Source organism: Pezoporus flaviventris, unplaced genomic scaffold, assembly GCF_033815535.1.
Source record: "Pezoporus flaviventris isolate CSIRO_AGI_PZ_B2104156 unplaced genomic scaffold, CSIRO_AGI_Pfla_v1 ptg000043l, whole genome shotgun sequence".
Taxonomy (NCBI): domain Eukaryota; kingdom Metazoa; phylum Chordata; class Aves; order Psittaciformes; family Psittacidae; genus Pezoporus; species Pezoporus flaviventris.
Genome location: NW_026892591.1, coordinates 1,717,848 through 1,854,364, shown reverse-complemented (window position 1 = coordinate 1,854,364; position 136,517 = coordinate 1,717,848). Strand labels below are relative to the sequence as shown.

The window sequence follows — 136,517 nt, the reverse complement described above, 5'->3', positions numbered from 1 at the left end:
CTCAGTTCGGAGCCACCAAGTCCCCCAGTTCAGAGCAAACAGGGGCAGAGATGGGCTGTGCTCAGTCTATCGACCCTGGCTGGGCATTGGGGTGGGAAGAGCTTTCCCTTCCCGCACGGCCTCGAGAGGATTCGGGAAGCAGAAGGTTTGAGCTGGAGCCTCTGTGCAGTCCTGGCTGCGCTGAGATTTCCCCACATATTCATACAGCTCATTCAAGTGTACGTCCAGAGGTTTGAAGGGCTGAAAGGCTCGTTGTATCTACCTGGTGTGATCCCATCCTGCGGGAGCTCAGACCTATGGTGTGTGAAGCAGAGAGGCTCTAACAGTGGGCAACAGCTGCGTGAGGGGCTCTTTTCTGTCCCAGTTTACAAGGTGCAGGAGGCAGCAGAAAGGCAGAGCCACCGTGGAGCTCAGTGCAGGGCTGCCTGCCTTGTGCTGCATCCCTTAAGGATGCTTCTTAGCCCAAGTGTCCGTCTGTGCAGCTGGAGCCATGGGATGCTACCCCAGCAGAGCCGAGCTGTGCCAACAGCTCCCAGGGAGCAGGGTCCTGGCCCCTCAAGGCCCCTCTTCATGCTGGGACCAGCAGGGTTATCAGGATGGGGTGGCTCCTCTCTAAGATGGAAATTTCTCTTCTGGCCAGAGGCAGCGATCTTGGCTTGCATCCCTGCTCCCTGTCACTGAGCCTCGCCACCTTCCAGGGTTCACTTTGTTCACAAAGAGCCTCAGATAAGCTTCTTGGCAGGGGTGCTCTGTTCTGCTGTGGCATTAGCATGGCTCAAGACAGGGGTTTGTTAATATTAACCTCTTGTATCCCTTAGAAGATGCAGCTCAGACACAGACACTGGGGCTGGGGCAGCAAATCACAGCTCTGCATTGGTGGGAAGCAGCAGCATCGCTGCAGGGGTTGCTTTCCTCTGGGTGCCATCCTGGACTGAGATGTCAGCCTCCCTCCACACCAGGAGCACCCAGCAAGGCCCAGTGAGTAGGAGAATCCTTCTGCCTGGTGCAAGCAGGGTTTGAACCCGCTCCAGTGAGAGCCACGGGGAATCTTGCTGTGGTTATGAGCATGTGTGGCAGAGGCTGGGTCTGTGAAATGCCTGAGGAATGGCTGCAACTCAGGGGACATTTTTTGTCACTGAGTTGGAGCGGTTTATGTGGAGAAGTGCTTCTCCATGAGTAAATTTAACCCGTCTGAACCCCCCTGCTCACGCTTGCAGGACGGTGACTTGGGGGAGCATCTCCTAAAGCACCGCAAGGGATGCTGCGGTCCCCGCGCCGGAGCATGGATCTGGAGCCGTGCAGCGCGCCCTGGTTCGCAGGCAGGGCTGGCTGGCAGCCCCGTGCTGCCCTCCTGCCACTCAGCCTCATTTATCTTCCTTACTGGGGCTGTTTACGCAAGCGAGCCTTGGCCAGAGGCGCCGGGCACCGCTGCGTGCCAAGGGAGGAAGCAGGCGCAGCACAAGCGCTGGTGGCTGGCACCCAGCTGCCTGCACGCTCTCCTTCAGGAACAAAAGGCCAGGATGTGGCCTCTGCGGCTCAGGGTGAGGGGTGGCTCCGGCCCCTCGCATGGCTTGCACCGGGGGGTCCCGGCATGGGGAACCCCCTTCCACCTCGTGCTCTGTGCTGAGCAAGATCCCAGGAGCAGGGTCCTGCTGCTTTGTGTCTCAGCACCTTTGCTCTGAACGTGGTCCTCTCCTATCCTGGCCAGGCTCTGGGCAACCTCCTCCAGCTGAAGGTCCCATAAGCAGAGATGTTCAGGCACCTCCATGTGAAGTCCCTGGGAGCAGAGCTCCTGGGTGCCTGGGTTTGGTCCTCGCTTAGTCCTGCTGCTGAGCTTGTGGTCAAAAGGAGATGTCTTGGCAGCAAAGCAGCATCCCCTCTGCTCTGGGTTCTGGGCTCAGGCTGGAGCTCAGACCAGTGCCACGCTGCTGCCTGGCTGCAGGGGCTGTTTGCCAGCCTGGGCTGGGTTCTGAGCTCAGACCAGTGCCACGCTGCTGACAGCCTCTAAAGAGCCTTGTTTCCCTTTTCCTGCTCCAGCAGACCCCATTGGATGTACAGCTGCGGGTGGGGAAACCACGCACTGCAGTCCCGAAGACAGAAATGGTCCAGGGATGGTGGCATCTCCACGCCTCTGAGCAGCAGCCATAAAGAGGAGCCTTAAAGTGGCAAAACCCCTTTGACTCCTGCCTAGGGGTAGCCAAGTCTCCCGCGCAGCAGCTTCCCGTGGTGGTGCTGTGCCAGCACACCCGGCTCCAGGAGGGTGTGCGAGACAGAGCACGCTTTGTGTCCCGCCGGGCCCGGGCTTGTTGGGTGAGGAGGAACAGCAGGAACACGCTGGGGTCTGATACAGCACCTCCACCGCGGTGCTGGCCCTTCCCGGGGTCCATGGGGAGCTGGGGGGGGGGAGGCTCAGGACTGACACCAATGGGTCCTGCTGCTTGTTTGATTCCAGCTTTGTGTCTCAGCAGCTTCCGATGGCGGTCCTGGCCAAACTGGATGCGTTCTGGGCAACCTGGTCTAGTTGAAGATGTCCCTGCCCACGGCAGGGGTTGGATTAGATGTTCTCTGAATGTACCTTCCAACCCAAACCGTTCCATGGGCCTGTCCGTCACAGTGCAGGGGGGAAGGTTGTACCCCAGCGCAGAAGCAGGAGGTGACAGCAGTGCTGGGATGGTGGCAGGCTCATGCGTGCCTCGACGCCTTGCTTCTGGCTCCTGGTTGCCCACCCATGACAAGATCATGTGCGGAGTCACTCGGGGACGCTGACTTCTCTCCCACCTCCTTTCCAGGTGACGGGAAACAGAAGAACCCAAGATATTTAAAAGCAGGAAGCCAGATTCTGTAAACTGTCTAAAAACGTCTCCTCCGGAGATGAGATTTCACTCTGGCTCCAGGCCCAAAGGAAGGATCAGTGCTAAAGAAAGTGAGTGAGGAGGAAGGGGTGGTGGCAGCGGGAGAGCATCCTCCTGCATCCCCCTGCCCCGGACACCCTAGAGCTTGGGTCTCAGTGTGCCGCAGGACGAGCTGCTGCCTGTGAGCCAGGGTTAAACCATTTTAACTCATGAACCCTGCACATTTTTGCCTTATAGCCCCAGGGAAGAGCCAGTGCTGCTGGAGGGAACCGAATTCACAGAGGAGAAAGAGCTTCTTGCTGCTGGAGAGCTGCTGGTGGCACTGGGACACCGAATCCCCAGGTCTGTGGCAGGCGCCCTTGCTTTCCAGCCTTGCCTTACTGAAACCCTTTTACAAACCAGCTCTGATCGCTGGCACTGGTACCTCCTCCACTGGGTTTGGGAGCTGGGAATTGCAGGGATGATGAGCTCTGCTGCTTTGTTTCCCAAAAGTCGTTTTCCTTGAGCCTGACACATCAGTGATGAACCCAGAGCCCTGGGGTGGCTCATCACGCACGGCTGCTTTCAGCAGCTCATCCACAGACACCTCATCTGCCCCCCGGGCCTGCCTCACCTGCGTGCTGGGTGATGGAGAACACCTCTGCAACGTGAACAGCGCCCACAGGAAGTCTTATTCCGTGTCTGATCCCCCCCAGCTCCCCAGTAACTGCGGGTGGGCTCAAAGCCGTCTCACTGGGTGCTGCTCTGTCTTTTGGGGTGTGCTGAGCACGTCAGCACTGCGGGGCTGTTGGCCAGGCAGGGCATCTCCCGGGGCACAGATGATGTTTCTGGGGAGGGAGGAGAAGTGGGATTTGGGAATGTCTTCCTTTCACATGCAATTCCTGTGAATTCTAGGCAAACCATCCCCATCTCCCATGGCCGGCCTCAGGGTGAATACCCTTTACCGGTGTGGCTGCCAGGAGCGAGGCGAAGCCTGTCAGCACCACTCGGGACAAAGAACAGATCCCAGGGACGAGGGTCTGAGCAGCGGGAAGCCAGACAAGTGCTCTCCTGAGGCAGGCACTCACAGACATCCTCTCCCTTGTGACCGGCTCTTCCTGCCTCCCTGATCCTATTTACATCCCAAAGAAAGCCCTGGGAAAAACAATCCTCCACCCCCCCCAAGTCACTGGCTGCCGATGTAGGAAAGCCAAAGAGCCCCTGGGATGCAGGGGAAGGGCATGGAAGCAGCAGGGACCTGTGCCACTGCTCCAGCTCTGCGCCTTGCAGAGGGGTGGGAGGAGATCTCGCTTCCCAAAAGGCAAGCAAGGAGGGTTCAGCAGCACGGGATGGGGAGCAGAGCTCCTGCTTTCAGCATCCCACCTCCTCCGTGCCGGAGCAGGGCTGCAGGGAGAGGAGGGATGCAGGAAGGGCCGTGGGTGCTCTGAATGGCACGAGTCGTTTGCACCCAGCAGTGGGGAAGCGCTTAAACCCCAGCAATGCTGGGGAAGGGGAAGAGGAGAGGGGGCTGAGGAGGTGGGCTTCAGGCACGGTCCATCCCCGGGCAGAGCAGGGCAGCAGGCTCACACGGCCTGGCAGAGGGACTCCATCCCTTTTTGCCTGTAACCGATGGAACCCCAGCATCAATCGGGTTGATCCTGTGAGTCTGGGATCTTGGCTCATGCCAGCTTGGCCAGAGGAACAGCCAAGAGACACGAGCGAGGCTGCCAGAGGGGAAGCTGATGCTCCTCTCCTGGCATGTGACAGCGTGTAGGTATTGATCTGCACCACCCATCCCTGGCTCCCAGCTCTCATAGAGCTGCTGAGGACCTCTGATGAGTTCTTTATGGAGAGGTGAGGGCAGGAATTGATTTGAATGGGAGTGTGAAACCTCCGGATACAGCAGGAGCTCTCCAAATGCTTCTTAAACCACCCGATCTTAAACCCAAAAGGTTTTAGTTGCTGGGTTTATTCTCACCTATTCAGTTTTGGAAGAGATCAGTCGCCTTTTGGATTTCACCCCCTTGCAGAAGCTGCTTTCCCAAATGAAACCAGCCAAGCCCTGGAGGCACAGAGGAAAATGCAGGTATTTTCATCTCCAGTTTCTTGTGGATGAAAATGTCTCAGTTTTCCCCTGTTCCCAGCAGCCCTGAACTGAGTCACTCAAAAACCTGGGGTTTGCTTCAAAAGATCAGAGGGGAACTGTTCAAAAACTCAACCTAATCCGTGGGGGTTGATTTCCCAGCAGGGAAGCCAAGTCGCTTGCTCCAGGGAAGGAAGAAAGCTCGGGATGAGCTTGTGTCCCTGGCCTTGTTTTTAACCTGTCCTTAGCTGACACCTCTGGCTGCCGCACGCACTTGAAGAGGTGAGTTTGGCCCCTGCCCAAATGCCTGATCCCACATAAACATGTTTGGTTTTTGCAGGGAGGACGGAGCACGCACAAGAGCGATGCCCCCCCCCAGTCTGTACAGACCCATTCCCTGCTGGGATGGGGCTGGTTGGCTGCTCACTCACAGCTGAAAGGTGTAGCATGGCTGTACCATCCCCTTCAACAGCACAGAAACACCTCAGGGCTCCCAGCTTCCCCCTCCAGCATCTTGTCCGGAGGCAAATGTGGTCCAAATTGAGGGGGGGCCTCATCCTCCCCTCCTGTTTTCCATTTCCCTGGACCCAGTGTTATGTTCATTCCTGTGCTCCCAGGATTCGCCTTGGCAAATGGCTCTGAGAACAGGGGGGCCCGAAAGCCCGAGCAAAGGGATTCCTTCTGTCAAGGAGCGCTGATTATAATTACTGCAAAGTAAATAAACCCCAAAGAGCAGCAGCATCCTGGAGGCACGCAAAGCTTGTGCAACCTCTGCAAAACCCGGGAGCAGATCCTCTGTGTGTGTGTGTGTGTGTCCCAGGGAATGGGATGAGTTTGGAGCAAATACTTCATTTTACAGCATCCTGCCCTGGGCTCGTATGGGAGCAGCCTGAGGAGATGGGGATTGGGAAAGGGAAGCATCTCTCTGGGTGTTTTGCATGGAGAGGACACCTTTCTGCTGGGCAGGAGTCCTCTTGGCTCCCTTTCTGGGCTATTTGGAGCCAGGGATGAGTTTCTCATCCCATGGAATGCAGCCAAGCAGGAATCACCTCTGGGTGATTCCTGGGGATGGTCCCTAGCACATCTCCCAAGGCAGGGGGCATTGCCAAGGGATGCAGGACAGGATCCGGCCTCCCTCCTGCATCCTGAATGTGCGCAGGCAGAGCAACCCAACCTGGCATGGCCTCACCTGCACAGGCCAGACCTTTGTACCTTAGAAACACAGCTCACACACTCATTTCCTCTTTACAGGGGATTTGGGGTGAGCTGGGGAGGGCAGTGAGCCCCTGAGCTGCTGGAAGGGGATGTGACCCCCAGGAGGAGGATGCAGCAGGGCTTGCTGGAGATGCTGCACTTCTGTCTCCCTGAACCCAGGCTGGGACGATGCTGTGCTGGGGGGTCAAGGGAAACGCAGGAGCGAAGCCAGGGAATGCTGCACTGGGACAGTCTGGGTGCAGGTGCTGCCACAGGGAGCACACTGGGGACAGGCTGTCTATGGGGGACACGCAGATGAGCCCATGGAGGGGAAAAGGGCTCTGGGATGGAGCCCATGTGTTGCACAGCTTTACCCCAGAGCAGCCAGGCTTTTGCCTAGCAAAGCTGTTTCTATCTCCCTGATGACTGGGAGCAACCCTGCAGGTTTCTATGCAGCCAGACAGTGCCTGTTTACACCAGTGCAAATGTTCCTCTGTAGCCTAAATCACCCCCCTCTATCTCTGCATGTCCCCTGCCTGCAGGGCTGTTTACAGCTCTCCATCCTATCTCCTTGCTCCTTGGCTTCCCAGCTCCCATAGACCTCCTGCAAGCTGGACACTCAGAATCCCAGTTCCTCTTCATCCATCCCAGTTCCCCCTTATTTTCCCTGAGCACGAGTGACCACAATTGCTCCCCTTGAGCCTTCCCAAGGGCTCGGTCCCAGTTCTCCTCCTGCTCTTTTCTCCCAAGCAAGTCTGTGCCTGCTGCAGCACTCAGCCCCTGCCAGGCTGGATTGTGGCCACACGGGGCTGGTGGCCGGAGCATCCTCCCCATGCCTGTCAGTGGGGCCGGGAGCATCTAACTTAACACTGAGCGACCATCGGAGCGACTGCTCCGTTCACTGCTGTGATTGCTTCCAGTCTTCAAGCAGCGTTTCGGACACAGCTGTCTGGTGGAAAAGAGGGGTTTATTTCCCCTCCTGGCTCGCTGTGGGTGCAGCACACGGTACCGAAGAGCAGTGAGTTGTGGTGCTGGAATTAGCAGGGGCGTTCGGAGCCCGGCGGCAGCAGGGGCGTTCGCACGAGGCTTCTGCTCTGCTTTCTTTCACGTGGCTTTCAGTAATAGAAGCAGACTTCTCGTGCTAGCAAACCATCTGCTGCTTCCCAAAGGTCTGCAAGGCCATTCACTCCCTGTTTTACCCTCTGCAGACCTCCTGCCGTAGCCCTGGCTGGTTTCATGGTGGAGGGTTTGAGTCTTCAAACCCTGCGGCTGAAGGAGTTCTGGTTTTCCTAGGGTCGGAGCCTCAGGGTGATGCTTGGGCAGGAGACAAAGGGGGGAAAGCATCAGCAGGGAGCAAATACCTGCCCCCATCCTCTCTCCCCACCTTTTCTGCGCTGCTGAGGCTCTCTGCTCCTCGCTTTGCTGCTGAGGAGCCGTCTCCAAGTGACAAGGGTGAGCGGATTAATGCATGTGCCTGTCAGCCCTTGGCAGCAAGCAGCTCTGCCACGCCAGCTCTAATTAAACTGAACAAAACCCACCTTTATCTCCAACCTTGCCGCAGGCTCGGATAAGGCAGGAGGCCACTGGGAGCTGAAATCCAGCAGCTCCATCGCACCCAAGAGCCCGGCACCCACCCCTGCATCCCGCTGAGCACGGAGGGGATGGGGAATGTGCCATCCCGAAAGGCAGCTCAGGAAAGGGAAGGGGGCAGGCTGGGCTGCTCCAGCCCCTTAATGACACCAGCCCCTGGTGGTCTTGTCCATGTCTTATGGCCGAGGGGGGATTTTCCTCTTCAGCCTCCAGTCCTTCTAGCAAAACCTTGGATGGACTCCGGGCGTCACTTGTCATGGTGCGTTGGAAGGGTCCTGGGTGAAACCTGGTACCTGTTGATGCTCTCAACGGCTGCAAAGCAATGTTTAAACCAGAAACAGATGGGAAACGGAGCGAGAGGAGAGAATCCACCGGGAGGGCACACGGATGGGGGATGCAGCCACTCAGATCCCAGTGCTGGTGCGGGGTGGCACTGGAGCTGCCTGTCCCTGTCCAGCCCCACCAGCCCCAGTGTCCCTGCAGCACAGGCTCAGGGATTGCTCGCCTTGCATTCCTCTTTCTCCTGGCAGAGGACAACTGATCTTACGTAGCTGAGGAAGGCTGATAAGAGCATTATCTGGAGGTATGGCCAGGATGAAGCAGTTGTTTGCAAGGCAATAGCCTTCTCCCTGTTCCCTAAGGAAGGGGGAAGGCAAAGCTAAGCTGAGGTGGGTGTTATACAAACCCACATACACAGGGGGCTTAGAGCGTATACGTTACCTGGGTGAGCATCCACAATACATGCTGGTGGTCCTGCCCTTCTATGTCGTTGGGGTTGTTTTTCCTAGCTCCATAGTTTGGAGAACTTTAATTGCTCTATGATTAAGTGACTTCCAATTTCCCTCTCGTTCAATGTAATCCTATTTGTTCCTCCTCCTTTTCCTTTCTTTTGCTTTCCCCCCTCCTGGAAATTAAATTAACATTCCATCTAATTACTCACCCACTTCTCTAATTGCCAAGGGGATGGTGCTGGTGCTTGTGCTCATTTAATTAACTGGGACCCGCACTCTTTAATGCTGGAGAGGATTTATTGGCTGGGGAGCTGGTGTGCGGCGCTCTCTGGCACATGCAGAGGGGGGTAGATGTCAGCCCAGAGGGCTAGGAAAAGGCTGGAGCTGAAATGTCTTTATGGAGCATGCACATGAAGCAAAGAGCTTTCCCTGTGGGCTCAGTTGCCTTTCTGCTTGCCCGCGTTTTAACAGAGCTGTGTGTGTTAAATGCCTCGTATCCAGGGGACCTTCCTCCGGTCAGCAGTGATTTGTCCTCTGGAGGGGACCCTTGGGACTCTCGCCTGTCCCTGCTGCAGCGCCAGCGATCCCCATGCGCTGCCGACCATGGCCCAGCAGGAGCAGCGATGGCTCCGAGCTGAGGGGCAGGAGCAGGCTGGAATTGCCCATGCGGCAGCGTTGGGAAGGCTGGCCCAAAGCTGGGGCTCGTGGGCCCTGGGGGAAGGCTCTGCCGGGAGCAGAGGCACGTTCAGGAAGGGAGATAACGGGCTCTGCGCTGTGTGGCCCGGGGGCAGGCTGCTTTGGCTGCGGTCTGCGTGTGGGGAGGTTTAAGCAAATCCATTGCATCTTGCGTGTGTGCAGCCGCTCCCGTGTCCCAGCTAAGGGCAGGCAGCGTCTCCCAGCGCTGCAGATCTGCTTGAAGGGGGGGGAGTTAAATGCGCTGCTAGAGACCTGCCTCCGCTCACTGCCTGTGTGTCCCCTCCAGCCCTTGTTGCAGGGCTGATCCCCACCTCTCCTCACAGTGACACAGCCGGGATGTGGCTCCCAGGCTGGGTTATTCCTGCATCCCGAGGCACGAGGTCCGTCTCCCTGACTGCTTTGCATCTCTTTGGGGCCAAACATCTCTGTGCTTGCAGTGCGAGGCTCTGCTCTAAGCTGATGCTTCCTACCTGTCACCGTAGTACCAATAGCTGCTCCCTGTGCCACTGGCACTGATCCTGCTGCAGGCTGAATTCTGACCCACAGACTCGGAGCCTGTGACTGCAGACAGATCCATAAGACTGAGGGCTGCTGCTCCGAGCTCCCAAAGGGATGTCCTGCTGGGAGCAGAGCCTCCTCCTGCCTGAAGGGATATTACCTAATGCTGACCCCCTGCAGTTCTAGCACCAGGGATGAAGCTCGACCACATCCCTGCGGTCCCGAAGGCTGCGGGTGGCTGGTACCAAAACAAGAACTGTTCCAGCAAGGAGCTGAGCCATTCCTGGTGGCATTAAGAGTTCAGCTTTGACTGCATCCCTGCTCTACCAGGGTGGGTGCTGAAAACCATTTGCTTGTGGTACCCTGAGCTGTGGTGGCCGGTTGGGTCAGTGTCCTGGATGCTAACACAGTGTCTTGGATGCTAACACAGATCCAGGCACCTCTGCCTGCCAGCAGTTGTTTTGGAAGAGACCTGGGGAAGTCAGGCTCTGCTCTGCATCCCACGGATAGTACTCCTTGTACATCAGCGTTTATCCCCTTTCCTTCCCAGCCAAAACACTGCTCCAAGAGCGAGCATCGCTTGCCTCTGAGAAAATGAAGGTGATTTGACTGCGGGGCTTAAATCCGGTGTAAAACGGCCTGGGATCTGACTGCTGATGGGGAACATCTGGTGTGTGACCTTCCTGCCCGAGGAGGTGTGAAATGACTCGGTGGAGGTACCTCTGCAGCAGGCGGGATGCTGTACAGTGGCTGTTACTGTTCCAGAGCAGAGCCCAAGGCAAGGTCCTAGGGACCTATGGGGATTGCTGGGGGCTGCAGCTTGGCCTTGGTGGTCCAGGTTCAGGTGGAAGAAGTGTCTGGGATAGCCGATGGGAGCACTGGTGATGCCACAGAGCTTCTTGCTTCGCCTCTCAACAGCCCTGCTCAGTGACCCACGTGGCTTGTGTCCCCAGTAGCTCCGCATCCCAGCTCCTTCCAAGCATCCCATCTGGACCACGCTATGGGGAGAAGGTGAGCGATCGCTGCCGGCAATCCCTTGTGTCCTTCAGCCCATCGCTGCCCAAACTCACCTCTGGGGACTCGGTTTCTTACGGCTGGAACTTGCTCCTAACCCGACGCGGCGCTCGGAGCAGGGAGGTGGCTCTGGGCAGAGGCAGAGCCGCCGCTCTCCCGCTGCACAGCGCGGGCAGGAGGAAAAGGGGCTCATAAACCCATGCTTCCATTTCCTCCGCCTCATTGCGAAGCAGAGCGCGCTCGTAACTCACGGTGACAGAGGAGGGTTCCCCGAGCACAGACCCCGCTGACAGGCATTTCGGGAACCACTTCCAATTAGGAGGTTCCTGGCTTCTTCCCAACTTTGTGGCCGGGTCAGCTCCATGTGTGTAATTGAGTCCCTGCTGAGCAGCAGGGCTCAGCGTTGCCTTTGCTCACAGGGAAGGTGCAGGACTGGCCCTGACAGCCTGGGGGGGGGGATGCATTTCACACCCAGCACAGGAACCTGCCTCCTACATGGGGCTTTTTTCCCCATTAAAAAGAAAAGAAAAAGAAGATTTTCTGTCGGAAACCACTGGATTTGGGTTTAATACCATGGCGGGGAAGGGTTGGAACAGGATGTTCGTAAGCTGCTTTCCAACCCAAACCGTTCTGTGATTCTAATATAAAATGGTTTTTCAAGGTGGATGCCAAACAAAAGAAAATAGGATTAATCCAGTGTCTCTCTCCCACCTTTCCAGGCTGGTATCCAAGATCCATCCTTAGGCTGGTGTGGCCAGGGGGAGTGCAGGGACTGGCACAACCATCCGTGCCATTGCTCCCAGTCCTATGGGAGGAGCAGGCTGGGCTGGAGCAGGCTCTGCCGCAGTGAGAGCCTGGTTTATGGCAGCAGAGCTGCCCTGGAGCCTTTTTCCCTCCCTGGAGAATTCCAGGAGAAAGTCATTAGTTTGCTGGTTCCTGTTAACTCTGTGTCAGAGTTGCCATGGTTCTCGCCCAGCTCCTTTTCTGGATGGGGAATGGGAGCACTGGGATGGGGAAAGGCACAAGGCACGGCTGCTGCCATCACCTCCAGGTGACAGGGACATGGGGACCCCTACTACAGCATCCCTGGCTGGTCCCTCGCACCGTGGGCAAAGCCAGTGCCCCGCACCCCTGTTCCACCCCTCTTCTCTGATGCATTTTGAGCTGGTTCACACCATTTTGCCACAGGCCCCACATTTTCTTCTCTATCTTTTCCCAGGCAGGACTCCGGGTGTCCTGAGCTGAAGTTTCATGGCCCATTAGGATAAGGGAATGATGGCCCCATGGGCCGGGTTCACCGCTCCGGGCTGTGGGGCAGCCAGGAGTGAATTCAGAGCCAGGCTGCAGGATGGGGTCACTTGGGATGCACCTCCTGGAGGTGCTGGGATGCTGGGACCCACATTCCTGGTTGTTGCTGCTCTGGGGCTGCCTGTCCCAGGGCACCATCACTGCAGAGCCAAGGGGGTGTTTGCTGCACTCAGAGGGTCTGTTCTCATCATCCACGATCTGTGGTCCATGGGGCAGCCCCGACCCCCCCCCCCCCCCCCCCGCCCCCCTGGCCCTGCTCAGCACCCTCCTTAATCCATTCTGCAGCCGGTTTTGATGAAAAACATCCCACAAAAAGGCAATGAACAGTCACCGAGCAGCACCGCAGCCTCCTCTAATGGTATTTGCTTTGTGGTTTTGGTTTGGAATATCCTTCTCTTAAATGAAGAAAGAAGTTCCCCTCTTGGACTGAAACGATTTGCCTTTATCCCTTCATTTTCTTGCCTTCCTAAATGCTTCCTGGGGCTCCATAGGAGTCTTAAATGGGCCTCTTTAACCTGTTTCCTTCCTGACATCTTCTGCACTGTCCTTTGCTTGTGCATCCGCACCCTCAATTCCCGCATGGGGACTGGGTTTTACAATGCCCAGCTCATCTCAATGAGGGTGTTTGCACTGAGCACTGCCATCAGCAAGGATTTGTCCCATCTCAAGCTGGGTCATGACATTTACGATCACCAGGACCTCAACCAGGTGGAATCTCACACTCACATCCTCCAGGGTAGGTGTTTTATCCAGCGCAATGTATAGGAGCCAGCTCTAGGCGCGCTCCTTCCCCGGCCCGTTCCAGCTCCTTCCAGTATGGTTGTATTTTATCTGTGGAGCTCTGTAAGGATTTTGTTCCGTCATCCTGGAATTTTTATGACTCCTTTGTGTGTATATAATGTGATTGCCCTGGAACAGAGAGAAATTAATCACTGCTCCTTTGTTAGCTTTCAGGAATTTTTCATGTCTACGTGTCTGTTCATCTGTCATGTCCAAATGTGGGGTCCATGGGCTATTTGACATTTAAAATGACTTAATTGCTTAGCTATCCCCCCTCAGTGTTTATGGACACTTGTTCAGAGGGGATTTGGGATGTGACATTATGTACCACGTATTTTCGGGCTGGTTCCAATATCTCACTCCATCCCAGGGGTTCACAACATCTCTTCTCGATACAGATCGTGCCCATGAACTCCATCCTTTCCCAACAGGTTGATGGGGCGAGTGAGAGGTAACATGCACCTGCACATCCCTCCCTGGCTCAATCGATGTGGGAATCTAAGGCCATTGCTGGCTCTGTGTAAGGAAGATGTCGGAGATGTCATTGCACATTGTCTGCACCCAAGCAACTCCAACTGGGAGCCGGAAGCTCCCAGTTACCCTCTGGATCCCCGAGCCTCGTGGCTGGAGGCAGAAGATGCTGGTACCAACCCTGTCAGATCCCACCAGGCGAGGTGTGGGGACAGGCTGACATTTGGGCTCTGAGCGAGCGCCGCAGGGTGGAAGCTGCACATCCCAAACCATATTACACACGTCATTAGGAAAATGTTAGTTACAAGGAAAGATGTAAATTGCAGCAGGCTGTGCTCCCGGAGCGCTCGACAACGCCGTGTGCCTCCGCTGCGGCTCTCTAATGGCCTCGACGCTTTCTTGGGCACGTTTGCTCCTGCTCCATTGAGGCTGGTTTGCATTAAGCTGTTTGTTTAGCAGCTACTAGGGGTTTGGCAGGAGAGCTGCTGCCTTCTGCGGGCTGTAGAGCAGGAGGGTGTCATGCAACGTTGCTCTGCACAGCAGGCAGGCACGGCAAGGTGAGCCCTCCTCCCCTTCAGAGGCACCATCGCTCTGCTCGCCCCATACCATCGCACAGCACCCAGGTTCGTTGTGGCAGGGCCATAGGGACCGGGACATCCATGGGTCAGGATCGAGAGGCCACTCCTGGGAAGGTTTCCTGATGAGCCAAGGTCACCCAGATCCCAGACCCACAGCGGAACCATCCAGACCCGACGTGCTCTAAAGGAAACAGTCCCAGCATATTAATACTTGCAAAAACAAACACTAGGAAGGCAGGAGAAGGAACAAGCCATTAAGGGAGCATTAAGTGTCCCAGTCCCTCCATTTCTTATATGCCTCCCTGAATGCCCTGTGCCAACAGCATCCTCTGTAAATGGCTTCAGTGGTGCCCTAGGGCTGATGGAGGAGAGGCTGAGGAACCATGAATTCATAGAATCCCAGCTTGGTTTGGGTTGGAAGGGACCTTAAAGCTCAGCCAGTGCCAACCCCTGCCATGGGCAGGGACACCTTCCACTAGAGCAGCTTGCTTCAAGCCCCATCCAACCTGGCTGCGCTGGGGACCAGCCACAGCGGTGACATGTGCCTGCTCCGTGCTCTGCTCAGCCACCCCTGCCTCTGGGGGCCATCAGCATCCCAAGCTGGGAGATGAAGGCCTTTGTGCAACACTATCCCCCCAGATCTGCGCTGGGATGTGGCCTGAAAATGCCCTCGAGCCCCAGTCCTGCAAGAGGGGTCCTGGAGACACACAGCTGGATGAAAGCAGACACATCTGGGTTGTATTCCCGCTTGGCTCCAGCCCTGGCTGGGCTCCTTCCTCCTTGCTCCAGGCTGCTCCGTGCTGCCACCGTGGCCGGAGGGCTTTTGGAGGCAGAGATGGGCTCCCTCCCCTCGGAGGTGCAGAGCCACCCTTGCACCGCAGGTGTTGGGGTGCCCAAAGGATTCCTGTGCTGCCCTTTTCTGGGTTGATGAAATCCAAGCATGGCCATCGTGCTCCCAGCCCTCCCTTGATGCTCGTGCCCAGAGTGCTGGCACTACTCGGTGTGCTGGTGCCCTCCTCGAGCCCCAGAGCTGCCCCAAGGGATGGGGCTGGCTGTTCCCCCTGCTCTGCTCCGGTGTGGGTCAGACCCTCCACCCCCAGCACGGCACCCAGCTTGGCTTCAACGTGCCCCTCTCCCCCGTGTCATTCACCTCCCTCTTTGTCTTCCCCTCTTCCACAGATACCCGTATAAACAGGATTTCTCGGCGCACTTTTCCAGTTGGAACCGTTCTATTTTGGGCCTTTTCTTTGTTTGTTTGTTTGCTCGGTGACATCTGTGATGGTTTCCAGCGCAGCCGAAGCCTCTGCAGCCTCAGTGAGGTGCCTGGGGTGCCCCAGCCGGGATGCACGTGCCTCTCCCCCCCCCGGCACACGCCGCCTGCCCTGACCTGCACCCCTCCGGCTTACACAACGCAGACGGAAACAGGGATCACGTTGCTTCCAAACCTGCCTCCAAACCAGCCCGGTGCTGCTTTGGGGGAGCAGCAGAAGGGGAGGCTTGCAGTGAAACGCTCCCATGCGATGAAAGGAAATCATCAAGCCGAGCTTTGCGGCCCTGTCTGTCTGCACCTACTGGCAGTTTCCCACATCAAAAAGCTTCTCCCAGCTCTAAACCTGGGGCTGCAGCACCCGCCGGTGCTTGGAAAGGGGCTACAAGGGTAGGGGCTGTCTGTACCCACAAACTGGCTGTAAACTCTGAAGACTAATGATGTCAGGGCATAGAGCGGCAGGAACTGTCTTGTTTCTAACCAAGGAGCAGTGATACTTTGCATTGAATTCTGTAAACTGAGACATCTTCCTGTGCTCATCCTGAGGTGAGTGCCTTTACCCACCCACAAGGAGCAGAGGGACCAGCTGCAAGGTGAGGATGTGGGGATGAATGAGGCTGGGGAAGGGTTTGCCCCATTAGGAGATGAAGCAGGGGGTGTCCCTGGCTCTTCTCAACCATCCCTACCAAGGCTTGGATTGATTTATTTATTATTGCCCTATTACAGCATCCATCAGCTGGATTGGGGCCAGGATCAAGGAGCTGGAATGTTTGTCACCTTGGTCCATCATTGTCCCCAGCCCTGCAGGGATCCGTGACATGTTTATGTGAGACAATATCCCTTCTGGATGTTTCTTTCTTTTCTGCAAACCAAGAAGTTGCCAGAGAAAAGAAACCTTTGGGATGAGATAAAGCGATGCAATTGCAACCCAAAGTACTTTGCATAGGGAGAACGTTACTTAATAACCGGGAAAGTGCAATTTAATGAGAATCTTTAGGGGAATGGGACGCGCTCCGGGGATTTTTAGCTCCGACCAACATAAACCTCAGAGTTTCACTGTACCTGGATGCACCTTTTTTGGCTGGGACTCCCCCAGAGCGGGAGCCGCGTGTGCAGCGGGTGCGAATCCAACGCTACAATTCGGTTCTCCTACAGCAAACAAACCCATCCCTTGTGTCCGGACAACGCGCTCCGCTTTGCTCAGCCTGCCCCGGCCGGCGCGGATCCCCCGCCGGTGCCGGCGATGCTGCCGTGGGACCGGGGGCAGCACCGAGGGCAGCGGGCAGAGAGCGGAGGGGATGCGGGGGACAGCGCCGAGGCTCTGGGGCAGGGCCGGGAGCTCCGGGGCAGAACCGGGGGCTCCGGGGCAGAATCGGGGGCTCCGGGGCAGGACCGGGGGCTCCGGGGCAGGACCGTGGCTGTGGCCGCGCCCGGGCGGGCCGGGAGGGGCCGGGCAAACCCCATCGGCTCCGCTGCGAGACGCGACCGGTGCCTCCGCAGGGGGAGCTGCGGGTCCGGGAGGGCTTTGGGACGGCACCGGCACCGGCAGCGGAGCGCAGCCCGGCTCGGGACCGGGCGGAGGCGGGCCCGGGCGGGGCGGGGGAACCGGCGGGCTCCAAACCCGCCCCTCGCCGAGGGGAGGAGGCGGTGGCCGAGCCCCCCCCCGCGCTGAGCCGCTCCGCGCCGTGCTCCAGCCGAGCCGAGCCAGCCCCGAGCCGCTCCGCCGCTCGCCCATGGCGGTCCCCGGCCCCACGCGTGTCGTGGCCCCGGCCCCGTCCCGGAGCCGCCGCTGAGCGCTGCGCACCGGCCCGGCGTCCAGGTAAGCGCCGCGGGCGGCCCCGGGCACCTGCGGGACTGATCCTGCCCCTCGCCCGGCGCTGCGGGGCCGGCGGGGTCCCGGCCGAGCCTCTTCCCCCCGTACCCCGGAGGGGCTTCACCGCCGTTTGTTTCCCCCCACCCGGGGCCGCGCGTCCCGTCCGAGCGCGGTGCGGTTGGATGGTGCGGCCCGCAGAAGGGGCCGAACCGGGTCCTTCGGGCGGCCGCGGCACGGTGCGGACGGGGGGGAGCAGGATCGGGCCCCGCCGCTCATCGCTCATCTCCCGCTCGGCGTCGGGGCGGCCGTTGCGGCTGCCGGAGGAGTTGGGTTCATACTTGGAGAGCGTCCCGCCAGGCAGGAGCACAAACACGGCGAGGGACGGCTCCGGGTGCAGTTTGTTCCCTGGGGGGGAGCGTGTCTGTCTAAATATTAGTTTAAGAAACGGAAGGATCTGCGGCATCTGCAACCCCGTCACCTCCTCCCGGCTCCAGCCGCCGGCTCTCGGCCACCGCCGAGCTGAGGTTTCCATCTCCAGCCCTTAGCAGGAGCTGGGAGGCGAAGTTCATCGAGGGAGGGAATTTCCCACTCTTGCTGCGGTCTGCACGGAGGCTTTATAAAAACAACCTAGACCTCGGGTGTCTTTATTGCACATATATGGTAGCTTGTAGCCAGCACTGATTTAAATCCCGTCGTTGCTTCGGGAGCCAATCCACAATTAGGCGCTGGGTCGAGGGCACAGTTCATCACGGGAGGAGAAGGGGCTGGCGGCTGGTGGAAGCGGTGTGGGAGTCCTGGGCGAGTGCTGCAGTCCTGGGGCTGAAGCCAGGATCGTGTGTGGATCCCAGATTCAGGCTCTCAGGGTCGTGGGTGCTCCTAGATCTAGCAGCAGAAGCGGACGGGGTGCTGCATGGAGCAGGCAGGGAAGAGGGGGGCTCTGTGCAAGGTTTTAGGAGGTTGAGTTCTTGGGTTTGGGTTTTGAGCTGCTGGTTTTAAGCGGGCCTTTGGTCCAGACCCATTGCAGCCCTGACTCCGGGTTGCAAAGCAGAGCTGGTGATGCTGTGCCCGAGATTTGCATCCTCAGTGTCACCCCATGGCGGCAGCTGTGGGGCCTGTCCTGCTCCTCCAGCTCCAGCAGGTCCAGGGCTCGGCTTAGGGTGAGGAGAAATGAGATTTCCCTGTTTCTACAACTCGACTTTTACACAGTGCTGGTCCTCGGAGCTCTCGCTCAGTCCTGGTCCAGCTCCTGCGCTGCCAGGAGGAAGGAGCAGAGAAGGCGCAGCGCATCCCAATGCAGCTGCAGCGCCCAGGGAACGCCGAGCTGTCCGTCCCTCCTGCTTTGCAATCAGTCTGTGTGTGGTTGCAGCTACTTTGCAGCAGGATGCGGCACCAGAGCCAGGCTTCTCCTGGGCTGCACAGCCACAGGGTTTACCAGGGCAAGGAGAGACCCAGCACCTTCCAGGCCTCTCAGCATCCAGCCCCTAGGCTGGAAATAAGAGGAGCTGGTCCATTCTGCTGTGACACAGCGTGGGGGGGGGGGGGATGCAGGTGCTGGCACTGCTCCGGTGTCCCTTCTCCCTGGGTACCCCGGGGTGCTGGTGCTGAGGGCTGGGTGGTGCTGAGCGCTGGAGCAGCCCAGGCTGTGCTGCACTGGGTGCCCTCCCACGGTGCAGATGTGAATCACAGCTCTGCTTTGCCATCACCTTGCCCTCCAAGCCCTCCTTGGGCTGCTCTCCTGTGGCTCTCCCTGGCCCACGGGCTCCAGGGTGCACTTTTAAGGTTGTTTTCCACCTTTGGGTGCATTATGCGCTTTCTGAGGCCAAGTACCTCTCGTGCTGCCCTAAGCACAGTGTAGGCCAGAGCAGGCATCTCATCACTGTCCCCGAGGTGCTCAGCACATGGACAAGCAGCTTCCTACCCAGGAAAACCCCATCCCATACTGTGGCCATGCAGGGGTGGGCTTGAGAGGGACACGAAGAGCCATCAGCTGCCTGTTGATGTCAGCCCCTGCCTGTGGAGCATCTCACAGCGGGGCTGAGCCTTGGCATAGAGGGAGATGCTGAGAAGAGGGAGGGTCCTGGGGCCCTGTGTGGGTGCTGGTGCAGGGGATGCGGTTGTGCAGCTCAGGGCTGGTGCTTGTTTTACTGCTGTGGGTTGTTCTTTTCCTTGGTGACACTTAAACAGGGGCTGTTTGGGTTGGATGTAAGGCAGAAGCTCTGCCCTGGGAGGGTGCTGAGGTGCTGGCACAGGGTGCCCAGAGAAGCTGTGGCTGCCCCATCCCTGGCAGTGTTCAAGGCCAGGTTGGACACAGGGGCTTGGAGCAAGCTGCTCCAGTGGAAGGGGTCCCTGCCTGTGTCAGGGGTTGGAGCTGGAGGAGCTTTAAGGTCCCTTCAACCCAGACCATGATTCTGTGATTGCTGGTCTAAGCTAAAGCACACGTGCACAGTCCTGCTTCCAGAGCCCTTGCTAAGCCCATTGGGGGCAGCAGGATGTGCTCCCCCTCTGGCATGAGGAGGGGGCAAGGAGCTGGGTACCAGTCTGTTCTTCCACTACCACCATGCCAGGGATCACTTGGAATCCCTGGAGTGCTGCTGCAGCGATGCAGCCATGGGGCTGGTCCCTCGGTCAGGGTGAGCCGTCTGCTCCGGATGGACTGGAGAAATCCCACCCAACCCAGCTCTTCCTGGGATTTGCCCTATTATTTCCCCAGTAAACTTAAAGGAGAGGAAGAGAAACCCAAACTGGTTGTGCCAGGCGTGGTGCAGAGGTGTTCTCACGTGAAGGAGCGTCCCAAGAGCTTCATTCCTAAATGAAGCAACTCCCTGAGCCGTCGCCCTGGGCAGGGAAATGCCACGAGCAGTTTCCTTCCCATTGCTTTTTCCCCATGAAACCCAAACCGGGCTCACTTTGTAACTCGACATCCAAAGAGCTAAATTGAAACAATCTCTTTGCCACCGCCTCGGTGTGGGATGATGAGGAGGAACCATTTCCTTGTGCCGCCGCGTCACTGCGTGCCGGTCCCCTCATCAGCCATGTCGGTCACATCGGCCCTGCTTTCCTGGAGGGTTTTGATTCGGATGGAACCACATTCTGTTCTGATTCCAGCAGGAAAGGTTTCCTTTGAACTTGGTCCAAACCGAGCATGTAAGGGGATGGATGGAGGCTGCCAGGAGGGAGGCAGGGCTGAGGGGCCGACATCCCCACGCAGCACATGGCCCAGGAGGGGAAGTTCCTCCTTTAGCATCACTCCCAGGCTGCAATAATCCAAAGCAGGAGTTGCATTTGTCTCTGTTTCAGCAGCTTTTCTCGCAGCTAAATCCCATAGAATCATGGAATGGTTTGGGTGGGAAGGGGCCTCCAAAGCTCACCCAGTCCAAACCCCCTGCAATGAGCAGGGACATCTTTAGACCAGGTTGCCCAGAACCGCATCCAGCCTGGCCTGGAATGCCTGGAGGGATGGAGCATCCACCACCTCTAGATCTTGGATGTGCCATCCGTGAGCTTTCCTGAGTGCTGAGCAGGGTCCAGGCTGTAGGAGGGCTCTGGGCTTTAGGGAGCCCTTTGATTTGCCCTTGGTCTGTGTTTTCCCAGCCTGCAGCAGAGGGGTGAGCTGCTGTAAGCCCACCCTAGTCCTTCCCAAGGTGAAAAATGGGTCCCAAATGAAGGGCAGGTTTCAAAGCCCATTTAAAACAAGCAAATAGGTGAGGATTTGGGGGGTGCACGCAGCAAACAGCCATCACTGGGGGCTTTGGGGGGGGGGGTGGGAAGGGCTGGCCATGGGTTTCTGCATGGCTTGCGGTGGTCCTTTTGCTTTTAATCCTGTTGGGTTTGGCTGCCACGCTCCCTGAATGCATGGGGTGCATTTACTGCTGCTCTTGTTGCTCCCTGACCCTCCCTAATCAAACAAGGGGCTGTTGGGCCTGGGGGAGGCAGAGGACCTCTTGGCCCCATAGAATGGGGCAGAGCCCCCAGTGTTGCTGCCCTGGGCAGCCTCACACCGTGCTCCTGGAGCAGAGCAGAGGCAGCTTGTCCCTGTGCCACAGGGCTGCAAACCACCTCCAGAATCTTTGGAGTCCAGCCCAGAGGTTGTGGTCCATGGGCAGCTCCTGTGCTGGGAGGAACAGGCAGGGGATGGCCCCAGCAAGGTGCTGGAGTGGCCTTTTGGGGTTTCCCCTCTCTGCTGCCTTCCCCAGGGCAGGCAGGGATGCTGTGCCCTTGGGCCAAAGCCAGCCGAAGCCTTGGGTACGAACCGGAGCATCTTCTGGGTGCCCCAGGGAAGAGGCTCGCCTCCCGTTTCGCAGGGCAGCTGCTCTCTGAAGTGGTGCTGGTTGTTTAAGAGCACATTCTTGAGGCTTAGCAGCTCCATGGAGCCGTCTGGGAGCGACGGTGCCAGCGGCAGAGCCGCCGCACGTGGCGGGAGGATGCAGGAGGCGGCTGCTGGCAGTGATGCTCTGCAGGGCAGGGCTGGGGATGGAGGCATTGCCCCATGGCCCCGAACGAGGGGACACAGGAGCCTGTTTAGTGCCTGAGAGAGGTTTCCTGGGGGGGAAAGGAGAGGCTGGAAGGATTCAGCCAGGATTTGGGTGGCGAGAGCCATCCGCTCGGAATGGACAGAGCATGGGCATGAGGGGCTGTGCCCTGGAAAAGCATCGCTTGTGGTGTCATGGAACGGTTTGGGTTGGAAGGGAACTTAAAGCTCCTCCAGTTCCAACCCCTGCCACAGGCAGGGACACCTTCCACTAGAGCAGGATGCTCCAAGCCCCGTCCAACCTGGCCTTGGTAGGATCTGCATGGCAGAGGACTGGTGGGAGAAGGGTCTGGCCCCTGCCTGTCTCCAAGAGCAGATTCCAGAACAATTGATCTTCTCCGTCCGAAAATGCCAGCTCAGAAGGTGCAGCAGGACGGGCTGCGTGTGCCATGGTGATGGAGGAGAGGTGGCATCGCTGTGCCAGGGCTCCCTGATGGGCTGGGGACACTGGGAGGGTGTGAGGGGTTGTCCCAGCCTGGTGATGGGCAGGGACAGGGACCTGGCTGCTGATGCCAGCCCCTGCACAAGAGCTGTGTGGCTGCAAACAGTGTTTTACAGCAGCACGGAGAGCACCACGGCATCGGCTCAGGGTGGGATAAATGATCCCAGTCTCTCATCCATAAGCCCGATCGGATCTGAGCTGGAGCCATAGGAGATGGCAGCGGGATGGGAAGGTCAGTGTCACCGCAGCCCTCCTGCACACCAGCACCCTGGTTGTGATCAGACGGCAAAGCTTTGCTGATTTGGAAGCTGTGTGGCTCTTCCATGTGGAAAGCCTCTGGTCCCTGAGGGCATCCCAAGCAGGTTGGATGGGAAAGCTCAGGGAATGTGTCCATCGGTGTGATGCTGCACCACCGTATCAGCATCTCTGCACACAAAGGTGCAGGTGATGCTGACCTGCTGCCTCCAGCAATTCCCATCATCTCCAGCCCTCTTTAACCCAAGTATCTCCCAGTTTGGAACTTTTTCCACCCAAAATCTCCATTCCCAGCCCATCTCTGTAGCTGTCTCAGGAGGAATTCCTCATCTGCTCACTCTGGAGCAGCACTAAGTGGTTCAAGATGTCGGCAGTTGCTGCTGGAGTCGGACAGTAAATGCTAAATGGGATATTAGTCTGTGCACCGTCCAAATCCCACTGGAAGGGTTTAGTGCAAATTGGATTTGCAAACATCTCTTGGGTCTCTCTGCCCTTAGAAAAGCGCTGTAATCCCCGGCGGGCGCCTTGACAAGCCAGCTCCTTCTGTGCAAGTGGAATTAAAGACATAGAGAGAGGGGAGAATGGAGTGAAGATAGGGAGGAATTCCCACTGCTGGGCTGGAGGTGGCATCGGCATCACCGGCGCTTCTTGGTCGGGATCCTGTTGAGGGATGCGGATGGATCCTGTTGAGGGATGAGGATGGATCCTGTTGAGGAATGAAGATGGATCCTGTTAGGGGATGCAGATGGATCCTGTTGAGGGATGTGGATGGATCCTGTTGAGGGATGAAGATGGATCCTGTTGAGGGATGAGGATGGATCCTCTTGGGGAATGAGGATGGATCCTGTTGAGGGATGCGGATGGATCCTGTTGAGGGATGTGAATGGATCCTCTTGGGCAATGAGGATGGATCCTGTTGGGGGATGCAGATGGATCCTGTTGAGGGATGTGGATGGATCCTGTTGAGGGATGTGGATGGATCCTGTTGGGGGATGTGGATGGATCCTGTTGGGGGATGCAGATGGATCCTGTTGAGGGATGTGGATGGATCCTGTTGGGGGATGTGGATGGATCCTGTTGAGGGATGAGGATGGATCCTCTTGGGGAATGAGGATGGATCCTGTTGGGGGATGCAGATGGATCCAGCTGAGGGATGTGGATGGATCCTGTTGAGGGATGCGGATGGATCCTGTTGAGGGATGTGGATGGATCCTGTTGAGGGATGTGGATGGATCCTGTTGAGGGATGCGGAGGGTCCTCATCCCTCATGGAGCATCCAGGGCCAGTAGCTCCCCTGTCTGCCCCTGACATGGCTCGTTTCTGGCTCAACCTGGCCTGCTGGCAGGGATGCTGGATTAGGGCAGGATCTGTTTCTTTAGGGATGAGAGCAGGAATGAAAGGACCATGCTAGCCCACATGGAAAAGCGGAGGTGGCCTCTCTGCTCCCACAGGCACCCTGGGAATATAAGGAATTAATACATGGAGCCTTCAAAGGCCATCGTGCTCCCAGGGTGTATTTGCAAAGGGGAAACTGAGGCACACCGCAGCACAGGGACATCCCTTAGGGCGCTGGGGGGGGAATCATGCCGTGATGCCAGCCAAATCCACAAGGAAGGAAACCTACAACCCAGGGAAGGCAAAAGCAGCCCAAGTGAGAGGAGGCGATGCCTTTAGGGCCCCGTCACCCTCCTTCCTCTGTTGTGTTTTCCCTCCTGGCTCCATTGAAGGAGGTTTTGCCCCTGTGGCAGCTCACAGATACCAGCGGTTGTTGAAACCAGCCCAGAGAAGAGCACATCTGGGGCCTGGGCTCCATCTCGCTGCCAAAATGAAAGCTTTCAGCCCTGTTTCCCGAGGCACTGGGGTTGTCCAAACAAGCCACGGTAATTGGTTTCCTCCAACAAACCGGCCCTTTTTGGCATCGTGCAGTGATTTAGTGCACGGGGGGTGCTTTGTCACCGAGGGAAAACAGGAACTGACATCCAGACATCAGGGTTTGGCATGAAGGGGGAGCTTAGGGCTGGAGGAGCAGTGCTGGGTAGCACACAATGCGGGCACAGCATCGCCCATGGGTGCCCAGTGCTGATGGGGATCTGCTTGTGGGGTTTTTACGCCCTGGGCTACAAAACCCTCCTGGATTGAATGTGACTTTGAATGATCCACTTGTACTTTCTCTGCCCATCAGCAAACGGGGTTTGGCCGCATCAGTGGGGTTGGGTTTGCCGTTTGTATTCCCTCCTCATTCCCCGTTGCAGCCACGAGCCCTGCTCTGCTCCAGCTGATGTGCTGAGTGATGCCACCTGAAGCGCTTGAGCATCATTTATCTCTAATTACTTATCTCTTATCATAAGGGCGGCTCTTGCTGCTGCTTAGAGCTGACTGAATCAGCTTACAAAGGTGGCTGCGTTGCTGTGGCCTTGCTGCCCTTGCCAGGGTCAGCAGGGACACGCTGGGGCCGGGAGCTGGGTCCATACCACGCGTGTACAGCCTGATTTAAACACTGCGGCTGATTCTTAGCAAGGAAGAGGAATAAAGATCCCCCAAATCACTGGGGCTGCCCCATCCCTGGCAGTGCTCAAGGCCAGGTTGGACACAGGGGCTTGGAGCAAGTGGAAGGGGTCCCTGCCCGTGGAACTGGGTGGGCTTTAAGGTCCCTTCCAACCCAACCCATTTGTGATTCTATGGCACTTTGATGGTTTAAATGATTGTTTGTGCAGCCCTGGGGGTGCTGGTTATGTCCTGGTGTCCTCAGACCCCCGTGCAGGCACCTCCCTGTGTCCCCGAGCGCTGCAGTGAGAGTCGTGCTGCATTTAAACTGCTTTCTCCTTGTCCTTTGCTGCTCATTGACATTGCAGCTGCGTTTCTGCCTCTGCCCTGCCCCGGCGAGCCACGGAGCGAGCAGCAGGGATGGGAGACGAGGACATCATCATCTTTATGTGTCCTCAAGGGGATCAGCTGAACCCAGCCAGCGCTGAGCTGGTCCAAGCGCGGGCACCCGCAGCACTCGGGGCTGCGTCTGCAGCAGGATTCATCCCATGGGAGCTCCCTCCATCTTCCCTGTTCATTAATGACATGAAAGCCCAGGCAGGGGCTCAGGGGAAGGAATCCAAGGAGCTGGTGCTGCTTCCTAGAGCATGGATGCACCCCATGGGGCCGATGGCCTCCCCACAGCCCCGTGCCAGGGCACGCGCTGGATGGTGAGAGCAGGAGCCCCATGGGAGGGACAGGAGATGGTGACAGCGGTCGACACCATCCTGGCATCCGGCCTGTGAGGGGTCCAGCCCCAGTATGGGTCTGGGGATGGGGTTCCTGGACTGGGGGCACTGGGATGGTGCCAGGTGATTTACAGGGTGTTGGTGATGGGTTTTTTAACCTGGTGAGTTTCGCCTCTCCCTCCCATCCAGCCAGGGCATCTCTGTGCAGGAGGATGCTGTCCCTTGCCATGCAGGGGTGGTCCTTCAAAGTGCCCCCTGGCCATGGCACAAATCAGGTTTTCATCCCCCTGTGCTCCATCTCCTCCTGGAAGAGCTCCCAAAGCCTCTCGGTTCCTGTTGGCACCGGGAGCATGGGGTATGGAATATGGGACACAGGAAAGGGCATCTCCTCCTTGGCACTGGGCACTGGCCATGCTGTGGGGGCTGCCGGGGGTCTCGTGCCTGCTCACTCCCAGCTCTCCAGCCCATGGGGAGGAGATGATGCCCTCCAGTGAGGCACATCCCCAGAGGTGCCTTGGGATGTGGGATGAGTTGAGGTACCTGAAATCCCTGCCACCTCCCGGTGCCATCTCCCTTTGAGCTGCTTTAACTCTCTGGAGCCTGAAATGGGGACAATAGTGGGGTATGGACGGGGGCTGCTCCATCTGATGGGGGCTCTGCAGCTCCGGAGCTCACGTTGGCATGCAGCATTCCGGCTGTGGCAAAGCCCCCAAATCTGATGTCTCTCCTCATTTCCCTCGTGGTGCTGGGGCTGTGCTTTGGTTCTGGGGGGGGGGTCCTCCCCCCTAAAGCTGTTTGCAGGGCTGTAAACCCAATGCGCCGTAATTCAGCCCCAATGTAAATGTCATGTCAGCGTGGGAACGGCGCAGCTTCCCGGGGGTTGGCGTGTCAGCCGAGGGGCTCCCCGCATCCCGGGAATGCGGATGCTCCCCCCCACCCCACCATGGCCCCTTCTCCCCCTCCGCCATCCCATGGGGCCGGGAGCGGCTCCGTTTCCTCACCGGGATGGGGTTCGGTGGTCACCCCAAGAGGAATTCCCAGGGGATCCAGGCTGTGGCCGTGGCCCAGGGATCGGGGTCTGGCTTGTTTGTGGTGGGCTCTTTCGGGAGGGGACCGGGGCTGCGGGAAGAGCTTTGGAGTTTCTCATCGTGGGCTGGTTTTCACTTAGGCAAAGCAGAACCATGTGTCCCGTGCGCGGCTCTGGTTTTGCTTATGGGGGAGCGGGAAGAGCTGGGGAGGGGAAGAAGGAAGGGCAGGGATGAGCAGGGCTGTGGGATGTGGGATGTGCCATTGGCCATCAGTGCCTTTGGCGTGCAAAGCACGGGGCTGTGGGAGAGCAGCCAGCGGGGACCCGGCTGCTGCTGCCCTGTGTCGCCAGCCAAGGGAACGCCTGCACTGGGATTGCGGCTCTGAGTGCCCCAGGAATCACCCCTGGAGCAGAGCTGGAGAGGGAAACCTCAATTCAACTCAGACCCGGCTCTGGGGCTGCTTTTCCCTTTCAGCACTCCCCACTTTGGGGCCAGTTTTGCCATTTTGGGGCTGGTTTGACCCCGGGGCATCCCGCTGCAGGCTCTGGTACCCGCGGTGCAGCATCCACCCTGGTTGGGGGCGTCAAACACACTGATGCTCTTTGGGGGGCTCAACTCCCACCAGAGCATGTCAGGAGCTTGCAATGAGCCCTGCTTGGGTACTTTCCACCATCCCTGTCCCCTCCGACCATCCTCGGAGCAGGCTTTGAGCTGGAGGAGCCACTTTGCAGCAGCCTCTGGAGCTGCTTGCCCAAGAGCCTGGATGGAAATTGTTTAATTCCAGCGGGATGAGTCATGAGGAGCCGGGATTTCAAAGCAGCTTGGCTCCCATGTAAGGCACTCAAATAAACAGTGTGTGGCAGGTGGAAGCTCTCTCTGATGTCCCGTCAAGGCCTTCGTCTTTCCAAGTGCTTTTGTGGTGCCAAAAAGCCCTCGGCCACTCCATGGCCTCCTCCATTCTTGCACAGCGTGGCTGAGACCAAGTGCTTGAAGGTAATAAATCAGTGCCCGGAAGCATGAATCTGCTGCAAATTTATGGCACACTTACTTAGGATATAATGTCTTTTGGGTTCTCTTGGTCCCTGGGCTTTGATGCATCAGGGCTGAGGGTTTTCACGTCTCCTCCTTCTCCCCCCAAGCAAGAAGGGTACGAAAGGGAAATCTCTGCTTTCCCCTCGTCATCCCATGACTCAAGGAGTTGAGGCTTCAAGTCAGTGCATACTGGGAGCAAATCCTGCTTGTAGCATGAGGAATGGGTTAGAAAAGAGCGATGAGAAAAACTGAGGGTGTGAGCAGTGAGGGAAGTCCGAGAAGCCCAAGATGCTCGGGGTTTGTGAGCAAAGGCAACGCATCCGCAGGGAAGGGGTCCCTGCGTTTGGATTTAGCAGGAAAAAGCAGTGGAAATGCTGGCACTGGAGCGCTGAAGTGAAGAAAACCGGAAACAAGACTGGATTGATCCGAGTTTATTGAATGGGATTCCTGCTGAAGAGTGAGGCTTGGAAGAGTTTCCTTAGGGTGTGGGGTGGATTCGTTGGATCCCTTCGAAAGGAAAGCTGAGAGGGGCATGGAGGGGGCTGCCAAGACAATCAACTTGCTCCCTCCTGACTAAGAGACAGGAATTGGCCGTGCTGCTGTTGGTTCCTTTTCCCTTGGGTTTCCAGTTCTCCAGGACACAGGGTGGTTTCTGCTCTGCTTGGGAAGCAGCGAGCCCTGGGTAGGGATGAGAGCGGGGCAGGTGGTGGAGACTTCAGCCCTTCATGGAGCCAGGGAGAATCCCTGGGTCCATCCCAGGATGTGTTGGCAGCAACCAGTGCCCCATGCCTCGAACCCCCTGTGATCATTTATCATCGCTGGGAGCAGGTTTGAGCTATGTGGAAAGCAGAAAGATGGGAGAGGGCAGCTCCGGCATCATCCCGGCTGAGTCACGGCTCCGATGCCTCTCTTTGTGTGTGTTTTTCCTTTCCCCTTCAGCTCTCACCGCAGGTTGGCACACGTGGTCTGAGGCTTTTTAGAGCAAGAGAAACCAAAGGCAAAGCCTGGAATGTTGGGAGTCTTGATATTGTTTTGAGTGCTGGAGCCGGGATTTCAGCCTTTTGAAAGGTCACTGGCGATGGGTGGGGGCCAGGCTGCCTGGCTGCTGGAATAGCAGCCTCTTTTATGGGAGGTGCAGCAGGGCTGACACCGCTCTGCTAACGTTTTATGGGCTTGCAATGAGCCAGAGGCACTTTCTCAGGTGGATGGGTTGAAGGTCGCAGCCCTTCCCTCCCCGGCGCAGCCCTGAGCAGCTCAGGAGGTGCTGATGAAGGTCCAGGCCATGTGTGATCCCATCCTGGTTGTCCACCACGGTATTCACCTCCCAGAACGCCCAAACATCCGCTGCCAAAAGCTGCTTGTCCTCCCATCCAGCAGCACTGCGAGCGGGTCCCTTCCCACCGCCCAAACCCCTGCATCTGCATCACCCGGGGCTGCTGGTCCTTCTCTCGTCCTTCATTCCTGAGCTGTCACCAGGTCCCCAAGAGCAAACTGCAGCTTCCTCAGGCCTTTCCCTTTTGGCACCCATCCCCTCTGCCTTGCTGGGAGCCGTTTGATGCTGGTGAGCGTTTTCAGTGCCTTTTCCCCGCTCCTGCTCTAATCTCAGAGGAGAAATCTGAATTTAAGGCACCCAATTCATAGAATCCCAGAACCCCGGACTGGTTTGGGTTGAAGGGACCTTAAAGCTCCTCCAGCTCCAACCCCTGCCACAGCAGGGACCCCTTCCACTGGAGCAGCTTGCTCCAAGCCCCTGTGTCCAACCTGGCCTTGAACACTGCCAGGGATGGGGCAGCCACAGCTTCTCTGGGCACCCTGTGCCAGCGCCTCAGCACCCTCACAGGGAAGAGCTTCTGCCTCAGAGCTCATCTCATTACAATGATGGACGTAGGTACCAACACACCCAGCGCCTCCATCACCCCCCTCGCACCTTCTGGATGGGGCAGCCAGCTCCTCCTTGGCTCTGCAGGAGGAGACAGGGATGGGAGCATCCCAGCCCCATTCCTGGTGCTCCCGATGCTTCCCACGAGCCGGCTGCAGGCTCTGACCTGGTGCTGCCGGTGCTTATCTCCTCCAGCTCCGCCGCCGTGTTCCCGTCGGGATCGCATGGTCTGAGCTCCTTATATGGTGAAACTATTCTTTTCCCAGCTTGGCATTGTTTATAGTTGAAAATATTTAGGCTCTGGCTGGGTTCTACAATTACCTTGCAACCTACAGGGCAGATAATCACTGTTAGCTAATGTGCAATTAGCTGCATCCTGTCAAAGAAAGGCTTGCTGGCAAGGAGGCGGCGTTCCCAGCCCTCCTTGTGTTCTTCAAGAGCAGGAACCTGTCAGATCCCATTTGGAAATAAACATTTTTTTTCCCCTGTTGGTAAATTCTGTTTGGCAAAAAATTGCTGAACCGGGGCCGCTTTTTGTGGTTTTCTTTTCTTTTTTTTTTTTCCCCTGGTGGAAAATTTATTTGAAAAGGGGAAAATGTTTGGAGTTTGTAAGGAGCTGGAATCAAACAAGGGGCCGGGAGGCAGCTGCAAGTCGGTGCAGCTTCCAGAGTGTCTTTGATGGGGATTTAATGCCTGACAGCCCATTGATGGGAGCACCGACCCCATTCCCTGCTGCCCTGCCTGGCTGCAAGGTCAGTTGTAAAATCCCACCAGATCCAACCTGCTTTGGATGGAGGAAATGGAATGGTGCAAGGTAAGGGTGCACTTTGCCTGTGAGGGGAATGCCAGTGGGGTTCCTTTATGCTTTGAGAAACCAGGCTGGGCTGCACTGGATGTTCTGCATGGCTGAGGTCCCACCAGAAGCCTTGCAGCCGTGCTGGGATGCTCCAGGCATCCCATTCACTTCTTCCTGAGGTTGTCATGATTTTGGCTGGGTTGGATGGAGCTGCCGTGTCCCTGTGCCAGCGGGGAGGGATTTGGGCTCTGGTTGAGCATCTGGGTGGGAGGATGGCCGGGACACCAAAGCACATCGGGGCTCTCTGAGGAGGAGGAAGGACGATGGAGCTGGGGCTCCTTACACTGCTCACCACGTCCCAAGGAGGGGATGTACAAGGCAAAGAGGTGTCACGGGCTGGGGTGACTTGAGTTTGCCCGTCCTTTTTCCCTTCCACTGTGATACCAGCCCCTGGTGTGAGGAAACTTGGCTGGAGCCAGGGGAGGTGGATATCATGGAATGATTTGGGTTGGAAGGGACCTTAAAGCTCATCCAGTTCCAACACCTTCCACTAGAGATCAACCTGCCTGGCCAGGCTGTGTGGCGTGGCTGAGGGCACCCCCTTGTCCCTTTGCCACCACTGGCCCCAGGCCACCCTCACCTGCCGTGGCCAATTCCCCCTCTGCAGCACAGCCCTATCTCCATGCCTCAGTTTCCCTACATCAACACTGCTCCAGTCTCAGGAGGGCAGAGGGGATGAGATGGAGCCAAGGGGATGCTGGTGGTCCCATGGGAGATGGTCATCCAGTCCAAGCCGTGGGGATGCGGGGTGGGAAGAGGGGCCGTGGGTGAAGGCCACGTAATAAGGATATTTGTTTTGCCTGTTTTGCAGAGTTTCAATGTTCTGACTTGCTCTAAGATGAAGGTATGGAAGTTTGCAGCCATTGCATCGATGCTCCTCAGTTCCATGTTATCCATTTTAGTTTGTAGAGACATGTTCAACGGAAGCCGGAAATACAGCCCCTTGCCTTCCTCGCCGTCTTCCTCACGGGCATCATCCTCCTCTTCATCCTCCTCCTCCTCCTCGCTGCCGGTGGCTCCCCGGAGATCCCCACGGGCCCTGCAACGCCACAGCTCGCTGCTCGCCCAATGTAAGCTGCTGCACCTCTGCACCAGGGCCACGTCCCTCCTGATCCCACAGCATCCGGCCCCACACTCCCATTGGGACACGCTTCCAGCTCACAATGAAACGCTCCAGAGGGTTTATTCCCTTGGTTTCTTTCCCTGCTCTTGCTTCTGCACACCCCTTTATGCATGGTTAAGGAGGAGCTTGGGATGCAGCGGGGGGTCCTGCGGTGCAGGCGCTGGGCACCAAACCGTGAGCATGCAAACGGCTCATCTTAATGCGAAGAAGCTGCTTTTTTAGCACCAAACGGCTTTTTATTTTCTTTAATTTTTAGGGGATTTCTTTTCTATATTTCTGTGCTATTTTGACACATGCTCCATGTCAAACGGGAGCTGAACACGAGGGGGACGGCTCCGCTCCACGGGGAGGCAGCAGCTTCCCCCCTCGGTGCTGGCAGCCGGCTCAGCATCCCGGCGTGTCTGTTCCCCTTCCAAACCAGAACAACTTCTTTTGGGGCTGAAACGTGGGAATCGATGACAAGTTGTTAAATTACACTTTCCTCCATCCTTCCTGCACCTCCCCCGGCGCTGAGCTGGACCAACCCCAGCTTTAGCGTTTGGATAAAGGGATTTGGATGCTGCCAGCGGTGGCTGGGGACAGTTTGCAAGTTGGGGGATGGAGATCTTCCACCCAGGCCATAGGGAAACACTCTGGCTGATTTTTAGCAAGGAAAAGGAATAAAAGTCCCCAAAATCACTGTGGCTGCCCCATCCCCGGCAGTGTTCAAGGCCAGGTTGGACACAGGGGCTTGGAGCAAGCTGCTCCAGTGGAAGGGGTCCCTGCCCGTGGCAGGGGTTGGAACTGGATGGGCTTTAAGGTCGCTTCCAACCCAAAGCAGTCTGATTCTGTGCTGTGCTGGGAGTGGAAGGGGCTGTCTGGGAGAGCTCCAGGCAGGGGAGGAAACAAGAAAATAAAGCAAGAAAAGGCAAAGGAGAGGAAGGAGTTTGGGGTTTTTCACCCTGGGGCTCCCAAGGCCACGGGGGAGCTCTGGCCTCAGGGTTTGGGGTTTGGGTTTTAAAGCCTTGGGGTGTCTCATGCACACCTCAGGACGGCTGCTGGGAACCAGCACAGGGGACGGGCACTGCCCTGGGGCCCTCCAATGTGGGCAGCATCCACCTGCCCCAGGCCACCCCCATTGAATCCTAGAATGAACCAGGTTGGAAAAGACCTTTAAGAGCATCAAGTCCAACAGTGCCAAGGCTACCACTGCCCCACGGCGCTGAGGGCCTGCGGGGGCTGCCCACGTGCCCTAAGCCACCTCCATCCCATGGAGGAGCTGCAGGGTGGGGGGCACCCCACTGACGCGCACCCCTTCCCTTGCAGACAGCAGCCTGCTGGAGAGCTACACGGAGGGGGAGATCCGGCAGCTGATCGCGGCGCTGGTGGAGCGCTACAGCCAGGCCATGAACTCGGGTGGGCACGAGCTGCCGCTGTTCCCCCGCGCCGGCAGCCGCCGCAAGCGCGCCCGCGCTCGCCACAAACCCTGCGAGCTGAAGGAGCTGGAGGTGAGCGTCAGTGAGCTGGGGCTGGGCTACGAGTCGGACGAGACGGTGCTGTTCCGGTACTGCAGCGGCACCTGCGAGGCGGCCGTGCGCAGCTACGACCTCTCGCTGAAGAGCATGAGGAGCAAGAGGAGGATCAAGAAGGAGAAGGTCCGGGCGCGACCCTGCTGCCGGCCGCTGGCTTACGACGACGACGTCTCCTTCCTGGATGCCTACAACCGCTACTACACCGTCAACGAGCTCTCGGCCAAGGAGTGTGGCTGCGTGTGAAGGGCCGGGGTCTCCTCGTAAGGAACAGGAGGGAGAGGTGATGCCCCGGCCCTGGAACCTCGCTGGTCACCAGGCAGAGGGACCGGGCACAAGGATAAGCCCAGACCTCCCCGTGCGGGAGGAGAGACTGAGCTGCTGGTGCGTCCCTTGGCACCGCACAGGACCAGAGACGTGGCTGGGGGTGCCGGTGGAGGCTGCGGTTGTTGGAGCGGTGATGGGTGCTTGCGGCTGTTGTCCCACCCCATGGCGGTGGCCATGGGGTCCCTGTCAGCCTCCCCGGAGGGTGACGGTGGGTGCACAACACACGCAGGGCATGTTCGACACGTTGAGGTTGTGTTACAGGCAGAGGGGGTGTTGCAGAGCGGGTGTCCCCCTGCCGTGGCAGAGGTGATGGGGCACACTGGGCAGCGTTTGTTCGCACTGGGGTGTTGTGCGGGTGTTGCTGCATATGGCGTGGTGCTGGTGGTGCATGGTGCTGGTCGGGGTGTGCTGCGTGCCCAGTGTGTGTTACGGGGTGCATTAGATGGCTGTATGTGCCCGTGCTGCCCCAGGATGGGGCTGAGCCCTGCAGGTCCCTGCACTCCCAGGGGCAGTTTTGTCACCCCAGGTCCCTGTGTTTGGGGTCAGAGATGCCCTGGCACTGGCTGGTGCTGGGGGGGGAAGGCTCTGGCTCCGCTCCCCACCGATGCCCCCTTCACCATCACCTCCACACCGCAGCCCTGGGCTTTTCTTTTTAAAGCTTACGCTGGTCTGAAGTAACTGGATTAACCTCGAGCCCGGGCAGCTGGGCTGGAGCCCTGCCGCCACCCTGCCGGTGACAGAGCCTCGAGAGGCCACCGGTGCAGGAGCATCCTTGGTTCGGCATCACGCAGAGCCGGACCGGGCTCTCCCGGCTATGGCACGTGAGTATTGCCCATCGGTGGGGCTGGAATCCTGCGGGAGAGGGGGCTCATCCTGGGCTTTGGCTCCGGTTCACATTTACAGCAGTGTCACTCTTGTTTACTCTGCGGAGAAATAAATGAGACCGCAGACTTTGGCGTCCTCGGGGCAGGCTATATTTGCTGCCTGGGATTGATGGGCTTTCTCCCCTTGGCCCTCTTCCCAGAAAAAGCAAATCATAAACAGAAGGAGAATATTGGTGTCATGTCCTGGGCATTAACCAACATGAGGGAAAAGGGCTCTGCTTGCCACCCCCTGATCGCAGCAGTGTCCCAGCTCCTCCACCCGGCTAAATGGGACTCAATGGCCCATCTGCCTCCATCCCGGCGCAGTAGTGATGAGGAGGAGTCCTCATATAGGTGACCACAGCAGCCGAGGGAGCAGAGTGGGGTGGGAGACAGCTCTCCCTGCTACCCCAACCTCTGCAAAGGGCCGGGCTGGTGGGTTTGATCCTGCTTCTTCATCCCAACGCAGCTCTTGGCTGAGCAGAGCCAGGATGTAGTGAGGCAACATAAACAGCATCCTTCAGCAGGGCTGGCCGCGCACCCAGCACCCCTGGGAAAGCAGCCTGTGCTCCCTAACACAGAGTTTTCCTGCTGGGGAAGGGAGAAGGCAGCCACAGGCATGGGGAGCATCCGTGCTGGGGAGCCAACAAGGGCTGGTGATTCTGTACCACGGGGATGCAAACGCTGCTGAGAGCAGACAAGCGTGGTCCATGCCGCAAGGGAGAGTTTGCACCACAGGGCTTGCAGGGAAAGGAAGAAGCTGGCCCAAGGAGCAGTGGGAGAAGGATGGGGACAGCCATTGGCTCGCTATTGGCTTTAACAGAGTAAATGCACCCAAACGTACTAATCCTGACTGCGCTCTCAAGGGCCTGGGTGCTTTCCAGTTCTCACTACTATAAAACTAAAATTAGTTCTGTTGTAGTAGGAAAAAAAACCAAAAGGAGCTAGGGCAATAAAGCAAGGGAAGGTGTTGCAGAAGCAAAGCAGGGCCCGGTGCTGCAGGAGCAGGGTTTGCAGCCCGGCTGCCTGGAGTTTTCTTACCCGGAGCACAGGGAGGTGGCTGGGAGACTTTGGAGCCTTTGCTTGGGGAATGGATTTAGGGTGCCTCGATTTGCAGGGATCAAAGGCAAAGGGATCAGGGACCCAGTGTAAATGCAGCTCGCACCCCAAAGAAAGAGGCACGCTGGGAACTCCCCCAGAGCAATGTGTGTGTTGCAGACCAACACGAGTGGCTCCAATTCATCTATTTTTTCCTCCTTTTCCCTTTCACCCGCCAGCAGCTGAGCACCAGAGGAATAGGGGAAGCGCCTGACATCCGCGGCTGCGCCTGCACGTTTGGGTTTGGGATGCAGCTGGGGTTTGGGATGCAGCTGGGATTTGTAACTGCAAAACTCCCCTGTCCAGGTCTTGGGGTCAGCTGGGGCATCACGGCTGTGGCCAAAGGATGGCTTTTGCTTTGTGTGTCTTCTCTCGTGCATCTCACTGAGGTCCATCCTCCGCGTGGAGCTGCTGCGGCTCCACCGCAGGAGCGCTGCTCATCCCGCGCCGCTTCGCTGCCGCCTGGGCATGGAAATGTGGTTCCAATCGAAAGGCTGATATTTCCCTGATGCTTTCCATTTCTACAGCCCTCTCCGCTGTAATAGGAGCTGGAGCTGTCCGGAAGAATGTCTACAATGCAGAAAGGGCAGCAAAGGACGGAAAATTCCCTGCTCAAAGATGCAACAAAATCGCATCTGGCTCCTTCCTCCGCATCCCATGCGTTATTTAATGTTAATCATAATAAACGGGGTGCAGCATCCGCATGGGGTTGGGTTTAGGTTGGGTTTTTTGCAGCTTGCCTCGGTGTTGCTGCAGCTTTGCTGTTTGCGGTGGCATCCCTCCCCAGGCGAGGAGGGGGGCTTCACAGGGCTGGAAAAATCGGGAGGTTTGGAAACACGAGGAGATGTTTAAAACTCTCCCCATGGTTGTGACAGCGCGAAATACGAGTGTTGTGTTATCCTGGCTCTGCGACAGGGAGTTATGGGATGTCTCATTGTGTTTTACTCTACACGTTGCTCTACGTACAGCCTGTGTTTGTGTAACGCTGGCCGGTGCCGGGGCGGCGGGAGCACCGGGGCTCCGGCTCTGGCTCGGATCCACTCATCACTTGCATCCATTGGGATCCCATTTGCTGACATGGTCTCACTCCCGATTTGGTATCTGTGAGGGGGAAACGGGTCTAACATCATTGTTTCCACTCCATGGACGCACTTGCAAAGGGAACGTTCCTTATTTAAACAGGTCCAGAGACTTGCTGGGAAGAAATCACTTTCCCAATTTATCAAGCGGGATTCAAAACCTCAGCCTTCTTGCCTTGGTAAATAGGGCTACCACATGTTTTCCTTCTCGGTTCAACAAGGCGTAGCCTCCAGTCTGAGGCCCAAGAGATTGGGGGGGGGATTAAAAAGTGGGGGAAAAATAAAAGCAAACAAGGAAAAAACAGGACAAAAAGGAGCCTGGTTTCACAGCCGGGCAGGAGCGCACGGCCCAGCCCGCGGCTCCGCTCGGCACCATCCGGATAAACCCGTTTCCCTTCTGGTATTGTCGGGTCTGACCGACCATCTGCAGAGGTTGATGCAATGCATCTATATTTTCGATACTCTCTATTTATTGGAAGTAACTTATGTTATTTATTTAGATCCCATAGCGTGCCATCTACGTAACGCGCCCTGTCTTTCTCTCTCTTCTTTGTTTTTTAACTTTATTTATTGATCCAGTGGTGCCAAGTGCAGTTTACATTTATGACGTTTTTACCATTTATTCAGAACATTGGGGGGAGAAGCAAAGCAGTCTGATGGTATTTTTTTTAAGCAACCATAAACGCGGGTGTGATGCTGTTCCATACTCACGACAAAGTGAAAATAAAAGGATTATATTGATCTCTTGCCACGTATTGTCTCTCACTGATGGGTAAGCGATGGTGACGTTACGGCCTCAACATGGGGATGGAAATGGGAGAGCAGGCTGAAGGATGGCAGGAGCTTGCCTTTATGTTCCAGGTTCTTTTAGGAACCTCCCTGCACACCTGCAAACAGCTCCATTTCTTCCATTTTCATCTGTTGCAAAACTATATTGATGAAACCGATGATCTGGGACATTGCCTGCATGGGGCTGTGCTACCCCTCCTTGTGAAGGTGCTTCCAGTTGGGTTGGCTCGAAGACACGCCAAGTCTGGCCAAATCGCATTAAAAAAAACCCAAGGAAAATATAAAAAGAAAGAAATGGCAAGGTTTTGATAAGGTCAGCCAGAAAAAAAAGCCTCAGTTGCTCCTCTGGAAGCAGTGCTGAGGTTAGACGCATATTTTATTTGACATGGAAAACACCTCAAAGGCGGCAGCAGCATTGGCCAGGGGTTTGTTGCTCTTCCCATTAGAATGACGATGGTGGATGATGTTTCAGGTTGGATGAAAGGCTGCAGTTTGAAAGCCCAGCCAAGTTTAGGACACAAACGTGTTTCGAAGTGGAAAATGGAAGCGTTGGGCCCAGCAGCTGCACGCCCTCCAGTCCCACCCCAGCTCCTTCTCCCTGATACTGGTTTCCAGTAGCTCCCCAGGGGACGAAAGCCAAGGAGGGACCTGCTGTTGAAGCCCCATTTTAGCACAGATTAACCCCATTGAACAGGCGCTGGCCCTTTTAAAAGTGCATTTACCCCTTTTAACGTGTGCTGCCCCCCAGTGAACATGGGTTACCTCCAGTTAACACACATGACCCCCTCCATTTGACCCCACTGAACACAATTACCCCAAATTAGCACCTATTAGAATTATGTCATTATAACTGAAGGCACATTACCCCCATTTAAGGCACATTATGGCATTTAAGGTGCAGAGCATCAGTGTCCCTGACAGGGAAATGCCTGTCTTTTAAAATCACTACCTTCCCACCCCAGTCTGCCCAGGAAAACGATGATTTTTAGTTCTTTTTTCACTGAAAACCAGGCTGAAACTCCCTAAAGCCCATGGTGAGGGTGGGCACAAGCTCCTGTGCTTGTAGCTAAACCGCTTTGGACCCACAAAGGCTCTGTGTGGGGGGGGGTTTGGGGAATTGAAAGAAAGGTCTGTTTATATTCCCCTCTCCTGCCCACCCGGAGGCCTGGCAGCCCTCGTGGCCGAGTGAAACCTTCACGCCCGAAGCTCTGCTTTGTAAATAGTTTATGAAGCATCTTTGGAGACTCATAAATCTCGGCAGGCGCGCGCACGCATGCGTCCGGGCGCGCTCCAGAGAGCGCTGCGATGCTCCTGCCAGCCTGTCCTGGGAAACAAGAAGGGAAAGAAAGAGCACAAAGTGAAGCTTTAACGCTCGGAAAATCTGACTCCTCCACAAGCAAGGGGGAAAAAAACCAGAAGGGAGACAACAGCGTGAAGCTGGGCTGGGCTGGGGCTGATTTTGGGTGCAATTTCTTGGAGATGAGGTGCACGTTGTTGGTTTTCATGGTGTAAACGGGAGGTTTTCTGGTTCTTGCTTTAAAGCCCCAGCTTGACAAATCCCAGCTCTCCATTGACGTCCTGTCTTCATGTGTTTGGGTTTGAAATGGAAAAAGTAACAAGTAGGAAATAGGATGCTGAGAGCTCTCAAGCTCAGCGCTCCGGTTGTGCTGCTCAGGTTTGCCTCCCAGTAAAACAGCGGGGAAATAAACCCAGCCTGGCTTCAAGGAGGAAAACATGAAATAAAAGTGAAGACAAAAGTGTGGGGTTTGCAAGTCTTTAAAAGAACCAAACCCAGCCCCATAGAGATGATGATTTGGAACTAGATGATCTTAAGGTCCTTTCCAACCCTAACTATTGTATCATTCTATGATTTCTCTCCTTATATCACTACCAAACAATAGTCGTTGCTTCAGCTGCCGTGGGGTTTTGCCATGAGGGAAGGCAGGAGCTTGGTGGTAGTTCCATGTTCCCTCTCCCTGCCTCCCTGGACAAAACTAGGAGCAGGTTTCCAAAGCCTGGGGTGGGGGGTATCTGCCTGCAGGCTCAGGAAAGCTGGAGATCATGGGGTTTACAGGGCTGGTTCAGGCACCTTCACACATCCAGAAGGACAAAGGCAGGGATGGATGATGGAAATGCGAAGCTTGCAAGGCTCCAGCTGCTATTTTCAGGGGTTTGGTGTATCTGAGCATTGTCTCCTCCCTTCCCAAAGGGCAGAGCTCTGCTGAGCCGGGCTCGGGGAGGATTTGTTTCTCCCAAGCTCTGCCTCTCCTCTTGGCTCCCCTCTGGTCTCTCCGCAGAGCTGAAGGCCGACACTGCTCCAAACCCCCATTTTCAAGTTATTATCACACTGATATCCCATGAGGAGCAGCCTTTCTCTCACCTCTTGGGGAAATGCCCCTTCATCTGATTATCGCCTCATCAAGATCTCCCCTTCTCTGCTTTTTGGGCCCCAAAGCATGAGTTGGGAACGCTTCAGCCTGCCTCCTACCACCTTTAGGGAAAAAGAGGAGAGATTTGGGGTCAGTTGGGGTGTTTTCATGTCTTCACTGCGAGGCACTGAAGCAACCCCTTGTGCTGGTACCTCCAACCGGGTGTGGAGGGGAAAACCCACTCCATCAAGGAGGCAACAAGCCCCAAAAGCCAGATTGTGACTTCCCAGCACAGTCTCCCAGCCCCGGGCCCCCGTGGCGCAGCCATCCAGATGTTTCCCTTGATCAAGTCCGTCCCCCCCTTACAGAGTTTCCCAAATGTGGTGTCAGCTTTCCCATCTCCTAACGAAATCAGCCTGTGTGGGGCTCCACGTCACCCACAGCCCTTCCCCAGGACATGGCTGCACCGAGGGGAAGCTTGAATGGGAGATGCATTCACGGGCTCCAGTTTTGGACCTGTTAGCACTGACTGCAGGAGAGGACCTTTCCCAGTGCTGGACAAAGCTACAACTGGGCTGTGAAAGGAGCCATCAATCTGTGTTTCTACCCTCCTTGCAACTCCTTGCAGGCACAGGGAGTTGGAACTGAATGACCTTAAGGTCCTTTCTAAGCCAAACCATTCTATGATCCCCTGATATTTGTCCTGCCAACCCCATGTCCCCTCCTCAAGGACCATGGCTGAAGCCTGTCTGGGTGCCCAGCCCTGAATGCTTCAGCAGAACTAAACCTCATCTTTCAGTCACCCTTTCGAAGGCTGCAGAACGAGGATAAGGTCGATGGTCATCAACCTGCCCCCTCAAAGGCTGGTTGAGCTCAGGGACCCTGAGCTGCTCCCCCAGGTCCTCAAACAGCTCTTGGATCCCAGAGTGGGGTAAGGCTGATGAACCTGTCTGGCCTTCACCTGCCAAAATAGCCCAAAGTGTAAAAGGAGAGTCAGCAACCCTGGCGCTGCCACTCCCCAGTTGAGAGCCCAAAACCCAAGGGGATTAATCTCTTTTTAAGAGGTGTTACCTTAACACAGGTCTTGGAAGCAAAAGGAATGGGGTTTGGGAGGGTGGCAAGGGAAAACTGGGGATTTCTTGCAGCTGTTTCACCGAGCAGGTGCTCCCCAAAGTGCTCCCCCAAAGGGCCCAGGCAGCAGCAGGAGGCATCAGCAAGGGTGGGTAAATTCTGCTTGATTTTCCCTGTAGTCGGCAAAGGGTTCTTCCACAAGGGTAAATAGCCCAGTGTGGGGAGAATTGGCCCTCTGAGCCATGCAAGATGTCTACGAAATGCATGTGTCAAGCCCTATCCCTCTGGTCCCTCATATTAAGAGCCCAGGTCTCTTTCAGGTGATCTCCTGCTATTCACCACCTCCTCCATCCACGTCCCAGCACACGGGCACCTTGAGCCTGGCCATAAGGTGTGTGTCACCAGCCATGGAAATCGTTCTGCTTTGCAGAGGTACTCGTTCTGCTTGAGAGCAAACCCTCCCCTAGCCAGCCGCTTCCCGTCACCGCTTCCACCGGGGAGCCTTTCAAGCTTGGAAAGGCATCTCTTTCCATTGAAAAGCTGCCCCAAGGTCCACCTGGCTCCTCCCCACCCTCTGCATGTGAGTTACATCAGGTTCCAGGTTGGCCTCAACAGAAGATTTCCAGATTGAATTGGGTTTTATGCTCCCCTGACAAGCCCCCAGCATTTGCTTGGAGCTCAATCCCTTCCCTTCCCTACTCCAGCCTCTTCCCAGCCCAACGGCACGAAACCATCGGCGTTTCCTCGTTCCCAGTGCGCGCTGTCACCGACGTGTGGCATTCCCAGAAAATGCCACCAGTGCCAGTTCTGATGGGGTCCATCTCCATGGTGAGGCCTCTGAGCCTGGGCTGGTTGGGCAGGCTTCAGCCACGCTTCATGGCTCCCTTGTGTAGGCTTTGGAGATGCTTCTTTTCCCCCCAGTCTTTGTGACCTGGGGATGTCCTAGACTAATGGATATTATTTATCCCTTTTCCACATCCATATCAGCTCAATCAGCAGAGTTAAAGTCCTACATCTCTCTACCTGGTCTGAACTGAGCTGGTTTTAAAGATGGGAAGAACACAGGGGTCAGTTGATGAGATGCCAGGAGCTACACCCTAAAGGGGAAGAGGTGTGTGTCTTCAGGTGGGCAAGGCAGGGCCAAGTATTGGCACTAAGAATCAGTGCCTCACAAATCCATTGCTCTTCCTTGAAGCAGCAGCAAGCACATGGCTAAGGAAGACGTGGCATCTTTCTACCTGAGTTCCCAAAGGGATTTGCTAAGGTCCAGGAAGACCTCAAGAAACTAAGCCTCAGGAAGGTCTCATCTAGACAGGTCTTGTTGGGAGCACAGGGAAATGATGGGAGGGATAAAGGTCAGGATTCCAGTGCAGGATTTGTTGGTAGGCTTGTGCTGGTCGATGTCTCCAAATGATCTGCAAAAGTGGAGGGGGCAAAAGCTGCTAATGAAAATAAGGGGCTCGCAGTGCTAAAGACAAGGTCTTGCTGATGGTCCTTCTCCCACCAAGTGACCGCAGGAGGAAACGCACAGGGAATCCGTTGGAAATGTGTGCTCAGTGCTGCTGATGGAGAGAACAATCGCATCTCTGTGAGCGCTGCTGGGCTCCCAGCTGGTTTTCCTCATGGAAACACCCTGGGGTCAGGACAGACCTTTGAAAAGCTCAGCTCAGGGCTCAGTAGCAGGCAGGAAAACAAAGTGCACGTCCAGAGGTATGGGCAGGGAGCCTGGAAGGGCACAGCCGTGTCCGCTGCCTCCATGCAATGGGGCTCCTCAACCTGAAAAGGAAACATTTTCCAGAGATGGGACCTGAACAGCAGCAGGAAGCTCGATAAAGGCCAATTATTCCCTGGTTTTCAAACACGTGGCCTGGAGGCATCAGCCGCTGCCAGGAGCTGTGATGTTCGAGGCACAGAGGAGGAGATGGTTCATCATGTGCTGGTCCTGAGCATCAATTTGCCACGGGCACTAAAGCTCAAGGTTCTTTCAGAGGCACCCTTGTCACCTCACACCTTTCCTCTACCAGTCTGCTGTTACCAGACCCCTCCTTAACCCCACGCTGGTTTGTAACCTGTCCAAAACCAGCCTTGTAAAAGAAATGGAGCTGTTTTCTGTCCCTTTAGCACCCTGATGCAGCACCCCAAAGGCAGCCAGGGAGAGAGCCCGAGGCAGAGCAAGGGCAGGACTGGGGCTGTGGGGCTCGGGGAGAGGAGCGTGGCCAGTTCCTCCTGCAGCAGCTGGCAGCGTCGTGGTGTGGCCACCCCTTTGAGCTGCACCTTTGCACACTACAAAGTCCTCGAAACCTTGTTGGTGATAGGGATTGCTACCTCGCAATGCCCGCCTACAACCAGAGGTGAGCACAGACGTGCACAGACCCTCTCCCTCTCCCTTGCAGCCCAGGCAGGTTCCTCCTCAAATAAAGATCAATAAAACCAGGAATACTGCAGCTCACCTCTGTGCTTGGCCCTGGTGGGAAGGTGTGCTGTGATGGAGAGCCTTGAAAGGATGATCCAACCAGGAAAAGAAGGGCAGGATGGATGGCACAGGCACAGGGAGGGATCAGTGGCGCGTTCCTTTGTGGCTTGAGCTGAGTGTGCCAGTCACTGCTGCTAGAAACACGTCACCCAGTGATAACAGCTGTAACAAAGGCCACATCCAGGGCTTTTGCTGGGAATGCTCTCCTCTCTACCCTGAGCTATCCTTGGACCATGCCTAGATGCTGTTTGGCATAGGCTAAAGTCATGCTGAGGTGCGCGCAGTACAGATGATAATGGGGCAGTGCTCAGACCTGTGCCCTGGCTCCATTTAGTTTCCCATTGCACGTGCAGTGTGTGAGGAAAGGCCTATAGCTGAGGTGTGAGCTCTTGGAAGCATTTATCCAATGGGATGACTTGTCCCAAGGAACGACAGAGACTCCCAGGGGACAGGGCATGTCTCACAGCCCCATCAGCAATGCGCCTCTGCTACTACCAAGGCATTGAATGCTCGCATAAGGATTAACTGGGTAAACGTCTCTATGCACCTCCAGTTCCTTTGAAAAGCTTCTGACAAGTCCAGAAGGGAACAAACCACATTTCCCAGCTTCAGCTGCTTTGGGCAGAGCGCAAAGAGAAAGAGCAGCGCAAAGCAGTGGGAGGGATGCAGAATTCCTCTGTGAAGACTCACCAGGGAGCTCTGCCCAAGGCATTCACAGCTCCGGTCTCCAACAGCTCCCAGCTCATTTCTTGCATAACGTTTTGTTGAGGCTTTCCAGGAGCAAAGATGTTTTGGGAGATGATCATTAAAAGGCAATTATCAGCATGGATCCATTGGGAACATGCAGCTGAGCTTTGATGGGGAGGGTGAACAGGTCTTGTCCAAACAGGATGTCTGTTGATGCTCCCCTTCATCACCCGCAGCCTTTTTGCCTGCACAGGCATAAAATAAGTGTCAATAGGAGCTCTCACTCTGCTGAATTTCCTATGTGGGTTCCCAAGACAAGGGAGGAGGATCAGGGAGACGGGAGGGTGCCACTGCCCAATGGCCCAACCTCCAACCCCCGAACAGCAGGTCCTAACATGCTGAGCACGTTGTTTGTGCCTGGTCGTACAACCATGTGCCCTGGTTGGCATCTGGCAATGGGTTCCTGATCTTCTAGGCTAGACCCTCCTCACGGCACAGCCCGGTGAGAGCAGAGCAGAAAGACACAGCCACCAAGAGCAAACTTAGCAATGCCTGATCCAAAGCTCTTTAATATCAGCAGGGAGACTGGGATGGGAGCACCCTGAGCACCAGCAATGCCCCAAACCCTGCATCCCCTTCACCATCTGAGCATCAGCAATGCCCCAAACCCTGCATCCCCTTCACCATCTGAGCACCAGCAGTGCCCCAAACCCTGCATCCCCTTCACCATCTGAGCACCAGCAGTGCCCCAAACCCTGCATCCCCTTCACCATCTGAGCATCAGCAATGCCCCAAACCCTGCCTCCCCTTCACCATCTGCCTCCCTTGGGGAAGGGGCAGATCTCATCAGCACTGTCTCTCCCCAGACTGCCCCATGGTTTTGCTCCATCCCTATTCTGTCACCAGCCCTGTGCATTCAGCAGGCCCACAACTCCTCCCCTTCGGCATGGGTCTGACTCCTTGGAGGAGCCCAGGCCAGGCAGCCCCACTGCTGCTCCCCACGGGGAGTGGTGCAGGAAGGTTGGGAGCTGTTTGTATTACCAAGAACATTTCCTTCTAGAGAAAGGAAACAAAACCCCAAATAAACCAACAATGGCTTAGTGCTGCACCCGGAGCTGAACCACGCCAGACAGATGCCAGTGCTAATGGCCCTATGTGCCCAGGCCAGGTTGCCCACACACAGCATCGAAAGGCTCCAGCATTCTTCTGGTGAGGAATCAGGTTGTGTTTCCCCTATCAGCTTTGGGAATCAGCGATGCTCTGGGTTTCCATGTCAATTCAGCAGAAACCCTGCGTCCTCTGTGACAGTTTTTGCTCCCTTTCCTGGCTCGGTAACAGCCCAACACATGGTGCGGCTCCCCCCGAGCTCTCCCTGTCCTGCCCATTCCTTGAAATCATCAAGTGTCTTTCCCAGGTCAAGAGCCAAGATCCTACATTTCTCAGCATTTAGTAATCAGCATGTGATGGCGTCGGGGTAGGATTTCAGCGACTGCAAATAGTAACACCTCCAAACCCCATCCTGGTGCAAACAATCCAAAGAGACAGACCAGGGCACTTAAATAGAACAAAAGCTGCATGCGAGCACAGAAACATCCCTGGTGGGTGAGGGAGGGCCTGGCTTTTCAAAGCCATCATTCCCAGTGAACATGCAGCCTGAACGCTGCCAACAGCGTTCTTCCATCCCATGCTGGGTTTGGAGAGGGAAGAGGAAAGAGGGAACAACCATACCCTTGGCTCTGGGAACCTGAATCTCAGCCTCACACAAGCAGGTGGGGAGGTCGCCTTCCCCCGCCCTTGAAGACTTTTCCAGCCTGTGCTTGGATATCCCTGATGGCTTTTGAACTAAGGGACACTTGCTGTGAGGGTTGTTGGGCTTCATGGAGCCCCACCGGCTGCTTCAGCCCCACTCTTCTCCCCAGCACCTAGAAAGGGCCCCATGTGGTGCCGGATGCCACCACAGCCAGCTGCCAACAGCTTCCCTGCTTCCCATGAGCTCCTGTTCCTTTCCCAGCCCTACCTGCACCCACCATCCTAGGAGGATGCGGACTTGGAAAAAGGGGTGCTAGGAAGGTATACCCAGAGCTGCACAGCAGCCTGGGAGCAGAGGGCTCTGTTTGGTGAAGATGATGGGAGTAAAACACCAGTGAATTTGGAATCCCACTGCCTCCCTCCTCAGCTTGGCTCTGGTTTGCTCTTTGCCCCATTGCCTGCAGTCTGTGGCAATCGATTTTGCCCACCCAGCACCCTCCTACCTGCTGGTCCTGTGTCCTCCGTGCCTGCCTCCCCAGGGAGCCACCACCTCTCCTCTCCTGGGACAAGTCCTGCAGGACCCTCACCACCGCTGCATCTTCACCTTCATCTTCACTCCTCCCCTCTTTGCTCACATCCAACTCAGGCTCGCCAGCACCGTTTCCCCTGGAGAAAACAAGATTTGACCACCTCTGTGTTCAAAGCTTCGCTCAACATCTGGGGAAGGCTCGGGGGAGCCTACAAGACAACAGCTATTTCATAGGTGTGTGCCTTTACAGGCCAGGACAGATCACTTCATCCTCCAGCTGGGCCTGGAAGGACATCATTCACCCAGGGACCAGCCACTGGAACACTCCACCCCAGGAGGCATCAAGGTACATTTGGGAGCCATTCCCTGGCTATAAAATGCAGCAGGGAAGGATCCAGGCGCTTTTTTCCTCTCTGAAAAGCTTCCGCACCCACTGCTCTCATCCCACAACACCAAGGAGTGCAGGTGGCAAAGCAGAGCATGTCAGGGCACTGCAGAGGCAGCTCCAATGCTACCCGCAGCCCTGCCATCGCCCCAAGCCTCTGCTTCAAAACAGAAGGTAGATAAGATACTGCCTGCTAATGGCTTTCCATATAAATATTAGGACCTTCCCTCTCAACCAGTTTACTCTGCCCACTGACCCCCTCGCTGGGGTCACAGGGGATGGGAAGCTGTGGGAGGTCCCCAGGTTTTATAAATGAGAGGGTTTCCCTGCATGGACACATACCGTGAGGCACCCAGGAGCCAAAGACACTGATTAATGGTACCAGGAAGGTTTGTTGTAGGGCAGCAGCGTCAGAGCAGTGCTGGGGAGGGATTAGCACCAGATTCAGCAGCTCGGGTGGATTAAGGGCGATTCGTCAGTCATCTCCACCATTTGTCGTGGGTCTCCACCAAAAAAAAAGCACCTAAAAAATGAGCAAGAGCTAAGAATCGTTTAGAGTGGGAGCAGGAGATAAACCCACAGTCGTTACCTTTAGGTTTGATGAAGGTGAGGTTTGAAAGTGCATCCAGGTGCCTGCTATGGGCTGATGGGTGGAGGCACAGTCGGCCTGAGGAGTGGGTGAGATGGAGGAAACGTGCCACCTCTTCGACTCCAGTACATGAATACAATCATAGAAACACAGACTGGTTTGGGTTGGAAGGGACCTTAAACATCCAGCTTCAGCCCCCTGCCACGAGCAGGGACCCCTTCCACTGGAGCAGCTTGCTCCAAGCCCCTGTGTCCAACCTGGCCTTGAACACTGCCAGGGATGGGGCAGCCACAGCTTCTCTGGGCACCCTGTGCCAGCGCCTCAGCACCCTCACAGGGAAGAGCTTCTCCTTTATCTCCAACCTGAACTCCCCTGTTTCAGTCTGAACCCATCACCCCTTGTCCTCTGCCTTCAGTCCCTGATGAAGAGCCCCTCTTCGGCATCTCCCATCATCACCCTGAGCCCCTTTGTGTCCGGCATCTCAGCCATAGCCACTGTGCAGGCAGGACCCTGGTGTCTTGGGGGACACAAAGACAAGTCACAACCCCAAAACATGTAAAATAACAACCCAAAACAGAGAAGAGGAAGATTGGCTCTTACCAGACACTGGTCACACCCTCACAAAGCATCCTTTGGAAAGGCTGCGCTGCACCCTGGAGCTGGCCCAATTGCAGCTTGTTCCAGGTCTCCAGCTGCACACTTGGGTTGCCAGAAGAAAGCACATTTGGGCAGTGACACCCCCCCCCCCCCCCCATACACGCAACATCTCTTTTTTTCCAAGAAAAGGCAAGGGGAGGGTGTAGAAGGGGAAAATGTAATAGACAAGTAGCTGGAAATGTAACTCATAAAATCATAATGAAGACCATGCTAGCAGAACATCTCTGATTTGGAGGAAGCCCGGCTAAACAGCTAAAGGTGTGGGTGAAGGACCACGGGTCTCAGCTGGAAGAGCAACACAGGACCCACCGCTCTAGAACCTGACTCTTGCAGAAGGGACCCTTTTGGACTTCCCCAAGCGTGCTTGACCCCAGTTATTCCCTTGAGCCTTCCCTAAGGATGGGGCAGGAGCGGAAGAGCCAACAAGGCAGCAAACCGCCCTCCTCCAGCTAATGAGAACCAGCACCCTGATACGGGCTTGATGGGAAAGCACAGAGCAACCCCAAGTGGAACGGGAGCGGTCCAGGGAGCAGGCACATCCCCACAGCTCCCAGCTGCCGTCTGCTATAGCCAGGCTCGATCCAAACACCGCTTCTCTGCATGCTTGACAAGCCCAGGGCACCTCCAGGAGAGCACCGTGGGCTCAGCCTCCAAAATCCTGCCCCAAACCAGCAGCGAGCTCCACTGGGACATGCCCTGGGAAGGCTTTGGTAAAGCCAAGACCAGCCAGGATGTCCATCCCACTGCCAGAGATCTCGCTTGGGGCCAGCCCTGAGGCTCTGCTTCATTTGTTTCGATGTGCTCCATGCGGGGCTGCAGCAAACTGAGCTGGTTTGCTGTTTATTTCTGCCCCGCTGTCCTCAAGTTTCTAAACAGAAGGCACTTCCAACCCCGACGTGGAAAACGTTCCCCTTGCAAATGGAAAAGGCAAACGTTTCCATCGTGGCCATGTAGGGCTTTTTCTCCCCAGGCTACTAGAAATCTTTGTGTTGAGAAATCCTTGCTTGCAAATAAGGGATCGGACCTACCTTTCGAATGGCAGCTTCCCAAAGCTGAAAGCTCAAGGTGCCTGCTCCTGAGATGAGCATCGCCCTGCAGAGCCTGAGGGGAACATCCTGCTTGTGGTGCCCATCTCAGGCTTGTGCCAGGCATGGGACAAGATTCAGGGCACACACAGGATCTAACAAGCAGCACGTTTTCCCACTGTTGATTGAGAGGGATGGATGGAAATGGGAATCAGAAGGTATTTTGGCCATTAAAAACGCCCGGTGGCCGCCTCACCTCTCTGCTTACTGTAACACCCTGCGTGTTGATGCTTCCGTTGCCGCTGTTGAACCAAGAACAAGAACTGAACCAAGCTTCCCAGCCCAAGCTGGGGACCCGAGGGCCATGCCTGGACCTGGCAGCAGTGATGGAGGGAGGCTCAGCTGGTTCCCATCCTCTTCTTCCCAGCAGCTGCCCCCCAATGAGCTCCAGATGCGGGCCGGGGTGTGCAGGGTCGCGTGGTGCTGCGGGGAGGAGGCGGAGGCAGCCGGGGCTGCTTTTATCTCCTTGGCTTTGTTTCTGAGAGGGGAATTAGCCCGTGGCTGCCAACAACTGGCTCTGGTGAGGGCAAACCCTCCAGGAGCGCTCGCAGTGCCGGCACAGAGGGAGGACACGGCTCGGCTGCCTCAGGTCGGCTGAGACCTGAGAGGGGCCACTCAGTGCTGCGGCTCGAGCCCAGGCTGAGAGCCGGTCTGCAGGGATGGGTGGCCAAGCACCAAGCAGCAAAGCTGCCCCTGCTCAACCACAACCCGGAGGTTTCTCCTCTGCAGGCACAGCGGGGCAGCCAGCTCTGCCTTTGGGCTATCTCAAAGGCTGTAGCATCCCATGAGCCGCATACAAGGAGGATGCAGTCCTCTGGGGAGGGGGGGATTGGTAGCTGTAAAACGAGCATGTTGGGATGCAGGAGGCTCTTCCCCGTGAACCTGCACCGTAGAACTCAGGAAGGCACCACAGTGGCAGCCGTGGGGAAGAGGGACTCAAGATCGTAGAGCAAAACTTCACCCTTTGGGTGCTTTGAAGCATACAGAAAGCAGGGGACAAGCAGTGCCCTGAGGCTGCAGAGGCTGCCCTTGGGCTGGGAGCTCACCTGTGCTGCTGGTGAGCACGCACATGGATGCCACCCGTGGATGCCACATCTCTGGAGAGCTCTCCTGGACTTGGGACAGGGTGGGAGTCCAACAGCTGAAGAAGGCTGAAGCCCCTTTTCCCAGCAGGATGGGGTCGGGGTGGTTTTCTGTCCAGCGCTGCGTGGGCCTGCTGATAGACAATTGGAGTGAGAGTGAGCCAGCATCTGCACAAGGTTATTTATTGCTTTTAAGAGACGAACTTTATTTGGAAGGATTTTGGTTTCATCTTATTTGTGGTGCTTTTGTTGGGGCTGACTTATGGAAACATCCTGGATGCACCAGCATCCCCTCTGCGTGGCGTCACACGTTTGCCAGCCCTGCATTAGCCCTGGGGAGACTTTGGCAGAGGCCTCCCTGCTCTACAGCTGATGTGAGCATCCTCCTGCGCTTCCCAAGCTGGACCCCTGAGCTCTCCCTAGGGTGGGTGGCATGGGGTGAGCTGCCCCATGAGGAGATGCTCTACAGCCCTCTTAGCCAAACACCATCCCTTCCTGTGTCCCCGAGGGTTTGCAGGAAGACCTCCTCCATCCTACCGGTGCTGCAGATCCTTTTGGCATTCTCCAACTCTGCTGCTTCACAGGCTCATTTCAGAGCTGCTTTTATACAGAACAAACAGAAATCACAGCTGGATTGAGGGCAAAAGGCAGGAGCTCCCAGCCAGGGCAGAGGGCTCTGCACACCCCAGCAGCTCCCGCTGTCGTTTTCTGTCCACTTGCTTGAGATCCCAGCACTGGGTGGAGGACTGTGAAGATTCCTGCAGATGCCCCAGCACTTCCCACATGCCCATGGGACCATAGCATGGGAACAGAGTGGAGCAGTCAGGACTGTGGAGATGGGCAATGCCAGTACTTGGGGATGGAAGATCCTTGTATGGGTAAATCACAGCGCTCTGCCATCCCATGGGAGCACAACACCGCTGATGCCCAGACGCTGCTGGAGCTGGAAGTGAGTTGGTCCCCCAGGCAACGCTCAGCTGTCCCCACCAAAAAGGTCTCCCAGCCCCATTTCCTCCAAGCCTCCTCTTCCAGGAGCCTCCAGTGGCAAAGGCTGACCCCAGCCCATCCCTGAGGTGCAGCCATGCAAAGGGAAGAGGAAGGAATGAGCAGCATGTGTCTTTCAATAACTTCCTAGAATCAATAGTGCCTTGGACTGCTCTGTACCACTACTGCCAAAAGCTCGTGCAATGCCAGACCGTCCTCTGCACGTACATCTGGGTGGTACTGGGAGGCTGCGGAGCTGAAAGGAACTCTTTGGAAGGGAACAGATATTTTCAGACTCAGCTGCACTCACTCAGGATCAGCTATAAGCTCACTCCACATGTGGTGGCACTTTAATGAATTCCCCCTTCCTCCCGGGACCCGTCTCTAACCTAATTCACACCAGCAAAGGGTGTTTCTGACTGTGCTCCAGCTCCCCTGCGCTTCGCCTGACGTCAGCTACAGCATACAGGGGTCCCAACACCACCCTAGGGCTGATTCTACACAGCCCCTGCTGCCGTTTGCACTCCCAAAATAGGGCCAAAATGGAGCTGCTTCTCCTGCTGGCAGCCACCACTGCTGGCTATGGGTTGTGCAGACTCATGCCCTCAAGGAGTCAAGGTTCACTGGGGTATAAGGATGTGGGTACCTGGGAGCAGAAGGCAGCACACAGTGTCTCTCCTTTTCCACATTCCTCCCCATGAGTTACAAACAGCGCTGTCTTCCCAGCCTGCTGCTCACAGGGCTGTAGTTCGGGTCTGGTCTGGGGTTTTTCTCTTCCAGCTGGAGGGATAAGGCTATTGTGCAAAATGCACCAGCAGCCCCTGGACAAGGATGCTGGTTTCACCTCCTGGTTCAATGGCCACATCTCCAGTGAGCATCCTGAGCTCTGCAGGCTGCACATCAACAACCAAAGGCTCTCACGTCCTCCCCCAGAGGACCCTCTGCTGTATCCCTCTGGCCCTGAATTCATCAGCTGGCTTCTCCGGTAACACATTCACTCGCATGTCATCAGGAAGGAATTTGGGCTCTGTTTGATAACCAGACATGAATCAGTCCGGCAGCGAAATCCTCAGACCACAAAGCATTTCAACAGGTCTTTTAAGCCTCCTGCTCTCGTGTGTAAGCGGTCCAAGGACCCGCTCATTCCCGGGCATCCCCGGCCCCACTCATAAATCAAAGCATTCCAGGCCTGGTTTCCTCTCTGCATCCACAATCGCTCACAGAGGTTTCTTCTTTAGCAAACTTAATCTGGGCACTTGTTCAAAAATGTTAAAATTACCTGCTCCTTTTATGATATAATGACAGCCTGTGGAGGCATAATTCAGCCCAGACCCGAAGACGTCTGTTTTAAGGTTAAAAAGTCCTCCAAGCTGAACTTTATCCAACAGCAGCAATGAAAAACTCAACTTGCCCCGTGTTAATTTTGGTTCCTCTTCACTAATGAAGCCACGTAGGATCACAGCCAAGGGCGTCCCTCTTTGCTTTATCCCAGCTTCGCATTTCCAGTGCAAAGTTTAATCTGTTTCATGGCACCGGATCCCAGCAGGGATTGAAAATGATCTGGTTGCTAACCTAACTCCATTCCCATTGTCACCACCTGCTCTTGCCCGCAGGGAGACCCTCTGGCTCCAGTCTTGCACACCAGGAGGCCCTTGTAGTTGTTGTCAAAGCCATGGGTCAGCCAAGGGCTTGGACAATGAGTTAATTCCATCAAACCTCCACTTGTTGGCCACGCATCACCACGAGGTCTTTTAAAACCTGAAGAGAAAAGGTGCCTGGAACATCAGATGGATGGATAAACGTGTTAGTTAAGAGAATATGTAGCTACACTACTGAGTTTCGATCGATACCCACCTGGCTGGAGGAGCGGGGATGGCGCAGGGAATACCCACACTGCGTCTTTCCCTTTGAGTTTGTAGCCTGCACAGCTCAAAAGTCCAAGGCAAAGAGACAAAGGTGCCTCCCTGCCCAGGTAATATTCTCACCGGAAACCCCATGAGCTCTGGCACAACCTCACAGCTGCTCAGTGGTTACTCACTCCCTACCTGCGGTGCTTTAGCAGCATCCCCATCACCTCACAGTTGACACCCAGTCACCAACCACCCTGGGTGCAGCCCCAGGCTTCTCCTCAGCTTGCTGCCATGTGGGTGCCAGGGCTCCAGCATCCACCCAGAGCATTAAGTGCTTCCAGGCTGGAGAAGCCCCGGCTGCTGCTTGGCGTCGCTCACGCTGGGGAATGGGAGCCTGCGCAAGCACACCACACATGTCCCAGAGGGGACGTTAGGGCCTTCAGTTACCCCATTAAAAACGTGTTTGAGGGGATTTGATTACTCACTTTGACAGAGGGAAGAAAACCCTCCGGGTCCTGGCAGCCGGGAGGATTTACGAGCTGCGGCTTTGTTTCAGGTCGCTCTGAAGCTCGGGAGAGATGTAGCAAAGGAGCAAGACCAAGGAAACCCCAAGCGGGGAGCGATGGTGTCTGCATTCCTGCTGCTTGAATCAGACGTCTCCCGTGGCAGCTCCAGTCCCCCCTGGCTTCAGAACTCAGGGGAGGTGCAGCAGTGGGCAGGATGCACTGGAGGTTGTCTCTGACATCCCGCACCAAGGACTGCTCGTGGCATCCAGGAGCTCCACATCCTAAACCAGCTCCATCCTCCCACCTTTCTTCCTCTGGCAGGAGGCGATCAGAGGTGTAAATGGTTCCCCATTGCTCACAAATACCGCCTGGGGAGGTGGTGAATGCTTTCCTTTCAGTTTGCTAAAGGGCAGAATCTGCCTTCTTTCTGATCCAGAGTAAACACAGGTCTGGCATTAATCCTGTTGTGCAGCTGGGATCTCTGCTCCTTGGGCACCCCCAGTTCCACCCCCTTCATCTCCCTATAAAAGCATCACCCTCAGGTTGGGAAATGAGGGAAGACAAATCCCACAGCCGTCTGCCTTTACTGCAGCGTGTGAACAGCGTCCAGAAACGCCTCCAGACAAGATGATTACTAACAAGAGATTTGGAATCACGTATATTTATTGCCACGGCAGTGAATGAGAGACATGTGGCCACCAAACCCCAAGATGGGCTCAGGGAAAGCCAGCCCGGGGCTGAGCATCAACCTTAGGGCCCCAGAGCATCCTCCTCCTCACCTTCCTCACCTGCTTCAGGCCACGGTCAGGACAAAGCTGTACTCCTGCCTTGCTCCTCACTTGTCTTCATGCACAGCACCGAAGTGTCAGGTGTTTCTCTTTAAGGCAATATTAAAATGAAAGGAGAAAAGTTATAAGTTATTTCAAAGCTCTCTGCTTCAAAAACGTTCAACCCAAATTTACTCACCAAAGCCATAAATGTCCCTTTTATTGCACACACAAAACAACCCTCTGCGATATGGTTCCTCTAAATTTATGCTTCTTCCAGAGCTATTAATTCAGCCCAGGTCTTTCCTTCTTCTGTTATTTTGTTCCCCCCCCACCTTAAGTAGAATAATTCATAAATACTTCATGCTGGAGTGTACTTTATGAGCATTATTATGATCACTTGAATGTGGAAATGCCTGTGAAGTTATTACAACAGTTTTAATACACCGCAGGCTCCTCAGCAGTGTGGTATAAAGCAACTTCATCACACACTGGAGGGAAGAGCTCTCTTGAGAGGCCATTTATTTGGCCAAATAATAAGGATCCTGTAGCCCATATATGTCTCTGAACCCAGTCAATGACAATGCCTGGGGAGAGTTTGGGTTTGCTACGCTCCAGCTCAGGAGCATCGCTGGCCAGAGCGAGATGGGGCTTTGGGCCACAAGTTCCTATCCCATTTTCAGGCCCAAACCCAAGAAAAAATGGCCAGAGGATGCACAAACACATTTAGAAGAGCAGGTTATTCGCTTACTCGCAGACCCCAGGTGTGCAGGGAGGCACGGAGAAGCTGAACTGCCCTCATCGGGGAGCAGACACTGTTTTCTGTCATCCTTGCACACATCACAAGGTGGCACGCTGCTGAAAGGCAGGAATCAGGAGTCCCAGGGCTGTGCTCTGCATCTCCCCAAAGACACAGCTGAAAACTATTGGTTTCTTGAATGGAAAGAGGCCGAACACTGCAGTTATTAAACGAGACCTCCGCGGACCGAGGAACTCGCCAAAACGAAAGCTGTTTTCTGGGATCACTGAGCCATACAGGGCCTTTCCTCTGGGTACCTCAAGCAAGGGCCTTCGCACACGTGTCTGGATCCTGCATTTCTCCTCCTCATTCTCCCATGTAAAATGCATCACTGGGGGCAACCGTGGCCCAGCAACCGTAAAGCCAAAAGTCAGCGGGAGCACGTTTGGGTTCCCTGCGATGCGCTGGAGGGTGACACCCCCTCCAGCACCCACAACCTTCCAAGCCAAGCCTCCAGCTGCCCAAGACCACCCAGAGAGAGCTGCAGAGAGAGCCCCCAAGCCCTGCCTTCCTCTGAACCGCCACTGCTCCCCAGGAAATCAGTCTCTAAAGGACTCCCCCAGTAACTGCCTTCATCTCTCAAAGGTGTCTTGCAGCCCCAGAGGTGCAAATATTTACCCATACTTGGAATTGCAGAGTGAAGCCTCACTAAATGTTCCCAGACCCTTCAGCAACTGTTGTTTTAAGACCTGAATCATAGACACCTGGCTGGAATTAATCAGCACATGGGAAGAGGGAGGCAGAGCAAAGCCCTTATTAACCCTTCACACATCAATGTCAAGGTCATGGGGGGGTTTTAGTGGGGCAGGCAGTACATAGATGTCAGCTGTCAACAGCCTGGGGATCCCAAAGCAAGAGACGGCCTCCACTGATGAGGGCATGAACTGGTAGCAAGATGGATCATGTTCCTGTCACCACTTGAAGACCGAGGCATTCACTTGTGAAGAGCTGCGATAAGCCGTGTTTATGGCTAGATCCTAAACACAAGAGCACAGCACCTTCCGGATGGGCTGTGCCTAACAGCAACAGGAGTTCCCACATCCCTTTAGGGGAAAGCCTTCACTTTGCACCACGGATGAGGTACCGTGGAGTTTATGTCAGTGCTGACCACACAGACCCCGGCTGGGGATGCGGTCGGTGGTGATGAACAGCACCGGCCAACCTCTGCCCTGTGCTGCCAGCCCTGCTCCTTGTGAGACGTCTGGTGATGGAGAGCTCGCCTGCTTTGAAGTGGAGATGGATGCAAGCACCAGGCAGGTGCAAAGCCTTCCTTGGCAGACAGTGTGCCACAGAGCTCACCCTGCATACCCATCATGTGCAGCTTCTTTGGGGTGGGGGGGATTTCGAAGCAGCTCCCTTTCCACACGCACACACACACCTAACCAGGATCAGGACTTCCTGCTCTTCTCATTCAGTGCTGAGATGGAAACAGTCTGGGCTTGTAAACCAGCCTCCCTGGTTCCCAGCTCGGCCAGCAGCAGAGCCCAGCACCAGCTCCCTAGGGAGGCAGCTGATGCCAAAGCAGCAGAAAATGACCCTACAAACAGGATCCAAGGAGCAAGGTCCTCATACAGAGCCTCCCACCAGGTCAGGCCAAAGACCCCGTTTCCCTCATAGCTTCTTCCTAACAGTGACTGTGAGAAGATGCCCAGAGACGTGTAAGAACCAGACAAACACACACGACACTGCTCCAAGTCCTCTCCCTGTCTCCAGCTGTTTCCTACTCAGATTAACCCTAGAGCCAGATGTACTTAGTAACCCCTCAGCGATTTCTCCTGCTTGCAATTGCCCAGTCTCCTTTTAAACCCATAGAAACTTCCAGCATCCACAGGCTCCTTTGGCCAGAGTCACAGCGTGGGTGAAGTTTCCCTGTTTGTGAGATGGAAACAAGCCCTGTGGAGCAGGTCAGGCCACACGATGCCCTCTTACCCTGAGACGTTTCCTTTGGTATAAACAGCAGCCCCAGCTCAGGGCCATAATCTCTCCCAGATGCTTTTGTCCATGGGCCTCATCTCAGGCTTTGAAACCCAAAGTGGGGGATGAAACCATCCCCACCCACCCCCTTCTTTCTCTAGCATCAAGTTTTTCTACCCCAAAACCGCATTTCCCTGATGGAGGAGGTTGGAGAATGGTTCCTACAGGAGGTGCCCATGGTTCTCATCCACACAAGCAAGCGTGGAGCTGCTGTAGAGCACTGCAGGCAGTGAAGTCTGTCAGGGAGCTTAACCCAACCTGTCAGTCAAGGTCTCCATCCCCCTGGCTCCGTCCCCATTCCAAACCTGTCTCACAAAGCCCGGTCCAACGTGACAAGTGTTTATACAGGGCTAATGAGGGTCTCTGTCCCCAGGGGCATCATGGAGCACTCAGGCACCAAGGTCCAGGCAGGCAGGCCAGTTCCCTTGCAGCACGCAGGCTTGCAAAGAGCTGCAGCCACATCCTTTAGCCATGGAAGCCATCTCCTGAGAGAGAAAAGCACCATTTTCACATTTAAGTGTCTTAAATATACCAGGATTTGAGTAGGAAAATGCCAGCTGCTTCTTCTGCTCCGAGGAGCCCTGGCTCTGCTGAATTGGCCTCCCGAGCCTCTCTGGAGAGGTTCAGTAGCCACACAAAGGGATGGGGCCCATCAGCAAACAGCTGTGCTGCTGGGTTTGATGCATTCCTCTGCCCACACAGGGGCTCCTTCCAGGCAGTTCCTTGGGGCTCCATAAGCCAGCAGCCTCCCCGGAGCAGATGTGAGTTACCCACATCCCGCAGAGCCCAGGCTGTGCTCGGGGACTGCCTTCGGATGGGGAAGCTGTGGTCAGGGAGGAAGCAGCCTTCCCTCTCTCTGCCTGCACGTCCCCGCTGTCATGGTTGGAGGCTGGTGGGACCCAGGGGTGACAATTCCCCCCCGCTCCCCAGCCTGGCCTCAGTAATGTCAGTGAAGACATCAGCTTCATAGGAGAGGAGGAAAGGTGCTGCTGGGAATTGCGATGCCTTTGGTTTCCAGCCGCATTTGGGTGCTTACCTCCCTTACCCCTCAGGAGATGCACAACTCCACCAGTGCAGCTGGTGCCACCTAAATGGAGTCTTCCTTCTCCACAGCACTCTCCTCAAGCCCTCGGCAGCTTCTGGAATTCACACTCATCACCCCGCTGGATTTCACGCAGAGCTGGGCTCGGTGAGCACAGAGCAGCCGCAGCGTCCTGCAAGAACCAGAGGACAGCAGGCAGCAGTGAAGAGGAGCTGCAGAGGCTGCACCCACCGCGCTCTGGTCCACCACGGGTCCTGTCCCTTTGGACACTGCTGCTCTCACTCCTGGCTGGAGCTGAAGAGCCAGCACAGAAAGCTGCTGCTGGGCCCCTTCTGCACATGGTGAGCTCCAGTTCTGCCACCCCTTAAAAGCCCTGAGGGAAAGGGGCTGTTGTTGCAAGGATGGACAGGGATCCTCGGAGCAGTGAAGGTGCATCACAACACATCGGCTTGTGTCATACCCGTGCCCAAACAAGATTTTGCTGGCAATGACTTCCAGCAGTGCTGCCCCTGACCTGGGAACTCCAATATTATCCACTAAAAACCTCAACTGGAGAAGATAAACCTCCCAAGAGCTGGAAGACACTGCAAGGAGAGGCTGTAGGGGCTTCCACATGCTTATTCCATGGTCTCCAGCTCTGCCAAGACCGAGCCCAGCTTGATGGCCTCAAGTACAACTGTGCCCATGGCAAGACTGAGCTGTCCCCCCCACACCCGAGCGAAGGAGAATCCTGTTGTGCAACAGGAATGAGTCCGATCCAACCATAGAATCACGGAATGGTTCGGGTTGGAAAGGACTTAAAGCTCCTCCAGCTCCAACCCCTGCCACGGGCAGGGACCCCTTCCGCTGGAGCAGCTTGCTCCAAGCCCCTGTGTCCAACCTGGCCTTGAGCACTGCCACATTCCAAAGACAGACCAGATCCCATTGTCCCTCCTCCCCAAGCTCCTCTTGGGGATCCCCAGAGGTGAAGGACGGGTGCAAACAGCTGCTCTATCCTTTGAAAATCACATAAAAAAAAAGCAGGAAGAGGAAAATTCTTCCTCTTTAGATCAAGCTGGGATGAAACCTTCCTGTTTTCTGTGATTTCTAGGATTCTATTTGCCCCAGTAAAATATTTTTCTTCTTTAAGTGGAGGCAATGAAAACATTTTGTTCTCCCCAAAATAAAACATTGAAGGCACTTGCAGTCCCCAGCCTTTTTAATCAAAGGCAGGCAAATTTCAAATGGAGAATGTCACAGCGTAATAAAAAGTTGAAGCGTTTAATTTCAAGCGTATCTCAAGCAAGGCCTGATGCTTTTCATCCTCAAAATACTCTTGTATTTTTTCCTTCAAACTTCGGTTCAAGTTGTAAATAATTTCAAAGGAACCAAAATAGCTTTTATTTTCCCTACAAACAACTGTTTCCTCTGAATTTCAGCCAGGCTAGCTTAAAGTGATTGGAGCCAGACTCTTCCCACTGGTGCCCAGTGGACAGGAGGCAAGAGCCGTGAGTTGAACTACAGGAAATCCCTTTTCGATGGAAGAGAAGCGTGGATGGTTTTTGACTGGAAGGGTAAAACACATCCCAACACATCCAGCACGCTGGAGCAGGTCGTGCAGAGCTGTTGGGCAGTCTTCATCCTTGGAGGAATGACACAGCCCTGAGCAACCCCCTCTGGCTGCTCCTGTGCTGAGCAGGGGGTTGGACTGGACAATCCCTAGAGGTGCTTTCCAGTCTCAACCAGCCTCATTATGTGGGATTTTATCACCCAGGCGCTGCAATCGCCTCCATAGGGATACACCAGCCCCAGCAAACCACCACGAGCTGCAGCACCACCAGCCCTGGGGAGTCTGAGGGTCTCGGCGAGCTTCGTGCTGCTTTCGAGCTCCAGTTTGTGGGGTTTTTGCACTGGAGTGTTTCAAAGAAAACGTACATTTCTTACCCTCAGAAAGGAAGAGGAAACCTTAACCTCGGCCTGACCTGCAATGGGAGAAAACCAGGAGGCAGCTCAGTAGCAGGGGAAACCACAGGCATTTCAAAGAGCAGCTTGTCTGAACAAGCTGCGTTTGTGCAGACCTTACACCTCCTGCTTGGCTCCTCCAGTAAGGTGTCAACTCTGAAAACCCTTCCCAGAGCTTTGTTTTCACAATGTCCCGTGCCTGTGTGGATTCTCTGCAGTTCAGTACGAGGTTCAGCTCCTGCTGATGCAGTGCACTTATTAAGGCAGCCGTTTCTTCCCTTCCTCATCAGACTCACAAGCTTGGGCCCACTTGGCAGAGCGTGTTGGAACCAGCCACCATCAGCCCTCGGCATTTGATGGGCGCATCAGCTGGGCTGATGGGTTCGTGGGAATGCCAGTGACTTGGGGAAAGATTGGGAAATGCCCAGTTTCCACCTCAAAAATGGGTGGAAAGTAAAGGAAACGGTCTATGGATATCTCTCATCTGGGTTTTTGGAGCGTCGGGATCTGTCATCATCTCCACCTAAAGATGGGTTCAGGAAACCAGAGTATGAATAGAGAAAGAGGAGAGTGTGGAGATCTCGGACCCCATTCATGCCCAGACCTCCCTCTCTGGGATGCTCTCCAGATGCAAACGTTTTAATGTCCTGGTCACGAAGACAAGACATTTAAAATGCCCTAAACCTTCAACCAGGCTCCTTGAAACCAGACACGCATGCAAACCTTGCAGCTGTGCATGCACAGGAACAAGCCATAGCCCTGCAGTGTGCAGAGCACTGCGAGCTCTCGGCACCTGTGCAGTCTGGAGAGGGTCAGAGTTTGGCTGCCAGCAAAGTCCCGCTCTGCCCAGTGAGCGTCTCTTACCCTTTCCTTTGCAAAGAGCCTTGGTTCAGCAGCGGGACCTTTTCAAACCTGGCTTTTGGAGAAAGCATCTCAGCCCATCTTCAAGGAGGCACCGCACTAGGGTCAAACTTCACCGCTTCTGCTTTCCCCTTGGAGAAAGGAGCCTTTCCCGTCCCAAGTCCCGTTCATCTCCTGGTGCGAGGGGACCTCTACAGCCCGCTCCGAGCATCTCCCGCTGCAGGCACAAGCGGTCGGGGGGGATTCACTGCCCTCCCATGGCAAGCCTCGGAAACAGGTTCGACGGCGGCTGCCACCCGCGTCCAAGCAGCAGCTGGGTTCGCTGTAATAAAGGATAACGCCAGAAGGGATAAAGGATAACATTAGCCCTGCTGAACAAGCCAGTAAGTTCTATCGCAGGTTCCTACAGGTGGGAAAGGAACCGAGAGCCTCGGGGCTGCTGGCGACCTGCAGGGCTGCAGAAAGTCCCCATCAGCACAAGCTCTCACTGCTTAAAAATGGGCATCAAAATCAAGGGAAATAAAAGAAGGATGCTCGCATGGAAATCACTGTCTTTCCACATCCCCTCCTTTTCTCCCCATCATGTGAGTACTCGGCTCACAGGTCGGAAAACCAAGCTGTCGGGTGACATTAACCCACACTGTTCCAAGTGAGAGGACCCTGGAGAGAGGCTGGAGCAGGGCAGAAGCAGCTGCTTGGGGAAACACCCAGTGCCAGCAAGGACCTGATCCTGCACGGCGCTCTCCCTTGCCTTGCTGTCAGCTCCTCCGAACCGGCAGGATTCCACAGGAGTTGGGCTCAGCACAGAATTCCTGGAGGAATTGCAGCGCTGGGGAAGCAGCTTGGTGCAGTGTTCGCTTTATACATCCCAGAGCACCCAGAGAAAATGGGGTCCCAGCGCTGGGCTGCCTCAGCCCGTCAGAATGCGCTCAATGGAATGCCTCGGTGAGACGGGGATGGCTTTGGAAGGAGGACACTTGCTCCAGAGCCCGGGAATGCAGCCAGTAGATGGCATTCATACGCTGCCCTATGCCATGTGCCCCCCGGCAGAGCGCACTGTGCCTCTCAGCTTTAACCGCCTTGGGAAACATGAGGGAAAGGGGGGTTTATATGAAAATGAAGGTAAAAGGCAAATATTCACCTTTACCAGAGGTGACCCTGCAGCATCTGACAATTGACTTTGGAGCCGACAAGTGTGACAGAATTCCTGGCCTCTCTTTCTGTCCTCATGGATCTCCTGACTGCTTCTACTATAGAAATATGTAATACCTATATAAAGAAATATAATACAGCCCTAAAGCATCCATAAGAATCCTGTGTATCCTGCACCACAGGGTTGCCCAAAACCATAGAATCATAAAATCAACCAGGCTGGAAAAGCCCTTTAAGCCCATCCAGTCCAACCATTGCCCAACACTAAGGCCACCCCTAACCCATGGCACTGAGGTCTCATCTCCACGCTGTGAACACTTGCAGGGCCGGTGACTGCAGCCCTGCCCTGGGCAGCCTGTTCCAATGTCTGAGCACCCTGTGGGGAAGGATGATCAGGTATTGAAGGGTAATACCTCACCAACCCTCTGACCCAGGGTCTACCAGGCTGACCACGCATGTGGCTAGGAGCTGGCAGCATTTGGCTACCACTGATGTGTGTTACTTTCCTTACAGTGACATCCGTTAGGTTGAGGAAATACTGTCCTTAGCACCTCATCCCGCAGGAGGCACTCACAGAATTTATCATCAAATCCCAGACTGGTTTGGGTTGGAGGGAGCCTTAAAGCTCCTCCAGCTCCAACCCCTGCCACGGGCAGGGACCCCTTCCACTATAGCAGCTTGCTCCAAGCCCCTGTGTCCAACCTGGCCTTGAGCACTGCCAGGGATGGGGCAGCCACAGCTTCTCTGGGCACCCTGTGCCAGCGCCTCAGCACCCTCCCAGGGAAGAGCTTCTGCCTCAGAGCTCATCTCAGTCTCCCCTCGGGCAGGTTAAAGCCATTCCAAAGCAGGAGTTACCTTCATCTCTGTACAGCACGAAGCCCAGCGCCTGCACGATGCAAATGCGGGAGGGAATTTGACAGCAGACATCCAACTAACATGCATCTGCCTGGGGCTGGGTTGAGGCTTTGGTCCAAGCTGGAAGAAAGGCTGTTGAATGGAGCCCAGGAACCAGCAGGCAGGTGAAAATCACTGCTGCTTCGTTCACTTTTAGATTTGCAAAGGAACCAGCAAAGGTCTCGGGCTCTGAAGCAGTTACAGACTCTCTGGAAGAGAAGCTGACACCCCAGCACAAGGAGGACCCCCTGTCAGGTCTGTCTGTGCAGCCAGAAGTGAGACCAGCGCCTGAGGTTCAGGTACAAATGAGCTTTGCCTGCGCAAGGCAAGATGGACCATTAAATCCTGCACCCTACCGAGGGTGAGGCCACCTTTGACTTTCTAAGGGAATGATGACTGTATTAAAAAGCCCTTCCCTTCCCAGCCACCCCTCTCCAGTTCCCACCTCTCCTCCAGGGCTAGATCCTGCTGGGTGATGGGCATCCCTCGCTCCCACTGAAAGCAGCAAGGAGACTGCTCAGCCCCGGCAGCATCATTCATCCGGAGGAAGAGTGTAGGGAGATATTTGGTACCTTGCAGCCAATTGGCGGAGCGGTGACACTGGAAGGGGGGTGCTTTCAGCTCCTCTCTCCTCCCATCCTCCACAGCACCCCCTCCCTGCCAGCACCCCCACCGCCATCCTCCTCACACACAAAAGCAATTGGCTGCCTTGGAGCTGAGGCTTAGCCAGCTGCAAGCAGAACGTAATAACCAGCTACCTTGGAAGGGAGGGAGGCAGCAGAGGAAGCAGCAGCCATGGAAGAATACAAATAACTGCCCTCAATTCACAGCGAAATCCAAATCACCAAGCAAGGAGTGCTGTGAGAAAGGCCGACCTAGATGCATCCCCACACCGCTCCGCTGGGAAAGCCGCACACGTCTGCGCCCGGATCCAGGCGCTGGACCTCCTGAGCAGCCCATCTCCATCGGGGGAATGCCTGCCCGGGATACAGGCAGGATCTCCTTTGTTCCTCACTAGCCACAGGCACTGGTGAGTACAGCATCATCTGGGCTTCCATACTGCTGGGTGATGTCTGATACTGAGGAACATCCCACTCCAGCCTGGGATTTGCTTCATACCTTTCCTTTCTCTTCCTCCCTCCATGATGCGCGCAGGGTTAGCAGAAAGCTGATGACAGCGGTGGGGAGGAGGGAGGGAAGGTGGGGTCTCTCTCAGCCCCAAGGTATCTCCTTTGACTGCATGTAGAGGAAGCAAAAATGGAGACATGTGTGACAGTGGCATGGGCATCGCATGCAGCCCAGCGTAAGGACAGGATGCAGAACGTGTGCGCTGGGATGGGTGGAGAGCTGCCACGCTCCCAGCAGCTCTCCGCGCTGATCCCAGTCTCTGCCCGTGCCTGTCATAAAGGCGGATGCTGGATTTACTCGGGCCTCTACATTCCTTTAAAGCAGATACACACAGATTTGTCTCTCTTCAGATCATCACCAGCAGCATCCCCTGTAAAGACAAGTCTCCAAAGGAAGCAGAAAAGGCACTGGCTCTCTAGAAAAACCTTACAGCAATGGGTCAGGCTCTGCTAGGGGCTGATTCCGCTTGGGAAATCACCCTGGGTCCCTTATCCTAAAAAGAACACATCATGATCCAGCCAGAACCTGGATACATTTTCAGTGTAAAAGCTGATTGCAGGAAGAACGTTTCAGAGCCGACCTGCAGTGGGTTAATGCACGTGCCCGACACAGGAGCTGGTTTCACATCAGCGAGTTCTGTACAGGATAAGGCCTGACCTTGTCCCCTCCAGACTCAGGTGCAGCTAAGCTCAGCCACAGCAGCATCCAGCCTGCCTGCTCCCTCTGACCAGAGCTGGTCCTGAGCCCTCAGCCCCGTTTCTCTCAGGGTGCAGGGACAAGCGTGGGGATGGAGAACAAACCAGGAGCAGCAGTCGGGAATTGCTCTGCAAAACCCAAACCCAAAGCCATTAACTTCTACCCAGGCCAGCAAAATGGTGCTTCTGCCAACCCAACCTAAAAGCAGCCTGGGAGGGGCAATTTCCTCTCTTCCCTTTCTGCCACACTTCAGAGGTACCTGTTTATGTTCAGCTTAGTACTGGAAGAGAAGCAGCAAGGGGGAAATGGGTGGACATTGGCCCAGAGAGTGTTGATTCTCAGGGAGATGAGCTAAGGCCACAACAGCACAGAGATGCACCTACTGCCTCAGCCCAGGGCCAGCCTCACCCTCTTGTCCAAAGCGTGACAAGTACCCACAAGTCCCATTACCCTTCCTTCTCTGTGGGGCAGGGTGTCAGCATACCTGCTCTGAATGGTTTGGTGCCAACCTCTGCCTTCCACCTTCCAGCCCAAGCCCTTCCCCAAGGGACCTGCTGTGCAGCCGGCCCCTCTCTGAGCACCATGGGGACCACAGAGGCCACTTTGCGGATGGAAAACGTGGATGTGAAGGAGGAGTGGCAAGACGAGGACTTCCCAAGGTTTGTTCCCTGCCAAAAAAAAAGTCAAGGAGAATTTGATTTCTTCCTGTAAGAAACCTGCAGGGCATGGAGCATGCAGGGCCCTCCCACCTGAGGCAACAGGAGTCTGAACTCCACCAGGGCAGTTCTGGCCAGAGAACAGAGCTTTCATAGCCAGGCTGCTCTGAATGCTTAGGAGTTCTGGGAGGCTTCTGGCAACCCCCTGTGAGCACACCAAGGAGAGGGTAAGGAGCTGGTATGGAGCACAGGGAGATTAGTAAGGATGCATATAGGGATGGATGGATGGATGGAGGCACATGGGGGTGGATGGACTCCTTCCCAGTCTCTGAATCAAGCAGCATCTCCCCAGACAGAGCAGTGGCTGCTTCGCCAGGAATTCGCCACAGGAAGCAGAGTCACTGGGATGCAATGACCACGGGCACTGACAGGCAGAACCTGAATGGTCGCAAACCTTGTAAGAGATGATGTGTGGGTGACAGAAGGTGCCAAAGTGACATCTTTCACCTTCACAGGTGCTTTATTAATAGTATGGAATATCAAAGAGAGCATCCCTGTATGCTCGGTGTGCCCTGAACTCCCCACAGCCACCCAAAGGGTGCATCCAACGGTGCTGCCCCACACATCCATCACTGCAGCTGGGGTCTGTGTAGCTGAGGGGCTTTTCAGGGCTGTCTCTCCCTGTCCCAGCTGCAGCTGAGCTCCGTGAGCAGCCCACAGAGCCGCTGTATGCACAGACAGAGGCACAGTGTGCTCTGCGGGGGGGCACGCACAGCCCCTGCCCTGTGAGAAAGGGTCTCCTGTTCCCCTTGGCACCATGGATGAGCCTGGCTCTGTTCACCCTGGCTCCAGCTGCAGCACTGATCTGAGCACCTCTGTGTGCCAGCACAGCACCCGGCTCGTGGGACACGGCTCATCCTTCCGCTGGCCAGAGATGGGCTCAGCCAAGGCCTTGGGATCCTCGGATGGGTCCCTTGGTTTTCTTTCCTCTGAGAGCTGAGCTTTGGGCTGATGGAGCTCTGCCAACCTAAGGCTCCCCCCCGAGCACTGTGCTGAAAAGCTTTTAATTGAGTAGAAGGGAAAGTGAGGTACAGAAGGGAAAGCATTGACTCAAAGCTCCCCAAAGGTCTATGGAAGCGTTTAAGTCCAGGTTGGACACAGGGGCTTGGAGCAACCTGCTCTAATGGAAGGTATCCCTACCCATGGCAGGGGGTTGGAGCTGGAGGAGCTTTAAGGTCCTTTCAACCCAAACCAATCTGGGATTAAATGATAAAATGTAGGACCAAGCTAGTCTAGCACCAGGATACCCAGGCACTAACCCCCACCACCACCTTGGAGCAGGAGCTGCCAGGCTGTTTCACACTTGCCTTGCAAGCAGCAAACTGACCCCAGCCACAGTCAAGCCTTCAGGGGGCATCTCTTCTGCAGAGCCCTCAGCCCCATCTAATACAGGCAGCATCACTCCCACCCAGCAAACAGAGCACAGGGGGAGGCAAAAGGATGCCACCATGGCTGCTGCAGGTCCCCAGCCTGCTGATGGGCTGCTGCAGAGGGATTAAATCAGGAATGATGCAAGTGCAATAGGGCCCAACCAGGCAGGAGGCGAATGAGTGGCTGCAGCTGTGTTTAACTAGCACTGGAAATAAAGAAATGATCATTTTCAAGACACTTCCCCCCCCGAAAGTATTAAAATAATAGGGCAGAAGCTGCTGCATGTGGGACAGCAGCTCTCCAGCAGATGATTTGCTGCATAGCTATTTTTGCTTAGCTGTGATTTGTGATTAACCAATCTTGCCACAGAAAAAAGACTCCACCGTATCCTAGACAAAGCTCAGGGCCGGGGAAACTGAAGTGAGCCGCTCGCTAAGGACACCCGGTGACATCCCCGTCCCTCCGGGCACAAGCTCCAAGGTGCAGCGCCAGGGCACTGAGCGAGCGGGGAGGAAAGGGTCCCCCCTGCTGCCGCTCCCGGAAGGTTTCTGTGTCTCAGCTGGCTTGTGCAGCGCGGTCCTGCGCTGATGCTGGAGCTGCCGCGGGGCGGATGCAGGAGCATGCTCACTCCATCAGCATCCCGCGGCTCACGGGCGCTGACGGCTCAGGCTGCTTGGGGCCCGAGAGAAGGTGCTTAGAGAAGGAAAGTGAGCAGCAGGAAGGAAAATGGTGGCACCCGGCGCTTAGGGAACCTGCTTCCTTCAGAGCATCTGGGGCTGGCTGCGTTTGGGAAGGAGGATTTACCCGGGAGACTGGGAGGCGGTGAGCTGAGCCCCCCCTGGGGAAGGTAAGAAAGGCCTTTTCTTCCCCCCCCCCCGCCTTTGGAATTGCTTTCCTTAAATGAATCCTAGCACTGGAGCACGGAGTGCCCGGCTGCAGCACGTACTCAGCTACGGCTGGGCCTGGTCCCCTTGTGATGCTCTATCCTCAAGTTGTGCCAGGCGCAGCTCACAGACAAACAAGGAGCCGGGCCCTCTGCAGACAAAAGCAAAAGGAAGGAGGAGGAGATGGAGGGGGGCAGAGGGACCTTTCTGGGTGTTCAGGACTGTTGTGGCAGCCCATGGGGTCTGGGTGCTGCACTAGCAAGGAGCAAGCGCCTTTGATCAGGCCTTCAACTCTCATAAATATACAATAACCAGCTAGGAGAGGATTATCCCTTAATCTAAATATTTATAGGGTTTAATTTGGCTGGTGGCTCTGGTGTGATGCCAGCACAAAAAAAGAGCCTTTGTAGGGCAGAGCCTGTGGATGCAGAGGTACGGGGCTCCATCACCCCTGGACCCCAGCCCTGTGCACAGCCCTATCCCTTTGTTGCTGCCCTCAGACTGGTGGGTACCCCCCTGTCCCAGCACCCAGGATTTCATGCCTGGGGCATGAGCTCTTTCCCCCTTGAGGGGGAGCTTCCAGCAAGGGGCAGGTGAAACGAGGACAGCTCAGAAGGTCCCTTTTAAACAGACCTTTGACAACGTGAACTTGCCGGGGGGTTGGTGGGGTTTGGTCACCAGGGGACAGGCACAAGGCCCAGCTCAAATGAAGGGGAAAAGCATGCAGGAGGTGTCCAGCTCAGGGTGGCAGTGCTGCTCAGCCACCAGCCAGGGTTCCTGGCTGCAGTACTGGGGGCCATATCCTGACTTCACTTGCTCCTGACCACTATCGGGGTAACTTCATCAGCTTCCAAAGGGTGACAGCCACATCATAAGATTGGACATTAGCATCTGTACAGGAAAGTCAGCTTTGAGTGAATCAGTGCTTCCAGCCTCTGGCTGGAGACATGGGGATTGATACCCTCCTTCCCAGGAGCCAGGCACAAGCTGCAGATCCTGACCTCTGCCATGGAACCCAGGAAGGGAGCAGTGGGTCAGCCTTTGGAACCGAAATATGGGTTTGAGTGCTGGTGCCTGCATCTCAGCTCAGGATGAACCTGCTTCCAACCCTTGGCAGGGTTTGGGTGTCACTGTCAGCTCTTGTCAGATGAGGCTGAGGTGACAATTCTGGGATCACAGCTGAGATTTGATCCTTGTGTTGAACAGACTGCCTTAGAGCAAAGGTGCTCTCTCTTGACCTGCCTCCTGGGAGAGGTGGTTGTGTTTGGATGAAGTTCTCTGCTGCAGCCAGGGCCTGTGACAGAAAGCAGGATGCACTTTACAGAGCCATTAGCAGAGAGCACAAAGTGCTCTTTTGCTCAGCATCCAGCACTAGTTCAGCTGCTGCTGGGATCAAAGCATCCCTCCCTGGGCTTAAGAACAGCTGCATTCAGGCTGTCTGGACACTGTGCTGGGAACAGGAGCACAGAAAACTGCAGAAGATGCTCCCTGGTTCCTTTGATGAGGTGCCCTAGAGCTTGGCACTGCCTCTCGGACTTCTGATGGAGATAAAAATGGGGATGATATGGAGAAAGTGAGGATGTTACTAGGCTCATCGGGGGACAGGATTTGTCCCCTTGTCCCTGACTGGGTTTTGAAGCCTCTTGGCTGAATGGCAGCCGGAGGGATGCGTTGGTGGGATGGCTTGGAGGTTACCAGGGATCACACAGGACCCCAGGCAGAGAGCACAGGTGCTGGGCTGCTCTTGGGCAGTGTCCCCCAGGCTGAGCTCTCAGGCAGAAGGGAAGGGGCAGAGCACACAGGGGGCTGCATGGTTTTCCCCTGATGTCCCCTCTTCTCTGCACTGCCTGCCATGGAGGGCCTTTCTCCTTAACATTACCTGTTCCCTCCTGTCTTTTGACCTCCACATCTCGGCTTGCCTGCAGACCTCTCCCGGAGGAGACGGGGATGGAGTCACTGGGCAGCCCTACGGAAGATGAGAACACATCCTGTAAGTACCAGCTTGCAGTTAGGGCGGGAGCCAGCTCCCTTGGAGTATCCATCAAAATCCCCATGTGGGAAATGAAACCAGCAGAGATTTGAATTTGCTAATCTTTCACAAGGAGCTGGGGGAGGAGAAAGGCATCTTGGAAGCGTGGGCACTTTTACCCACCCACACCTGTAGGTGTCCAGTACTGCCCAGCTCTGATCCACCACCCTTAGCTTCCAAGGCCCTAGCTTGCAATGTGATCATGACAGCACCATGTCTTGCACTCAGGATACAGCAGGAGGACAACCTGTCAGTTATTTTCCTTTTAACTCCAGCTCCCCCCAATACTTTAAACTTTAACGGGGCGCATCGTAAGCGGAAGACGCTTGTTGCACCTGAAATCAACATTTCCCTGGACCAGAGTGAAGGCTCCATTCTCTCCGATGACTTCCTGGACACACCAGACGACCTGGACATTAATGTGGATGACATCGAAACTCCTGACGAGACAGATTCCCTCGAATTCCTGGGGAATGGGAACGAGCTGGAATGGGAAGGTAAAAAGCTGGTTCTGGGTGAACGGCTGCAGGGGCTGGGGCTTTTCTTAACCTCATTTTAAGCACTTTTGACACCACTCAGCATCAACAGCTGAGGACCAACTTCCACAGCAGCCAAGCACAGCACACACAACCAAGCCCCATCTTCCACACGGCATCTGCCCCATCAGGACCCCAGCTGCTGCTATCTCAGCACTCCCATCTGGGGATGGGGCAGGCAGAAGTAGTTCAGGGACTTGAAAACACCAGTTTAACCATAGTTCAGGGTATGGCATGGGCTGTGGACACACATCCCCTTCCTGCTGCAGCTGGGCCACCACCCCAGGCTGGAAGGTGCCAGTGACCATTCAGACATCTTCACTAACATGGTCTTTGTTAACCTGCCTGGCTTTGGCTGAATGGGGCTCAGGAGGGCTCCTGCAGGCAGTTCTGCTGGTAGATCACAAGACTGATGGCACAGGCAGTGCCCTCTTCAGTCAGTATAGAGGGAGCTGAAGGAAGATCTAACAAAGAGCCTGGTGTTCAACCTGTGACTGCAGGTACTATAAGCAGCAGCATGAGATGTTAAGCTTATTTCTATTACAATTTGGCAATGGAGCAAGGCTGGAACAAAGAAACAAGAGGGGCTTTAGACAAAGGCCGACAGGGACAGGCCAAGGGGATTGGCTTGAACCTGCCAGAGGGGAGACTGAGATGAGCTCTGAGGCAGAAGCTCTTCCCTGGGAGGGTGCCGAGGCACTGGCACAGGGTGCCCAGAGAAGCTGTGGCTGCCCCATCCCTGGCAGTGCTCAAGGCCAGGTTGGACACAGGGGCTTGGAGCAAGCTGCTCCAGTGGAAGGGGTCCCTGCCCGTGGCAGGGGCTTGGGACTGGATGAGCTTTAAGGTCCCTTTCAACCGAGCCCATTCTAGGTTATTAAGAGCCACAGCCTTACACAGACCAAAGCTGCAGATGAAACAGATGATCCTGTGGTTGTTACCGTCAGTAAGTGCCCACCAAAGCTCTCGCAGAGCCTCTCCATCCGTTCTATGAAAGGCAGAAATGTTTGTCCCTCTCCCAGACGACACTCCTGTGGCCACAGCCAAGAACATGCCAGGGGACAGCGCAGACCTCTTTGGGGATGGTGGCCCAGAGGATGGGAGTGCTACCAACGGGCGGCTCTGGAGGACTGTGATCATTGGGGAGCAGGAGCACCGCATCGACCTCCAGATGATCAAACCCTACATGCGGGTGGTGACACACGGAGGTGAGGAGGAGGACAGCCTGGTCCTGCCTTGGTGGCTTTGTTGAGCTGGAGGGGATGCTGGCGCTGGTTGTTTTGCCGGTCCTTAGGGGGATATTGCTATTCGGTTTGTACTGCTGTGTGGCGGAGAAGCACAAAGCACCCAGCTCGTGCTAAGGAACACACAGCTGCTGGAGCAATGCTTCAATAAGCAAAAGTAGGGATAATGCTGGCTCTGACCAAGAGTGACTATACCCTGACCTTCAGCCCGGGTTAAGTACCGGCATCCCCAGCGATGAAGGGCCGGCAGGTACCTGAACCCTCTGTAGCTCAGCACTTGAGCTGTCTCCAGTGGCACAGCTAAAGGCCAGCACCTCCAGAGAGTGACCATCCCTGAAATTCAAGCAAATCCCAGCCACAACGCAGGGCAAAGCTCCCAGCAATGTGCTGTGACATACACAAATTCCTTCCCCAAATCCTATGTGCATGCTATAGCCAAAACCAGGAGCAGGGGCAATTCTGTGTGAGAGGCCTGTAAGAGATACAAACACTTCCCTGGAGCTCAACAGAGGCACAAAAACCAGCCCAGGCCCAAATTTAGCCATGCATCTTCCCTTCAGCTCTCACATCTTCCCCTGCAAAATGTCACTGATGCTGCCTGTGTCTTTCTTTCCCAGGATACTATGGAGAAGGTCTCAATGCCATCATTGTCTTTGCTGCCTGCTATCTGCCAGACAGTAACCTGGCTGATTACCACTACATCATGGAGAACCTCTTCCTGTAAGTGGTGGGCAAGGTCTGCGAGGGAAGAGGAGGGCAGGGAAGGTAACTGGGGCTCCAATGAAGCAGTTTCCATGTATTCAGCGCATCCCAAACCTCAGCTGGAAATAGTCTGAATCCAGGCCAAAGGTACCCAGGGTGCAGCTGCAGACTGGGGCGAGCATCACTGGGTGAGACACTGTCCACAGAGTTCACATCCAAGTCCAATGAGTCAAAGCATTCAACCATTCAGTGTTAATTATGCCAGTGATGGACTCACAGCCAGGGCAGAGCATATGTACACAGTGCTGAAGAGCTGGTAGATGTTCTTGCTAGGCAGAAGAACAGTGCAGGATGTCCATCAGTTCATGCACTATGAGAACAGTGATCCCAGAGAAATACCCCTGCAGGGCATAATGAAATAATAATCCTACAGTGGTGCCAGATTCCTGCTCTATTCCAAGACCTACAAAGAAAGGGTCTGGAGGGCTTTTGAGGTAGCACACGGGCACTAAAGGAAGCCTCAGGGACCTTTTCTGAGTCTCACATTCCTGTTCCTTTTGATCACCACCCAACAGATACGTGATCAGTAGCCTGGAGCTGCTGGTAGCTGAGGACTATATGATCGTGTACCTGAATGGAGCAACACCCCGCAGGAGGATGCCAGGCCTGGGCTGGCTGAAGAAATGCTACCAGATGATAGACAGAAGGTGAGGATCCCATTGGTGTTGCCTCTTCATTCTTCCCAGTCTTCTTCCCACATCTCTTCCACTGCTTCCTCACAGCCTTCCCAGCCACTCTGCCTTCCTCCCTCTGCAGATGCTGCGATTCCATCCTGTTAGAGCTTTCTGACTTAGTCCAGGCTCCCTGCATCACCCTCTTGCCCTCACGAGCACCTTCACAGAGATCAGCCTAATACAGCACCCAAAAGCAAGGCAGTGCTCCTGCAGCCTGCCAGCTCGGAGCTGAAAGAGGGTTCCTAAGGCCAAGGGCAGGGCTTTTGTCTGGAGACACCCACCTGAGGCTGGTCAGCATCATGACACTTGCTAGTGCCCTGACAGAGTTTAAGGAAAGGTACTTTGAATCTGAGTTCTGTCCCATGGCTCTTCCACAGGCTGCGTAAAAACCTCAAAGCACTGATAATCGTGCATCCCTCGTGGTTCATCCGGACAGTGCTGGCCATATCCAGACCCTTCATCAGGTAACTGTGATGTGTTCCCAAACTTGGCTGGGTTTGGAGTGAAAGTTTAACCTCACAAACCAGATCTTAAGCTCACCTTTAACTCGTAGCAACCAAGGTGGCTCTGTTTGTCTCTTGTCCTACATCTCCCTGACGCTTCCAAGGCCAACTCTAGAGGGGTTTTAGGAGATACTGTGGTGGTCTGGATCCGGATCAAAGTTTGTCCCAGTGGGTAGCGCATAAAGATTTCCTGGGAAGAGCAGGAATGGTGGTCCTTTTTTCCTCCTATGGATATTGGGGAGCAAGGGTCAAAGAAACGTGAGGTACAGTAATGTGGCACCTCACCACAATTTGTAGTCATTGGCAGATCAGCACTGGCAGGAGCTGAGAACATTCAGACCAAAGAGGATACAGAGATGCAGAGCTCCCCGTTTCCACCGGGAAACTTGTGACTTGCTATGGAGAGAACATCAAAACAAGAGCTCAGGCACACTCTTTCTTTCTCTGCCAGTGTGAAGTTTATCAATAAGATCCAGTATGTCCACAGCCTGGAGGAACTGGAGCAACTCATCCCAATGGAGCACGTGCAGATCCCAGACTGCGTCTTACAGTGAGTGGCAGAGGGACCCTGGGGCACATGTGGCTCTGAGGAGGAGCAGGACAAAAGTGCTGTGTACCAGTTGGGTCAGACCCCATGTACTGGAACCCTATGCTGCTGCTATCCTGGTGCCAAGCAAGAGCCTGCACAATGTGCTGGGTTGCAGTTTCTGTCACCTTCAGAGCAAACATTGCATTTTACTAAAGGTAACACTTACAGACTGTTTTCCTGTTTGTTGCAGATATGAAGAAGAGAGGATCAAGGCCAGAAAAGAAAGGTAAAATTAATGCTGTGGGAAGGGGGAAGAGGTGGGGATTCATTTTGTAGGATGTTGTTGCATTCCTTCATCACTATTTGTGCTATAACCAGTCAATTCTGTGCTCCTCCTCCCTGATACCCCCCACAGCCTACACTTCCTTCCTGCTGATTTTCTCAAAGTAAGCAAAAGCTGCAGGAGGGAGAAGCACCTTGATTCGAAGGTTATTTATCCACAGATCTGTTCCTCTTAACCCCAGCAGTGCACTCGCGCTGCGCTCGCACTGCAGGTGCTAGCAAAGGTCAGCAGAAATCACCCTGTATGAAACAGCACATTTTCCCCCTACAACCCTGCAAACTGACCTGAAAGTGAGAGCTGGTGCTTAGTTCCAAAGCCGCTTCATTCTGCTGAAGTGGCTTCAGGAGGGACATTAGTTGACAGCTCTGTTTCATTTTCTAGGCCTGTTCTGTCGCCAGTGATTTCGGTTAGAAACAGTGGTAGCAGTTGGCTCTGCTCAAAGCAAAAGGCAGTCATGGGCAGAGGCAAGACCAGCTGGGTCAGCATGAGAGTGACCACAGTCACAGACTGCTTTGGGTTAAAAAGACTTGAAAGCTCACCCGGTTCCAGCTAGTGCCCTAGAAATGCCCTGGAGAACTGTATCACACTGCTTGCTTCTAGATGATAGGTTTCAAAAGTGATTTGTGTTTACAGGGCAGAAGAGAAACAAGACATGGCTGAGAGGGAAAGGTAACTACTCCGTTTTCTTTATCCTTTACTTACAAAACCAGTCTTTAGTGACACAAGTGGCCCCACTGCTTGGTGCCCCCCCTGGGGAAGCAGGTCTGACCTCTCAGGAGATGTCTGGAGCCGACAGGACATTACTGAAGTGTCTGGGACCTCTCCTTTCCCTCACAGCTCCCTTTGCCATCACTTTCGTGGTGTTACTGACCTTCACCTATGCCAACAGATTCCTGACACTGCCTTTTACCTCTGCCAGTGAACCCATTTGGTCATGGAGCAGAGCCAGAGGCGCCGGGGACGTTCTCCTGACATTCAGTTGTAGCATTTGTGGGATGGTGCAATGCAGAGGGGCAAAAACTGCTGTCAAGCACATCTTGGCTGTCTGTAAAGGCAAGATATGAGGCTGTAACATTAGATGGGAAGGAAAATCATAGGGAGGCTTGGGAGACAGTGTCAAAATCCTAGGCCAGGATAATTTGGCCTGGTTTTGGCTCTGCTTCAGAGTGATATAGTGTCTCTTTTTTTATTCTAACTAGCTCCTGAGGGGGAGCAGTGCATGTTTCTGCTGTTCTTTTCCCAGAGAAAAAAAAGAGCTTTGCTAAAAATTGCCAAGGTCTGTTGGCTGAGTCTGAATTGTTCTGAGAAACAAATGGGACCTTGGGGCGAAAAGAGAGGGTGGTTATTCTGTGGTGGAGGTTCACGTCTTGTCTTGCTGGTTCTCTTCCAAGCAGGCCTGTGCCCCCAGCAGAAGATCAGGAAACCAGGTTCGATTTGTACCTTTCTCTTTGTTTGGCTGCACGTGACAGATACCATTGCATTTGTAACCCACTGACAAATGGGAAAGCCAGTACTGGGTTAAGCCCAGGGCCTCTTCACCCTGGTGCTGCTCACTCAGCACAGAAGAGGCATGGGGGCACTTTGTGCATGGGGGATGTAAAACCCAGAGGCTGTTGCTGCCTTCATCCTGCTGTGGCTGCAGCCACAACCACTGTGGCTCATTCCCAAGCATGGGCTGGTCCCTGCTGCAGGAGAAACACTGCCCCTCAATAGATTACCTGGGGTAGGGTGTGCACGTGGGTATCTATTGCAGAGCTGCCTTCCTCTACCTGGCAGGAACCTTTCCATGGTCCTATGCACTCAGGAAACATCCTTAGAGAAGAAGAAAGCCCATTAAAGCTATGAATAACATTCTCTTTTCCCCTGATGTGCTTTAGTAGAGGATTACACCCAAACATACTCGTAGTTTTGGTTTTTACATAGTGGGAATACCAACATTTTTACTACAATTCGCTTCCTAAAAATAACTCTGTCTTCTGTTCCTTCCCAGTATGTCGTGAATCAAAGCAGAGTGGAATGAATGGAGCAGAAGAATGACGCAGCCTGGCAGCCACCCACGAAAATGACCTTTTGGTGTAAGACCTTGTCACCATCTCGTTCCCAGTTCTGTAGCTCATGGAGCCTGCCTCCCCCGCCTCCGAGATGCAAAGTCCATTCAACTTGTTGGAAACATATTCCTTTGAAAAAAAAGACAAGAAAAAAAAAAAAGAAACAAAGCCACAAAACCAAGCAAGCCAAGAAGAGCACTTTTCAGGACAGGTTCCAGTATGGTTCAGTAATGGTCTGTGGAGAGCTATTAATAGTGCAAATAGATACCGTGTTTTCTCTTAGTCAATTAAGAGCATCCTGTAGTCCAGTAGTTGCGAGTCCCGAAAGAGATATATTTTTTGTTTAAATTATAAACCCTTCCTCTAACTTGCTGCTGGCCAGCACTGAGACATTCTGCTTTGAACCCCCGTTCCCTCCACAGAGACGTGGCAACCAGGGACTAGTGAACATGGAATGAGAAGAGTGCATTTCCCTCCTTGCTACAGCCAGTGCGTGTTTCTTCCTGAAGATACCAAGTGCCCACCAGTCGAGGCAGCTCTTCCAGCCTTGACCAGTTAATCCATTGCCAGTTCCTCTTAACTCACACCAAATCATTGCTAGCAGTAAATGCCATGGTTTGCTCCTGGTTTGCTCTGTCTCAGCCTGTAAGGCACTCTGGTAACTCTGAGAGTTCCCTATGGTATGGCAGCCTCCACAGAGCTTCTCATGATCATCTTCTCCTATCAGCGCACATACACCAAAAAAGGTCTGGTTTTAAGAAGGAGCCTTATGGACAGGGAAGTTTTTCACCCCTTGTCCTTGTATTGATTGATCTCACGACACTGGACAATCATTCACTATTAATACCTCCTATTGCGGAGACAAGCTGCTAAATGTTTGACATTCCCTACTTGCCATCCCTGGGTAACGAGGGGCCTCGTCTACATACATACCCACCCAAGGGGAGAATGCTGCAGGTGTGAGGCAGGACACTGCCTCTGGGTTCAGCTCCTCAGCAGCCAGGAGATGCAGATGTGCCACCGAGAGGCTTGAAATCTGTGCTTCGGACTCAGGAGGATTCTGTGGGCAAAGGAGGGAAGAAAATTCAAGAAACTCTTTGGCCAAAAATCATTTGGAAGCTCCTGATTTCACCGGAGTCTTTCAGCGAGTCTCAAATCATCAGGTGAAGCCCCTTGTGGCTGAAGAATCGCCTATTTCACCACTTAAGGAACAGTTCAAGCCTGGCAAGCCCCAACCCGTGGCTCTTGGGAGTCACCACCACTTCACTCTGCTCTGAGCTCCCCCGGAGGACAATTCCAGCAAAGCAAGATTTTCCTCAAGATAAGGCTGTCTCCTCTGCATATATAAAGCTTCTCTTTTTTCCTTTCAGTGACTAAAACTGCTCCCGATGAGATCTCCATTTCCCTGCTGCTACAAAGGAGCACCAAAGCTGCTTTCCAACTTACTTCTCTTTTGATGTGTTTTTCTCACATTCTTCAGTCACAGATGTATTCACCGAGCAGACCTTTGCATGACAAACAGAGCACTGCACCCCCCTGAAAAACTGAAGGTGATGAAAACCCCATATTCTGTCTCACTGGCATATTACTAATAAGCACCAAGCAAGCACCAATCTCCATGGCTTTCTGGAAACTTCATTCTGAGCCAGTGAATTCCGTGCTTCAGGGGTTTTGGAGCGTGGGTTTCATGCCAATGGCACCTCCCCACAGAAGGAGTTCTGGCCAGAGCTCTCCACACAGGCAGCAGACATCTGTTCCAAGGCAGAAGCAGCAGTCGGGGATTACCAAACACGAGCGGGTTCAGCCACCCTGCAAAGCTGGGTGTTCCTTCTCACACATGGGCTGTCAGATGGACTGAAGGAACCCACTGAAATAAAGAAAGGACTCTTCCAGTGGAATTAATTTTAGCTCAGACTAGTAACAATCACAAATCATGTAGTGTAGGAGCACGGGAAGGCACTATCTCCCACTGACAACGCTTCAACCTAGATTGTCCTTATTACTTTTAAGACCATTTTAATGCATTTAGATAAGAAATCATCTGCTTTTCATGCGAGAATGCAATGCAGTGGGACATTGAAAGGGAACTTTACAATTCTATAATGAATAAAGCCAACAGATCATTTAATAATGTTTTCAAAGTACAATTCCAGAAACCTTTTATGCATCTGTAATTACCAAACAGGAAAAAAATGTTCCCAACGTCATGGAAAAATCCTGCTGTTACAGAACACATGGGCATGGGAGATAAGAAACCTCGATTACGTTTAGTCTTGGGACCTGAAGAAACCAACTGCTCGATCCCCAGCAGCCACCATGCCAGAGGAATCCAGAGGTTTGTTTTTTCCCAAAGAAAAGATACTGCAGAAGAACAACTGCAGAATGAGCAATCCTGGAGGTGAAACTTCCTATTTTTTCAAGTCATTCCTTGAGGGCAAGGCTAAAGGTTCAGCTGGGAAAAGGGCAGACACCAGCTTCATTTCCAGACACGAAGGTTGGTTGTTGTTGGAGCACCAGAGCCAGTTTGGAAGTTCTTTGGCACCATCTTGCAGAAGAGCACTTTCTGACGCAGCACTCTAAGTAGTATGCACGATATTTGAATGGTTAGTACAATGATACGAGTGCGTAGATGGTATGCTCCTGGCTGGATGGGTGGCTATTACTCTTTTCAACACAGAAAAGAACCTGCAACTGTAGCTAAATGTAAAAAGTGTGGTTTTATAGCAACAAAAAGAAAGGGTCATTAACATCTTTCAGTGCTTTTAGAAGCTACTGGAAACCAAAGTAGCCCCAAATGCTTTGACAGAAACACAGAAACAAGCAAATTGGCAGAGTTCCTTTCCCAGCTGTGGAGCAACAAATCTAAGTTTGGTGTTGACTGAGCTGCACAGGCTTCAAGCAAGATCAGCTCTAGGTGCTGTAACAATCACACCACCAAAATACCGCATTCCTCTTCAGAAGATCACTGCAACCTCAGATCCACCTCCAGCTGCTCAGGGGCAGCAGACTGAGGTTTCAGAGCCTGCAAACAGATGTAATTGCACTGGGAGGGAGCTGTCAACTGGGTGACAGGATTTACCTTGCATAGAAGCTGAGCTGTGCCAACAGAACAGAGATCTGAGGTGACTGAAGGCATTTTGCAAGTTTCTTTGCCAGTTCCTCAGGGAGCTGCTCTCAAAGCCTATCTGCAGAGGGGTTTATCAGCCAAGCTCTATGCTTCCATTGGAGATGCAGCTGAGAAACCAGCAAAGAAATACAAAATCTTGCTCTTAAAAGCCCATTGACATTAGAACTTTTGCCATGTATATATCCACAGGGTTAAAAACTATAATGAAATAAACTCCATCCTTGTAGCAGTACTGCTGTACTGGTCAGTGTTGCCAGTGTACAGCAGACCTTGCCTCAGAAAAACATCTTGAGAGGATTAATACTTTGATTTATGAATGCACTGTATCCTATCAAACAGCAGGAATTATCAACACCATTTTTCTGGGCTTGGATTTTACCTCTCATGAGCTTTTCTGATGGTGAATCCATAAATAGCCCCATTTTAGTTGCAGACAGAATTATTGGACCCCCATAATATTCACAGCAATCACAGTATTGACTCACTGTCTAATTTATGTCAAACTTCAACATTCAGCCAGCGTCAGCCTGAAAAATCACATCCTGAGAACAGAGTAGGAAACACGTTCCCAGCTCCTTGAGGCAGCCACAGGACTTGACCAGTGTCAGATTTATACAGTGAAAATACTTTGTTTAGGAATCATCCTTTTGAATCACAAGGAAGACCCAGGAAACAAAACTGAGATGCTGCTGTATATTCAGTTGGATAATGAATCCCGTCTCCTCTTCACAGTGCTGTGTAAATGTGAGTGGATGTTTAGAGCATACCTCCTTGCAAATTTATCCATCTATTTTTTCCCAAAGATGATTTGCTTACAGATGTGCAATCCCACATGGGAGGAAACCTCCGTGGGAAAGGTTTTAAAAGCAGCACATCCTCTATTTGACATGAAAAAACAAAAGAGCTCCTGAAATGCTGGTGGCAATAAGCTCAGTTTAGCCTGACAGCAGGTGAAATGACCAGGCAAAATTGCTCTATCTCCAAAAGCACATGTTTTCTCTTTTGTATTTCCATATTTACTGGCAGTCAGAAATACAGCATGCTACTGGTAAAGTGAAGTTTAAAAGTCACCATGACAGTATCACTTTGATCTATCTCAGTTTTTTCTCCTTTGTAGTGGGTCCTTTTAACCCAAACCTACCTGTAAAAATGTGTGACCTGTCATTTTTCTAAAGTGTTTGTAACTAGGTGGTTTATGCTAGAAGACATAGATTGCTGTTCAGTATGTATTCTTATTTTTGCTTTGTATTATTCCATCAGAATCTGTGGATATACAATTAAAATGAGACTAATCCTTACGCAAAAATGCATCTCCCTCTTTTTGTCCAGATCTTTTATTTTGATTTCGCTTCCATATGGAAAACACGATGGATTTCTGTGTTTGGATCCTATTCCCTTGAATAAAGCAAGTCCAAGTCCTCCTTGGCACTTGTGCTGCTGCAAAATGCAAAATCGTAGCAGTATCAACAACATTTCTTTCACCACACATTACATCAAAAGGCCACCAGCATCAGTGGTGTGTCATGAAGGAATCTGGTCAACGCTGACAAAACAGGAGACAGGGAATCTTGGCTGAGGAATGCCAAAACCTGGCACGAAGCACAGAGAATGCAACCAGCAGAGCTGACAAAGTTCAAAAGCTCATCGTGTGATGACTAGGCCACGCCACATGGAATGGGATTAGCTGCTACCCTACCAAAGCAACAGTTTCCCAGTCAGAAGACATGATGCCCTTCCTCAACAGCAAACATACCCTTCCATCACCCTTCACTGTAGTTTTCCATTAGCCACGTTACATTCCTCTATCTGACTGATTGAAGGTCTTTATTATTACTTTCATTTAGCGATCTTAAAAGAATATTCCCTGGAAGAGACATTCTAAAAGACCTCTGCAGCAAGCTGGCTGCCCTTTCAAAGATAGGCACCCAAAACCCCCAGAATCTTGTCAATATATTGGGATTCCACTGTTGGTTCAAGGGGTTTTGGTAGAATGAGAAGGAAAAGTTAAACCTTAAATATTTTACTGCTCTTGTCACTGCTTAACTCCCCTGTGCTGCAGTGTCCTGCAGTGTGCATGTGCCAGCCTCTGCTGCTGTGCTGTTGGGTGCGTGGCTCTGTGCATCAGCTCTGCTCTGAAGGTACCAGAGAAGGTCTTTGGTGGATGAAGGAGTTGGGACACTTCAGTTTTCTCAGTTGGAATGGGATCCGAGGATATTCAGATTGAGATTTCTTTTAGCCAAGGTGGTGGCACCTGTGATGAAGATCAAGATCAGAGCAACAGGTAAAATCTCTGACAAGTTTTCTAATGGAAGTTCAGACACTATAAATTCTCCATCAAGGACATAGTTTTCATGACTCACTTTCTGTGAATTAGGTGCCTGAAACCCACCTAAACTGCATGCTGCTTTTAGGAATCTCACATTTACTCCACCATCAGCTCTAATTCAAAGGCAGAAAAACACCCAGAACATCCCCATTTTGTGTGATTTCAAAACACTAAAGAAAAAGCTTGTGTTCCCCCCAAAACATACAACCCCTTTCCACCCAGACCTCTCTTCTGCAGTTGGAATGAGAAGTCAGTATTTCCCTACTCTTCAGTACTGAAACCTGAGTTGTGAATGAAACTGTCACCCCAGGGGAAATCTCTTCTACCACATGTGCATTGTGCTCCCATTCTTCCCTTTAAAATGACTGTGGCTCCTGAATGGAGCAATAGTCAAGAACATGCTAATTACAGCAGACTTCTCCAAGGTGTTTGCCATCATTGCTAACCACGATATGCCACTGATAAAAACCCATATTCCCATCTTAAAACAATGAGAATCTTCTCCAAAGAGTTCAGCTCGGTACTAGGGATGAGATTCATCACCTCCTAATTTTATCAGTCTGTAGGTTCCCTCTCCAGTCGATGACAGGAGATGATTTCACCTGTCTTAGGATGGGATGAATCACCCTGTGGTGAGGCCTCTCACTCCCCACTGCTAAGAGATGCAGCTAAATATCCAGCTGCACACTGTGCACATGTCCTTTGGGCTGCCAGCTGAATGAATCACAGCCCAGGGGAGGGAAAGAAGTGATAATGCAGGGGAAAAGAGAGAAAGGGATAGAACATTCCTTCTTTTTTTAGCACAGTTCAGTGTTTTGTCACCTTGAGTTAACTCTCCCGGATGTTTGAGACTTCTTGTGCAAGTATCTAACATGACCAAAAGCAGTCTGTTCTCCTGACTAACACACTGCTGGAAATTATCAAAGGAATGCTGAAGAGCTGAGCTTTGAGAAGCGGTTTGAAGCAGGAAAGAAAGCTAATCCATTCCAGTTCAAATGCAGTTTCGCTTGGTTGGGGTTGTTTTAGTCAAAGAGAACAGCCACAACAGGAAACTCAGCCTCTAGATAGAAGTTAATACTGCCTGAGAGTGAGCTGTAAGATGTCATACCTGCAATGGGAAAGGGTTGGACGGTATTACCCACACAGAACACAGCTTTGGGAAAAACTAACTGTGAGAGCACTTGAGCTAAGACTGACTGGGCTTGAACATAAAGACTTTGTCTTCCTGTGTCACTGCATCCCTAGAGCATGAGCAGCAGGTTGAGGGAGGGGATCCTGCCCCTCTGCTGCGCTCTCGGGAGATTCCCCCTGCAGCCTTGATCCAGTTCTGGGGCGACACCAAAGAGGGATGTGGAGCTGAGGGAGCTAATCCAGAGGAGGCCACGGAGATGCTGCGAGGGCTGGAGCAGCTCTGCTCTGGAGCCAGGCTGAGAGAGCTGGGCTGGGGCAGCCTGGAGAAGAGAAGGCTCCTGAAGGGGAGACCTGAGAGCAGCTCCAGTGCCTGAAGGGGCTGCAGGAAACCTGGAGAGGGGCTTGGGACAAGGGCCTGTAGGGACAGGCCAAGGGGAATGGCTTGAACCTGCCAGAGGGGAGACTGAGATGAGCTCTGAGGCAGAAGCTCTTCCCTGTGAGGGTGCTGAGGCGCTGGCACAGGGTGCCCAGAGAAGCTGTGGCTGCCCCATCCCTGGCAGTGTTCAAGTGTATACTTGAACTGGCTTCTGCCCAATTTATCTTAGTCTTAAGGAAGAAGATGAACATTAAACCTTTAGTAAACATTAGTATTCCAAAAATAAAGAGAGGGCACATTTTCTCTCCCTGATCGAAGCACACTGTTGAATGGTATTTGTACCAGGGACGTGTCAAGTAGATAACGTATCTGCAGGATAAACAAGCCCCAAAACAAGGAAGTTTCAGATGTCCCAAGCATAACTCACTGAGAACTGTGGCTAAAAAAAGCATTTATGAACACTTGGTATTTGCATAGCCATATTTTCACAGGTTGGGTGAAGTCCGTTGGAGCTGCTAAGTGTAACTGTCACTGCTCATTTCGGACAGTTTTTGTTCCTGGGGCAGCAGGCAGCTGAAGTGCTGGTACTCTCCAAATACAGGCAGGGACACGCCACCGCCGCGTCTGAGGCCATTTGGGAATGTGAGCTATGTGGGTGAACACTGTTTTACTATCCTGATGTGTGAGTATGAACAGGGGTGAGAGAAAATCCATGGCAGTGGCTTAGAAACAAACCCAGGCACAGGAGCACTGAGGGACCATGAAGGAAAGGTTTAAATAATGAGCTTTTACACTGAGAGCTACAGAAATGAGATTTGTGACTCAGAGCTTAAAAACTAAACCCAAACCCAACCAAACCAAAGCAACCACAACTACAAAATGTGCTTCCTGTCCTTCATTCCTCTGCTTTTTAGAAGCAACAAAGTTTGAACATTCTTTATAGAGATAATGGGTCTTCACTGTTCTGGAATTCACTGATCCCAAAGAACTCAGCCAAGTACTAAAACCTGCTGCTGCTACCAGCACAACCCTTCTTTGTTTGCTATCTGCACTAGAAATGTTTCTTTTGGCACATCTTAGGCCAAAACCTCCTTTTTCCAATGCAAAAGCCCAGCTTGTGTTTCTGAAGCCCGTTGATATCAGTAAATCCCAACAGGGCAGAACACAGTTTTCACTCCCCTCGAGGATGGCATGTTCCAAAAACATTTGGATCAGCACAACTCTGATGTTTGGGTCAGGAGCAGCCAAGACCAGTGGTTCCACCTGACTTTAACTTCAGAGCCTCCTGATTTTTGGCTAGTAGGTAAGGTCAAGCATGGTAAAATGAACACTGAGGTAACACACTTCTTGCTTTCTGAGCCAAGACACCTTCCTAGCTCATGGACAGGAGAGAAACATGGTGAAGGGCATGAAAAACCTGAGCAGGGAGCTAAGCTGAGGTCAGATTTTCAGTTGGTGTAAACATGCATCACTCCACTTCAGTGCCCAATGATGATTTGCATCAGCTGAGAGGCTGACGTGGGGTCTCTCCCCTGGGAATGCTGAGCTTAAAGTGATGGGCAGCTGCTGGATGTCTGACTTCCCCAAGTCTCATCTCCATCAGAATCAAGGATCCAAGCTCCAAATCTCTCTGGAACAAGTATTTTATGTGGCTACCTTGGGAATTAAGCTGAAAGTACAATTTGCAAGTGACATCTCCAGGAACAAGCAGAGAGTATTCTAATGTTGACCATAAACAGTAACAGTGGAAATACTGGCTCTGGTCTATGCCTTAAACAGACAGAATTAAGACAATACATTCGGCTGGAAAAAAACATTCACTATAATCCCATTATAGTGGCTCTATCTTAAAGAAAAGTCCTTTCTTGCCTTCAATATCTTCATTGCAAGAATTCCAGAATCTTATACCTCTGATGGTTAATAACCTTTTCATTGGCAGTACAATGGCTTTAACCTGCCAGAGAGGAGATTGAGATGAGCTCTTAGGCAGAAGCTCTTCCCTGTGAGGGTGCTGAGGTGCTGGCACAGGGTGCCCAGAGAAGCTGTGGCTGCCCCATCCCTGGCAGTGCTCAAGGGCAGGTTGGACACAGGGGCTTGGAGCAAGCTGCTCCAGTGGAAGGGGTCCCTGCCCGTGACAGGGGTTGGAACTGGATGAGTTTTAAGGTCCCTTCCAGCCAAAACAGTGTCATGGTTCTATGGTTATTCATGATTAGCTCATTTTATCAAAGCACTGGCCTTGACCTAACAGCTGATAAGCATGAAGTAGCTTTGTGGGCAAAAGTAACATCTTTTATTAGATCAACTGACATAGCTGCAGCCAGACAAACAAGAGTTTAGACCACAAAACACTTCTGCAGGCCTGAAATAGAGGCAGAAAAAAATCAAGTTAAACACAGTTTAGGACACAGTTGATCTGAATAAAAGATAATGATGTCAAACAGTTTGAGGAAAAGGTGTCCACAAAATACCAGGGATCCAAGTAAGGTGTGGAATGATTAAGCCATAGGATACCACATCAGAGGAAAGAGATAATATTAACTGCCAAAGTTAGAACATTCTATAGGCTTCTATGGTCATTGTGTTATTTAGGGACTGTCCTGCCTAATAGGGCTGCAAACCCAGTGTATGGGACAGCTTCCCAGCACATCCACTGCCAGGATGCCCCTTAAGCCAGGGGCAAGCCCTGCACAGCACGTATGTGCTGCACACCCAGCTATCAGCACCAGATCACAGCGCAAGAATCAGCTCTGCAGGCTCCAAAGCAGCAAAGAGGAGGAACAGGCCACCACACACCAAGGTATTTGTGTTACTAAGGCTTTTACAGTTGCTTTACAAACCAGAGTAGGACAAGGAATCCTTGAGTGTGCCTTTTAATGCTTCTGTAGACTGACTTTATAAGAAGGAAGAACAAAAGCAGACAATGGTTTGGATAGTTTAAGCCCTCTTAGACAAGCTGTTATTTAAAAACATATACTATACACTTCACATTGAGCTGAACAGCCCTCCAGAACCACAGCCAACTCTGCCTTCACCTAACACCTCTCAAGCCAGCCCTGGTTTTAGAAGCATCTGACACAATTAAAGCCCATTTTCCACAAGGTGCACATGTGGTGAGAGGTTGTCACTTGAGGAAGCAGTCCAGTGTAGCTAACTTCCCTTAAAAAGCACTACCTTACACGAGTGAACTGCAGAGCAGGAGGCCCTCCAGAAAGTTACTGGCATTTTATGTTATTTATATATTCATTTATTATTGCCTATGGCCAGAGAATAAAGTGTTTAAGAAGTCCCTCCTAGAAGTTCTGAAGATATTGGTCCAAATGGATTCACTCCTCAGCCTCTGCATATCCATTTCTCTGAACAGCTTCCCTGAAAAGAATAAAAAAGATTATTTAGTTCCTTTACTTTTCCTATCATAAGTTTAGGGAAGCAAAAAACGTCCTGGATGCATTTTAAACAATGAAATCGGGATGGGAGAGAGGAGGAAAAGGGGTGATGAAGAGAAAGGCTTCAAGGCAAGAAAAGATCATTTAGTTCCCTTACTTTTCCTGCCATATGTTTAGGGAAGCAAAAAACTTCCTGGATGCATTTTAAACAATGAAATTGGGGTGGGAGGGAGGAGGACGGGGGAAATGGAGAGGAAGGCTTCAAGGCAAAGGAACCCCAACCCTTTGCACCCTCCCGCACCCCCCAAAGGCACCGCACTGACATTTCCACCCGCCTCAATGACTAAGTTAGGCAAAGCAAGCGCTCGCCAAAGGGTTATTTATAGCGGGGGCGGGCACGGGGGGGTCCCAGCGGGTGGCGGACGGAACAGGTGCCGCGGCAGCGCGCCTGACCCCGGCGGCGGAGCGCGGCTCATGACGGTCACAGGGCTCCAGCGGCAGGCGGGGCGGGGAGAGGCGGCCCGAGAGGCGGGCGCTGCGGGCGGACCCTATAAATGAAGGGCAAAGCCCCATTAGCTCAATGAAAGAGGGAGGAGAGGCCGGGCTGAGGGGGAGGAAACGGAGAGGAAAGGTTTAGGTTCGGTCCATTGAAAGTAATCGCAGCGTTTCTAAGTTAGTTCTTTTCTTACCGCGTGCCCGCTGAGGAGATGAAATACATCATAGGCATCGGAGGGTGAGTGCCTGCTTTTGGTGTCCCGATGTTGCTTTGTCTTGGTTCATTGCTGTGGATAAGCTGAGCCGGGCGCTGGAGGTGATGTATCTGGCTATGAAGGGGTGTTATAGCGTTCTAGGGATGATGTGACTGTTTGTGCCTCTTAGAGCTCTGCGGGGTGATGCATGCCCAAGGTTCATAGGCAGGTCTGTAAAGGCTTGAAACAGACAGCAAACAGTCAGTTTCTCGGTCAGCTGGAGCAATGTGCCTCACCCGTGGCAAGAGATGTTGAGTTTTGCTTCTTAAAGCTTCTCTGGAAGGCAAAGAGGAAAAATGCTTCATATAGGATGGAGGGGGTAGGAAAAGCTTTTATTTTGTCAAAAAAAGGCAGGATTTGGAAGGAATCCTGTGCGCGAGCCGGGGCAGGGGCATCCCCGCGGCTGCACAAGGGGCTGCAGGTCCCTGGGTTAGAGGCAGCGTGCGGGCTTTATCCCCTTTGAATAAGCGCAGACTGGAGATCGCTGGAGAGGAAGATGATTCAGGCCTTTTGTCTTAAAACCGGTTCGCAGGTGTAAAACTGAGTCAGTGAGGAACGAGCGAGCCTCCCTCAGTGGTGACCCATTGGAGACGCTCCTAGAGCTCACCGGGCGAGGGTTAAACCCTACAAGGCCAACACGGGCGGTGGAGAGCGGTGAACGCCGGTTCCGCCTGCCCCGGGGGCCGCGCCGCCTCCTCCATGCTGAGGCGGCTTCCCCCGGCTCGGGGGCGGCCATGGCGGCTCCCTCAGCGCGGCCGTTGAGCGGGGCGGGAAAGGGAAGGGGCGGTCGCAGCCAATGGGCGGCCAGAGCTCCTGTAGGCGGGAAATTTAAACCTTGGGGGGGGCTCCTTCCCCTCAGGGTGCTCCCGGCGGGATCTCGGTTCTCCGCCGCCGTCTTCCCTCTCCCCGCAGGGTCACCAACGGTGGCAAAACCACGCTGACCAAGAGGCTCGTCAAGGCGCTGCCCAACTGCTGCGTGGTGCACCAGGATGACTTCTTCAAGGTACGCTGAGCCCCCGGTTAAAGCGTTTAACCGCTGCTTGTCCGTGCGGTGGCAGCCGCTGTAGGCCCCAGCGCACCGGGTTTGGGGTACTTGTGCGTGTTTTCCATGTCGGGTTTGGTGCCTTAGGAGCAGCAGCCTCCTGGTGTTAGTTTTCTGCTCCTCTGTACGATTTTGGGGCAGGGAACGAGGTGCTGGCACAAGTGTCAGTGTCTGCAGCCCCAGAATGGCTGCAGTAAAAGCATCCCTTACTTCTAGCAACAGATCTAACTACTGCCTTCTGTTAGGGGTCATTCGCTGTGCTCTGCACAAACCGCTTCCTCCATGCTGAGTTTCCCTTCTTATTTAAATATGTTGCTTCTAAATAATGCTCCGGGATTTAATCATTCCTCTGCTGCTTTAAATACAGTTGTACTGGGGAGCTTTGCCAGCTCTGTGTCAGGAACCCGGTTAAGAGATTGCTGAGTGCACAGAAGCTGTGTGCCCTTGTGCTGAGCTGGGAGAGCAGCAGGGACCCCATCACCGATCCCTGCAGGGCTCCCAGGAAGGACAGAGCTGGACCCCACTGTATGTGGGAGCCCAAGCCATGTGGCCACACACTAGAAGCATCCCTCTGTTGTCCCTTGGTGTGTGCGGCACACTGGCACCAGTTTGTCCTGTCTGCAGGAGCATGTGAAATGGAGACACTCATTTGAAAAGCTTCTGTGCCACAAGCCTCATGCATACAGGGTCATACATGAGCCCTGAAAGTGAAGGAATTCTTTTGGAGTCTCCATAAAGATCTATAGCTTTTCATTAGCGTGCTTAGTTGGCAAACACCAGTAAAGCTATAGTAGCTAGGCTAGTAAGCAGCTAGTAAAGCTATAACTAGTGACCAAGTGTCTTGCTTTGCTGACCTGCATTTGTGTTAGGAGTTAAAATAGCTGTTCTTGAACATGTAAATTTTAGCAGTCACTTCTTGCTGTATTTGCATTTTAAGTTCTTTAATGTGTTGACTTATAAGCAGGCACCTGTCCTGTTTTTGGTTAATAGTACCATACTGAATTATTAACCTAGAACTTTGCCCCAAATGGTTTCACCAAGCCAAGGGAACTCCACAGTTCCTGGGGTTGGAAACGGGAACTTGTATTTGAATGTAGCCCAAGCAGGGTCTGTAACTGTTGTTAAGTGAACACTTGCTTTGTTGTGTATTGCAGTAATGTCCAGGTTGTGATCGGATCTTAGGTAACTGATCACGCTGAGTTTGCAGCAATGTTTTATTGCTCACTATATTTCAGCCACAAGATCAAATAGAAGTCGGGGAAGACGGCTTTAAACAATGGGATGGTAAGAGCAGTGTTCGCTATAGGATGCAGTAATGTATATTTTTCCTAAGTATTTCTTTTTCATTATTAAAGATTTAACAGTAAATTTCTGTAATTTCAATTTAACAAGTTCATTCTATTTTATACTTTCAAGCTATGTGCTCTATGGTATTTGATTATGTACCTTTGTCCCACCCACCCCCTTTCTTCTAACTAGTGTTGGACTCCTTGGATATGGAGGCAATGGTGAGCACTGTGCGTGCCTGGATTGAGAACCCAGTGAAGTTTGCCCGTTCCCATGGGGTGAATGTTACGCCTGGCTCTAAAGAGCCAGCCTCCAAAGATACCCATATATTGGTCATTGAAGGCTTCCTGCTTTATAATTACAAGTAAGGTTTGGGGAACTATTAACAGTTTGCCAGGGAAGAACACTAGATCCTTGCTGCCGGGGCTAAACCCTCCTTTTTACTAATATACCCCTCCTGTCTTGTCCTGAGGTATCGTGAACAAAGAGTTTTTCTCATGTCCAATGGAAAATTTCCCAGTAAATGCTGGGAAAAGCGAGGTGCATGAGGAGACTTTCTCAAGGTAACGCAGGAAGCTCATTTAGGGCATGCCCTTGAACTCCAGGCATGGGGAGCTGTAGATCAGTACTGAGCCAGCAGTGGTGGCACAGGCTTCCCTTCTGGCCTTCCTCCATGAGGCCCAAACCTTGACCTGCAAAGGTCATTGATGAGGACAAGGAGAGCATCCACTCTGCATGGAATCTCCCCTGGAATTTAGGAATAGCTCCTTCATGTGATAAAAGTGGTTGACACTAAACTGAGCTTAGGAATTAATTGTAAACTGGAGCACAGATCAACCTTTTTGCTTTTTTTACATGGGAGGACAAATGTCTGGCAGGAAGAGGGGAGACTCCAGTGAAGAGAGAAAACTCCCAATAGCTAAATATACACCCTGCAGAAATCACGTGCTATGGATGTGACCAGCAGAAGATTCTTGGCTCCAAACTCCAATTTTGTTTACAAAACTCTTTCAGGAGAGCAAGCTGTGACACTCAGAAACCCAGAGTTGTTTCTGAGCCATCAGACAGGCAGCACCATCCCAGCTTTCCAAACTGAATGTAAAATGGCAATTGTGGACCGGCTGTCATGTCATGGCCAAGTGAGGAATGTGCTGGCACACTGCTGGGTGTTCTTGGCCTGTCCCCAGCGAGGTGACTCTTGGTATCTCCTGAAGGTTATAAACACCTCTGAAGCTCTGTCTTGTTAATGGGAGCTTTTCCATAGTCCTGGACCTGTAGCTTGCTCAGTTCATGCCATATGAAGCATTTGTGCAACCTTCCCAGGCTTTTAGAAGTCTGAGTCCCACCAGGTTCAAACTAGGTTTGCTTCAAGGATTTTTCTAGGTTTAGTTTCTTCAGCCTAATAGCAGCATGACACAGAAAGCTGCAGTAGAGCCAGCTCTGGAAAAGAACAGGAGCTGATGGAGCTGCCTTTGCTAAACCTGTGTGCCCACATGTGCTGCAGCACAGCAGGCCAGGTGGTTTTTAAGTCAGTGCAGATCAGATTGATCACAGCTTTAGTCTTCTGGGTATCACAGAACCATTAGGGTTGGAAGGGACCTCTGGAGATCATCTAGTACAACCCCCTGCCAAGGCAAATGATCAAGAAGAGGCACAGTTCACAACCCAGGGCTTCCCAGTCCAGTGTCTGACCCCCCCCACAGCAGGAGGTGCTTGGATGGGAAGACTATGTGGTGCACCATTCTGACCTCCAAACCCTGTGTTCTGTGGTGGATAAACCTACTGTACATTAGCTTGTGTCTTCCTGAGGACACTTACACTTCTGTTGTTTCTAACAGACACAAATATGGGAGAGGCAGATTTTTGTGGCTTTCAGGGGTGATTTAACTTTTCTCTGGCAAAAAAAAATAGACACCTTCTTTCTTTCTACCCTACCCCAGACCACTGATAGATCTCTTTGACTTGCGCTACTACCTGGCAGTTCCATATGATGAGTGCAAAAGGAGGAGAAGGTAAGAAGACTCTTTTGTAAGTCCCTACATTCCTTGTCCAAAGCCCCTCTCCAGGTTTCTTGTTAGCCCCTTTAGGCTCTGGGAGCTGCTCTAAGGTCTCCCCTTAAGGAGCCTTCTCCAGGCTCAACAAGCCCAGCTCTATGAGCATCAGTAAACCCTTGGAGATTGCTTCACCTTCATTGGCCACCTGCAGCTTCTGTATTCACTAAATGAACTTGATGCAGAACAGACAACTATTGATGAGAAATTGGACTGTGACAATTGACTTTTACATCAATTCAAGTGAGAGCTGTCAGATCAGCTTCAGGCTGTCACCATGTGCAAGAGGCAGTGCTGTCCCCATGGTCACACATCACAGAATGGATTGAGACCTTAAAGACATCTTGTCCTGGGCAGGGATAACGCATCCTGATGTTCTTTGCCTGTTTTGCTGTTTGCAGTACACGTAACTACACCGTTCCTGACCCACCGGGTCTCTTTGATGGACACGTCTGGCCCATGTACTTGAAACACAGGAAAGCAATGGAGGACTGTGGTGTTGATGTTGGTGAGCCCCTCCCCAAGCACCCTGGCCCTGGGCTTTGGTTTTTAAGGAATTCAGTACTTTAATTCATGGGAACTTGAACTGCAGTGAGGCAAAGGTTCTATTTGTACTGGGAAGCTCTAATCCTGGCCTACTCTCTGTGCAGATAAACACAGGCAGTTTTACAGCTCAGGACTTCTTCCCTTTGTTTCATATTAAAAGAGACAAACCACATTCTTTATAGTGGGATAAGAGACTTTGTGGGGCACAAGTTTTTAAGGATGATTCTGGGCTTCCAATTTGGAAAGTTTTACTGCATTTGGTCAATTTGAAATACTTTAAAACTGATCTAGAGGAATTTATTCTGATCAGAAACCTACACCTTCTTCCTCCAGTTTATTTAGATGGGCTCAAGTCCCGAGATGAACTCTACAACCAAGTCTTTGAGGATATTCACAACAAGCTTTTGAACTGCTGACAGGTAAACGTGGTCCCACCATAGATGGGGTGGGACAAGAGGTGCTGACTGGGGAATGACCTGCTCCTGCTCCCCAGTGCTCACACTTCCCCTTTTGCTTTTTAGGATCTCAAAGACCTGGAAGACCTGTGTACAGCGCGATGTAAATAGTACTGCAGTTGGCAGGAGGGTCTATTTGTGTAAACTCATCCTATACTGTCCTTTGGAAAGTATCTTTTGTATATAATTGAAGAATGAAGGTAACTTATTCACACCTCTGATGGACAGGATTGGTTTGGTGGTTTTGTTTTTGTTTTTTTAACTTTCTTATTTTGTATTCCTCTGGCTTATCCCGAAGTTGAAAGTGCATTTTTATAATGAACAAGTTAGAGCTATGCTGGGAGAAAAACTGGCTCTTCTGCTCATGTGCTTCTGCAGACATGGAGTCTGTCTGCAACAGCTTGTTTGTAACATCTCAATTCAGTAAAAACCTATTTCAAGTCTTTATCTGAGGTCCCGTTTAATGTCAGTCACCTTTCCTGTGAGATGAACAGACACAAAACTCCCCAAACACAACACTTGAGGTGTCAGCCCTACTCTGTGTCACTGTCTTGCTTTCAGTGGTAACCCTGATGGGAAGCCTGGTTCAGGAGTCCCAGTGAGAGCGGGATTCTCCATGCAGTGGTGGGAGGGGAACAGCACTGAAGCTATTTATAACGTGCTAGTATGAAACCAGTTTAATGTCAGCCTCTGCTTCATGGCGTTTCTCACTTCACACTCAAATTAGCACATAAAGATACTGCAGCCCTGTTTCAGCCAGCAGCCGAGTGCTCCCTGGGTGACAAGTTTGGACAGAAGTCTCTTTCTGCCTCTCACCACCCATATGAGGATGTTATTTGGTCCCAGATTCCTGCCTCTCTGAACTTCAGGTGGTGATGTGCCTGCAGAGGGCTCCTATAGAGGTGGATGTGTCCAAGTGGGTGACATTTAGGGCAAAACCCTGTATTCAGTGCCAGATGGCAAACTGCAACTGTAAAACCAAAGTACAGGAGGTTCTGCTCTTACAAATGCTTTGGGTAAGTTTATGGGACGCCCACAGGTTCCTTACTCCTCCGCGTCCTTCCTTCCTAGCAAATTTTGTCGGTAAAATAATAGTGGCAATAGTTTTCCTGATGTTTCTGGTGATGGACTTCCTGTCAGTGAGCTAAAGAAACCCCCCACTGTGAGTGAACAGCAGGGCAAGTACCTGGGCAAACACAATACTGCACTAACTCGCACCACAGATCATAAAGAGCTTGAGAAAGCAAAGGGGATGTTGTGCCTGAAGAGCACCAAGACCAACCTGGAACCAATGCTGTCCTTGCTCCAAGCTAGTAATAGCCTCCCTGCTCTACTGTGCCTGGACCTGGGCTGGAATACCATGCTGGGATGGTGGAGATGGGCGGCTAAAGATAGGAAGTGCCATTGAACTGCTGCACCTGAGCATGTGCATTGCACCACGCACCAAAGGTTCCTGGGTTAAAGTATAAAACCTCTCACGTGGGGTGAGCACAGGGATCTTCTGGGCACCGAAATAACTTGGCTGTGGCATCAGCACGGATCACTTTGGAAGAGTTTTGGGCACACTTTAATTAGAAACTAGTGCTTCAGGAAAGCAGCTGCCCCAGATTAGTGAGCAGTCACCCTGAAACTCCCACCAAGCCGGTTTCAAGGGGTGCTTTAAGCCACCAGAAGGATCCAACCACCTCCTCCTCGTGTTAACACTGAGATTTTCCAATTGTCTGGCCAGAACGGAACACCGCAGCCAGCAACAAAACAGGAATAGTGATGGCATCACCCACGCTTCCACAAGCTATAAAGAGGCAGATTTCCTCATGTGTGACATGCGTGTGTCTGGAGACACCCGCAACATTCTCATTACACCATTACAGGGCCGGGTGTTCGTCAGTGGCAAAGCTGTGACCTGTCACTGGTACCTTGTAAGTCCATTTGACTTTGTTACATTGCTTGTTTCCCAGTAGGAAAATCCCAAAGCCCTGGCTCCGTTCTGCAGTGAGTTCTGATGTGGTTTCCCTCAGCGTTCCCCAGATGGGTTTAGCTACCACCTGATGAGCTGTGCAAACCCAGTCTGCTTCCACAAGGATATGTAAGGGAGAAACCCTTCCCCTCACGCTGCTGCGAGGAGGCAGAAACTGAAGCCTAAAAAAGGCACTTTGGTATTCCCTGCCCACGGAGAGCATAAAACATTCCAGGGCAGTGCCGGCTCCAGCTCCGAGAGGGGAACTGAGGCAGCACGTGCTGGTTTGTCACGTGGGTGAAATCCGGTATCCCCTTTGGGTATGCCTCCTGGACACAGCCTCCCCCATAATTCTTCCTCCACGCTGAGCAGTCAGTATTCTCCCCCTCTGCACTGGTACCCGGTGCATCGGAGCCATCTGAGCTCCCTCTGCAATTTAAAACTCACCAGAACCACCCCAAATCCTGCTTTTAAAACACTCTGGTGTTATCTTCGGCCATTGCCCAAGATAGGATCTCCTCAGCACCCCTCCGGAGCAGCATACCTGCAGGGAGAAGCTTGTGCCGGCCGGGGTGAATGGCGAGTGACTTCCAAGAGCCTTTGGGAGCATGAAACAGGAACCTGTGGCACGAGGAGCAGCTGGGAAGCCTCAGCACTATGTGAACTTTGCACAGCTTGGGACCAACTGTCGCTATAGGATTTCCATACATCCCTTCACACGCCGGCTCTGGTGACGAATTGGTTCTGTAAGAGCAGATCAAATATCCAGGACTCCAGATCAAATGCCGTGGCACCAATCCTGCTCTGCGCCGGGAGCTGCCACCAGCCAGGCGGTAACACCATGCGGCACCCCTGGGTGCCAAGAGCCTTGGCCTGGAAAAATGGGGTCAGACTAAAATTATCCCTGGCCCCATGTGCCCCATGGGTTGGGATGAAACCTACACCCGGTGGGACGTCAGTGGCACATGGGGCTGCCCAAGGAATGGCATGGACAGGGACACGGGACATGGGACACGGGACATGTCCCCTCCACCCAGAGGAGCCAGGGCGGGGGAAGCACTAGAGCAGCAAATAAAGCCTAAATCGGGCAATTCCCCCAGTCCCGGAGCTCAGCCGGAGGGAAACCCGCTGCTGCCTCCCTGCACGGGGGCTGGCAAGCCGGAGGGATGCTGTGCATCCGCCAGGATTTGGCTGGTGATTCCCCCAGATCAAGTTCAGCTGAATCTTGGCTCCATCAGCAGAGGGCTGAGGGCAGCCGGAAACCCTGCAGTGCTCCCAGAGGAAATGGCAATTTGGGACCTTGTGCCCCTGTCCCAGGGGGAGCTGGGGCTCCCCTCGCACCAGCCACCAGCTGCACCCTAAGCTTATCGACTCTTCCTGGCCCCAAGTATATTGGTGCCAGTTCCTTATCCACCCTGTTCCCATCCAAACCGGGATCTGGCAGATCCCCTGCCAAAGGGAGATCCCTGGGGAAAAGGGCAGGGAACCCCCATAAACCCTGGAGCCCTCCCTGAGCCCCAGAGGCCTCCCCAAATCCCATAGACCTTCTCCAGCTCCCAGAACCATGCTTCAATTGGAGCCCACAGGACTCCCCTATGGTCTGAGGCAAGAGGAGCTGGGTGCTCCTCCAGCCTGGGAGCACCCTGCAACCTGCTCAGAGCTCCCTCCAATCCCGCAGGGAATTCCCGTGCCCCAAAACCAATCCCTTCTCCTCCCAGATTAAGGAACCCCTCTGGGACAGGAGCACCAACACCACGTGTGGGCACAGCAGAGGAGCTGTTACCGCACAGCACGTCCTTGCCCCCTTCCCACCACCATCCTCCCACGGCAGGAGCCAAGGCGGCCACCCCGGTGCACAGAAACCTTTATTCTGTTAAAGGGGAGAGTGCCCGTGGGACCGAGGGCTGGGGCAGGGGGGAACAATGCACCCTGGGGGACAGGGGACAGCCGGGGTCACCCATGGGGCTGCAGCGTGCTGGGGGCCACATGAGGCATGCACTGAGCTGCTGCCAGGGTACAGAGAGGGCTCCCCTCACCAAGAGCCCCACAGGCAGCTCCAAGAGCCAGGCCCGGGGTGGGATGGGGGTAACTGGTCCCTGATCACTGTGGCCGGGAGCGGGGCGCAGCCAGGGGAGCACAAGGACGTGAAGCCAAGCAAGAGCCGCACGCAGGAAGCCAAACCCCAGGTGAGCACAACCACAGCTCCCTCAGGGGGGGTCTCCAGGGAGGCACAAGCCCCCCCACACCACTGCGAGCCCAGAGGCTGTTGATGGAGTGGCTCCTGGGGTGAGCAGGGGGCTCAGGAAGGACGATCCCACCTCATCCCGCAGGCAGCCAGCCCCGGCCCAGCTAACGGATGCTGCCGTCGCCCTCGCTGCTCTGCAGCTTCTCGCGCTCAATGGACCACACCAGCTCCTGGACAAACTTCATCTCCGAGGCCACCTGCTTGGCCAGCGCCTCGTAGTGGTTCTCCAGCTTTCGGTAACGCCTCTTGAGGCCGTTGGCCACCTGCACCACGCTCTTGGTCTCCTCCTGTGCCTGCTTCTTCAGGGCCTCCGTCTTCTGCAGCTCCTGCCGGATCTGGCGGAGGTCCTGGCTGATGCTCTCATTCTCCTCTTTGTACCACGCCTCCTTCTCCTCATAGATGGACAGCAGGGCCTCGATGTCCTCCTGGAAGGACTTCTTGTTCCTCTCCAGCTCTCGGAGGCTCTCCTCAGCTGCAGCCACCTCCTCCATGACCTTGGAGAAGCGCTCGAAGTTGATGTAGGTGTTGTTTGGTGGCATGCTGGAGTGGGACTTGATGGTGTACTCCTTCAGGCGTGTGGTCTTCAGCCGGCGGCGCTCGGGCTTCTTGCAGCTGTCTTCGTTGCGGACGTTCCTCCTCTTGATCACCTGTGGAAAGGGATGGCCACAGGCATGAGGTGCAGCACCCACCTATGGTCTGCAACACATAACCCAGACCTCTCGGGTGTCTGATACCCAAAAAGTGCCAGTTCTTTCAGTTCTCACCTTAATCCAAGGGTGCTCCAGGCTTTGAGCGATGGTCATCCGTTTCCTGCAAAGACAGCCAGGCTGCGACCAAGGGGCAGAGGCTTCACTGCCTCTTTCCCTGTCAAAGTCCTGGAAAAGCAGCTTGGATCCGAGCACCTCTGGGGCACAGATGGGCCCAGATGAACTCGCTGTGCTCAGGGGCTGCCGTCAGCTCCCTGGCCTCATGCAGCCTCCCCACGGCAAACACACCCCAAAGAGCCTGCAGGAACCTCCTGCCTGATGTCTGATCACACAGCACCACTGCTCCGGGGTGCTTGGGTGAGCCCTTCACCCCTTCCATAGCCTTTTCCCTCCTTTTCAGCTAAGCTGCTGCACCCTCAGGGTGATCCCAGAATTCATGCCGTGCCTGACACAGGGGAGAGCTTTGGTTTCCAAATCCTACCAGCAGCACGAGGGAAGTGGGGGGATAAACAGGATTTATAAACAAGCAGCAGACAGGCACGGGCAAAGGCAGGCTCAGAGCTAAACTCCTTGTGGACAGGGGATGTGGGAGCTGCCCACAGACAGAGAGTGGGGCAGGAAGGACCGTCCCCCTCCCAAGGTAACCCCCAGCTCTGCTCCCTGCCTCTCACTTGGGGTCCTTGACGAGCAGGCGGCGGATGAAGTCCTTGGCCAGCTCGCTGGTGTTGCTGAAATACTCCTCATCGAAGTCGTAGTTGACAGCAGATATGTTGGTCAGGGTCTCCTGCTTCGTTTCCCCCAGGAAGGGGGAGGCTCCACTCAGCCTGTGGTGAGAGCAGGTTGTGACACCCCAGAGAGGTGACAGCCCGAGTAGGGGACTCGCCCTGCAGAGCCCCTCTGCCCCAGACTCCCCCTATACTCACAGGATGTAAGTGATGACCCCGATGCTCCTGGAAGAGAGAGGAAGATGAGGTTGAAGCTCTGCAGAGCTCCCTGCATGTTCAGCAGGAGGGCAGACCCACAGGGAGGGGATTCACTCACCACATGTCCGCCTCCAGCCCCAGGGGTTCGTAGTTGACGATTTCTGGGGCTTTAGAAGGAAAGAGGAAAGAAAACAGCATTATTCCGGGGGAAAGAAGCCTTTCCCCATGACCTCCCCCTGGCAACACACACCATGGCTTTGGGCATCTCCCTGGGATTAAGCCAAAGCTTTTGGCGTCCCGCTGGAACGCCGCCAGCCGGAGCTCACCTACAAACTCCGGGGTCCCAAATATATTCTTGAATTCATTCCCAGCTTCAATCTTGTGGGCAATCCCGAAGTCGATGAGTTTGATCCGAGGGTTTGGCACGTTCTTGTCCAGCAGCATGATGTTCTCTGGCTGCGGGGGCAGAGGAGCCGGCGGTTACCCCACACACTTCAGGCAGGGAGAGATCCCAGAGCCAGCTCCACAGGAGCCTGGATCCTCATCGCTGCTCCCCAGCTGCCGAGCTCGGGGTGCCTGCATGTCCCAGCCCTCACCTTCAAGTCGAAGTGGGCGATGCGTTTGGAATGCAGGTAGTGCACCCCGTCCAGGATCTGCTTGAGGAACTGAGTGGCCTCCTCCTCTGTGAGGGACTCCTTCTCAGCCAGGAAATCAAAGAGCTCGCCGCCCGAGACCAGCTCCAGGATGAGCACCACGTCCGTCTTGTTCTCGAAGATGTCGTGCAGGGTGATGATGTTGGGGTGCTGGATCTCCCGCAGGATGTCCACCTCCCTCTCGATCTCCTCCCGGCTCACGCCACGGCGGCTGGACGACAGCCGACGCTTCTTGATGAACTTGGCCGCGTATTCCAGGCCCGTTTTCCTCTCCCGGCACTTCCGTACGATGGCAAACTGCCCGCTGCGGGATGCAGGGAGGAGGTGAGGAGAGGATCATTGTGCTGGTGTGTGCTGGGCAGCGGGGTCAGCACCGGTACGAGGATGGGAGTTCACCCTCGTCCCTTGTGCCCCAGCTGAGCCCTCCCCATGGCCCCTCTGCTGGGACGCACAAGGATCCCTCAATGACTTCCCCCTAGGACAGATCCATCCCACTTCCCAGGGCTGCCCTGTCCCCTCCCCGCTGCCCCGGCCATTGGCCATCCCCACCAGCGCACGGTGACGTGTGGTCCCGTCACCAGCCTCCGTCATCAGCCTCTGTGGCGCCCGGACCCAAGACTATTCTGTACATCCCTGTATCACCAGGGCCACCCACAGCCCCCCCAGGGCAGGGACCAGCCTTGCCCAGGTGGGATCCAGCCCCCAGGCACCACATCCATCCCTAGGGCTCCCGCTGGATGCAGCTCCAGCCCCAAGGGAAGGGGACCCAGAGCAAAGCAAAGAAGCTCCCCCCTTTTAAAGGAACAAACACTAAAGCCACCCAGAATGTTCCCACTGCTCAATTCCTTCCCAGGGCCTGGGAAGCAGCACCCGAGGGAGCCCTGGGGCCACGGCTGTGGCAGACCCTGACTCCTGCTGCAGCTGAGGCAGCGCTGGAGGATCCAAACCCAGCCCACCCTTACCTAACCCCCCCCCTCCCCCGCAGCCTCTCCATCCCGATGATTAAATCCCATTTTCAGGCAGTGATTCACCCCGGATCTGTCCCACGGGCGCAGAGCCAGGCAGCAGCAAGGGGCCTGGCCAAACCCGGGTAGGACAGGAGCTCTGCTGGGCCTGCCCACGTATAGCAGTGAGTTTAACGTGAATTAACACCTTCCTTTGTTAATACACAGCTGCTGGAGGTGCCTGGCTCTGCCCACAGCCCCACTGCCTGCATAGCACAGAGGTGGCACAGGGACACCACGGGCGCTGCAGTAGGCGGTGAGGATGCTCGGGCAGGGAGGGCTGCAGCCACGGAAGCCCCCAGAGCGCAGAGGGGCCGGCACTCACCTGCCCAGCTCTTCCCCCATCTCATAGAAGTCCTCCACGCTCTCCTGCCGGAAGGTGGACATGGCTGCGGAGCTGCAGCTGCCCCGACCCTGCAAGCGGAGCTGGGCGCTGGGAGCAGCCGGGGATCAGCACCTGCGGCACCAGGACGGGGGGGGGGTTCGCACCAACACCAGCAGCGGTGCTGGGGACAGCTCGGGGCAGGGCCTGGCACAGGGGGACCGAGGGGAAGGAGCCCTGAAGCAGCGCAGCCCCACTGCTGTGCTATGGGGATGGAGGGGGTTAGTCCTGGGGACAACCCCCCGGTGCCATCACGCCCCTGCACCATGCAGGGACAGGAAGGAGCAGGGCCGGTGGCTGTGACCCCATGGCCATGCTCGATCCCAAGCCTGTCACTGCAGGCAGCCCCCCCACCCCCTTGCCACAGCCAACCCCACAGCCCCACATCCCGATCCCCCACATCCCCTCCCTGCCCCACAGCCCCCCCCATCCCTCACAACCTCCTCCAGCCCCACAACCCCCTCATCCCGATCCTCCCCATCCCCTCCCTGCCCCACAGCCCCCCCCATCCCTCACAACCTCCTCCAGCCCCACAACCCCCTCATCCTGATCCCCCCCATCCCTCACAACCTCCGCCAGCCCCACAACCCCCCATATCCCAAACCCCACAGACCTAACCCCCCCCGCCCCATCCCTCACAGCCCCACATCCCGATCCCCTCCCACCCCTACAATCCCCTCATCCCGATCTCCCCCATCCCTCACAACCTCCTCCAGCCCCACAACCCCCCATACCCCAAACCCCACAGGCCCAGCCCCCGCCCCACCCCTCACTTCCAACCCCCCAAATCCAACCCCCCGCCCTCTCTCCCATCCCCACAAGACCTCAACCCCCCCATCCCGCCCCACAACCTCAGCCCCACAGCCCTCATAATCCTTCCCCCCCCTCCAACGCCCCAAACCTGGGCCGCCGCCGCCCGCGTCGCCGCCGCCACATTCCACCACAGCCGCTTGGCTCCGCCCATCCTCTGAGCGACGTCCCGCCCCGCCTATTGGCGGGAGGGGACGCCGCTCAGAGAACGGACGGAGCTCATTGGATGAGCGCCGTGGCATCGTCCCGCCCACCATGGAAAGCGCCTTGCCCATCCAACCCTAGTCCTCCCGACCGCAAGGGGGCGCCCTATTAAAGCGGAAAATCCCCCCCCCCCCAATCCCAAAAGGAGCCCCTTATCAATTTTAATCATGATCCAATTTTATTAATTCCAGTGGCACTAATACAGGCGGCGATAGTCACGACCGACAGTCACACTGCAGCCCTTCCCCCAACCCCCCCCCTCATTTTACATGGATTCACACCCCCTTACCCCCCAAACCGGCTTTGTATCGTTTTTGAGTCAAATAAATACAGAATTGGGCAAATCCGAGTGGAAATGGTTTAGTTCCAATGGCGGAGATGAGGCATGTGCAACACCGAAACCTATAAGGCTGTTTTTTAATCCTTTTCCTCCTCATTTCAAGTCTCAAAATCATTATGAAACCCATTCAATTAAATGCAAAGAGATGGCGGTGACGAGCGTTTAAACCCCTTTGCTAATTTCATTAATTCATTCCCTCCCTTCCCTGTTCCCAGAGTCCAAGGAGCTTGATTAGAGCTTGTCAAGGAAGTTATCCAGCGCTGGAATTCCTTCCTTCAGGCCCTTGCGCTTGCGGGTCTCGGCCACCACTTGGCTGGGGCGGCTGGCGCTGTCAAAGGGGTCCCCGGGGAGGATCTGCCAGTGGTCGAAGACGCACTGGGGGAAGGCCTGGCCCCCAGTGTTGGACCGGAGATCGGCTGTGAAACCTGCAGGGAGAGAGGACAGAGTGAGAACCTGCACCCCCCGGGAGATGGGACCCACAGGGACACCAACACGACACCCAAAGGAAGAGCTGGGGGAGACGGGGTCAACGCATCAGGGGGCTCCAAGATGGGGATGGAATGGTTTGGGTTGGGAGGGACCTTAAAACTCATCCAGTTCCAACCCCCTGCCACAGGCAGGAACACCTTCCGCTGGAGCGGCTTGCTCCATGCCACATCCAATCTAGCCTTTAAGGTTTCTGTCTAACCTGTGTCCAGTTTTGGTCCATGCTCTACAAACAAGCTGTCGAGGGGGTCAGTAGGAGGGCCAAAAATGAGACAGAAAGACTACACAGCCATGCGAGGACAGGCTGAGAGCTGGGCTTGTTCAGCCTGGACAAAAGTGGCTCCAGGGAGACCTTATCATCATATTCCAGCTCTCTCAGTCTGGCTCCAGAGCAGAGCTGCTCCAGCCCTCGCAGCATCTTCATGGATGGCCTCCTCTGGACTCACTCCAGCAGTTACCATCCCTGGAGTGATTTAAGACACGTGTAGATGTGGTGGTCAGGGACACGGTTTAGTGACGAACTTGGCAGTGCTGGATTAACAGCTGGACTTGATGATCTCAAAGGTTATGTTCTAATTGAAATGACTCAATGATGGCTGTGGTCAGACAGTGACATGCGGGATGCCCCCACTCCAGGCTGGGATCGAGTCCCCAGAAGCAGCACTCACCAAAGGACTCATTGACAGGCAGGTAGGCCTTGACCACGAACATAGGGGTGCCAGCCACCTGGGTCTCCTCAAACACGTGGCCACGCTTCCTGTTCAGCACCCCATAGATGCCACCGACCACCTGCTCTGGGCACTGCAACAGAGAGAAAAGGGTCAGGATCACAGGCCACCCACTGCCACGTCCTTCTCCAGTATCTTCTGGCCTGAGGGGATGCTCCTCACCTGGATTTCCACAAGGTAGATGGGCTCCATCAGCCGGGGCTGGGCAGTGAGCACGCAGGCATACAGGCACCTCCTGGCAGTGGGAATGATCTGCCCGCCTCCACGGTGGATGGCATCGGCGTGCAGGGTGACATCATGCACATCGAAGCGCACGCCACGCATGTTCTCCTCACACAGGACACCCTGGAAAAGCAGAGCAAGGGCTCAGACACCACCGTTCTGGGGACAGCTGTGCTCCCAACCAGGATGCTCCGGCCCCTCAGCTTATGGGCATTCCCTGGAAGCAGTTCTAAGGGCACGAAGGGCCAGAGAGCCACTTATCAAGTGGTCTTCCTCACCCAGGAGCTCCAAACCAGCTGTACCTGGCCTGAGGCACAGCCACAGCCCTTTAGAGAAGCCTTCAAGCACCAGAACCATTCCCACCAGCACCTCATCCCTCATCTCAATGGCTCACGTTGGCAGCAGAAGCACCAACATACATTTATGATGCTGCAACCCAAGTTTTTGGCCAGGAAAAGTAATTTTTTTCCACATAAATGGGGAAAAAAGCCCAAGTTGTTGGCATCTAAACTGGAGAAGAACTGCTCCTGTTGCTGTTCCCAACTAATTTCAGAGTCATCTCTTGCCTAGTCCCATGAAAGTAACTTGTAAGGCAGGCCAGATCCCTATGGAGCCTCCCAGAGCACCCCTCATTTCCTTTGGATGCCAGCTCTGTTGTTCATCTCAGCAGGTTCTGTCCCTGCTGCTCCACTTTGCTCTGAAAAGCTCTTTCAGATTTGAAGCACATGCTGCTGTGATGGAATTTCTCCACAGTGCTGGGAGAAAGCTTTTTGTCTGGAGGTTGTTTGTCTGAAGTGACCTCCAACCCAGTCACCCTGTTCCATTTATCCTAAAATACACTTTCAAATTACACATACATTGCCCCATGTGTGATGGGTTTCCCTCACCTCCTTTGTTGCCCACTGGAAGCCAGCCACTACGCTGTCCTTGATCTCATTCAGGTACTGCACCCCCTTGGTGATGTCAGTCAGGATGTTGGGGCCGGTGCCATCGGGACCAAAGCACCAGATCTTCCTGGCCTCGGTGACATCCCACTCGTACTTCTCAGCCAGGTAACGAGCTCGTTGCTTCAGCTCCTGACGGGCAGAGACCTCCCCCTTGTCGATGTCCTCAGCCAGGCCATCAGGGAAGGGCCGGGCCTTCATGTAGAGCCTGTTGTGCTTGTTGGGGGACTTGGAAAGGCACATCACGTTGGATTCCTCACTGACTGTCTCGCGGTAGGACACAACAGGATCCGATTTCTGCAGTAACAGAGAGCAGGGAGCAGCAGTGAGCCACCAAGCAGACCACAGCTCACCGAGGGCTCTGACCACCGCAGCCCCTCTACCTTGATGGGGATACAGGCATGGTCCTCCTCCAGGTCCTTCAGGCAGATCTCCAAGTGCAGCTCCCCTGCGCCAGCGATGATGTGCTCCCCGGACTCCTCGATGATGCACTGAAAAGACCATTAATGCAGCAGGTGAAGCTTCTGGCTGCAATGCAACAAAATCTCTTGCTCCTAAAACATTAGTGATTGTCTCTGATTTTTGACTCTCAGATCTGCTTTTAGATGCTCTTTCTGCTGACCTGAGGATGATCTGGTCTCACCCCAAGGTGGGACACCGCATTCCCTCCCACTCCAGCGGGCTGGGACCAATGCTCAATTCAAGACTTCTCCACCAGCACAATCACCACTGAAAGCCAAGCCTCCTGTGCCAGCAGCACCAGGATTCCTCCTGGCCCCAAAACCATTCTGGACATTCACCTGCACCATAGGGTCAGACTTGGCCAGACGCTTTAGTCCCTCCACCAGCTTGGGCAGGTCAGCTGGGTTCTTGGCCTCCACAGCCACACGCACAACAGGGCTGACGCTGAACTTCATCACTCTCATGTTGTGAGCGTGCTCAAAAGTGGTGATGGTTCCAGTCTTCACAAGGAACTGGTCAACACCAACCAGACCAACTATGTTTCCACAAGGCACGTCCTCAATGGGTTCAACGTAACGGCCCATCATGAGAATGGTCCTGGTGAGAGAGAAGGCTGTTTTAATGAAGTCTGACAGAAAAGGTCCCACCAGGCAGGATCCTGGAGCTCAGCATCAGATTTGAAGCCGGGGCCAAGCACCTCAGAGGCAAGAAAAGACACAAAATAGCACTAGAACCACAAATCTGAAGCACCAAGCACATCCCAGCCAGGACTGACCTTTGAATTGGCTTCAGGTACAGATCCTCTTTCTTGCCAGGTGTATAGTTTGGTCCCATGATTCTGACTTTCAAGCCAGTTGAGACGAGACCAGAGAAGACACGACCAAAAGCGTAGAAACGTCCCTTGTCAGAGGTTGGCACCATTTTAGAGATGTACATCATCAGGGGGCCTTTGGGGTCACAGTTCTTAATACCTGGGAGAAGGAGAGGTCAGCCTGGTTCAGTATTATCTCTAGTACCCGGCACACATCCCCTGTACCCCCCCACCCCCCAAGTATCAACACAAGACATGCACCCACTACTGTCCCAGGCTGCTGACTTCTGGACAGCCCAAGCAGAGAGAAAGATCTCACAGAATGGTTTGGGTTGGAAAGGATTTAAAGCTCCTCCAGCTCCAACCCCTGCCACAGGCAGGGACCCCTTCCACTGGAGCAGCTTGCTCCAAGCCCCTGTGTCCAACCTGCCCTTGAACACTGCCAGGGATGGGGCAGCCACAGCTTCTCTGGGCACCCTGTGCCAGTGCCTCAGCACCCTCACAGGGAAGAGCTTCTGCCTAAGAGCTCATCTCAATCTTCCCTGCCACTTTAAAGCCATTACATCACCAAGAGATGTTTTATATTAATACAAAGCTCAGCATGAGCCTCTGGCATACACCCTATCTACTCTCCAGTCAGCTAGCTCAGCCCTCCGGAGTAAATCTGTGAGCTAGTTAAGCATGTTTGATCCGTCCCAGAACAGATACAGACTCAGGAATTCCAGTAGCTACCGAGCTGTGTGCCTGGAGAATGAGATGGCCACACGGTGGTGGAACACTGAGCACTTATATGAAGAGATAACTAGCAGCAAAGCAGCAGCTCGTCCTACCTATGGCAGCCTCATCATCAGGGGGTCCCTCGTAGAGCAGCTCACAGCGGTACTTCTGGGCTGTGACAGGAGAAGGCAGGTGAATGGTGATCATCTGCAGCAGGGCATCTCCAGCAGGCAGCCACCGCCTCATCACGGCCTGAGCAGAGATCGGAGGAGCAAGACCTGGTCAGGCTGTTCACAACCTGCAGTTCACCTTCCACCTCCAACAGCACCTCCCGACACAAGCAGGGTTTGGAGCTGCTTAGTAACTTAACACAGCTGGAGCAGCACAACCCCTCATCTCCTCCCCACAGTCTCACCTTCAGCAGGGGTTTGCCCTCTTTGTCCTTATCTTCACTGTCAAGCTTGATGTCCAGCTTCTCAATCAGTTTAGCCGCCTCCTCCTTCTTGAAGTTCATGATTGCACTGAAGACCTGGAACAGCAGCAGCAGTTACGAATGCTGCCCATGACCCAGTTTGCAGCAGCACCATGTCTCTGAGGAGAATTTCTGTCCTTGCTCATCACCCAGCTGAACCCACCCAGAGGCACAGACCTGCCTGCACAACACCCACTACCCCTTTCCCTGCCCACACGGAGTAACGAGACGTGTCAGAGGTTTCAATTTCTTCAAGCAGACAAGTCAGGTCAAAGTGAAGAAATTTTCCATCATCATGCACAGCCCCAGCCTGGATGAACACTGAGGAACTCACCTTGAAGATGGGGTCAAGGATGAGCTGGCAGAAGGTCCTGGGCAGTTTCTTTCCATCTGGGCTGGTAGCAGATTTACTGAACTTGCCAGTAGCAGGATCAAAATATCTGGAGAAAGAATCAAGTCAGACAAGTATCAATACAGAGCCCAGCTACAGAAATGTGGCTCGTTCTGGCTGCTGAGGCCAGCTGCTAAAAACCATCTTCATACTTTCCTCCATCACTCCCATGTTTTCAGAGCAACACGGAACTTAGGTTGCCAGTCACCATCCCCTCCCCATTATCTGGGTTTCCTACTCATGGGTAACACCCCCTTTGCTAGCACACACCCCAAGTGACTGAGCCAGGGCTCTAAGCAGGCACAGCCACATCCTCCCTCCTTCCCCATCTCCCCCACTATCAGGCTGCAGCCACACGAAGCTGATCCAGAATTAGACCAATCTTCACCTGTCTCCCCACAGCTTCTTCATCATGTCTTCAACCTTCTTGGCACGCTCAGATGCGTTCAGCTGGGCATCCCCCTTGGCAGCAAACTTTGCAACGTACATTTCAGCAAACTGCTTCAGAGTGAAGGCCCAGCCATGCAGGCCAGAGCCAAAGCCCACTGTGCCCAGCACTGGGTCAATCTGGAAGAGAACCAACAGCAGAGCTGGGTTACAGAGGAACAGCCACAGCACGTGACTGCAATCAGCTCATTTCATCCCAAACAGCACTGAGTACAAAGGTTCAAAGCGGAGCTTCAGGACTAATGGGCTCTTGAGCCACTCTATGACAGCAGCCATCTCTGAGGTTGCAATTAGATCCCAGCCCACCTCCACTTCAGCTTTGGATCGCACAGCCAGGTTGGGTTTTCTTCAACAGGCTCAGCAGCTGCCCTGGTGTGGGTGCAGGGAACACTCCTGTCCTTCAGAGGAAGGATGAGCAGTACAGAAAAGCCAGCAGCATGTGGCGAGTGCTCAATGGGGACAAAGCAGGAGCCTCCAGCCCACAGTCCAGCTTGCTCTGAGGAATTCACCCAGGAGCAGGGCTTGGGATGCAGGAAATGGCAAACACCTACTGGCCTCCCATTTCAGAAGAGAGCTGGGGGTGGGATGCTGTATGGGAACCTCAGGTCTCATGTCACCCACCATCACAGATGTGAGCAAGAAGGTGGCCTCCAAAGCAACAGTCCCCTTTGGAAGGGGAGAAAATGCTTCCTTGTGTTTATAGTCTTTATTTGCTCAAGCTTTGAACTAGGAGGTTATATTAGATGAAAGCACAACAGAGCTCCAAACCAGCACCCATCTGGGTAGGATAGCATCTTCGTTACTGCACTCTTGCCTTGCTTCTCCGCTTGGGACAGCAAAGAAGGACCAAGGAGACAATCAGCTCCCTCCCACTGCAGGACATAAGCTCAAATCACAGTGCTCCCAGCTCCCACTTACCATGATGTTTCCCATGGGGCCGCTTTCCCCTTCTCCATACGTGGAGATGATGACGTTCACGTTCTCCACGATGCGCTGGAAGGTCTGGTACAGCTCTTCTGGCTCCAGCTGCAGCTCCAGCAGCGCTCGGTCCATCTTGTTCATCATCAGGACAGGCTTGATCCTCTCTGCAATGGCCTGACGCAGCACAGTCTCTGTCTGCACGCACACGCCTGCCAAACACAGGGGAATCAGTTATCCCCAGCTTCAAATTCACCCGACACACACTCCAGCTGCACATGGCTGCGGAAGCCCTTACCAGAGACACAGTCTACAACAACCAGGGCGCCATCGGTGACACGAAGAGCAGCAGTAACCTCTGAAGAGAAGTCCACGTGCCCAGGAGAGTCAATGAGGTTGATCAAGAAGCCAGAACCATCTTTGCTCTGCTTGATGAAGGCCAAGTCGTTTTCAGAGAGCTCATAAAATAGGGATATAGCTCTGAAATGAAAGAAACATTATTCAAATTGTCACGTATACATTACCTCTCCTTACAGCTTAGAAACAGGCTTTTACTGCAGACAGACAGCTGTGCTTGAGTCTAAGGATCTCTCCCAGTGTGGGAGATAACCAGGAGCACAGGCTAAAATCTGCCCTTCCTGTGGCCCTCTGACACCAGGACCTCTTCTGAAACCATAACCTCTTGTGACTCTCTGCAATATGAAATACCCAAAGAGGGTTCCATTTCTTCCAATCAAGCAACTACCCTTCTCCTACAAGGCCCAACCACCTTTCTGAGCTCTCTCCATGCCCATCAGGGTCATAAAACTGCCTGTGGCAACACAGCCACAAGGTACATGACCAGAGGTGCTCCCAAGACAGTCGCTGCACAGCATCCACAGGACTTCAATGGGTACCAGCCACATCCAACAGTTCCAGGGCTAAAATGGAAGGCTGAAGCTCCTGCTGTACATCTACTTCCCAGTGGCCACTAAGGTGATGCTCTATGATTCACCAGAAGCTACTCAATACTCTCTCTCCCAATTAAGTAATCCTCAAGAGATGAGCTTCTGAACTAGCCTAGACAAAGCCTGACGCTGTCTTCACCCCTCTCATCGCCAGCGGAGCACTCAAAGCCCACCGTGAGCTCAGGCCACGCTGCAGGAGCGCCGAGGAGCCCGGCGGGAGGGCACTCACGTTGATTTGATGGTGATGCACCGTTCCTGCTCATCCTTTCTTGTGTCGGTGAACCGGGTCTCCCCCGCGCGGGCAGAAGCGATGATTCCAGCTTTGCATACCAGAGAATCAGTCAAGGTTGATTTGCCATGATCAACGTGGGCAATCACAGACATGTTTCTGATGTTGGCCTTTTTGTCCATGATGGCCCGTATCTGGTCTACTGTGAAGTTCACCTTGACGAGAGAAGGGGGGGGGAGAATAACACGGGGTGTATAGAAACAGCTCCGGCAACTCCAGGGAGCCCAAACAACTGCCATGACCGCACTGACAACGGCTCTGCCTGCATTACACCACAGCCCACAGCAAGGGCACCGCAGACACCGGCGTCACAGGCGGCAAGGCCCAGGTCTGCAGTGTGAGCCCCCAGCTCCGCGTCCTCCCAACCGCAGCACCACGAAGGGGGTGTCCTCCCGTCCCCCCCACCTGAACCCAAGCCCTCTCTTGGGCGCTGCTCCGCGGCTGGAGGTATGTGTGTGTGTGGGGGGGGGGGTGACAGCCCGGAGCGCTGCCCCCGCCCGGGCCGCAGCGTTACATAAGGCAGCGCAAAGGCCCGTCCCCGGCGTCAACACCGCCGCGGTGCCACATCACCGCCAATGCCACCCTCCCCGCGGGCCGGGCGCAGGGCCCCGCTACCACCGGCGGACAAGGACCCCGCTGGGGCCGCGGAGCCCAGCCCCACCCGTCCCCCCCGGAGCCCCGGCAGGCCGGGCCCTGCCGCCGCAGGACTCATCGCCGGGGACACGAGGAGCGCGGTGGCCGCGGAGCTCGGCGGGGCGGCGGCGGGGCGCGGGGGCTCACCATGGCGGCGGATGGCGGCGGATCCTCTGGGGCGGGGGGGTCACAGCAATGGCGGCGGCGGCGGCGGCGGCCCTGTCTCGCTGGCGAGCGCAGAGCGGGCGGAAGAGAGCGCTGACGTCAACAGCCGCCTTCTTATAGGGCGGCGCCGGCCGAGGGGGCGGTACCTGCGCAGGCGTAGCCGTGGCCCTCTGCCCCGCCGCGGCTCTATGGTTGGCGGCGATAGGAGGCTGCACGGCCGCGCACCGGGGGCCTGCAGCGGGGGAAGCAGCCGCCGGACCGGCGGGCGAGCGCGGGGCTCCGGGTCCTGCAGAGCGGCGGTGCAGCAGAGCCCGGTGTCAGTCCCGTCCCGGCGCCCTGCTCCCATACCCGGTTTGCCGAGGGCCTGTAGCGGCGAAGCTCCAGCGCCCCCTGCGGGCAAGGAGGAGCACGGTCCAGCACCGGGTCCGGATGGGACCCTTGGGGATCCCGCTGCCAGCTCCTGCCGGGCTCCCGCACGTGTCTGTGGCAGGCAGGGACGGGCAGGACGGCGGCGGAGCTCCCGCTGGGGTGACAGGATGAGTTACAGGCTGATGGGGTTTCCATAGCCATCGCTTGAAGCTTTAGGACCGGTACTGATCTGTGGTGGACTGGAAGGGAACGCTGGAGAGCCTGACCGGTCTGTCTAGGAGGCTGGTTAATTGCCTTTGTGCTTAATTAGCTGTGGGGTTGATAAGGAAGAGAAAGTGCTGGAAAAGCTCTCCTGGTGCAATGTGTCACCCCGGCTCCCAGGATTCCCTCCTGAAGAGGATGCTGTGTATGCATAGAAATGGAGCAATTGGAGCCCAGGAGGGAAATACAAAACATAGGAGAAAAAATTTCTACATAAAAGATGTTTTTAATAAGTGATGGTTATTGGAGAGAGCTTTCCATGGGGGTAACAAACACTGACCTGGATGGGAGGGCTGCAGGATCTCAGGGCTGCAATCACCACCAAGCAGGGTGGGTGTCGACACAAGATGCCACAGGGGAACGTGACTAAAGGGACAGCATGGCACCTTCCACTGGAGCAGCTTGCTCCAAGCCCCTGTGTTCAACCTGGCCTTGAACACTGCCAGGGATGGGGCAGCCACAGCTTCTCTGGGCACCCTGTGCCAGCGCCTCAGCACCCTCACAGGGAAGAGCTTCTGCCCAAGAGCTCATCTCAGTCTCCCCTCTGGCAGGTTAAAGCCATTCCCCTTGGCCTGTCCCTACAGGCCCTTGGCCAAAGCCCCTCTCCAGCTTTCCTGCAGCCCCTTCAGGCACTGGAGCTGCTCTCAGGTCTCCCCTTCAGGAGCCTTCTCTTCTCCAGGCTGCCCCAGCCCAGCTCTCTCAGCCTGGCTCCAGAGCAGAGCTGCTCCAGCCCTCGCAGCATCTTCGTGGCCTCCTCTGGACCCCCTCCAACAGCTCCACGTCCCTCTTGTGCTGCTGCCCCAGAGCTGGATCAGGGCTGCAGGCGGGGTCTCCCCAGAGCGCAGCAGAGGGGCAGGATCCCCCCCCTTGACCTGCTGCTCATGCAGCCCAGCACACGGCGGGGATCTGGTCCGGGTCATTGGGAGGTTCTCCTCAGGGCTGCTCCGGGCTGGCGGAGCAATCAGCACCGGAACCGGGGCAGGCCCTCCAACGCGAGGGGTACCGGACATCCCCTTTCCGGTTAAAAAGGGTGCGCGGTCCCTTTAAGCCCCCCGGAATAGGCGGGGCCGAGAAGAGCGGGGAGGGGGGGCGTGGCCACTGCGCCTGCGCTGTGGGAGGCCTTCCCGGGGCCGGGTAAGAGCGCGCCCTCCGCGCCCCTCCCACCGCTCCGCGGCGTCACGTGACTCGGCGGCGGCTCCCGGCGCGGTTGGACGCTGGAGGCCAAGATGGCGGCGGAGCTGGTGGAGGCGAAAGTGAGTGAGTGAGGAGAGAGCCGGGCCCCGGGGGCGCCGGGCCGAGCCGGGCCGGGCAGGGCAGGGCCGGGCGGGGCCCGGTGGGGGCACCGCGGGCGGGAGGCACCGCTCCGGCCTCGTCCCTGGAGCCGGCAGTGAGAGCCGAGGGGGCGGCGCCCTGGGACCGCCCCCCCCCCTCCGCATTTACCTCAGGGGCTGCCCCGCCCCAGCCGTGGGGTCCGGCAGCGGCTCCCCCCCGGACTCCAGGCCCGGTCCGGTCCGGCTGCAGAGCCGCCCGCCGCTGGGCTCTCTCCTGGGCCGGGCCTCGGTGTTCCCCGCGGGGAATTCCCAGTGATTAATTAGCGCAGGTGGCTTCCCCCAGCCGACCGGCGGGCTCCGGCCCCCGCTCCCCGCGCACCTCGCTTTCTCCCCCAGGCCAGGCGTGCCCTGTGCTCCGCGGCCTGCCCCGGGCTCCCTGCGGCCGGCTCGGGGGCGGGGTGCGGAGCTGTCCAGCCGGGCCCCGCGGGTGGAGCGCTCGGGAGCTGTTGCGGCGGCCTCGGGGGGGGATGGCGGTGTGGGGCGAGCAGGGCCCTAGGCCGAGGTAGAGCGCTGCGTGGTGGGGGCGGCCCCTGAGGCCCCTTTGGCCGTGGGGTGAAGGGAAGCGGCTTCACAGCAGACGGGCCTGAAGTTGTGTTGGGCTTCCTCGTGTCCTGTGCACCCCCCCAGGCCTTGTGGGGTACCGCGCTCTGCCATGTGTTTCTCGTTTTCCCTCGGGGTCCCTCTCCTGGAGCCAGGACTTGTCCGTGTCCTATTGGTGCCACAGAGACCTGGTTGGTGGCACTGGAGTGGGCTTCACCCCACAGCCTGGCAGGGAATCTGGTGCTGAGGGTGCTTACAGAGCAATAGCAGCAGGTAGAAAGTGTTTCACATCTGCAGGGTCAGCCCATCGGTGAGGATGTGGTCAGATGCCTGTGGGAATAGGATTTGGAGAGGCTTGTTTTAGGGGACATTGCCTTCTCCCTGTTCTTGGGCCACTCTCAGTGTGGCGAACTGTGCCCAATGCTGCAGAGAAGGGCATGTACTTCCAGGGTGTTATGGTTGTTCCCATAGCGCGTGTTTAATGGGCTCCGTGCCACTCACGTGCAAGGATTCCTGGGGGAAGGAATAGGCTTTAGCATTAAGGATCTCAGTAGTTAGTGGGATGTCTCTTACTCGTGCTCTTGTACAGGTCCAAGCCTTCGTAACAGTTTTTATTTGAAGTCCCTTTGGCTACTGCTTAAATCTGGTCATCCTTCAAAATGGAAGCTGCAGAAAACCATCAGCTTGAAACTCCACTTTATGCACCCACAGTCCCGAGTGCCCAGTGGAATAGGAGCATAAGTGTGGGAATACCTGTCTGCTGTGCTTCTGGTGCTGCCTTGGTGTATTTACCTTTGCAAATGCACGGTTTAGCCTCCAAGTGCCTCAGAGAGGACACCACGCTCTCCATTTTGTAGTTGAAGAAAGCTGAGGCACAGAAAGTAGGTTTCTCCCAAGATCACTCAGGTGGGATGTGGCGAAGCAGCAGGATGATCCAGATCTCCTGAATCCTGACTCTCCATCATTTAAAAATCCTTTCTTTCCTCTTTAAAGTTGTCTGAGAGGGGAAAAACAACCCTCTCATCAAAGGTATTTTGGGACACATCATGACTGCCAAAGATTTTAACTACAGGCAGTGACGTTTTTGTAGCATCTTTTGGGCTTCCAGATTAAATGACAGATTTCATGAGAAAGGAGAAAATAAAATGGCATTTTCCCTGTAGTCTAATTCCCACACATGTGAACGAAGCGGCTGTTCAATGTTGCTGGAATCAATAGTAGCTTTCTTAAGTTAAAATTTAAACCCCCCAAAACCAATCAAAACCCTTTGTTTCTGTTTTAGTCCAGAAAATTACAAGGCTCCTATTAACTTCCACAGAAATCTGTTTTTTATACATTCTTTTTAAACTTTAATCCCCATACAAGAGCATAGGCTGGATCTCTGCTTCTGCTTTGGTTTTTTACTGCAAGACAGCTGGGTTTTCTTCTTGAATTCCCATCCTTCCCACAGGCCAGGGAGGATACTGAGTGAATCCACATGGATACCTATGAAATATATTTTTAGGGCAGCTTGTGTTTTCAAAAGCATGTACTTAATAAGCTTGTCTTGTGCATTCGTAAAGCTGCTTTGGCATACGAGAGAACTGAAACATCAGCATGAGCGGGCTCTAGCACAAATAATTCCTACTTCTTACCCTGATGGAAAATTACCTGATAGAGTCACCTGTGACCCTGCACCTGAGTTTCCACAGGAGCAACAGAGTAAAGTTTTGGAGATGGAGGTTGTTTTTTTATTGCTTATCAAAGCACTGCAATCGATTCATCTCAGTGCAACAGCGGAGGCAGCTGGCTGTGGCCATGGGGGAGTGCTTGGCAAAGCACCCAAATAGGGTTTGGAGGCATTGTTCTCATGGGAACATGCTGCTCTCTTTAATAGTCTTCTAATAGCTTTCCATGCTCTCAAATACGTGGGTTTTTTTCAAAGATCCTGTAGGAATGATTCGGAAGGGGGTTTTGCCCATGCAGGTAATGTACGGGTGCACTGAAACACAGGCCAAAAGGACTGTCACTTGCCATCCACTTCCCATTCATTTCCTTCCTTTGCCTTCCACTAATACCAGTTTAGATGCAGTTTTTAATGTAGCTCTCCCCTGAAGGTGCCTGGGAAGTCTGGGTGCTTGGAGCTTCCATGCCCAAGGAGTTAAGGCGCTGTTTCAATGTGTGGGGACTGGTCTTTGAGGTGTTTTCCTTTGTGCTCACTCTTGCTTCCAGTTGACCCACCTTGAGGATTTATCTGTAGCATTTATCACAAATGATTTTTGAGTAATTGGTTGACTGTTGTGGCACCTCTCTGTTTCTTGCTGGTATTTCAGTTGATGGTCTCCTCTATATTCACGTTACTCAAAGAAGTACCTGAGAAACGGGATGATACTCAGGTGAATAAGAACTGGTATAAACAGAAGGCGTAGTGCCTTGTAAGGGAGTTTCGTAGTGTTTTGGCTTCTAGTTGTAGTATGTAATAAGAACTGACACTCTGCATGCTTATAACTGTAAGGGTGTTTTTACTTTTTTTCTCCCCTAGAACATGGTGATGAGTTTCCGAGTCTCAGATCTTCAGATGTTGCTGGGTTTCGTTGGCAGGAGTAAAAGCGGACTTAAACACGAGCTAGTCACCAGAGCACTGCAACTGGTGCAATTTGACTGCAGCCCTGAGGTTTTCAAGAAAATTAAGGAGCTCTATGAGACTCGCTATAACAAGAGGAGCTCTGAAGCTGCTCAGCCCCAGCCCCAGCAGCACCGCTCTGCTGAGGCACTCTCCATACACACCAACTACGACCGCGGGAGCACCATTCCCCGGACTACTATCCCCACCACTAACATTGACTATCCTGCTCTCTATGGGAAATACCTTAATGGACTGGGGAGGTTGCCACCCAAAGTTGCAAAGCCTGAAGTTCGCCTGGTGAAACTTCCCTTCTACACGACCCTGGATGAGCTGCTGAAGCCAACAGAATTAGGTGAGTTTTCAACACGCTGCTGCGTTCATGCTGGGCTCGGTCGGGGAGAGAAAAGTGATTCTGGATTAAGTGTCAGAAAGGAGACAGTGTTCTCAAGGATCTGTGGCAAGAGAGAGGCTGATTACCAGGGTGGTGGGTGCCCTCCTTTCCCTGTGTTCCCCCCTTAGAGGAGAATATTTCTGTCTGGTTTTCCCCCTCCTTGCCTTAGAACAGGTCTGTGGTTGCTTTGAGATGTAATTTGCAGTCCTGTCTTGTTTGGCTGTAGCTTTCCCATCCTTCGTTGCAAATGCTGCTGTGTTGCATGGTGCGGTCTTTCCCTGTGAATCAGAATCTGTATTCCGTCTCTGTAACAGAGCAGTGGATTGATGAAAATCATTCCATGTTGGTATCACACCTGTGCTAAGCCAGTCTGCTGGCACATGCTACACTCATGCTGTTTTCCAGTGCTTAAAATACCTGACCTAAAGCCTCCTGTGGATGAAAGAGGGTGGCACACACAGAAAAGGGTATTTCTGACTCATTTTGTGCTTGCTGTAGCTATTTGTGTCTGATGCTATGTATTTTGAGCTAGGAAAACTGGAAGAAGTGGTTTTTTACCCACCCTGGGGCCAGGAGGCTGATTTTTCATCAGTTTAGTTCTGAGAAACAAACAGGATTGTCACCAGAGTTTCACAGAATGTTCTTGTAGCAAAGACAGTGTATATGGAGGAGAAGCATCACTGTGGGTCGCACCTCAGCATCTCACAAAGCCCATGTGGTGATAGCAGGCTTCACTTCTAAATGAAGCTGGCACTTGGGAAGCTGCTCTGTCTTTGCTAAAAAAAAAAAGGTTTGATGTGCATGTGGATTGGAGGGGAAAAAAAGATAGATGAAGGTATGATTGTGCATGTACAAAAGGAGGACCAAGTCATCAGACTTGGGTAGTTTTCATCTCTGTTCATCAGAATATACATAGTTTTCATCTTCGTTTGGTAGCTTCAAATCTGTTAATGCTATGACTGATAAAACAGTTGAGGGGTGATTGCTAAAATAGTTTAAATGCTCTTTGGAGAAGGAGTTAGTTCAGCCTTAAACATGGGGTGGCATTTGTTAGTCAGAAAGACAAATGTAGTGTTTGAAAGGAAAACAAATTCTCAAGAGGTAGAACCATCCAGAGGCAGGAGGAGGGCCTGGCTGTACTTACTGTGATTAACAGATTTTGTTAAACATTGACATTAAATCTTCTGCATCGGATCAGAAGCAGGGTCTCATTATATCGAGTAGCTGACACCTCCCTCGGGTCAGCTTGTTCCCTGCAGCACATTTGACTGATTTTTCCCTCCTGATGAGAGTGGTTTCTGTGTAATGGTGGGGGATTGCTGGTGAGGAGCTGGGCATGAGCAGAGCTTTAGTCTTTGTCCCAGTCAATGTTCAGAACCTAACAGCATCTTCCAGACACTTGTTTAATTTTCCCTGCCTGGTGACCTGCAATCCCTTCTGCCAGAGCCAACGGAATGAAGAAGCTACCTGTAACAGCTAGCTGCTGGAATAACTTCTACCTGAGGAGTTATGCTTGTGTGGGGCTCTGCTTAGTGTGGAAGGGTGATATAACAAACTGCTCTGAGGAAAATGAAGCATTTTTCCGTATGGAAGCTGCAGCAGTTTATGCTTCATTGCCCAGGTTTCCTGTTCTGTGTCTGGACCAAGCATAGGCTCCTTGTCAACCTCAGAAACTCGTAACGTGGAACTATCTGAAAGAGATTTAAGATTCCAGATCCACTTGGAGACGCCCAGCTGCTGTTGTAGTACCCTAGGCCACAAAAAGAGCTATTTTAAGCAGATAACCATGGTGGGAGTAGGGGAAGCTTAATTTATATGTTCCAGACTTCAATTAGAAGCATCTTTCATAACGACAAAGCTCTCTTGCCTCTCCAGGATGATTGCCTTGAGATGAAAGGTGAGGTGGGCGATGCCCGATTTGGCCTGTAGGCAGAGCAGGTTCCCTGAAGAACTATCAAATTACTATTAGACTTGTAGACAACAGTGGCTTCAGCTAAAAGCAGATAAATTAGGTTCCTTGCAAGCCAGCTAATACCTCATATTTGGTAACTGCAGACACAGTTTCAGTCAGTGGAAGCGTTGAGTTTAGCATCTGAGTTATCTACATGAAGCAGCTTCTGCTGCTTCTTTCTGGTCATGTCTGAGGGCTCTGACATGAAAGAATTTGTTCTAATTTACTGAAATTGCTGAAATTCTCTGGGGTGGATAAGGCTTAAAATGAAGATTGATCAGATACCTTCTTAGAGGGAATGAATCCTCACATCCCTCCTGCACTGTATGTTAAGTAGCTGACAAGGGGAGTGTTTGTGTGAGCTCCCTGGTGTCTGAGCACCTCGCTGATAAGTGTACGTGTGCTCTGGCACCTTTTTGGGCTGAAGCAGTGTGAACAGTTTTTGACACTCACAGTGTGCTGTGAGGGCTTCTGAAAGGGGTTTTTGTTCTGCACATGAGCTGCGACAGCCCATGCTCACTGTAGATACTGAGGCTTCTGGTCTTCTCCTGGAGGCATGCCAGAGAAGACCTTGGGGTACAGCTGCAGGAGCACAAGGCCATGTAGTCTGCAGGGTCCTGCTGCTGTCTCTGTACACAGCCTTGTTTGGGTTTCTCCCTCTGATAATACCTGCGGTGGTGTTGCTCTTCTCTCATGTCTAAGTCCTAAAACTGCTGCTTCAGCTCCCCACCCCTCCTCTGAAGCTGGACTTCAGCTGCTATAAACAGGGCCACTGATTTTGTGGCAAAGGCAACTGCCTTCCCCTGCTGCAGGGGCAAACACCGCTGCCATGAGGGAACTCCAGCAAATCCCAGCAAAAGCACATGCTCGTGCTGATGACCGTGTGTTATATGAGTCCTTCACCAGCTTACAAATATAAGAGATGCTGTACAGTTAACTTACAGAATCCCAGCCTGGTTTGAGTTGGAAGGGAGCTTAAAGTTCATCCAGCTCCAACCCCCTGCCACGGGCAGGGACCCCTTCCACTGGAGCAGCTTGCTCCAAGCCCCTGTGTCCAACCTGGCCTTGAACACTGCCAGGGATGGGGCAGCCACAGCTTCTCTGGGCACCCTGTGCCAGCGCCTCAGCACCTTCACAGGGAAGAGCTTCTGCCTAAAAACTCATCTCAGTCTCCCCTCTGGCAGGTTCAAGCCATTCCCTCTTGCCCTGTCACCAAGTAGCTGCTGACAACACTAGCAGTCCAGTGGAAGATGTCCCTGTCCGTGGCAGGGGGTTGGAACTGAATGAGCTTTAAGGTCCTTTCTAACCCAAACCAGTCTGGGATTCTGTTTGATGCATCACAATAGCGACCAAATTGCCTGATTTGCAATTCAGGAGTGGGCTGGTTTTGATACTGGAAAACTTTGCTGGAGAGGTGACAGTGAATGGATTGGATACTTCATGGGCTTTGACTTCCATCAGCATCCCCCTCAGGTTCCCGTTGGTGCTGTGCTCAGAAGGCAGACGCTGTTTCTGTTTTCATAAAGGAAGAGTGAGCTGATAGAGATGCAAAATAAAACACGAACAGCTTCACAGATTTTTCTAATCAGGTTTGCTTTGTCTTTGTGTGGCTGAACAGAGAAGAGCGTGTCCATGGGCAGTTATTTAAGCAACAACATTAAAATGAGAGTCCGTGTGAAATGCTTTACTCCTCGCTGTTGTTTTGGTCAAGAAGACATTTTGATGGAAACTGGAATTAAATTAAAAGTCCATAACAATACCTTAGTTTTTGTTCTGAAAGCCCTTTTGTCAGTTTAAAGCTGAATTACCAAGGGGAGGTGTCTGTGGTCAGTGAATGATTTTGTCACCGTGTCCTCTGAGATCTTAGAGCTGCTGAGGTTTTATCCTTCCTTCATCTCATCTTACTCATACACAGTAAAGTGCATTTCCATCCTTGGCAAATTTTGGTGTATTGGCCTTGAATAAACTCACAGTTGAGGTGATGCAAAGAAAAACACCCAATTCTTGTTAAAAAGGTAATAAAAAAAAAGCTGTTTTATCACTTCCCATTGGTTGTGTTTATCCTGTGACTTTCACCTGCTCAGGGCCTGACTTCAGCTGGAAACATGCTCAGAGAATTTAACTAAATGTGTCTAAATTGAATATAAGGTACTAAGTGGAAGTTGTTACGAGTTTTGCACATCTCAAGCTTCATTGTAACCACATTAAATTGATGTGATCTTAAAATTGTCAAGGGATGAAAGGCTACAGTTAACACTGGGCTGTCAGAGGAGCTTGTCCAAAAGCCACTGCTTAACACCCTGCTGCAAGCACACCCTGAAAGTTGTGTGTTTAAGTCATGTTTTTTTCTCTTACAGCTGTTTTTTTTTGATGATTTTTTGTAATACTAAGCTGATCTTGTTATTTTTGTTGCTGTTTCCTTTCTTTCCCAAAATCCGTCTGGTAAGTTCATGTTCTCATGTCGTGCATAGGTCTCTTCTTTTGCTGCTTTGAGCTCTAGTGATGCCACTCATGGTTTGTGCTCATGGATTACTTGGGGGGAGGGGAAATAAAGAAAAAGCAGCTCCAGATCCACTGTGTATTAGTGTGCAAACTGGCAAAACAGGCAAGGAATGAATGAGCAAAACTGTAATCAGTAATAGAGTTACCAAAACGCGCAATGATCAGCCTTCAGCTGTATGGGAGAAAACAAGACTTGGGAATAAACATAGCTCAGAACATCAGCGTGCTTCACAGTGTGGGAAGAGCTGGATGTTATCAGTTTGATGTACAGTCTCTTTTTTTCTTCTCCAGTTCCACAGAATAATGAGAAGCTTCAGGAAAGTCCATGTATTTTTGCATTAACACCGAGACAAGTGGAGCTGATCAGAAATTCCAGGTACTTCTCGTTGGGTATTAACAGTACAGGAAAACATTGCTGTGTGTTTCCACAGTGTTCCCTCTGTGGAAGCTTTTGTTCTGTGCAAGGAAACAGTTTGTTTGAGGACATGAGCAGACAGGCCACTTCTCATGTAAAGCAAATAGCTTTGGGGGAGGTGGGAGGTCCAATTTCAGCCATCTAGGTCCTGACGTTTCACTTCTAATGCTCCTCTAATCTTGCCTTTGAATAGTACATTTGGGCAGGAAAAGTGCTATGAAATGGTTGGTGACCCAGGTTGTCTGCTGAGCTTGTGTTGTGGGTATTTGCACATTTTTCTTTGCCTCAAATGTTCAAAAGCTACCCATGTAACACTGCCCCTGAAAGAAAGCTTCCTTGTTGTAAAGGCTGCTATAGTAACTGTGTAAGAAAACATCTTGCACCGGTTAGGATTTACCCTGACCTCTGTCACGATACAACTTTTGATCCAAACAATGAAGCACCCCAGAGATGTCAGTGCAGGCAGTGAGGCTTCCTCTTTCCCTGACCCGTCCCCTGGCCCTTGCTGTGGGGAGAGGACAATGACACAGAAGAGGTCCTCAAAACTAAGCAGAAAACCTTTAGGTGTTTTTCTTCACAGTAATATCACACTGTTATCATGGAGTGGGTGAAATATGATGTTTCTTGGCTATTCAGTGCTTGATTACTGTTGCAATCCAGTAGGTCAACAGAGGCAGTGCAGGGGAAGCTGCTTGAAGACTTGACAGAAGGGAAATGATAAACCACAGAAGTCTTTAAGGGTGATAAAAGACTACACCCTTTTGTCATAGCTGATTCTTGGTGCTCTTTTCTCCATGTATTCAGATTTGTGAGAAAACTTAGGGCCAGTGCCACGAATATTTCAGAGAAGGGCTTTCAGTGAGTCTTTGCTTGTCTCAGATGACCACTCAGCATCAAATTCCCTGGCTTGTGGGTGGTTTCCACATGTGTGACCCCCAGCTCTAAAAGTGCCCAGTCATCTCCTGTCTGTCAGCTGAATGGAGGTTCCATCCCTTCCACCCCCCGATGTCCAAACATTCATATTAAAACTCTGAGCTGGAATGTGAAATGCTGTCAGAGGCAACTCAAGGCTCATTTGGGGATCTTATGCTTTGTGTCCTGGCAGAAATGAGTGTATGCTTTCACCTGTGTACAAAGACCTGATAAAATACCCTTGTTCTGGGGTCTTCTGCTTTCCTGGTACCAGCTGAAATCCTGTTATGATCAGCACCACTGAACTCAGTGATATTGAGGTTGTTCTGCTTGTGCCACTGGTTCCTTTGTTTGCGTGAGCAGCTTTAGCTGAATAATTGAACAAAGAGAGTCTTAAGAACACTCAGGTAGTCCTGACCTTAAATCCTAGCTGTGTAAATGCTTCCAAATCACCAAAAGGATGCCAGGCAAATTGATGGCTTTCACCAGACACCATTCCAGGTTTGAAAACCCAGAAATAGGCTGCAGGATTGTGCATTAGGGGGAAAAAAAAAAAATCATTACAGAAACACTGATATTTGTGGGGGAATTGAACTATTTGAATGAAATTCTGTAAAGTAATTCTTTAAAGGTCTATAAAACTCACAACAGCCTAAAACTCTGGAGTCTAGCACAAGTGACAGCTGAGTTTGGTTGTTCTGGTTTTTTTGTGGGTTATTTAATTTTGGGGGGTTTTGGCTCTTTACATCATGAATCTGAACTTTCCGTTTCTTCTCTAATTTACTAGGGAGCTGCAACCTGGTGTGAAATCAGTTCAGGTTGTGCTAAGGTATGTCTGAGCATGGGGCTGATTTAATATGAGATGCCGACCATGGGGGAGAGAGTGTACTGCCTAAAGACAGGAACTTTCAGTGTGGCTTTAGCAGTTACAAAGATAACTTAAAATAAGCTGCTTGTTCACATGCCTGACACAAGCTTCTTAAACTCCTTCCTAACCTCTGCTTGAGTCAGTGCTGTGGTGGAAACCAGCAGTGTCCAAGGCTTTGCTACCCAGGTACGAAGCCTGCATCCGATCTGGGAGAGCTGAGTGGAATTGGCTTTGCTTTGGCCAGATGAGGGAGCATGGGTTGGTGTGGTGATGTGCAGAGGGTTTTGAACATGCAAACAGTGTGGGGATATTGAGAGACGTGTTGTTTCTTTCCAGAATCTGTTACACAGACACTAGTTCTCCTCAGGAGGATCAGTACCCCCCAAACATCGCCGTGAAAGTGAACCACAGCTACTGCTCAGTGCCGGTAAGTCAGCTCAGCGGGGAGCTGTGACACTGCAACTGTGGAAGGACTTGTGCCATTTAGAAGGACATTGCTTTACTGATGAATGCAGACAAGAAGCCAGAGTATAAAAGTGCACTGCTTAGTTTAAAGCTGATTTTCTCGTGAATTAGATGTGGTGTTAATAAACTCTTTTTGCAAAAAGACTCAGTCCTTTTTACTTTGTGCTTGGTCTGATTGTTCAGTTCCCTTCTACCCCCTTCCTTGAACAGTGTTGGTGAGTAGAATTTAGTGATGCTGGTGAATAGATGGATCCATGTAGAAGCATCTTGCGTTAAAAAAGAAATGTGTGTGTGTCTATGTATATATTTGATCTTTCTGCCTTAGGGCTACTATCCATCAAACAAGCCTGGAGTGGAACCTAAAAGGCCCTGTCGTCCTATCAACCTCACCCATCTCATGTACTTGTCTGCAGCCACCAACCGCATCACGGTTACCTGGGGGAATTACGGGAAGGTACGTGTGGAAGGAGGCGGCGCAGAACGTCCAAGGGCAGGGCAGCAGCCTCACTCACTCTTTCTCTCCCTGTCTCATTAGAGCTATTCTGTGGGGCTGTACTTGGTGCGACAGATGACCTCAGCAGAGCTGCTGCAGAGGTTGAAAACCATCGGGATCAAACACCCAGAGCTCTGCAAAGCCCTTGGTGAGTATGACTGCTCTGAGGTGGCATGGGGGCTCAGCTGGCTGCCTGTCACACTGCAGCACTCCTGACAGCCAGGAAACCTGCTGGAAACCTGCTTGGGAACAGCTGCCAAGTTTTCTACAGTTTCTTTCCTCCAGTTGTCTAAAACACTTTTGAGTCGAGCAGCTTGCTAAGCTCTATGTCAGTCACATGAAATCACCCCAGATCTGTGTGTGAGCACAGTGCTCCTGCAGCTCATGGCTCTGCAGAAGCTCTGAATCACTGGAGCTGGATTTAGAATTTGTCCTCAGGTCGTATCGTGGTGAGTGCTGCTGAGAGCCTGTGTCGTCGTGACACGAGCGGCTTCACGCCTTCACCTGAGCAATTATGAGCTGACAAATGCTACCACAGCACCTCAGCCTTGACCCACACTATTTCCAAAGGAGGTTTCTGGAGCAAGGGATCCTGGTGAAAATCTGCTGCCCCAAGCCCCTGTGAATCCTTGGGGCTGGCAGTGGAATTTCACCACCAGCACTTTCATATGCCTTGAGAGCTTCAGAGAAGAGATGATCCCGAGAGATGCTTATCCTAAACCATCCAGGTAAATCACTGTGGTATGAGGCAAATGCAAAACATGACTGAAAATGAGGGGAAATTATCTTCCTAAGGTAGAATCTGTCTGGAGGCGTTCCAGTTACTTCATGGTACCAGTGAGAGTGTTTTTACTATTTAGTTCTGGATCGTGATGGTCTTTGAAACATCCTCTTCAGATCATGGACAACTCTTACTGAGAATAAGAAACATTATCTTGAAGATAAACATTAGTTCATTGGGCAGGAGATGATTTGGGGCATGTCCAGTCTTCAGACACCTAACGCCCGTTGTGGCACACGTTGCAGCTTCAGCCAGGCTTTTGATCTTCATATGCAGTGCAGCATTTTTGCAGTAGATTGCTGAATGCTTCTGTACCCATGTGCCACACCAGTGTCTGCAGCAGTTTTGATCTTGTTCAAGCACTCTGACAGTGAGCACTTAAGACATAAGAAATGAACATTTCCATGTGTTAAATACCTACCATCCTCCAAAGCCCAAGGCACTGAGCAGAGGCTGGCTTTTGAGTTGTCCTAAACTGCAGAGGATCCTCTCATTTTCTTCTGGCACTTCTTGAAACCAGGGTCAGTAGTATGTGCTGTTTCCTTTCAAGTGAGCACTTGCAGGATGGCCTCTCTGAGTGTGGCAGACAGGCTTGAAAGCAGCTTTACACTCAGTAACAAGTGGGTGCCCCTGGTCCTGCCGCATTAGGTAAGTAACAGCTTTGGCTGGACTGGCGGGCAGAGACAAGTTGCATTTGCTGACCAGATAGAAACATCTTGTTTCAGTTCCTTTGGCCTGTTACTGCTTGGCAGTTGTTTGGACATCTGAAACTGGCAAGAACAAGTAGCTGTAAACTTCGCTTTTATAGCTCAGGTCTGTTCTGCAAACAATTCTGTCTCATGTTCCTTGTAATAGCCCTCAGTACTCACTGAAGCTGCCCTCTGACTTTGGTTGTATCTTGGGGCTGACTCATCTTCTGCATATGCTTCTGCCAACTTTAGTATATAGGAAAAATTGTCTGACAGCAGAGATGTTAATTCCATGGCTGTGGATCCCAAAGCAGTCTTAAGCCAGCTTGATTCTGCTCAGGAAGTCCTAGAAAATCCCATTTCTCCTTCCCATGTATCATAGTAATTGAGGCACAGAGAATGCTCTCACAGAGAACTTGACAAAAAATAAAGCTTGGATGAAAAGTCTCCTAATGTGAAGAAAACCCCACCAAATCTTGTAGTCTCATGGGACTCTCACATCTGAGAAGCCACTCTCTAATTAGAGCTGCGTGTAGCAGAGCTGCGTGTAGCCTCATTGTCTAGAGACATCTTGTTATGATCTGAAAAGGTCAAAAGAAATGGTTGACTTGCTCCAAAGAAAAATAGTGATGGAAGTGTCAGAGGCCCTCTCAGAAGCAGTGGCAGCAGCAGCTGCTCTTCAGGAGTTGTGCAGCAGTTTAAAGCTAATTTTCTGTGTTCATTCCTCACCGTGATGCGGGACCTGCACGTCTGCTGCTCTTCTTGATTTGCCTGCAGCTCCTTTGGGTTTTCCTTTCAGGATGCAGCAGCGGGGGCAGGATTCTCTCTACCTCCTTTCCTAACATCTGATTCTTTCCAAACATAGGCTGGCTCAGTGCTTGTGACTGGTTTTGCATGGCTGCCTTGCTCTTTGAGCTCTCTGCTCTGGTACCTTTGGGTCTGTTTGTGGTTCCTGTGAAACAGTCTGCTGGAATAAATGAGCTGGCCAGTGTGTAAGTTGAAGAGTTGCAGCCTGGTAGTGCTAAGAGAAGGCTTGTTTGTTTGATGGCGAAATGATGGGATGTGGTTTCCTGTCAAGACTTAAAAACTTACAGAGGGAAGATGAAGATTAGATATTAGGAAGAAATTCTTCACTGTGAGGCCCCTGCACAGGGTGCCCAGAGAAGCTGTGGCTGCCCCATCCCTGGCAGTGCTCAAGGCCAGGTTGGCCTCAGGGGCTTGGAGTGAGCTGCTCTAGTGGAGGTGTGCCCTGCTTACACAGCCTGGAGTTTGTAAGTAGGAGGTAGAAACGTTGCTAAGAGGGCATTAACTGTAGCAAGCCGATAGTAAGCAGCCTCATCCCAGCTCTGAAGTCCACTCGGTCTCCTTCATTTGCTCTGCCTGGATGGGAGGCAGAACGTGGAGAGCTGTGTCATTGGGATAGGAGGGTTTGCAGGAAAACCTGAGCTTCCTGGCTCACCCAGAAGTGCGCCATGACCTGTGCATGACCTGCCTCATCCTGCTCGAGGTTTTCAGCTAGCCAAGCAGTGTCTGTGCTGAGCTCTGCAGGTTGCACAAGCCTGGGCCATCACAGCAGCTTTCTGTCCCCCGTGTCTCTTTTCTCTGAGGTTGTCATCCATGGGTAAAATGCCTCCTGCACAGCCAAGGGCTCTTGGTGAGCTGCTCAACCTGTGCTAGGTGTTGTTTCCAAGGGTTTAAGTTTGCATCTGTTAAATTCTGTGCCCTCTACTCTTCCTGCAGTAAAAGAGAAGCTACGCTTGGACCCAGACAGCGAAATTGCCACTACAGGTGTTCGTGTCTCGCTTATCTGCCCGGTGAGTCTTTGCAATTTGTTTAGTCTGGTTTTGTCAAGAAACCCTTCTCTGTTGCCAGACCAGCTTTGCAAACTACTGAACCCTTTGTGCTTGATACTGAGAACTGTCTGGTGGTGGCTTGGGTGGGTTTCATTGCTGATCTCCTGCTCTTTGCTTCAACAGCTGGTGAAGATGCGGCTCTCTGTGCCGTGCCGGGCAGAGACCTGTGCACATCTGCAGTGCTTTGATGCAGTCTTCTACCTACAGATGAATGAGAAAAAACCCACGTGGATGTGCCCTGTGTGTGACAAACCAGCACCCTATGACCAGCTAATAATTGATGGGTGAGTACACTCGCTTCTCTAGCCTCAACCTCTTTCTTTACTCCACTGGGTGCAGCACCGTGTCTTTTGGTCTGTGCAGCTGATTGAAGCTCACCTCAAAACAGAGTTGGAAGCTTTTTGTGCTGGCTTATAATACTCTGCCTTAATTGTCTCAGTGTGTTAGAGCAAGGCTTGACTGTCTGCTGCTTGTAATTTTTGGATTACATTATGTTGGGAATTACGTATTCCCTGCCTCACTCTTCATCAGGCTGATGAACCCTCACAACCAGCCATCTTGGTTGACAGGTACTGAGATGCATGGAATAAACAGCTTTAAAAGCACCCAGTAAGAGGATTTTTGATAGGAAACATTTTCCTGTTCTCTTGTTGGTGTGAGGTGCTCATCAGCTCACCAGCAATTCTTGGCATGCTGTGTATTTGATTGGGGGATCTTCTCTGGCAGCTGTTAAACAGAACGTCCTGCCCTGGAGATGGAGGTACAAATGCAGGATTTGGGAAGGTTTTTGTGCAATCTGTTCCAGTACAATTTCCATGGACACTGTGGCTGTTTTAGTGCTAGGGATGGGAAGGATGCCTCAATGGGAACTAATTCTGTGGTTTGTATACCTGTAGGGCAAAAAAAGCAGGAGGCTCAGATACACTGGAGGGACAGAATTGAAATACTTTGGTTATATTGTCCAGGGTGGAGGTTTTGTGGATCCACCCTGGCTCCCTGGGCCTCCCTCTGGAGCCACCCAGTGGCTGAGCCTGTGCAGCAGGACCTTGGGGTGTTCGGGGTGGGGGCCAGGAGCTCCCTGCTGGAGTCACCATCCAACACACTGGTGATCTTGTCAGGCAAGTGGGGTGCACTGGGAGGGAACAGGCTTTTGGTTCAGGACTCCCCAAGTGAAGGGCAGAGATTGAAATTTTGCCCCAGCCATGCTTTTGGACCCGCTGCCTCCCTGCGTTGGGCAGCAGCACAGAGCCCCCCCCAGCATCCCCATTCTCAGTGTTCCAGTGAGGCAGTCCCTCTCTCTGCATGAGGGATCTTCTCTTTCTACTGTCTCATTTTGAACATAGTTGGAGTAGTGCTGTAAAAGCACAGGTAGGAACTGAAGCAAATCTTTTCCAGACGGCATTTGGGAAGGGTGAGGTGGGAGATGTATGTCCTAAGCACTGCCAAGAGTTCTCTGGACTGGGGAAACTGGGGAAAGGTTGCTTTGGACTTGGCACTCAACTGGTAATCTGATTTGCTGTCTGCATGGGAATGCTGCCTCCCATATCTCTGGACTAGAGTTAGTTGGCTCTGTCTCTTTACCAGAGAGAAGGGCAGAGGGCTCACCGTAAGCTTGCAGAGCTGGAATGCTACAGTTCAGCACTGCAGGAACACTTTGGACATGATGCTCCTGTGTCTGAGTGAGGTTTGGTACTGAAAAAGCTTGAAAATGCAGCTGTGTGCCAAGAGGATTACTCTGAAAACCAGGAGATTTCCCTCTCCTTGGTGCAGACCTGGCGGATGGAGTCCTAGATACAGACTGCAGAGCGAGCTGGGCTGGCAACAGGGGCCACCTGAGGCAAGCCAGAAAGCTGGCAAGGGTGCTTGTCAGCTCCAGAAATATGGGTTCTCTAGAGAAGAGCACAATAAATTGCCTGGCTTTTGTCCAAGAGTAAAGGAAGGAACCAGGAGTGAATTAATGCCAACAGAAATCTCCACCCACCCCCCAGAAGAAGCTGCTTTGCCTCAGAACCCAGCGAGCCTGGTTCCCAGGCTGGGACCACTGACATCCACAGTGGTGCAGCCAAGCAGCGAGCAGCCCCGAGGACTGGTGGGGCAAGATACATGGTACTTGTCTTCTGGAAAATGATCTCCACCCTCCTGGCTTGGATGATTGGCCTCTGATCCCGGTTCCCTCCAAAGCAGGAAGAGTTGAGAGGAATTGTTCAGGTGCACCCAGCTCCCTTGGCACACAGGAGCAGATGAGTCTCCACCTGGGTGGCATATTCCCAGGGCCAGGCTAGTATTCTGAGCATTGCTGTGTTTGTAGGTACTGATTTGATCCAGGACTTGTGGCTTTTTAGACTGTGTGAAGCAGCTTAGGCATAGATAGATAACCTGTTTGCTTTGTCCTCTGGCCAACACTTGACAGGAAAATCCAGTTCCTTTGAAGTCTCTAACAAGGCTGCTGAGACTGAAGGGGAAGGTGAGAGGGGCTGGATTGTGGAACCTCTACAGGTCAGCCATGCACGTGTCCCTGCTGGCTGAGGAGGAGGTTGTCACTGGTGAAGGCTCAGTGGATTTCTTTGTGCTCAAGGCTGGACTTCAGTGTAGTTCTGCTGGATGAAGCACCTCCCTTGAAAGTAAGCTGGAGGGAACCTGGCAGCCTCAGCTGGAGGGTTGGTAGTCAAAAAAGGGGCACAGGCTCCAGAGGAGGTGAGTGGTTGGTCGAGTCTAAGCTCCTCTGGGCCTTGCCAGCTTGTTTGGAATTGCAGCCCTGGTGGTTGCTCAGCTGGGTGATGACAGGACCATCTGTGGAAACATGTTTCCTACTTGAGCTGGGAGAAAGCAGCAACTTCTCCCACCACTGTGCTGCAAATAGTTCTCTGGAGCTTGTAAGATTTTTGCTACTTGTTCCCCTTCATACCAGAGGGAAATGCTCAAGCCCAGGAGTGCATAAGGCCTCGCAGAGCAGTGGTTCCAATAGCAGCTCCAAAGAAACATCCCAGGCAAGGGGTGGGACATGGCAGAATGAAGCAAGGACCTGGTTTTGGAGGCACAGTGAGTGGAGGCTCACTCATTCTGGTCAGGGTTGTTGTCACTGAGGTGTTTTCAGGGGGGGGACATGGGGTTTCGTGCTGTTGCAGGAGGCTGCATATATTGTTTTGGTGGCTGCTGTGGAGGCTTTGGGAAACAAAAGGAGGGAAGTACTGGAGTGCTTAGTTCCTAATGTAGGGTATTTTGTCTTTGCTAATGCCTGGGTGTGAAGGAGGCACCAGCCCTCCCCCAGCTCTAGATGGGGCATCAAGAAGCCTGGAATCTTCTGGAAAACTGAGTGAAGCGGCAAAACTATCCTCTAATGGCGTGTAATGAAACTTAGTTCCTGGGTCAGGGTCATTGTCAGAAAGGACTGGGGTGGTTTATGGGAATAAATCAAGCCCTTGACTCAAGGTCCATCTGCTGGGCAGCCTTCTGTTCAACGTAGGGCTGCTGAAGGTGAAGATCCAGTTTAAGACCCATCACTAAATGCATTCTGATTGCCTCAAGCTTACTAGATGGCATCTGTTCTCTTGCCCAGGCTCCTCTCAAAGATCCTGACAGAATGTGAAGATGCAGATGAAATCGAGTACCTGGTGGATGGCTCCTGGTGTCCCATCAGAGCTGAGAAGGAGCGGAGCTGCAGCCCTCAGTGTCCCATATTAGTTCTAGGTGAGCATCTCTAGGGGTAAAGACTTGAAATTACTGTAGAAAGCCTGCACTGCAGAAGTGGAGTTCCCCAACTGGCTGAGAGGGGGGTCAAACCTTTAACAGGCTTCCTCGAAAGGAGGTCGATCCTCAGCCTCTCCATGTTTGAAGCATTCAAGACAATGCCTTTAATAACACGATTTAGCTCTTGGTCAGGCAGTTGGAGTGGGTGATGGTCGTAGCTCCCAGGTGACCGAGTCACTGCATGGCTGTGGGAGATGGAGAGTGTGGGAGCAGACCCTCAGCTGATGTGAGGTGTCTCAATGTGCCCTCTCTTCCCCCTCTTCAGGTTCCTCTGATGTGAACGGGCTGTTGCCCACTCCCAACACTAACGGTGAGAACGGTAAGGCCGCTGCAGACGTTGTAGATTTAACACTGGACAGCTCCTCCTCGGAGGAAGAGGAGGAGGAAGACGAGGAAGAGGATGACGATGATGAGGGACCCCAACCAAAACGACGCTGCTCTTATGAGAAAGGTTTAGTTTCTGCCTGCTGACTGCGGAAGCAGCTCTGAATCTCAGAACGGACAGACTTGAATACTCTGGTGCTTATTGAACTGGAGGAGGGGGATAGCGTCCTTTTCCATCTCATCTCCCTTCCTCTCTCATCTCCTTTGACCTTCCTATTCCAAATTAATCATTAAAACGAGAGAAAAAGAAAACAAAAAGCAAACTACAACAAAAAAGAAAAAAAAAAAACAAAATTAAAAAAGAAAACAAAAAACAAACCATTGAGCTGCTGCTTGGTTGGAAAAAAAATGACCCCACTCAAAGCCTGATCCTGAACTGGAGTCTGAAGCAAGGAAGGAAAGTGTCTTCAGCCAGGCAGTCGGAATGCACAGCTCCACCTGCACGTCGCCAGGACACCCAACTCCGTGCATCTCCAAAGCTGTGTGCATTTTAATGTCTTGTTAAATAACCATTCCTTAATTAATCTAAAGGGGTTTGCTGGACGTGTGAGTCCGGGGTGGGGAGGGAGGGGGGAGCCAGGGCGGGTGGGCGAGGGAGGTTTGTATAACCCAGGAGGCTTAGAAGGGATTTTTAGGGGTTGGGGATGGGGGGCATGGGGTGAAAGGGGAGAGACGTACAATTGGAATCGCACTGTTCTAGATAGGAGCTCCAGCAGCTCTGCACCTCATGTAAAGAGACATGGTTTGAATCCTTTTAAGCTAATCCGAAGGTAAACGTAGAAATTGTGCGTAGTGCATCGCTTTAGTTGAGCAGAAGCCATGGGGAGGGGTGGGGAGGGGCTCGAACCACAAATCTGTTGTATTTTTGAAGTGCAATAACTTGGTGTTTTTGAAGACTTAAAAAGGGCTGCACATTCCCTTTTCGTTGAGGCGGCTTCGTTTCTGGAGGTGGTGGCAGTGACCTGCAGGACAGCCGGACGCCTGGCACGTGAGGAGGAGCAGGGCAGGGGGGCGAGGGCCTTCGACAAAGGTGCCAGGTGGGGGAATCTCAGTTTCTAGCCAACTACCTCGGTAAACTCCAATTCAGGTTTCTTTCAGTCACGACCCAGTGCACGGCCCGGCACCGGCGCTGCTGGCGGCACTCTTGGCGCAGGGTGTTGAGGACAGAGCCGAGGGACGATGCGTGGAGCCCTGCGACGGCGTGTTAACAGCCTCTGGACTTTCCACTTCTCTGTTCAAGACTTTGGTCCCAGACCCAAAGCTACTGCTATGCTCTTGGTGGCAAAACGTCGTTATTTTGAGTTTGCAGACGGGGAACCTTTCTGACTTATCTTAGGGAATTTTTGTAATTAACTTGACGCCTCTGAACTCTCTTTTGCTTTGGACCTCGCTGGCTTTTCTGGGCTGCAGAGGGAGAAACAAACTGTGGCAGCAGGTTGTTCTGTGCCCCTGCCCCGCAGGATGGGTGGCATGCAGCGGCCATGTGCCCGTGCCCAGCACATCATCTCCTTGTGCTGCATGGAGACCTCTGGGTGAGAGGTGCCATGGGGAGCTGCTGTTCCCGGCTGCCGGCACGGTCCCAAGCCTCCTGCCTCCCCCTGGGCCAAAGCAGCACCAAACCCAACCCTGCGCTTGGGCAAAAGCAAAGCATGGCCAACATCACCTCACCAGAAAAGCCACCGAGGTCCCCCCAGAGCGATGTGGATTCCTTGTGGTGATGCCCCAAAGTACAGGATTGATTCTCTAAATGCTGCCGAGCAGGAAGCTTCCACTGGGTTTGGGGGTTTGGGAGCTTCCTCTCCCGCTCTCTCCCGGGGCTCATCCTTGCTCCCAGCCCTTCCTGCCCAGCTCCTTTTCGTCTCCTCAAACAAAAACTTGAAGGCAAAAGGGGGTTGGGGGGGGGGGGGGTTGAACCCCCCCGATGTCCCCTCAGCATCCTGCGGGCGCGTCGTGGCCGGGGGCAGCCGCACCACGAGCCCCCCCCCAGCGACGCTCTCGCTTGTTCGACGTGGACTTTCCTTTTCCTTCTCTCTTGTTCTTCTGTTTGTGTCTGGAGCAATACGTTGTCAGGGTTCAGCGGGGTGGGCCGGGGGTTAAAGCAAGCGTGGGGAGGGCTCAGAGCGTTTTGGGGTTCGCTGTCTGAAGTTCGGTGGCTCGGTCCCTGGCTACACGGTAGCTTTAGAGTCCACTTTTTGTTCCTAATATTTGTGTTCTAATTTAATTGCTTCTTACATTTTCCAGGCCAAGCCACTGTTTGGAAACATCATGGTTGTGTTACTGCTTTTTCTGTTTGAGTTGGCCAGCTCTTCCTGTACATATGTTTGTTTGCTTATATCCCGTTTCTTTCCTTTTTTTTTTGGTTTGTTGTTTTTTTTTTTTTTGTAAAGAGAAGAGAAAAAAAAAGAAAAAAAAAGAAAAAAAAAGAAAAAAATACAAAAAGAAAATTATTTTTCTTTCCCTCAGTACACATTCTTCGAAGTTCAAATTATAGTGTTTGTTAAATAAAAAGAAAGATTTACATTTAACGCGGTGTCGCCTTTGGCTCAATGGGCTTTCCGCTCACCCCAACCCCAGCTCCGTGGGGGGTTTATGGACGCAGTGGGCGCAGGAGGACCGGGGCGGTGGCCCCACGGGCACCTCGGTGCCACTTTGAATTCCTCCACCTCCATTGGATTAATCATTTTATTGATGAGGCTTAAAGGGCCAAATCCCGCTAAAGCCGCGGCTTTGCCAGATAAACACCCGCTTTGGAGGCAGCCCGTTTGTGAAAACACAATTAGCAAAGGCTCTAATCTGCACTAATTACCGCCCGGGCCCCGCAGCGCTCCCCACGCGCCACCGCCACCATGGGGGACACGGGGCCCGGGCAACAGCGCCCGCCCGGGGCCTCCTTCACCATCGAGTACCTGCTGTCAGCGCAGGGGGACCCTGAGCCCCCTGGCCCGAGCCCCCCAGCACCTCCCCGGCCGCCGGCGGAGCCCGGGGACAAGCCAGCGCAGTCCTACATCGCCCTCATCTCCACCGCCATCCTCTCCTCGCCCGAGAAGAAGCTGCTGCTCTCCGACATCTACCAGTGGATCATGGACAACTACCCCTACTTCAAGAACAAGGTGAGCGGCTGCCGGACCCCTTCTCCTGGGCTTTCATCCGGTTTTGATGGTTCAGGGTGGGCAAAGAGGGGGCTGAGCCCACAGCGCCCGTGTTGGGCTGGGGAAGGGCTGGGTTTGACTCACCCCATCTCCAACGAGCCCGATCCGGCGCCCACACGTCTTGGGATGGTTCCTGCACGCGGCTCGGGCGCCGTTCGCTCTGGTGCCTACCGCCGTGCGCCGGGGGCGGCTGACGGCCCCTCTTGGCCCAGGAGAAGAGCTGGCGCAACAGCGTCCGCCACAACCTCTCCCTGAACGAGTGCTTCGTCAAGGCTGGGCGCAGCGACAACGGCAAAGGCCACTTCTGGGCCATCCACCCGGCCAACCTGGAGGACTTCGCCAAAGGGGACTACCACCGCCGGCGCGCCCGGCGCCGCGTCCGCAGGTCAGCGGGACCACGGGGAGCCTGCGGGGGGGTGATCCGGGGGGTCAGGGGGCTGACCCGGCTGCTCTGCTTCCCCTTCGCAGGGTCAACGTCGGCTTCTACCACCCCTATGCCCTGTACGGCTGCTGCTGCCCCTGGTGCCCCCCGGCACCGCCCGCGCCCTCCCTGGCCCTGCCGGCTGCCCCCCAACGCACCCGCTGGGGATGGGGACGGGTTCCTGCTCCCTGGGGTCCCCTCCTGCCCCGGGCCCCCTTCCTGTAGCCCCCACCCTGCTCTGGGGGTCAGAGGCAGGGGAAGCCTTCATGGGACCCCCCCAAACCATGGCAGGGATGCTCTGGATGTTGTGTGTGTGTCCGCCATCACCCCAAGGGGTCTCCAGGGCCCCCCCTTTGGATGCCCTGCTGGGATGAAGCCTGAGCCCAAAGGGGGACCCCCATCACGCTGCCCCATGTCCCCCATCATGGAGGGGTCACTGCCATCCCCCCCCCCCCCCCCCCCCCGCCAGCACAGCACATATGGGGCTTAGACCCACCAGGCCCCTGCCCTAATTATTTCCTCGCTAATTGCCCCTGACGCCCCTAATGAGCCTCGCGGCTCCCAGGTGTTAAGTGGCATTAGGGCGTCTCGCTGGGGAAGGCGACTTGGCCACTAAATCCCGAGAGATAAAACCCCAAAGCCCTTCGCGCTCCGAGAACTAGGAAGCTTATGACACAAGGTAATCCCTAACACTGGATGGACCCTGGGGGGGGGGGCAAAGGGGGGGTCCGGGGTGATGGGGCTCGCATGGGGATGGGGGGGGTTGGATCTTGGGGTCCCCTCTGCCTGCCTCAGTTTCCCCACTTGCAGCCGGTCCCAACGCTCCCTGGGGGGGAGTGAACCCCCCAAACCCCATCCCCAAAGGCTCCTTAACCCGCTGCCATCTGGGGTGTTTGCCCTGCTCCTAATCTGTGCCCAATCTGTGCCCCCCCATCACACCTCGGCCCCCCACCAGCAGATTAATGGGGGGAGATGGGGAGGGAGGACCACCATCCCCCCCCCCATCCTGCCCCACCACTTTACAGCGTGGGGGGGGGGGTGTTCCCATTGGGGACACTGAGGCACAGCACCAGGAATGAGCCCCCCATATCCCACCCCAAATTGGGCTTAAACCCCCCCAAAAAGAGAAATACCCCCCAAAAAGAGAAATACCCCCCAAAAACAGAAATAACCCTCCCCCAAAAACAGAAATAACCCCCCCAAAAACAGAAATAACCCCCCAAAAACAGAAATAACCCCCCCAAAAACAGAAATAACCCCCCAAAAACAGAAATACCCCCCCAAAAACAGAAATAACCCCCCCAAAAACAGAAATACCCCCCCAAGAAGCTCCCCCCCCAAACACCACCACAACCACTCGCTCAGCTGTTTTTAATATATAGTTTATTTTCTTTTCTGTTTTTAAAGCCCCCCCTCCCCCCCCGAAAAAAAAGTGCAATTTTTATTATTTTAATTTTTATCTTTTTTTTGTGGTTTTTTGTTGTTTTTTTTTTTTTCCTTTTTTCCTCCTCTCCCACACTTTATAAAGAGCTATCAAAGTTACAATCTATGGAATGTCTTTTCTGTGCTTGTTTGAATAGATATAGATTTCATTCTCCGTCTCTCTCTTTCTCCTCACACCTTTTGAAACACCCCCCCCCCCAAAAAAAAAAGAGACCACAAAAGTAGTTTTTACACATAAAAACCGCTGCAACCTTGCGAGTGCTTTCGATAGAGAAATCTCTTTGAATAATTCTCTTTATAGATAGAAAGACGCAGAGAAATAAAAACCCCAAAACAGAAAAAGGGGGGGGGGGGGGGGGAGAAGCAAACAAGAAGTGGCCCTGGCTCGAGCATCCTCGCTTGGGCTCACACGGCCCCGTCCACCCCCTCTGCCCCAGGAGCCCTTCCAGCTCTCGCTGTGTGTGTGTATATATATATATATATATATATAATCACTATAAAACACAACGTTTGCTACAGTTTGCCCCCCCCCCATTCAAAACGGTTCCTCTTTATTAAATAAACCTTTATAATCGAAAATATAAATAAATGCGAGCTCCGATAGAACTTTATTTGCTTTTAAATACCCAAAATCAGGTGGGTTTTATTTTGGGGGGGGGGGGACACCACACACAACCACACACACACACGCACGCACTGAGTGGTGGGTGCTGAATGGGGATGGAAGGGGGGGATCAGCCCTTTACCCTGCAGAACCAGCCCCCCCCACCTCAATCATAGCTCAGCCTGGGGGGACACCCCCCCCTTAGCCCCATTTTGGGGGTTACAAGCCCCCAGT

The 136,517-nt window shown here is 53.5% G+C and overlaps 7 protein-coding genes, 1 long non-coding RNA gene and 1 other non-coding gene across 16 annotated transcripts; 5 read left to right on the top strand and 4 right to left on the bottom strand.

Annotated features, from left to right (window-relative positions):
* Window positions 1-16,750: 16,750 nt before the first annotated feature.
* Window positions 16,751-34,294, top strand: NRTN (neurturin). 2 transcript variants are annotated; one of them, XM_061466870.1, is made up of 3 exons: window positions 16,751-16,860; window positions 30,898-31,156; window positions 32,515-34,294. In XM_061466870.1, exons 2-3 carry the CDS (start codon window positions 30,925-30,927, stop codon window positions 32,961-32,963), a joined length of 681 nt encoding a protein of 226 aa, XP_061322854.1. In that variant the 5' UTR covers window positions 16,751-16,860; window positions 30,898-30,924; the 3' UTR covers window positions 32,964-34,294. The 2 variants fall into 2 exon arrangements, with proteins under 2 accessions (XP_061322854.1, XP_061322853.1); XM_061466869.1 differs by lacking the exon at window positions 16,751-16,860 and having other exon boundaries at window positions 30,670-31,156.
* A 28,929-nt stretch (window positions 34,295-63,223) lies between these two features.
* ATCAY (ATCAY kinesin light chain interacting caytaxin) lies at window positions 63,224-75,905 on the top strand. 3 transcript variants are annotated; one of them, XM_061466836.1, is made up of 13 exons: window positions 63,224-63,349; window positions 64,673-64,802; window positions 69,040-69,104; window positions 69,419-69,640; window positions 70,699-70,884; window positions 71,538-71,640; window positions 72,198-72,329; window positions 72,734-72,820; window positions 73,311-73,409; window positions 73,639-73,674; window positions 74,365-74,400; window positions 75,126-75,158; window positions 75,722-75,905. In XM_061466836.1, exons 2-13 carry the CDS (start codon window positions 64,726-64,728, stop codon window positions 75,729-75,731), a joined length of 1,086 nt encoding a protein of 361 aa, XP_061322820.1. In that variant the 5' UTR covers window positions 63,224-63,349; window positions 64,673-64,725; the 3' UTR covers window positions 75,732-75,905. The 3 variants fall into 3 exon arrangements, with proteins under 3 accessions (XP_061322820.1, XP_061322819.1, XP_061322821.1); XM_061466835.1 differs by having other exon boundaries at window positions 75,123-75,158; XM_061466837.1 differs by lacking the exon at window positions 63,224-63,349 and having other exon boundaries at window positions 69,505-69,640; window positions 75,123-75,158.
* Window positions 63,343-76,859, bottom strand: LOC133276215 (uncharacterized). Of its 2 annotated transcripts, none has more exons than XR_009745803.1 (6): window positions 76,717-76,859; window positions 75,450-75,543; window positions 68,994-69,080; window positions 64,628-64,811; window positions 64,028-64,269; window positions 63,343-63,555 (listed from the first exon to the last, which is right to left on the bottom strand). It is a non-coding gene; the product is annotated as an uncharacterized LOC133276215 (long non-coding RNA). The 2 variants fall into 2 exon arrangements; XR_009745804.1 differs by lacking the exon at window positions 63,343-63,555 and adding an exon at window positions 63,909-63,940.
* Window positions 76,860-86,825: 9,966 nt separating this feature from the next.
* NMRK2 (nicotinamide riboside kinase 2) lies at window positions 86,826-92,696 on the top strand. Its single transcript, XM_061466834.1, has 8 exons — window positions 86,826-86,855; window positions 87,784-87,874; window positions 89,149-89,197; window positions 89,393-89,564; window positions 91,141-91,212; window positions 91,653-91,759; window positions 92,131-92,216; window positions 92,319-92,696. Exons 1-7 carry the CDS (start codon window positions 86,830-86,832, stop codon window positions 92,211-92,213), a joined length of 600 nt encoding a protein of 199 aa, XP_061322818.1. The 5' UTR covers window positions 86,826-86,829; the 3' UTR covers window positions 92,214-92,216; window positions 92,319-92,696.
* Window positions 92,697-96,056: 3,360 nt separating this feature from the next.
* DAPK3 (death associated protein kinase 3) lies at window positions 96,057-101,112 on the bottom strand. The gene is made up of 9 exons (XM_061466864.1): window positions 101,025-101,112; window positions 100,067-100,198; window positions 98,681-99,041; window positions 98,411-98,540; window positions 98,203-98,251; window positions 98,085-98,111; window positions 97,833-97,985; window positions 97,219-97,264; window positions 96,057-97,101 (listed from the first exon to the last, which is right to left on the bottom strand). Exons 2-9 carry the CDS (start codon window positions 100,126-100,128, stop codon window positions 96,559-96,561), a joined length of 1,371 nt encoding a protein of 456 aa, XP_061322848.1. The 5' UTR covers window positions 100,129-100,198; window positions 101,025-101,112; the 3' UTR covers window positions 96,057-96,558.
* Window positions 101,113-101,481: 369 nt separating this feature from the next.
* Window positions 101,482-110,160, bottom strand: EEF2 (eukaryotic translation elongation factor 2). The gene is made up of 15 exons (XM_061466833.1): window positions 110,092-110,160; window positions 109,252-109,466; window positions 108,374-108,555; window positions 108,076-108,287; window positions 107,099-107,277; window positions 106,654-106,759; window positions 106,263-106,376; window positions 105,961-106,099; window positions 105,095-105,290; window positions 104,658-104,916; window positions 104,241-104,348; window positions 103,801-104,154; window positions 102,854-103,036; window positions 102,632-102,764; window positions 101,482-101,902 (listed from the first exon to the last, which is right to left on the bottom strand). The coding sequence occupies exons 1-15, from the start codon at window positions 110,092-110,094 to the stop codon at window positions 101,709-101,711; spliced, it is 2,577 nt and encodes an 858-aa protein (XP_061322817.1). The 5' UTR covers window positions 110,095-110,160; the 3' UTR covers window positions 101,482-101,708.
* Window positions 106,551-106,619, bottom strand: LOC133276316 (small nucleolar RNA SNORD37). Its single transcript, XR_009745822.1, has one exon. It is a non-coding gene; the product is annotated as a small nucleolar RNA SNORD37 (small nucleolar RNA).
* Window positions 110,161-111,879: 1,719 nt separating the features above from the next.
* On the top strand, window positions 111,880-131,234 carry PIAS4 (protein inhibitor of activated STAT 4). Of its 4 annotated transcripts, XM_061466823.1 has the most exons (11): window positions 111,880-111,992; window positions 115,132-115,567; window positions 120,351-120,435; window positions 122,174-122,215; window positions 122,591-122,681; window positions 123,045-123,173; window positions 123,255-123,360; window positions 126,423-126,496; window positions 126,659-126,819; window positions 130,092-130,222; window positions 130,548-131,234. In XM_061466823.1, exons 1-11 carry the CDS (start codon window positions 111,966-111,968, stop codon window positions 130,751-130,753), a joined length of 1,488 nt encoding a protein of 495 aa, XP_061322807.1. In that variant the 5' UTR covers window positions 111,880-111,965; the 3' UTR covers window positions 130,754-131,234. The 4 variants fall into 4 exon arrangements, with proteins under 4 accessions (XP_061322807.1, XP_061322806.1, XP_061322809.1 ...); XM_061466822.1 differs by lacking the exons at window positions 130,092-130,222; window positions 130,548-131,234 and adding an exon at window positions 128,306-128,777; XM_061466824.1 differs by lacking the exons at window positions 130,092-130,222; window positions 130,548-131,234 and adding an exon at window positions 128,306-128,782 and having other exon boundaries at window positions 111,909-111,996.
* Window positions 131,235-132,165: 931 nt separating this feature from the next.
* LOC133276211 (forkhead box protein L2-like) lies at window positions 132,166-134,515 on the top strand. The gene is made up of 3 exons (XM_061466832.1): window positions 132,166-133,776; window positions 134,028-134,200; window positions 134,284-134,515. Exons 1-3 carry the CDS (start codon window positions 133,513-133,515, stop codon window positions 134,459-134,461), a joined length of 615 nt encoding a protein of 204 aa, XP_061322816.1. The 5' UTR covers window positions 132,166-133,512; the 3' UTR covers window positions 134,462-134,515.
* Window positions 134,516-136,517: the final 2,002 nt, after the last annotated feature.

What these genes read in the sequence shown, in the direction of transcription:
- NRTN (XM_061466869.1), top strand. Translation starts at nt 30,781, where the DNA reads ATGCTGGTGGTCCCATGGGAGATGGTCATCCAGTCCAAGCCGTGGGGA. An exon ending in CAGCTCGCTGCTCGCCCAAT is followed by an intron (nt 31,157 to 32,514) that starts GTAAGCTGCTGC and finishes CTTCCCTTGCAG; the next exon opens with ACAGCAGCCTGCTGGAGAGC.
- ATCAY (XM_061466835.1), top strand. Translation starts at nt 64,726, where the DNA reads ATGGGGACCACAGAGGCCACTTTGCGGATGGAAAACGTGGATGTGAAG. An exon ending in CAAGACGAGGACTTCCCAAG is followed by an intron (nt 64,803 to 69,039) that starts GTTTGTTCCCTG and finishes GCTTGCCTGCAG; the next exon opens with ACCTCTCCCGGAGGAGACGG. An exon ending in GAACGAGCTGGAATGGGAAG is followed by an intron (nt 69,641 to 70,698) that starts GTAAAAAGCTGG and finishes TCCCTCTCCCAG; the next exon opens with ACGACACTCCTGTGGCCACA.
- NMRK2 (XM_061466834.1), top strand. Translation starts at nt 86,830, where the DNA reads ATGAAATACATCATAGGCATCGGAGG. An exon ending in CGGCTTTAAACAATGGGATG is followed by an intron (nt 89,198 to 89,392) that starts GTAAGAGCAGTG and finishes TCTTCTAACTAG; the next exon opens with TGTTGGACTCCTTGGATATG. An exon ending in GAGTGCAAAAGGAGGAGAAG is followed by an intron (nt 91,213 to 91,652) that starts GTAAGAAGACTC and finishes TGCTGTTTGCAG; the next exon opens with TACACGTAACTACACCGTTC.
- DAPK3 (XM_061466864.1), bottom strand. Translation starts at nt 100,128, where the DNA reads ATGTCCACCTTCCGGCAGGAGAGCGTGGAGGACTTCTATGAGATGGGG. An exon ending in ATGGGGGAAGAGCTGGGCAG is followed by an intron (nt 99,042 to 100,066) that starts GTGAGTGCCGGC and finishes TGCATCCCGCAG; the next exon opens with CGGGCAGTTTGCCATCGTAC. An exon ending in GGGCTGGAGGCGGACATGTG is followed by an intron (nt 98,112 to 98,202) that starts GTGAGTGAATCC and finishes TCTCTCTTCCAG; the next exon opens with GAGCATCGGGGTCATCACTT.
- EEF2 (XM_061466833.1), bottom strand. An exon ending in TACCTGAAGCCAATTCAAAG is followed by an intron (nt 104,917 to 105,094) that starts GTCAGTCCTGGC and finishes CTCTCTCACCAG; the next exon opens with GACCATTCTCATGATGGGCC. An exon ending in TCTACCTTGTGGAAATCCAG is followed by an intron (nt 102,765 to 102,853) that starts GTGAGGAGCATC and finishes TCTCTGTTGCAG; the next exon opens with TGCCCAGAGCAGGTGGTCGG.
- PIAS4 (XM_061466822.1), top strand. Translation starts at nt 111,966, where the DNA reads ATGGCGGCGGAGCTGGTGGAGGCGAAA. An exon ending in CGGAGCTGGTGGAGGCGAAA is followed by an intron (nt 111,993 to 115,131) that starts GTGAGTGAGTGA and finishes TTTCTCCCCTAG; the next exon opens with AACATGGTGATGAGTTTCCG. An exon ending in ACAGCTACTGCTCAGTGCCG is followed by an intron (nt 122,682 to 123,044) that starts GTAAGTCAGCTC and finishes TTTCTGCCTTAG; the next exon opens with GGCTACTATCCATCAAACAA.
- LOC133276211 (XM_061466832.1), top strand. Translation starts at nt 133,513, where the DNA reads ATGGGGGACACGGGGCCCGGGCAACAGCGCCCGCCCGGGGCCTCCTTC. An exon ending in ACCCCTACTTCAAGAACAAG is followed by an intron (nt 133,777 to 134,027) that starts GTGAGCGGCTGC and finishes CTCTTGGCCCAG; the next exon opens with GAGAAGAGCTGGCGCAACAG. An exon ending in GCCCGGCGCCGCGTCCGCAG is followed by an intron (nt 134,201 to 134,283) that starts GTCAGCGGGACC and finishes TCCCCTTCGCAG; the next exon opens with GGTCAACGTCGGCTTCTACC.